The sequence below is a fragment of the Acipenser ruthenus genome, chromosome 1 (assembly GCF_902713425.1).
Source record: "Acipenser ruthenus chromosome 1, fAciRut3.2 maternal haplotype, whole genome shotgun sequence".
In the NCBI taxonomy this organism is placed as follows: domain Eukaryota; kingdom Metazoa; phylum Chordata; class Actinopteri; order Acipenseriformes; family Acipenseridae; genus Acipenser; species Acipenser ruthenus.
The window spans coordinates 31,536,063-31,680,241 of NC_081189.1; the positions used below are offsets into that span (position 1 = coordinate 31,536,063).

At 36.9% G+C, this 144,179-nt stretch overlaps 6 protein-coding genes and 1 long non-coding RNA gene across 18 annotated transcripts; 3 read left to right on the plus strand and 4 right to left on the minus strand.

Moving 5' to 3' along the window:
- Nucleotides 1–3,743: 3,743 nt before the first annotated feature.
- On the minus strand, nucleotides 3,744–11,197 carry LOC131737084 (uncharacterized). Of its 2 annotated transcripts, none has more exons than XM_059023635.1 (3): nucleotides 10,693–11,197; nucleotides 9,092–9,523; nucleotides 3,744–6,767 (listed from the first exon to the last, which is right to left on the minus strand). In XM_059023635.1, exons 1-3 carry the CDS (start codon nucleotides 11,126–11,128, stop codon nucleotides 6,172–6,174), a joined length of 1,464 nt encoding a protein of 487 aa, XP_058879618.1. In that variant the 5' UTR covers nucleotides 11,129–11,197; the 3' UTR covers nucleotides 3,744–6,171. The 2 variants fall into 2 exon arrangements, with proteins under 2 accessions (XP_058879618.1, XP_058879613.1); XM_059023630.1 differs by having other exon boundaries at nucleotides 3,744–6,776.
- A 4,444-nt stretch (nucleotides 11,198–15,641) lies between these two features.
- On the minus strand, nucleotides 15,642–27,707 carry LOC117420934 (heparanase-like). 2 transcript variants are annotated; one of them, XM_034034710.3, is made up of 12 exons: nucleotides 27,282–27,707; nucleotides 25,633–25,778; nucleotides 24,525–24,650; nucleotides 22,709–22,882; nucleotides 21,961–22,132; nucleotides 21,067–21,114; nucleotides 20,601–20,694; nucleotides 20,382–20,488; nucleotides 19,541–19,655; nucleotides 18,772–18,899; nucleotides 18,185–18,331; nucleotides 15,642–16,596 (listed from the first exon to the last, which is right to left on the minus strand). In XM_034034710.3, the coding sequence occupies exons 1-12, from the start codon at nucleotides 27,473–27,475 to the stop codon at nucleotides 16,437–16,439; spliced, it is 1,611 nt and encodes a 536-aa protein (XP_033890601.3). In that variant the 5' UTR covers nucleotides 27,476–27,707; the 3' UTR covers nucleotides 15,642–16,436. The 2 variants fall into 2 exon arrangements, with proteins under 2 accessions (XP_033890601.3, XP_058879628.1); XM_059023645.1 differs by lacking the exon at nucleotides 22,709–22,882.
- An 895-nt stretch (nucleotides 27,708–28,602) lies between these two features.
- Nucleotides 28,603–42,774, minus strand: LOC117421536 (helicase POLQ-like). Of its 5 annotated transcripts, XR_009328656.1 has the most exons (19): nucleotides 42,331–42,773; nucleotides 40,618–41,371; nucleotides 40,061–40,239; nucleotides 39,353–39,553; nucleotides 39,042–39,114; nucleotides 38,642–38,739; nucleotides 38,244–38,342; nucleotides 36,496–36,641; nucleotides 35,144–35,383; nucleotides 34,637–34,778; nucleotides 32,942–33,046; nucleotides 32,366–32,576; nucleotides 31,643–31,800; nucleotides 31,408–31,506; nucleotides 30,796–30,969; nucleotides 30,286–30,399; nucleotides 29,818–29,952; nucleotides 28,988–29,493; nucleotides 28,603–28,852 (listed from the first exon to the last, which is right to left on the minus strand). XR_009328656.1 is itself a non-coding variant. In XM_034923757.2 (18 exons), exons 1-18 carry the CDS (start codon nucleotides 42,553–42,555, stop codon nucleotides 29,413–29,415), a joined length of 3,234 nt encoding a protein of 1,077 aa, XP_034779648.2. In that variant the 5' UTR covers nucleotides 42,556–42,773; the 3' UTR covers nucleotides 28,603–29,412. The 5 variants fall into 5 exon arrangements, 4 of the variants coding, with proteins under 4 accessions (XP_034779648.2, XP_034779656.2, XP_058879644.1 ...); XM_034923757.2 differs by having other exon boundaries at nucleotides 28,603–29,493; XM_034923765.2 differs by lacking the exon at nucleotides 31,408–31,506 and having other exon boundaries at nucleotides 28,603–29,493; nucleotides 42,331–42,774.
- A 167-nt stretch (nucleotides 42,775–42,941) lies between these two features.
- LOC117962723 (small ribosomal subunit protein bS18m-like) lies at nucleotides 42,942–47,920 on the plus strand. Of its 4 annotated transcripts, none has more exons than XM_059023668.1 (6): nucleotides 42,942–43,143; nucleotides 44,165–44,244; nucleotides 44,573–44,656; nucleotides 45,451–45,508; nucleotides 46,591–46,650; nucleotides 47,759–47,920. In XM_059023668.1, the coding sequence occupies exons 1-6, from the start codon at nucleotides 43,074–43,076 to the stop codon at nucleotides 47,833–47,835; spliced, it is 429 nt and encodes a 142-aa protein (XP_058879651.1). In that variant the 5' UTR covers nucleotides 42,942–43,073; the 3' UTR covers nucleotides 47,836–47,920. The 4 variants fall into 4 exon arrangements, with proteins under 4 accessions (XP_058879651.1, XP_058879661.1, XP_034779670.1 ...); XM_034923779.2 differs by having other exon boundaries at nucleotides 42,953–43,143; nucleotides 44,183–44,244; XM_059023678.1 differs by lacking the exon at nucleotides 44,573–44,656 and having other exon boundaries at nucleotides 44,183–44,244.
- A 2,130-nt stretch (nucleotides 47,921–50,050) lies between these two features.
- LOC117972993 (BRCA1-A complex subunit Abraxas 1-like) lies at nucleotides 50,051–57,200 on the minus strand. 3 transcript variants are annotated; one of them, XM_034923744.2, is made up of 9 exons: nucleotides 57,063–57,200; nucleotides 56,365–56,455; nucleotides 53,112–53,148; nucleotides 52,866–52,929; nucleotides 52,348–52,544; nucleotides 52,089–52,208; nucleotides 51,756–51,840; nucleotides 51,189–51,303; nucleotides 50,051–50,687 (listed from the first exon to the last, which is right to left on the minus strand). In XM_034923744.2, the coding sequence occupies exons 1-9, from the start codon at nucleotides 57,147–57,149 to the stop codon at nucleotides 50,374–50,376; spliced, it is 1,110 nt and encodes a 369-aa protein (XP_034779635.2). In that variant the 5' UTR covers nucleotides 57,150–57,200; the 3' UTR covers nucleotides 50,051–50,373. The 3 variants fall into 3 exon arrangements, with proteins under 3 accessions (XP_034779635.2, XP_034779627.2, XP_034779631.2); XM_034923736.2 differs by having other exon boundaries at nucleotides 50,051–50,690; nucleotides 57,063–57,197; XM_034923740.2 differs by having other exon boundaries at nucleotides 50,051–50,690; nucleotides 52,348–52,541; nucleotides 57,063–57,196.
- A 2,198-nt stretch (nucleotides 57,201–59,398) lies between these two features.
- On the plus strand, nucleotides 59,399–83,943 carry LOC131737090 (glycerol-3-phosphate acyltransferase 3-like). The gene is made up of 13 exons (XM_059023699.1): nucleotides 59,399–59,574; nucleotides 61,525–61,732; nucleotides 61,823–61,889; nucleotides 72,296–72,590; nucleotides 73,892–73,966; nucleotides 74,910–74,999; nucleotides 75,349–75,442; nucleotides 77,100–77,215; nucleotides 77,851–77,906; nucleotides 78,384–78,469; nucleotides 78,675–78,803; nucleotides 82,670–82,749; nucleotides 83,504–83,943. The coding sequence occupies exons 2-13, from the start codon at nucleotides 61,589–61,591 to the stop codon at nucleotides 83,598–83,600; spliced, it is 1,329 nt and encodes a 442-aa protein (XP_058879682.1). The 5' UTR covers nucleotides 59,399–59,574; nucleotides 61,525–61,588; the 3' UTR covers nucleotides 83,601–83,943.
- Nucleotides 83,944–93,870: 9,927 nt separating this feature from the next.
- Nucleotides 93,871–95,599, plus strand: LOC131740220 (uncharacterized). Its single transcript, XR_009330853.1, has 3 exons — nucleotides 93,871–94,783; nucleotides 94,885–94,929; nucleotides 95,510–95,599. It is a non-coding gene; the product is annotated as an uncharacterized LOC131740220 (long non-coding RNA).
- Nucleotides 95,600–144,179: the final 48,580 nt, after the last annotated feature.

Here is a 144,179-nt window from a genome sequence, read left to right on the forward strand (position 1 = left end):
AAAAATAATAAGAAAATTGAAACTTTTCCCAATTTTCCCCCCATTGCCACCAAGAGATGGATCAATATATGTTTTACATTGTAGAACTATCTGTGAGATACAGGGGCACCATGTTCATTGAATATCACAAAATCTTCTCTGCAAAAGCAGCAGCTATCTTAGCAAACGATAATCATATTGTTGATTGGTCTACAGATAGCTAATTTCCGCAGCCTGGTTCCAGCAGCAGTTCGATTCCCTCTCCAAGTCCCGCCGTTCCAGCAGCTCATCTTCAATTAAACTCAACCCTCGCCCCACCTCCTTCTATCAGCAAGATCCTACATGTTAGCAGTCCTCTCCCCATCCACTCACTCCTCTTATGCAACAGGTTGGGCAGCTTTCTCTACCTTTTGTGCTCAGAACAGGATATCCCCCACTCCTTTTTATGAAAACTGGATTATAACTTTCATCGTTCACACTCGGGGCACATTGCATTTATCCCCAACCTTTATAAAATCTACATATCAGGAATTCAATTCCACTTTCGCAACATGTCCATCCCAGCAGTACGTCTGACACTCCGAGGAATCACCTAGAGCCTCCCCCTTGCATCTCCTTCCAGGCTCCTCATAACCACCGATATCCTCAATACCCTGATATCAATTCTCAGGTCAGGATGTTTCAATCCATTCGATGACATCGTCATGGAAGCAATGTGCCTAACCGCCTTCTTTGGATTTTTGAGAAGTTCACAATTCACAGTCCCCTCATCATCCAGTTTCCCAGTCATAGGCATCTGTTCCTGCAACCTCTCTCTAGTTCCAGACCTTCATTACATCCTATTCCTGAGAGCATCCAAGACAGACCAATTCCGCCAAGGTCAATTCATCCAAATATCAAAGATAGACTCCCCTCTCTGCCCTTTCTCCCTGCCCTTTCGAGCACTAAGTTCATATCCATTAAAAGATATTTCAGTTCCTTAGACCCCCTCTTCATTGATTGCTCTAAAAGCATAATTACCAGACATTGGTTCTCTTCCCACCTCTCCGCTTTCGTCACCAGAGCAGGTCTTTCTCCCCAGTTCTACACCACACACTCCTTCAGGATTGGCACAGCTTCTTCAGCAGCCAGAGCCTGCATCAGCTGTAACTTAATCAAGACCATTGGTCCTCTTCAGCAGTCAACTCCTACATCCAATTGTTGCCATCTGATATTACTGCAGCACACCAGTCTATAGCTAGTATGCCTGGAGTGGGGGCACCCTCTCCGCCAGGACCACCAGAGGTTTTCCCCTAATAGAAGGGTTTTTTTTCCTCTCCACTGAGCGGATGGCAGTCACATAGCCTGTCCCAGGCTATGTGACTAATCTAGCTTTAGTTATTTGTTTGTCATTTTGTCCTTTCTTGCCTTTGTTATACATTGGCACGCAGCCTTTGTTTGTCTTCACAGGTGCGGATTCAGTGGGCGCCGTGGTCCATTCTTTGGGGGGATAGCGAGTCTCACTTCCCCAACCTAGAGTTCCAGTAACTTGTCAGGTTCTTCATGTGGTCAGAAGGGACCACTGGCCACACTGTTCTTTCACAGTTTATGTGCTATATCTTGCCTCACTTCCTCCTTTATCCTCCCGGGACGTGGCACTCATACTCGTAGTGCTTGAGTCCCATAACTAACAAATTATTTGTGTTCTTCCAGATCCTCTTTTCTTCCTTACATCAAGGTTTCGAATGAGCCGTTCCTTCCTCTGAGGGTGGAACCCGGTCGGTAACTGGGACCCAGTCGCGAGGCCAAACCTATAACGACTCCAAGAAGTCAGAGGACTCTGTTTCAGTGGCCCGGAGGCCAGTAGGACCAGACTCGACTCCATAGGGAAGGCACTGTTGTTTGAAGTCCTACCCATCCTTTTCTCTCTCCCCTGTCCTAGAGGCTGAGCCTCCGATCCTAAGTTGCAAAAAACACTCCCTTCCTCTTGCAGCCCTGGCTCCCGCCCCATGAAATATATTTATATATGGTATACATATAAAATATCGGCCTCCACTCTCTCCAAGACAGTGATTTTCATTTCTTAAAATATTTCAAAGAATAAGCCAAACAGTCTGCAAAAAAAAGTTTCAAATCCGCTAGTTTCCTGAAAAAACAAAACTGAAAATACCTGTTTTACACTGGAAATCGTGAGATCGATGTGGCTGTCAAAATTAAGATAAAGATCCAGCCAGATGCCTAGAGTACTTAAAAGCGCCCACCCACTCCAGAGTTTTACTCTTAAGTATATCCAAAACAAACTGGTTTCTAGACTATGTTCAGAAGAGCACAGCACTTTTTGTTTTCTTTTTACAATTCAAAACTAATCAATTCACATTTTACATTCTAAAATGAAATAAATATACTATTCACTTGTTTTAATGACTGGATCTGTTGAAGCATAGTGGATTTCAATACCCCAATGGGAATTAACTCTAGTTTTTTAAAATCAACATCTATCAGGACCATTTTTAGTAATAAAAGTCACAATGGTGGGGGTTGTTTTGTTTTGTATTGCAGTTCAAGTTCATTTTGTATTATTTATTATTATTAATAAGTATTAAAAAGTTAAAAACAGTCTACCGAGTGGATAAAATCTGAAACGAAGTTGAGACTGTTGTCTCCAAGTACACTAGAAAGCGGCCTGAAGCTATAGATATTAATTGACAAGACGGCACACTGCTGTTGCTATGGACCCATAATGCTTGTTTATCTAAACTGTACCGTGTCATGTTATCTCAGCAATTCTAATGAATGTGAAGGGCAGATAGATTCTTCTCTAACACATAGCATGTCTTACATATATCCATCATATAAGAATATTGCAGGGTGTGCATGTGTGGGTCCAACCAAAAGGACACAGCAACAGACTGACCTTTGACCCGTCATTCCACTTCTTTTCAGAGAAAATGCTAAATCATCTGCTTTTATAAAACTCCATGGTTTATGTAGAAATCATTTTAGCTTAGTATGCAAATTAAATTAAAAAGTTGTAACAAAACTTTTTATTGGTCTTTCATATCATGCATTTTATCATATTCATTTCTAATATTTATATATTTAAGATATTTCATATTTTAAAGCGATGTTATAAAATCACATTTTGTTTCCACTGTCTCTCGCTATTCAAGTTCAGTAGCAGTATTTCGCTATATGAGACAAACAAAGTAACATTTTACAGCACCTGTTTTCAGTGAAGTAGCTGCTACTGACTTTAACAGTTTTCTGTTTACAGAATATATTACAGTTGCTTTGACTTTTTAAGTAAATGCGACTTTTTAAGTAAATTTTGGATATGAACGAATAGCCAGCTTGGAAATCTCTGTACTAATAAAGGTGATCAGGCCGATTCAGAACCTAGTTTAACATAGATGGGTTACTAGAACAGTCTTTAAATAAGTCATGTGTAAAACATTTGTGAATAGGGGGAAATCATTCTAGATTTGGGCAAAATCTATTGGGTATATTAATGTAAAGGGGAGGATAAATCTTGACCCATTTTATTGATATAATATCTTAACATTGCTGTTCCCTTAAGTGTATTTTGTGAAAGAAGAATGCCTGCAAACGGCTTGGTCAGAGATCACTGTACTCGTGCCAATAGCGCAACAGCACCACCTAGAGGAAAATATAATTGACAGCAACATCCAGGAAGAAAAGAACAATAACTCTGATTTCACTTTTGATCATTATTCTTTGTATTTCATTCTGTTTATTGTGTTTTTAAACAGACAGGGAAAAAGAAAACAAATAACAGTGAAAATAACAGAATAACAATCTCTGTAAAAAAAAAAAAAAAGGAAAAGGTATATCATGTATAAAAACACAAACAAAAGCCTACAGTATTAGACCTCTGGGCAGTTGGGGTGGTAAGAACAAAACATGGCATTTATGACCAAAGAAATCTTTTTACACTTGATTTCTCATTCAGAAGAAGCATATGCTAGATGGCACCACAGATGGCATTACTGAGAGCGTGCAAGACCACAAAGGAGCGATAACCAAGCCTTTCAAACAGAAACAGATCCCATCAGGATTATCCAACTCAAAGAAACAATTAACTGGACACATGGCAGTTGGTGTGCTTAATGGTGTGGATCCCTGAGTGGTTCATCTGGTAAATGACAACCCTGTTGTGTGTAGTCGAGCGCATGTTATCCTGCGGGGAGCATTGCGTTGGTGCTGGTGCTCCTACAGGTTGGGGAGGTACAATCTTCAAGAAACTGCTTCAGCTCAACGGACACACTGGTCAAGCACTCGGGGAGCTCAAGCAGACATCTGAAGGGCGGATCTCTGCTCTCCAGGTGTCTACATCCATAGCTGAACTCCTGATTGTAAAGAAGTGATTGTCATGTTGGTGGGATCAGAAGACAACTTTCAGTTCTCCTTGGCTTTTTTTAAAGGAACATTCTAGCCTGAGGAGAACAAGGGGGATCAAAATATAGGACATCATTGGAGTAAAATCTTTATTCTTAGCATATATCTGATTATTAACTCTCAAAATCAGTGTATAAACCCAAGAGTATTCTGTCCACGTGTTCCTGATATCTGACTGCAAGGCACAGTCACTGATGTGATACATTCTGTAAAAACAGGTATCCTATCTCAGTGATATATGACTTGGAGGAGGCATTTTAATTATAAAAATGAAATTTACCACAAAAAACAAACTGTTAAAGCCAAGATATTCTCACAACTTCCAAAACTGTATTCTGTAATTAAGTTAATGTGGTATATGGATGTACAGTTATGACCAAATGTTTTGCAACGCCTAGAATTTTAGGATTGAGAAATAATTATATAATTATATATATATGAACATAATTGAGATATTTTATTTAACATAAATCTACCAGAAGCCATAATAGTTTTACAGTATTTCATGTTCAAACTATCAAGCGGTATGTAATTCTATATGTTAATGTAACATTATTCAGCAGGTTTCATTCAACTTTATGAAGCAAAATGAGTTAATTCTATAGTTGATGCAAAACTTTTGGCCATAACTGTGCACGGCAATTGTTTAAAAAAAATTTTACAGACATTACATTCTTTCTAAAAAAAAAAAAAAATCTCATCTTTCTCTGGCTATGGAGATTCAGTGGTCTAGTTGCAAGAAAAAGTCCCTGTGTTTTATGTTATCTCATGGTGTACCCCTAAAGATCAACTCCCCGACTTTTAATAAACCTGGCAATTATTTTGATTTTACTGTAAACAAACCCGCTACTACAGGACCCGACTCGAACCCGCAACCTGACCCGACCCGCTTTAATAAGACCTGCAACACGACCCGAACCCGCAAGTGTTTGTCCTTTACTTATTGCCTGCACCGACTGGCTCTCACATTCCCATTGATACAGATATATCTACCATTCTCCACAGATCGAGTTTATACAATAGGCTATACAGCGTGGTAGCTTTCTCTAGTGGTCTAGATATATTTTAACACTGTAACATATTAACTATCTCTACTTTACTATAAAATACCTGTCTATTCCTTTCGTGCCACCAGTTGAAAGGGAGCTACACCTGTGCTTTCGCAGAGATGTACCAGTTTTGTGGCTGTCGTTCACAAAGACATAATGACAAGCAACGCAGTTTTACAAGCAACGAATCCAGTCACATGTTCGTTATTTTCATTCACTATGATTCCAAAAGAATTCCTCACTTCTGATTTACCTCTCGAACTACATGACATAAACCCTGCGCTATTTTTTGTTTCACCTCATCCACAAACATTTTTAATATCACCAAGCAGACGTGGTTAAAGCATCTTGTGACATATCAAACAAGCGAGAACACGGCTTAGTCAGCTGACTCTTCCCTAATCGCATCCTGCTTTAGTGCAGGAAATACTTGTACATTTACTTTCTAATATGTTATTTGGGAAAGGGTAAGAGAAGAGTACGCTAAAATGACAGAAAACATTTTTGGTTATTCAAATTCAGACCCGAAATGTACATTTATTTGACCTGCACCCGAACCGCAAACTGTGAAAAACTTCCGGGTCATCCGCAGGTACCCGACCAGATGCAGATATCACTTTGAATAAACAACACGCCACTACTATCCATAGTATTGTTTAAAACTCAACACGATAGTTTTGAGTAAGGCCTTTCACATTTTTCAATACGCGTGAAACATTTTGGCACTAGAAGAGGCAGCCGTTCTGGATTATTCTACTGTTGGTGATGTCTGGCACTCTGGGTCCTTACATGTTGTTGCAATAGGGGAAACAGTCTGTGTACTGCTATCAGAAACTACACGGGCTGTTGAGAAAGCCCCAGAGGCAATAACCGCGGTGAGGAGACTTAGCGTGGCTGAAATGTTTTGATTAACAGTCATCTGTTCCATTTGAAACTGCTCACTATTGTTCCTCTGCATCATAATTCGTCCAAGATCACCAACCTGGTTTGTCAGTTGACCTATCTGATTTGCCAGTAGTGCAACCTGGTTACTAAGCTCGGATAAACCTGTATTAGTAACCTGGTTCCCTTCACTAACATGGCTAACAACAGTCTCATTAGTTTCACCAGAATATATATAATGGTGTGGCTCTTTCTTATCCTGCAACGCTTCATCCAGCAGCGGAGGGTGTCCCTGTTCCATGTGCTGATCCTGTGAAAGCGAACAGGGTGCCAATGAAAAGGGTGGGCCCACAATCCTTGGAGTAAAATCCTCCAGGAGAGAAGATTCATGGGGCTGGACAATTATGATTGGTCCAGTGTGACTTTCTTCAACTTTGTCTGGCTCATCATCAGCTAGAACTTCTACAAACACTGTGAACAGCAAAAGAAAGAATGAATTAACAAAACTACAGTGTTAATGGAACTGTGAAAAACAACGCACTACATAGCAACATATAAATGACAATAGCTATTTTAAACAGTGTTAGGTGTGCCACTATTAAGATTAATTAGTACAGATAATTCATTTCTATACACTAAACATTGATTGACTGAAGTAAGCAAATGATCTAATTACTAGGGCTACTGATTTCCCACAATCACGGAACCACGGAAGGAATCGTGGAATTAGGCATTTGGAACGGAATTGGAATTTTGGGAATGGAATTCTGCTTTGCAACTGCACCTTTAAAAAACTGTGCAAACAGTCTTCTACCGCTGTTATTCTCCTATAAAAAATAATGGATTGCTTTGAAAACTATACTACCCAGAAGCCCAGCGATGATGCTTGTATAAAACATTTTTGTATGTTTATTTGGATCATTGGATAACGAGAAAACAGGTGGTTTTGTGGGCATTACGCTGATGGACTGTCTGTCTGTGTTGCGGCGCTGCCTGTGTGCTGTGTGAGTCGAGTTGTTTAAAAAAGCAACTAGCCCTTTTGTGAGTTCTATTCTATGGAATAATTTTGGAGTTGTATATACAGAAAAGTGAAAAGTACTGAAAAAAAACGATTGTCAACCCCCCCCGCCCCTCCCCCGATTAAAATAACTTAATTGAATTTATGTATTCATTTATTTAGTTATTATCGCAAATCCATTACTCTGTCACCCGCTCAACACAAGGAAACAACACGGTGGTTGAGATGAAACCTTTAGTTTTATAACTTATTATTTCTCATTTATCATTAACGTCTTAATAATACTATGTACTCCGAGTGATTTTTCATCTCGTGTGGCTATTATTATTATTTATTTCTTAGTAGGTGCCCTTATCCAGGGCGACTTACAATTGTTACAAGATATCACATTATTTTTACATACAATTACATTATTTTTACATACAATTACCCATTTATACAGTTGGTTTTTTACTGGAGCAATCTAGGTAAAGTACCAAGCAGTTTTACAGCAAGTACAGCATAAACCAGTCTGCGTTGTTGCAGATGAAACTACAGATAGGAGATAAAAGTGTCCTGAACATTGTATTTAATTTGTAATTTTATGAAAACTGTATATTTTTTGTAATAATGTCCCTCGTTTTCAACTAGTCTACATATTATAATGCCAGCAATAAGCTGTTTTTTTTTTCAAAACACCTTTAATTGTTGACTGACCTACAGTACATTGTTACTAGTGGACTGCTTTAAGAAAGATTTTTCCTGAAAATTACAGTATCTTAGGGACTTAAAAATTAAAAAAATTAATTCAGTAGATTTTTAATGTAAAAATATTATTTATGTTCAAATTACATTGTTAATTCTTAATAAATTGGTAAAAATGGGAAAAAAAAACATAACTGGTCATTTTGAAAAACAGAAAAAAACGTAGCTGGTCATTTTGAAAAACTGAATTTGCCATTCCCAGAATGGAAAATCAGTCGCCCTAAATTACTGTGCGAGCAATTAAGTGTCATTAAGTGTATTCATAGTAACCTGGATTAATATCACATTGACCCTTTCATAACATTGTACATACTTTGCATCGACGAAAGCAACCAATCCTGTACCTGCAACTGCCGAGAGCCAATCACAGACTGTATGCTCGACTGGAGCACAGGCACAGCATCTTTCAACAATAACAAAGCGAGACGCAGACAGTTCAGTAATATTGCTCCATTCGTATAGATTCCGGAGAGAAACGGCTTGGCTCAAGGTAGAAACCTGGTGAGTTAGGAGGCATTTTAGAGTGGCATTTAATGAGAGATTGTATTGGTAGTTCAGACTCCATCGCACACGGACTGGTAAGTAGTTGCTCCGTTCATTCCTCAGGCAATGGCCCGATTATAAAAAGGGGTTTAAATCCCTAACAAGTTAATAATCGATTTACTAAATAAAAACTCATTGTTTTTCTCTTTATATGTATGTCACCCTTGTTTTATATTTAAAAAAATGTTTGGGACTATTTTCTTAGTGTCTTTACTCAGCGGAAAGGTACCTGACGAATCGGTACAATTTCAAGGTGTTTTTTTTAAAGAAAACAAATAATTGGTAAAAATAATTTTCTAATAGCGATAGTGCCGTCTCGATGGCGGCTCTACCGTGTGATAGTTGACCTTGATTTTCGTTAGCACCCTTGCCTTCGGCTTGGGAAGCATAACTCCCATCATGGTTAACTATCACACGATAGAGCCGTCATCGACAGGCACTATCGCTTAATTATTGTGTTGAAATAAAAAATGTAAATCACCTTCTGGAAATTCATTTTGTGTGTTTGACTCTGCAGATCCAAGTTCGTCAAGAAGTGGGAGGCACTCAGGATACACAATAGCTACAACTCTTCTTTCAATAATGTTCATCTCCACATTAGCTGTTTTAACTTTTGGGTGCTTCTTCAGATTTAACAGACAGGTGGACCGCCTTTTGAGGTCATCCCATCTGTGTTTTACTTGTTTTTCACTTCGTCTGATGGCAGACACAGAATTGACTTTCTCTGTTATTTGACTCCAGATTCTTGTCCTTTCGCTTAAGCACGTAACTGATCTTTCCTCTCCAAAGAGTGCTTTGTAATTGTTTGATATTTCTGTCACAAGTGTATCTAACTCAAAATCGGAGAATTTACAAGTTCTTCTTTTCTGGACTCCTGCCACGGTTTCATCCGATTCTGATTCGCTTCTGTTCTCTGTTTAAAAAGAGTTGCAGAAATAATCTGATAATACACCAGACTTTAAATTACACCATAAATGCTGTACTCTGTTACTTTATATACCAGTAAACAAATCCCCAATAAACTAAATACAAAACAAGTGTGTCACAAATCTGTAACTCCTGCAAATAAAACATAATTAGAGCCATCAGCATCATGAAAAGTATTAAGGATATAAAGAACTCAAACCCAACTGTACATAACAAGGCTGTAATTCCTTCAAGGGTTTCTGACATAAACCAAGTAGAGTAAGCACCGCCCCCCCCCCCCCCCCCCCCCCCCTCAGAAAAAAAAAATTGCTCACCAGAGATTATAAAAAATACTGCATGGGGTAGTTTTTAAAAACAATTCTTGTAGAAGCCAGCAGCACCTGTGTTTTCTCTACACGCTGCAGCCAAGATGCTTGATTCTCACATCCACACCCATATGATATTGCAGTCAAAATAGTCACACAAGAGTCAACATAATCCATGTATTTAATTATATTGTTCATATGAAGTTCATCAAAGACTAAAAGTGGTTTGGAGCGACAGAACCTCTGTGCATAAAACAGACAAGGTTTCCATCAAAACTACTTTAGGAAACAAACCTTGAAATTTACAGTAAAGGGCTTTTAAATAGATCCCGTTTTCCTGGACCAACTTAATCAATCTGCACGACCAGCTGAATACCAGCAAACCACCAGCTCTGAGCAGCATTCACCAGAGCTGATCACTGCAGGAATTTCCCTTAAATTATAGCTCAAAGGAGTTCAAAAGGGTGTATGATTACATTTACTTTGTTTAGCTCTCAATAGCAATTTTCTCGGGATGCCAGAATGGTAACCGATCATGAGATTTGATTTATAAAATTATTGAAATACTGATATTAAATTATTGAAATACTGATATTAAATGTTTTTTTCCATGATTATGCAAATGTGACTTTTTTTTTTTTTAACCAAGCTGTATTTATGTAATTTGATACGGTATATTACATTTAGAGCACCAATTAAAGAGAATTTCTAGATTATAGATAGGTGCCAGTTTAACATGCTCCAAAAATTATAAACTAATCTATCCTCAAATCAGGACAACGGCACTTAATATAGCCTAGCTAACCCGGTTGTGCAGAAACGTTATTAAAACAGCGGAAGTTGTACTTACCCCATTCTATGTCATAATGTGGAATGGCAGTTGTTGTATTACCTGCTGCAGGATACGGGTATTCTTCCACAGCACAGCTAACATCAAAACTCGCGTCGGTCTTGTTTAATCTGCGATCATTATTCGTTTTAGTTTTCTTTAGTTCTTCAAAGACGGCATTAACACCCGGGGGTGTACCCTGCTTGACTATTCTTCTAACAAGAACCCTTTTTAGGTCATCCCATCGGTGTCTTACTTGTTTTCTGCTTCTCTTAACGTTCGACACAGAATTCACTTTATGTGTCATTTCTGTCCAGAATGCAGATCGTTCTATGGAAGTTGTATATGACCTGCCTTTTCCGAAAAGTTTATGATAATAATTTGTCACTCCAGTGATAAGTATATCCAACTCAGAAAATGAGAATTTACAGTTGTTTTTCTTGCCTTTACTACTCATTGTGTTTAGCACAAATATGCTTACTAGCACGTACAATAGACTGATCGTGATCGGTGTATGATTTGCACACAGCGTAAATGCTGTATTATAACACTTAACTAATAAGTAGAAATACAAGCCATTGCAACCATTTATTTACGGTGTCTTAAACATTACCGTTAAAACGTGTGTAAAACAACGGAAAAGACCTCACTCTCTGCCTGTGTTCTGAAGCTCCGCCCAAATATAATGACGTATCGCCGCAAGAAAGAACGGAGAAACACCTCCGGGAGATCCGTCTGTCTGCAACTGCGGTAGAGAGCACGTGGTTTTTAGTACTACTAGGGTTCTCCATGCATTTCAGTGGAACTTGGTGATGCTATCATTTTCTTTCTTTTTTTTTTACTATCTGTATTTTACCGCATCTTAATAAGTTTTTATTACTTTTAATTGAAATTAGGAATTAGAACGTGTTCAGGTAAAGCGTTGACTAATATGAATTGAGCTGGATGTAATATCTAAATATTATATGTCTTTATGTATTTATTTATTTGATCTTTTAATGCATTTTATTTCATATATATGTGCATATATGTAATATATTTATTACATGTATGGATATTTATTGTACTATTTTTGAAATGAATAAAAATATATATAATTATATTTAAAAAAAAAAAAAAAGATATGTTTATATTATAGAACAACTCATATTCTTTGCAATCCACAATACAGTTGGGCCAAAAATAATTTTCCACAGTGCTAAACTTGTAGCAGATACTAAGATGAATTGAAATACACATCCTTAATTATTTATTTAAAGCTTTATGTAACATCAACATTTTGGGGTAAATGCTTTGCGAAAAGGACCCTAGCTGTATAATCAGTGCGTCAGTGGTTATTTTCCACCAAAAAAAATTGCTTTCAGTGCTACAAGGAATGTTTTTTGAACATAAGAAAAGTTAGAGACCAGAGGTATCTAACTGGTCAGCTCACAGTTACTCAGCAGCAACACAAGGCTCATTAAACACTGACCAAAGTGTCTACTTCCTCCTGTCCAAACCAATCTCCACTGAATTTCCAGCTGTGTCCTGTGATCAGTCTCTGCACTGAACTTTAAATAATGTTTTGCTTTTTTTCTCCGCTGGGGATGAAATCCCTTGCAAATGGATATAGTGTGGAGGTGGTCACATATCTGACTATACACACTTACATTTGTGCATGTGTCTTGAGAACTGTTTTTCCAATTGACATGGAGCTTGATTTTAACATTGCTTAGCGTAGAGAGTATCAGATTCTGTTTGTACATGTGTCTGTCTGTCACACTTACATGTTTACATAGCTTGAGAACTGCTTATCTAATTTGGATAAAACTGGGGCTATATGGATGTGTCTGTCTCTGTGATCGTCCATCCATCTGTATCACACTTTTTGCTTGTCAAATTGTGGTGATTAACCTTTAATTGCACATTTTGCTTTTATTCTGTACTGTTCTGTACATACTGTTGATATGTGTCATGGTCTTCAGCTTCGTCATTGTACTGATAGCTCTAATTTTGAAATTACAGCCGGAGATTTATGTTACTGAAATACTTGATCAGAACTTGTATCAGACAATGAAGAAGATGACTTAGAGGTTAGTGGTTGCTGCATACATATTAACTTCTTGGACAAAACCCTACTGATATATGTGGCTGACAAGTCCCCATCTGTATTGGCAGGTCGTGGAATGCAATAGGCCAGACACCTCCTCCAATTTCAGCAAACAACTGATGCAAAATGTATTTGTGTGTAAAGACCCTGAAAGGCCCTCATATATTACATAAGGAATAATGTTCACCCAGCTGTGAATAGTAAGGCTCACATTCTAGCCACTGACCAGAGCTAAATCATCATTCCCAACAAGTCCCCTAACTGGCTTAATTACTTTATGCAAACAAAAGAAGCAACCTTTCAGTAATTTGCATAATTATCTCCAGCCAGCTGGAAGCTAGTGATTTGTCCCAGCTGCCAGCCTGTGTCAAACCCAGGAATCGCTTTCTGTGTGGACCGTCTCACTGGGGTGTGATTCAACAAATATTATGGGTTAATTTTAGCCTTTGCTGCAACCAATTTGCTTTTAATTTACATTCAGTCATAACAGAATTATCCTCAATCAAACCTCTTTTTTATTACACTAATCAGTTTCTCAATAGGTTTTATGGTGTAAGCCAACCTTTTAAAAAAACATTTGTCTTTTTCTAGGGTTGTTAGATTACGTAACCAATCATTAGAAGCCCTCTATTAAAGTGATGTCATTATTATGATGAACTTAAATTACAAAGCTTTTGAGAGTACATGTGTGTAACACGGTATTTATATTCATCAGATTATTTTTGCACTTATTTATTATCACCAATTATTATATTTACTTTTTGCGCACATTTTTATTTAGTTTGTCTTGCACGAGTGATTTTCTTAATTTTGGTGTTCAAATATTATAGAACTCAACAAGGTTCAATTGAATGATTTGTAAGATCTTACGATTGGTTGCAAAGCAAGTGGCCCGTCCCCCAAACTTCGCTACCAGTAGATTCGAAAGCCAGCTGTTCAGAGTCAGTTGTGTTGCTTTGGTTGATACGGTGTGTTGTGCTTGAAGGATTGTTTCGTTTCAGTTTCAGTTTCAGTTTTGTATGGGATTTGTTTTAGTAATTGTAAGGGTTTTTTTTTGTCTTTTTTATTTAAAAACACAAGCTGCTTTACCTGATGCTGCCTGTTGTGCTTGAAGGTTCCTGTTCCTGGTCTGACACTGTGCGTGCTGATGAACAGCGCTACTGAGGGGAATGCGGCAAACGAAAGGAAAAATATTGAACTGGACTTTGATAAGTGTGTAGACAAGTCTGAACTAAACACGCAGTTAGCAGTGTTTTTTTGTTTTTGTTTTAATTATTTTATGTGGCCAACTTTTGTATTCCGTCTTGTACCTTTTTTATATTTCTGTATTGTAATTTTAAGTGGGGGATCGGGGGATATCCATTTTATTGAAATATCACTGGCCAGCTAATTTAAATGCTTTAGCACTCTTGACTGTAGTGGGTGGTTAAGGTACTGCAAGTCAAAATCTGTATTCAGAATTGGACATAACTTTTGGTTAATCTCTTAGGCTAAAAGCATAGTGCGATTGAGTCGTCTGAAATAGTAAGTGGGATTGGGCAGTGGCTAGTTTACTCTTGTATGCTAGCTTGATTTGTAGGGTGCTTCAGGGCCTACAAAATAAATCAGAAAGACCCCATTGGATTTGTAACATTGTATTGTATGTTATTTGCATTCTCCCCTTGAAGAAATAATACATTGTTAAACTTGCATTGTCTTTCTCTTGCCTAAATTTATTCCAGTGCCAAACAAAATAACCCAAGCCTTTTTAACCTAGTCTGAAGGTGGTGGCGTAGACGGCTACCATAAATTATTTATTTTATTATTTTTTATAACAGACCTAAGCCCCTGCTACATGTATATGGAAAATATTCTAAAGAGGTATTGAATAAATTCCTTTAAACTGTACCTATGTATAAACACTACAGTTGATCTCTATATACATGCATATCTGGTTAAACATTTATGAAAAATGTTTAGCATTTAACACTTGGAAAATGTGTAAACGTATAATTCAAACATGTCGTTTTCAGAAAGATGGTCTGTGGTATGGCCCTTATTATTGAGGCTCTGTGAATGTGCATATGAAGCTGGCAGAACAACAATTGTAACAGGCATTAAGATTGGGATTTTTGCCTACAAGGGACAACCAAAAAGAATATATTTCCTTTAATGGAACTACCGTATGGTATATTTGTAGAAATGAACTGAGCCACGTTTTGATTCCTTCCATGTCAATGAATGTTTTCCTATTTTGCATTGATTTTGTACATGTTGCTTAAAGATCATGTGACTAATCGTTACTATTTAATATTCATCACATCTCATGAATACTGAAGTTGTGTCTTACTACTGATTCACACTTATGGATATTGGTCATGTTGAATACAGCATATTTTACCATTGTGGCAGTCTCAGCAAGGTGGACTTTCTGTATAGAGGCCAGTGTAAACATGACCCATTCTAAAAAGTTCTCTCCTCCCTGAAATATTTGTGTGATATTTTCAATGTCAAATCTTTATCATGCAAGATGGTACAGTAGCACTACATAAATCAAACGAGTGTGTTGTAAAATAAAAACACAAACCCGAAGATATATATATTTTTTTAACGTCTGTTTAATCAAGTGTTGTGGCCGAAAACATGGTGAAGTTTGGGTTATTATATTATTGCACATTGCACATTATGTATCTCATGATTATTAACAATTGAATTGACAGCCCCAGCCCAAAATACAGTATATCACCTCTAATCCCTGGCCCTCATCCAATGGTTCCAATTTTTTTATGGAAACCTGTTCATACAGGTACGAAGCATATTTCTTTTTATGAAGTAATCGGCTGTGGTGGCGTGGCCGTGTAGTGGTGTAGATGTACACACACAAATGTAATTCCAGACACTGTTTACGGTTCAGCGCTTTTCAGCGCACTTTTATTGTTTACAAACAAAAGGTTTAAACAAAACAAATAAACAAAACAAACACAAACTCCAATCGGAGACCTGAATACACTTTGGGTTGTTAACCCTCACTGTCAACAGGACGGCTAAACTGTTTACCTGTTAATTTGTCCTCTCTTCTGTAATTAATCATTCAATTACAGCGTTCAGATTAAGACTCAGGTGTTGTCCTGAGTCCTATAATGTATCGGACTAATGCCCTCTATTGGTTAGTCCTCTGTTACTGCACCTTTTAATTTACACAGGGTACAGAGATCGGACAATCTTAGGCTTTCATATCATCCGTCCTTGACTTTGTCACTCTATCTAAAAATGTAAAGTTACAGTAAAGGCTTAATACAGTATATCGATGCATGATGTCTCAATATTTTTTTTAATGTATTTAATAATTTATTTTATATACCATAGATTTCACTCTAGTCCCTGATGTACTTTAATGTTTACACATATTAAATAATGACTGTTAATATGCTCCCTTGAGTTTATATTTTCCAGTGTAAACTATATATTGCACTCTTCACATATCAAATAACCCTACAAATATGAAGCTGCTGCCTTAAATAGTTGCATAAATAGAAAATGGACAGATATTTTTGAGAAACATATTTTGCTTGTAAAAGCTAATCCTTCCTATGAGATTAAATGACCTAAAAGCCACAACACACAATCCCTTTTTCGTTTAGCCTGACACAAGTGTCAAGTGTTTAACACGACTGGACAATCTACACTGTGTGTGGTTTTATCTACATGCAGGAGCGTTGGCATCTTTCACCACATAAAATGCAAAGGACAGAGCTGGGAGTTTGAGAGGGCTTCCCACAGGTAGGGGTATCCCTGTCAGGACTGGCAGTGTTGTGTCATCCACCATCTTCAACACTTTTCCATTCAGCTGCACAGACCTTAAGGAGATAACACAAGATGGTTATTATTTGTGTGCATGTGAAACATTAAAAGAGCCACTTGGTACAGGTCTGAAATATTACAGTCAACTAATTTATACGGATCAGTTTCCTGTGCCAACAGGGACCTAAGAAACCCAAGACGTCACTGCGCCTTTGGCAGACGTGACTGGTGTACCCCCTGCCTCCTGTTTGGTTCCCCCTGGGGGTTCAGACGTTGCTTTGCTGGCTCTAGGACTCGCACCTCTGCCTGCTGGTGCAACAGCCCGGTCACCAGCCTGCGCTCCAGTCGTCCCTGCCACACGGTTTGGATCCCGTCACCGGGTCTCAGCCCGTGAGGAGGCACTGGAAGGTGGACTGACCCCCCCCATCCCGCCCACAAGGATCCATAGGGAGAAAGATGGACATGAGGGGAAGGGGTTGGTGTTTTAGGGGGGAGGTGGTCGATTGCAGCCATGTGTGCTGTGCATATAGGGGGGAGGTATGTGGCAGGGTGGAAGCCCTGTCGGTGGAATGTGTGGGGAATATTGGGTGGCAGGGAGGGGGTTAAATTCCTCCCTGTTCAAATACATGGGAAAGTGGCTGGAGCTGTAAATTGAATAAATGATTAATGATTAATTAGACTCCAACCACCGGTGTATAAAAAGTGTGATCATGGGTGTTAGTTTAGAATGAATGGTGAGTTAATGTTGGTGTTAGCTGGTGAAGGTGTGTTTTGCGGGGCGCTGTAAATGAAGAGTTATCGTTGGTGTTCAGGGGAGTTGCGACGCCGTGCATACTGGAAGTGGCGGCTCAGCCTGAAGCCATCAGGTATATTGAAAAGTGCTTCTCGTGTTTTGTTTAAACCTTTTGTTTTTGGCCACCGTGCCACTGTTTGTTTGTTCTATTATTTTGTCATAAAAAATGTGCAAAAGCGCTTTAAAACTTGCAGCTTCTGTCTCTGGGTCTCCTTCATGCCAGTACCAGCCTTGGCTGTAACTCTACCCTGGCACAGTCTGTGTTATTAGTTCTTATCTAGACCGAAGTATGACTGGTTTGTTTCACACTACTCTTCGATTATATTTTCCAACAGGGGACTTATCAGCACTTAACAGCCTGAAATGAGCTCTTAAACATGTACTTTCTCTAAGTTCTGCTGGTACACCAGATTGTAACCAATAACATGTCCCCTTGTAACACTCTGCCCCAAGTGGATGTTAAAAATACAACTGTAAGAAATACCACATAAAACAAATGTGGTATTTCATACATTTACTGTGAGTGCAGGTGGACAGGTTAATGGTAACAATGTGGTGTACCAGCTAAACTTAGACTGAATACATATTTGAAAGTACTATTAAGGGATTTTATACCACAGACTTTTCGTTTCAGGGGAGAACCAAACTCATAACAATACAATACATTTTTATTAATTAGATTTTTGTGAACTTGTTTGGCTAAGCCAGTAAGAATAGCACGTACCATAGTGTAACATCCATTGCACGTCTCTCAACTCAAAACTTACTTGCCCCACAAAAGTTGAAACATTGATAAATATAATTTTGACTATGACTGGACCGTATAATAAGAACAGTAGTCTACTGCATACCTTGAATGTAAGCCATCTTCTCCAGCAGGCTCTAAGAGGTAAAGGACGACTGTTTTGTCAGATAAGAGTGGAGGTAGGTGGATTGTTGATGTTTTCTTACTCAGATTTAAGGCAAACACTGTTACAGCTCCTGTCCCAGAGGTCTCACTGTAATAAAGAAGAACTTTATGTGTGGATCATTGTATCCTAACATCATTCTCCAAACTGTAGCCCCAGAACTTCATCTAGTCATGGCAATTATATTATGAGGAATTACAATATGTGAACACTACATGTGCTCTTTTTAAAACATCTTATTAAATATTGGTCTCTCAATATTTGACCATTCTAACATGACAACAAATATGTTTCATTATTTTACTGTGGTTAGCTAATGCTTAGTTAATATCAAATGGCTTATTTATTATTTCCAGGACAGCTTGGAGAGTCTCTATCGTGGGTCAGTGGAATTGTATGGCATTGTATGAAAATGTACATGTTAACCATGTTACTGAAATACTTGTAACCATTAATACATTTTAAAAAAGTGTTTAATAAAAGAAACGGTGATCAGACAACAATCTCGTCATTCAGTATGCACAGCTTACCTGTTGCTCTTGGTGCAGTGCATGTACACACGGTGAAGCTTGCTTTCTGTTCCTTGATGGGTGAACGCTGTAGCAGCAAGCACCTTAGGGCCAACCAGCTTCTTGTATAGCAAAGACAGCCAATAGTCCTAAAGGTAAGATAGATTATGAGCGATGTGATCACATCACTGGAAACATAGAAAATCTCAAACACATTAATAACGTTCTCAGTGTTGCCCCTTGAGTTTACCAAGAAGGTGCAGAAACAGGAGTAAAAACAAGTATGTCAAGTATGTCAATGAAAAATTAGACGCACACCGTCATAGAGACCGAGATTTTGAAAGTCTCACTACCTTGGGCGAATAAATGCCTTAAATATTAAATATGAAATTCACCACAACCTCATTTTTAACAATATCCAATAACAGTTTAGATTGCATTTTCTCCTTTTGGTATTTTAGTCTTTTAACCCTTTTAAAAAAGTCACATTTCTCCCTGTCTTCTGAAGATAATATTTAAAAATTCTGCAGGCCGTTGTTGTTTGTTTTGATATTCACTGCGCTTTGTTGTGTTCATGTACTGGTGGTAGAGTTTGTTTACAAAAAATGAGGTTGGCAATTTTATAATCAACCTTATTATACTGTATCTGGTCAATGTTATTATAACACAGGTCTCAGGCCACCACCTAATCTTATTATACATGCACCACCATTGTGTATAATAAGACTGTAAAACATTGAAGGTAATAGGAAAATTATTGTTCACCGTGTATTATAAATGCATTACTCACAGGCAATGGGTCGAAATTGGAATCAACTAAATGGTAAGATCCAGCCCCAACCAAAACTTGCCTGATGACCACGTCAATGCCCAGTCTGGCTGAGAGTCCCAGTTTATCTAGCCACCTAGAAACCACCAACAAAAAGAGGTTAGGTATTCAAGTTTTGTACAAATTTGGTTCTTTGGATTTCAGACCAGAGTTTTATTTCAATGCTTGCCCATTTCCAGGCACAAATTCTAAGACACTTACAGTAATTGTATACAGATTTCCATTTCCCTTTTTATATAAGTGATGATAGTTATAGCGTTGACTAACTTTTTGGTCTTCAGCGATACACTTTTTTAATTTTTTTTTTTTACTGGATCTGATTTTGGAATATATATTGTACTGTTTGAAATTATCCCACATTGCTTTGTTTATTTCACTTATGAGGTTGCCCATAAACAACCTCTTATAATGCTCGAGACCCTTGCTGTTTCACTTTGACTATGAAGCCAATTTATTTCTTTTCACAACCTTGTCAACTCATGTGTCACAGGTAAAATATCCCACCTCTCGTTCTGCTTATGCTACCCATAGGAAACTCTGTGGAGTCCAGTGGGTCTTATTTCATATAACACAGCAAGTGGAGAGGGAAAGTACTTTTATCAAACATATCATTGTGGCTTGATAAATAGACTTTACTGGAGAATAAAGTAATTTCTGTAACATTTTTTAATGTCTTGAACATGATTTTTAGAGGTCTATACAGTAGCTTACAGTATTGGAATTCAAGACCCAGAATAGCATATCACACCAATAAGTGTTTACCTTACCACAGTGCCTAGTTCACAGCAGACAGTTTACTTACATGAAGCCAGCAACGTATGTGTCCGACAATCCAGGGGCTCCACCTCCATAGGCAGAACTTGTTTCTCCCAGCCAGACTTTTTTACCTGGAACTGTCTCATTGACGACCTACAACGTTCAACATCTGTCAGTTAAAAGATAATTCCATAAAATGAATAGTATTGTGTTATTGCACTATCCAGTATGACATGATGCATTTCTGGGTTATTTGTGTTTTTACCTGAAAGATTTCTTGGGTCTTTGTAGCAAGGCTATCCAGCACCTCAGGACTGAGGAAGTCTGACAGGGATGTGTCTCTTCCATTCACATAGTAACTGCGATAATAGAGAATTGGATATAGTGTTTGTTGTCTTTACATCATGTATTACTTCAGTACAAGCACGCTTTGCCCAGTTTTACCACAACAGAGAAATTATGTCTTTCCTGCAGGTCTCAGATGCATACATTGCTGTAGACTGTTTTTAACATAAAGTTGAGATTGAATTTGATATTTTAATGTTTCGGTTCTTTTAGTTAACTTTGACAGTTGTTTCATTCAGTTGCTCTGACCTAATCAAAGGAAAGTTGGTGACATAAAAACTACCTGATGCAAGTGACCAATAGGACATTTTTGGGTCATTTATTAAGGTTTGTTGTAAAAAATAACTTTTTATAATCAATTTACAAGAAACAGATTATGCACTTACTGATGCCAGGTGCAAGCATCTATGACTTTCCCACCCGTCTCCAGAAACCTGTAGAAACAAAAACACAAGCTATTTAACATGAGTAACATCTGTACTACTGCTGCACTGTTCTAGGTGAATACGGGTGTTTGTAAGCACATGGTTTGTAAACTATGGAGGCTCGGTGGTCCAGTGGTTAAAGAAAAGGGCTTGATACCAGGTGGTTCCCGGTTCAAATCCCAGTTCAGCCACTGATTCACTGTGTGTGACTCTGAGCAAGTCACTTAACCTCCTTGTGCTCTGTCCTTCGGATGAAACATAAAAACCGAGGTCCTATTGTAAGTGATTCTGTAGCAGCACTTGTTGCATAGTTCACCCCCTAGTCTCTGTAATAAAAGCATATGCTAAATGACAAATTAATAATGTTCCAGAAAATTCTGAGGCATTTTTTATGTTTATTGGCAGTACAATCTTTGTTTTTGTCATTTACATTTTTGTGAGATAATTTGTTGTGTGTAGGGTGTTTCTTATTACAAGAGATGTCATTATGCACAGCACAACATCAGTTATGCTAGTATCCTTAGGAAAAGATATGTATTGTCCTGCCCTTTTCAGCATGTCATCCAGAAATTCTCGAAAAGGTGGATTGGGCCATCCCTACAGACATTACAACTGTGGTCTGAAAGGTACCAGAGGCTAAGCAGTGCAGAGAACACAGCACTTTCACAGGTGCAGGGATAGCGGTCCCTAGATTGACGCTGGGGTCTAGATCATCCCTCAATTCAGCTATTAGGTCTAGGATGACCTGCGGAGCGAGACAATAATGCTTTTATGGACGAATTATGGGGGTTCTGCCCCCTCCACACAAAGTTACATTAAATGTGATTTTAATTATATATTTAATAAAAGTGTTACCCCTCCAGCAGATTCTCTGTGTGGTCTCGAGGCTGTCCCACATCAGGTCCGTACAGTCCAGAATCTTGGAAGTTTTTGTATCTCCTGAGGATTTCACGAAGGTGAACGAAATCCTTTCCCAACTGGGTGCCGTCAATTCTGATTCCAGATTTCTTCATAAAGCTATTAGGCTCTAGAAAAATAAGTAAATGATTATGTTTTTAAGGCTTTGGGTATTAAGTTCACAGACATTACAGTGTATCATCAAAATAACCAAAAAAGTGATCTAAAGGTGGCTAATACAGTACTGTTTTTCATTAAGCCTTTACCAGTAAATGCATAAACCTGATACCCCATCATAAAAAAATTCTTAAACATGCGAAAATTTCAGTTCATTCCAATATGCGATTAACCTGGTTTCAATGTGTTCATTTTTAATGTTCCTACAGAAAACATACATTAGATATTCTCTTCATACCTACCCAAGGATTGAATCTTCATTATTAAACTCTCCTTATACATGCAATCTGCATCGTTATCACTGTGGTTGTTTTTTGTAACTTGATGTTTTTAAAAGCTTTGTTAAGGATAGTGGCGCCATAATTAAAATAAACAGCTATCATAGTTTTTGTTGTTTGCTACCTTTTAAAAGCAGCTACAAGGAAACGGAAACACTGGAAGCGTTTCTTGTAGGTTGAAAAATAAAAATAAAACTGTATATCAGTTGAATCTCAAAGAAGTGCCAGTATCAAAGTAAGACGTTCCATACCATTGCCCAGTTCCCATGACATGCTGTAGTTCTTTGACTGGCAGTAGTTGAGGAGTTCTTCAGCATTGGAGCTGTTCCAGGTATTAGTTTTAGTTCTCAGTAAGGCATTCAAACCGAAGATTAAGTGAAACCCAGAACAATTGGCAAAATTGTACAACATATCCACGGTAGACCCTGTTAAGTCAATACAAATATTACATATACAGTACATGTATATAAGCTTGTGACAAGGTAAGAAGGCACAGTATTTTCATTAATTTGCATTTTTATGTTGCAGGGAAAGGGTTCACTTCCTGGCTGTCTATGAAGATCCAGGACTAGACTATCATCCTGACAATGTGGACAGATCAGCAAGTGCAAGCAACTTTACTGGGCAGCTTAACTCAGCCCCTTGGAAATTTAGCTAAATGATTTAATTGTTTAGTTAATCAATTTCCTGCACTGGCTGTGTATAAAATGAGAAGCTCTTGAAGGTGCAGAAGAGGCTGGTGTTTGTTACTGCTCTAAAATATTTGAAGTTGCAGGAGAGCTGCAACTAGACATTACCTGATTAAGGCAACTTTTTGTTTAATAGTTTTTTTTTTCCCTGTGTTGATTTACTTGTATTCGCTTCTGTAACAAAAACTCATTTATTAGCTCCTGTGACTTTTTTTCTCTTGCCTGACCACCAAGATGTAATAGATAATTAAGTATCAGGAGAAAAAGTGGATTCCTGTAGAGAGAGAGGGAGGGGGCAGTTATATTACTGATACTTTTAATGCAGGTGGTTATAACATGAGTACAAACAACCTTCTGTGGTGAAATATTGACTCTGTTAGAAAAATAAATGTAAGCAGTAAACACACCTTAAGAAGATATGGAAAGATACGCAAGTGGTCTGTTTCATGTTTTATTTGGATTTCGCGTTTAACACCAAAAGGATAAAGGAATTTGACAAATGATTTTGCCTATGGTAATATCAAATGGAACTGCTGCCCCTGGCCTCAAGAGTGTCTTGGACAAATAACAAAACCACTCCTCAGGCCTGCAACATCTGGATGTCTAACTGAAGAGGTGATCTTCCTTGGCTCAGCAATGGCTTGTCATGTCAATTCTGCTATGGGTTATACAGTACAAGCTTCCTCTTGCTTATGATACTCCTTTAGGAAATGTATCATTAATGACCTGCTGTACTGCATCTTTCTATCGTGCTGTTTCCTCCTAACAGCATAGGTGGTTTGGAACTAACATTACTTTCCAATTGTTACATGCATTGCATCATGGATAATAGTGCAGTGAGTTGCTGTTCAGTCTGCCTTGAAACTCTGCATAAATCTTGTATAGCATGTATACAAATGGGTGTCATGAAGAACATATGGTCTGGGGCTCTACTAGGACTCAGTAAATATATCAGTTGGGTTTTTGGTTTGCATCCATGGTGGTTTTGAGGTCAAGGGGGACAGTGATTTAACATTCCACTACTACCCTGTGTCCACATTCCTTTCTTAAAGAACAATTACATGAACAGATGTCCTTTTTAATACCATCATATTTAAATATTTATTATTTTGCAGAAAGAATTACAAGTCCACTAAAGGCAATTTTAATATTAAATTGGTGATGCTAAATAATGTCCATAATTATCTATTGTCATATTGATATAAACTAAAACCATTATACCTTCATATGACCTTTGCATAACTACACCTTGCTGTTAGACATCTTGAGGTATAAGGTAAATATAACTACACCATGATGTTAGACACTGTGAGGTATAAGGTAAATATAACTACACTTTGCTGTTAGACACCTTGAGGTATAAGGTAAATATAACTACCTGAAATATTTAGCTTGGAACAATGATTTTGATGTTCCTCCATAAGGATGAGTTCCTCCTGCAATACCCACTCTGACTTCAAATATTCCTCTGTCTCAGGAGAAATAGGCCTTCTGTCACAAACACCTGCGAGGAACAGACACTAGAAACATCAGTTTGACATTACCATTAATAGGACATGAGGCAAAAGTTTGTATATGGCTGTGATGCATGTGCACAGCCTACGTGGGTGGATCAAACATTATAAATCAGATATAACAAATTAACCAAAGTTATGCATCTGGCAGAATTCCAATACATCTTATTCTGTGTAAAGATACAGCACAATTACTAAAAAGATAATAAAAAAAAAGTCTAACAGCAGTTGAGTATAATCTTTTGTGATTTATAATAATCGAATACGTTTGTAAGGTAATTTAATACGTTGCAAGTAGGGTGAGACAGTTTGAGCTGCTCAGCTTTGCAGTTCTCTTGTCTGCACTGCAAGATATAACATCTGTCTCAAAAGAAGAGACATCCTACACACAGCATATTCAATTGTCTATGCCATAAACTGTAAATGGGGTTTTGCAATGGGCAGCTGACACGACGGCAAAGTGTTTCAATTTGTTCTTGAGGGCTCTAGTAAAGCTGATGTATCCTACCACAACACAACCGCACATGGTTTCCTATTTGAAGAATATAATGGGATTGGAACGCTCTTGTTGAATGGGAGTATACGCTGGGTTTTTAATATCTGCCTTTTGACTACTTACATAGTAAATTGTGGAAGATTTCTAGTTGTGTTTGTCATTGAAGGAACATGTTTTTTTTTTTGTTTGTTTTTTACTGTTCCACTTCCACAAAATGCATTATGGGACAAGCTGAATGCACAGGAACCCCCCATCATGCTCATGTTGTTGCCAAACAGTTGCACACAACTCACACACAGCCTACAGAGGTATAGTCATGTGACCACATAAATTTGCACACCTTGCAGACTAGGGATTTTCTCATTTCATTTACAATCTCCAATTATTTGAATAGTCTGTGCATGTATTTGAAAGAGGAGGGTTGTCTACTTTCACAGACACAGAACTGTAAGAAGAGCAAATGAAGATGACATTACCTGGTTTGATTCCAAACTGTCTGCTAAAAGCCTGTTGTCTTGTTCCCACTTCCTTGGTGTGGAAGCGCATGAAGTCTGCTTTTGTTCCACCAAATCTCAAGTACCCAGGAGCTAGGCCTTTTGCTAGTGTCCGCAGCTTCTGTGAGCTAGTACAGGTGAATCAAATAGATAGAGTATAGATATAAGGGTGGCATAATTTCATACACTCCTGAAAACGTATCAAATGAAATGGGGACGGACATGTTATTTTCATGTTTGAATATTCTTTCATTTTGAATTAGCTGAAAAACAAACCGTTAAAGTAAAATAAACCTGAGAGTAGAATAAACCTGGTACCCCATTAAATAATCTACCGATGAATCGAGAGAAACTTTCTTTTGTCCAGTACAATGTGCGTTCATTATTTCAGACATCGTTTATGCACTGGTTTCCTTGGCATGATATCTTTTTGATACAATCATTTATAAATTATGTTAAGAATAAAAAAAAAGGTTTTATTAAACTGTGAATATAACACTGAGCAAACCTTGCATTACAGAGCTACAAAAACAGTTCCGAATCAGAAGTTTTGTACTGTACAGTACACCTTGGCAGTTATGGAGAGATGAGAGAATGGGTTGTAAATGTGTACAGAGCAATTAATCTGAAAGGTGATGAAAAGGTGTGTTAGTAGCAAACGTGATCATCCTATGACTGGGTTCTATGTCCAAGTTGTTTAACTATAATCCCAATGAGCATCTTAATTTTTGCACACGTCGGAAGATGTTCTCATCTAACTCCTGTAATACCTTAATTGTTTAGAAGACTCCTATTCTTAACATCCTCTAATTTAAAATGTAATTCCTTTATTATTTGTTTATTTAGCAGACGCCTTTATCCAAGACGATTTACAGAGACTAGGGTGTGTGAACTATGCATCAGGTGCTGAGTCACTTACAACAACGTCTCATCAGCAAGACGAAGCATACAGAAGTTACTCAAGGTCACACTCTGAGTCAGGAAGTGAGCCGGGATTTGAACCAGGACCCCCTTTTCTTTAACCACCGGACAACATAGAATCCTTCCTTGATTGTCTTCTATTGCATGTCAATCATGTTTTCGTTTACTTTTCCTTGGCAAAGATGCAAACAAATGTAAGTGTAGTGCGGCTTTTAACAGGGTTTGTTGAAAACTGATGTGTGTGGCTGTCTTTGACGTGTTGTAGTGACAGCCTATATCTGCGGTGTCCTCTAGAGGCCGCTGTTAATGGCTTTCTTGGGCATTTGATATGAATTGATTTCTTCTGCTGCCAAATTCAAGACATTTCGTAATTATTTAGTAAGTTGCATAATAAAAAGGTGCTTTGTGTACATTTTAAATGCTCCAATTACCAACATGATATAGTATTTAAAAAATAAGAACAACTCACTGTGTTTTTAAAAGATTACTGCAGCATGTTAAAAATGGTATTTAAAATAACAAAATCGTAGTTTAAAGCTCAGCCACAATAGGTAAACACAGCCTGTGTAATTTTAAAACTTCACAATATACAGTAGCAGTACTATATCACTTTTTTAATTCATTAAGCTAGAATTTAGGTGTTTATTTTATGTTTCAATTAATAAACTTCCCTTGCCTTAGCGGGATTCCCCCCCCCCCCCCATACTTACCCCAAAAGGTTGATGTACCTCTCTTCAGTGACCAAGTTGGTATCTACAGCCACTGATAGAAAAGCATCGCTCACTGTTCGCTCAACATGTATTAGATCAGCGTTTACAACTGCAAATTGTTCTTTCTCAAACACGGCATGTATTGGCGAGTAAAGATAAAGCCCCAGACCCAACACCGTCATCACTGCCAACATGATGCGAACTCAAATACTTCTTGATGCCCCGAGACGACTAATATAACGTCATAAAAGCAAACGTCTTCTGAGATCTTCTGCTTCCAAATGTTCTTTCAATGGTGCATTTAAACTAAAGGAGTCTGTCACTTCCTAGTCGCATACTTCTTTGTTTTCCAATCACTACTGCATGTAGTACTAGAGGAAGTAAAACGACTTTTCACTCTAGTTTCGCTTTGGCTGTCTTGTTTAATTTTCGCACCGTAATCACATGATCAAAGAGGTACCTGAGCAGGCAAGCAGGGAATTGCACAAAACAAAAACATAGGCGAAGGTGGGGCTTACATAGGTTAGAAAGGTGAAGGCATATAGCCTGTAGTATTATGAAGCCACTGGGTATAAATGTGTTCAGTAAAGTTTTTAGTTTTAATATTTGAATCTGCCAAATGAAGTACAACATGTCAATTGAATGCTAATACTTTATACATTATATTTGTTCAGTTAAAAATAGATACTGTATTTTCAATGTGACAATTTGTTTTATGTAAAAAAAAAACTGTTAAATTCAATTTAGATTTAAAAAACGTTATATGTAGATATGCGACTTTCTCAGATTAAATGATCATTGATCATTTTTGAAGTACTGTACCAATATATGACTAATTTAGTTCTTAGAAAGTTAGACATTTGTTGACTGTACTACATACACACTAAAATGAACTTAAAGATAGGTATTACAAAAACAATATTTAAACAAATGTTGATTTAAACATTTTATTTACTTTTTCTTTGAGATAAAACAGAACGTTATAAGTGGTGGCCAGATCAGGTACAACTTTGGTGCATATAAATAAGATGGAATGGATATAAGGTCCTTATTTATTATAAAAAATACAGTGAACACTACTGTGACTGCAGTTTTAACACAGAAGGGTGAAAAATCACCAAGATACAAGGCTATTCACCAAAAAAGCAGAATCAGAGATAAAATGGAATGTTAAATTAGGATTAACGTGTCAGTTTTTTTAATTGTAATCTTTATTCCAAAAGTCTGAAAGGAACTTGGGGCCAGGGGGCTGTGACAAAGTGGTTTGCAGTGTGCAGGTGTACAGGTGATGTGATTACAAAATAGAAGACAGACAACAAAGTTCACGATCCAGATAGAAACATTTATTTATAATCCTGGTCTGGCGACTACAAAGAATAATCCCAGGCAATACACAGCAATGTGTACTGCACTGTTCCAAAACAAAGGGTTACAGTCCCGAAAGAATAAACACGGAAGAACACAGACAAAGACATACACACGTTCACAAATCCAGAGTGAGTGCACAGTTGTGAAGTGTTGTCCGGATTTGGTGCTGGCCTTAAGTGACAGCTCCGGATCGTGTTAGCTGTCTGACAAGAACAAACAAGTATAATTAGACACGACAAACAAACAAAACACTCACGTTATTTTACAGTTCTCCTTTCTCGGTTCGACCTTAACCATAACAAAAGGAACAGATCTCCTAGCCATGTCCCCTTTCATACCGTCAGTCACACCCCCTTGGTTAACGACTGCAACCGTTTCTCCTCCAATCCGTGGTTGTCACATCGCTTCCCTTCTGGGACGATGACTTGGTGTACCGTAGCTCTGCCCCCTTTTTAGATGGTCGAGTTCCACCTTTCCCTTGGAATGAATTGTCAGACCATCCAGTCCGGGGCACTCTGTTCCCTTTACACAGCGCCCTCACAGGTCAGAAGGGAGATTTATAATATTAAAAGTAATACAGCTGGAAAAATATTCTTATGCAACCAAGTGAAAGGCAAAACTGCTGAAACCCAAGCTTAAACAGTATTTATTTATCTTATATGTGTTTTACTTTGTACAAACTGAAGCATTTTACAAATATAACATACAACTTAAAAAAAATTATATATATATATATATATATATATAAAAAAAATATGCATCCTCATGAAGGAAGATCAGATGGAAATGTAAGAAGTTCATCCACCTCTTCTTGGAGCGCCTCAGCTTTTTCAGTCAATAACATCTACAAAAGGCAACGATAAAAAAAAAAAAACACGCAAATCAGTAATAAGACAAATGCATCTGCCTACCAATTCCTAGAAGCAAACATCACCCTTGTATTGATGAAGGAATGCAAATGTTATGGAATTTGGGGGTCAATGGGAAATTTGGGGGTCAATGGGGTCATTCAGCAAATGATGCACTGCAGTTTTCCCTCCTGCACCTGTTGATGTTATGGGAAGCATAACAAGACACATTGAACATGTCAGTAGTACAACAATTATGCTTGGAATAGCAAGCAAAAATATATCAAACACCATAAGAAATGAATGCAAGTGTGACTCACTTTAGCAGAAGCAACCATCTGATTGGCCTGTCGTTTGGACATGTTCTGAATTGTCTTTGTTAACACGTTTGGGTCAGCATTTGCAAGGTGGGCCAGTGTTTTATATCCCGCGCCATACAACTGCTTGGCTCGAGCCTGCAAACCACATACATTCACTCGTTAATACTAGAAAATAATCGAAGACCAATCTGAAAAGGAACCTCACAACCCAGCTGTAAAGCCAAGTGGTTTGTCTGCACTTCACTAGTAATTAAATTTTGTACAGAACAGGAAAAATAAATCAGGGCCATAAAGCAACATTGTTATTGTTTTACTGAATCCCCATCCATAGTATACTGTATTTTATTCTGAACAGCTGCCTCAGTTGCAGAAGCTTGATAAAATGTAGTTATATTTTTTTAATTAATAACATATTTGATTCGGGTGAGTTGTGAGAGTATGCGGTTTTACACCAAGCTGGTTACAAACCTCTAAAATTCCTGCTACTTCCATCAGAGGAATGAGCTCTGCCTTCACACAATAGGTGAGCCTTTTTGTGAGCTCAATGAAGAGAGCTCTGTAAGCCCAGAACTCTTCCAGCTCCTGGAAAGAACAGACAACACATATTGATAAAAAAAAGCTACAGATCTAAACACACCCAGACATTTTACAAACAAAAAACCTAAAAGGGTGTCTATGTTAATCCACTGACATTTATATAATTAATTAAATAATATATATTATATTAACTATACAGTGGTATTCTACAAATAATAAAGTTAAAATGTAGTACAAAGTTTGAGCAAAAACTAATCAGGTAAATCGTCATTTTGAACTGCCTTCCTCTCAGTGTATATTTAAATCTTATTTTTAGTTTATGCTGATAAGGCTAACAGAAATCAGTAGCCTGCCCAACTGAGATGATGACTAAACACCTTTCTTGACCACAAAAAAGTAATCAGAAAAAAGGGAAGAAAAAGAAAAAGCTGCTCAAAGTACCTCAGTGAAGTGTACTACACAAGAACAGAAGGCTGATGATGAACCGAGCAAGGATTGCACAAAGCCTCGAGCCAGGTTAAATTTATCTGCCACAACCCATACGTTGGTTTCCTTTAGGAGAGCAAACAACACAAAGGCGAGGTAGAATCTATTCACTGTGAGACTGTCCACCCCCTGGAAAACACCAAATAAGGAACAACATTTACAGAAGAATCCACTCATGAAGCTTTTGGAATGCAAATTGTGTTAATCATAACACAAACACAAACATATTAATTCATTTTGTCAGAAATTACCTGGCAAAGGAAGTAAATAAGCAATATCTTATATTTTAAATGGAGCCATCTGACTATAAAATTATATATATTTCGGGGTTTAGGTAATGATAAACTAGCACATATGAAAATAGGGCAATTATGTTTAAAGTAGAGATTACGTCCAAGACACCCAATGGCAATTTGAGTAATATAAGCATGCACTAAAGTTTCACATGGTACAATACAAATTCCTGAATTCAATACAGTAAACTATTACAGGCATGACTAATTTGTATGGAAATTATTACAAGTGCTAAACTTACAAAACGCTGGTGAAAACTCCCTCCATCCTCACCTTTTTTAAACTCTGCCCTGAAGCCTTCTTTACAATGTAGCTCTCTGGCACACCTACCATAGATGCCATATTTTGTTCCACTGCTGTCAGCTGAGTAAACTGAAAACATAAATAAGGTAAACTTTCTTGGTGTTTGAGCACATTATTTGCATAAAAACTATATATATATAATTTTTTGGAACTGTGGTACACAAGGCCTTCATTTTCATGGAATAAATAGCAATAGTAATTTCACCTGTCTGAAATAGATCATCCAATCTGGTTTACAATGAGCTACCATGTCGTACGGTGTCACCAAGTAGATCAAGTGAAGGATACTGTCAAGCACCAGACCCCCCAGTCCTCTCTTGAGATCACTGTACAGAACATCACAATAGCTCAGGTCTATTGAACCTAAAAGAGAAAGAAATAAAGTTACTTTCTATTACACCACTTCCTTGCTAAAGGTAACACAAATGTTATCCATTTACAACCTATAAAATACCCAATATGACAGCCATCTTAGGTCACAGATCAGCAGTGTGGAGTAGTGGTTAGTGGTTAGGACTCTGGACTCTTGACTGGAAGGTCGTGGGTTCAATCCCTGGTAGGGGACACTGCTGCTGTACTTTTGAGCAAGGTACTTTACCTAGATTGCTCCTGTAAAAACCCAACTGTATAAATGGGTAATTGTATGTAAAAATAATGTGATATCTTGTAACAATTGTAAGTCGCCCTGGATAAGGGCGTCTGCTAAGAAAGAAATAATAATAATAATCAAAGAGAAGGGTGCCATTAGATTGTTCCTGAGGAGTTTCCACAACACTAAAAACATATGAAGTTGCCAGCTGAAATGGTTTATGAGATATTAACAGCAATAGGTGCAGTGGTGAAGGGTTTGCAGACTCATACATGCTCCCTTTACGAGGATGTTTAATAATAATTCTATGATGTGAATTCAATAAGGCACGTGTCTCACCTTTATAAGTTGCTCTCCCTAGCTTTGTAACCTCAAGAACTGTATCTCCATGACTGCCAGCAGTGCTCATAATGAGTCCCTTCTCTGTCAGGAAACTTACAGTTTCCATTGTTATATCCCAAAGGTTCTTCTCACTGGAGAGATGTTCCTGCTGCACACTGAACAAAGTGCAGGATACAAACTCCTGAATATCAGCTGGAGTCCTCGATATCTGAATACATTTGAAATAAGACATACACTTTCCATTAGATACTTCTGAAAATAGAGGATAGAACTAAAAAACAACAACAAAAAACAAACAGCTCCCATACAATTTTTGATATATAGTTCTTGATTCTTTAGTACTTGTACTGCAAAGCAAGAATAGTAAGGCGATGTAGTGGCAATGTGCACATGAACATGCCTTTTGAAAAGTGAGTAAGAGAAATTCAGACTATATTCCCAAGGCTCACAGTGAATAATATGTTTCTTGTTATTAACAATTAGAAGAAATGCAAAATAATTTGTAAAACATATTTTCTTTTCTTTCTTTAGAGCAGCAAAAGCTTTGGATATTAGGATATTGGATATATTTACATTTAACCCAATGAGGGAGAGGATTAGACTCTGCAGCCCCTTTCTGTTGTCATGCATCAGATTGCTGTAGCAGTTTTCTAGTGGTCTGCTCACTAGCGCCTTTGCCTGCAATGAAAAACGCATCCAGTATAAGCACTGCTATTGCACTAGACAGAGAAATACATTATCAATTTTACAGCTGTACCTTTCTGATTTAAAATAAATAAATAAATACAAATAATTAATGCAGTAGTTACAAAAAAATACAAAAATATTAAGGCTAAGAAGCAAAAAAGCTCAGTGATAGAACACTTAGAAAGATGTATGATTGCCTTTAGAGTAGAGGTCTGCTCGGGCCTAAATTTAAAAACCCGATCCGAACCCGACCCGAGCCCGAGACCTTTGAAATATCTGCATACCCGACCCGACCATCTCCACAAATATATTCTTAACATACGCTATTGCAACTAAGTACCTTCAGTGTACGGTAATCCTGGTTTCCAGTTAAAATGGAAATAAATAACGAAAAAAAAATCACTCTCAATTAATCACATCTCATTTACTTCCTTAGTAATCCAACACTGTGTGATTTAAAAGAAGACAACAACAGGCTTCTTCAAAACTTTGTTACAATCAATAGCCGCACAGAAGATGCTCCTGCAAATTTGCATACTCATTTTGGACAAGCCTACATCATATCAAACCGCTAAATTAATGTTCAACAACAAATATTACAAATATTAACTATGGCTTTTAAAACAGCTACAGGACGAATAAATCACTTTTCAGTGCACTTTTTGCTGTTGTGTTTCAGTAATATTTTGCAAGATTTACCAAAGCCATATGGAGTTTTATTATCACTGAATACAACAATGTTGTAATTTTTCCAAAGAGTAAATTTAGACGTATCCTTTCCAGCAACAGACCGTTCCATTGCTACACATTCTCCTGTTGATATTTATTTATTTTTATTCCATCAGCCTATATACAGATGAACCTGCTTTATATCATGATTGCCGTGCAGGCATAATTCGTGATATAAACCGGGTTTCACGTTTGCTTATGACAGCACATTACGAGTGCGAGAAAAAAAGAAAGAAAACTAACGGTGAATTAAAGAGCAGTGTTTTAATACTGTACATTTAGATATTCTTTATATTGAAACAAATGCATATAGTTTACTACAGGACAAATACATTTTGTATCATTAACTGGAATGAAACAGTTTGTGTCATTACCTAAAAAAGGCATGAATTGTTGACTGATGAGAGCTATCAATTAGGCGTTGTACTTGGTGGGTTTTTTTGCGTACATTTGTATAAGACTGACTGTTAAAATTTGGTGACGTTGGCGTTTTTGCATTTGTTGACGCACAAAATGTCCGTTTATCAGCCAAGATGATTGTTGGTTGTTACTGGAGTTGGAAATTAATTATATCCTGTGGTTACTTAATAAAGCCCGGTGACGCAGCATTTAACAGGCTGCACAAAACAAATAAGCGGGTTTGTGAGATGATATTAAGAAAGGTAATTTCTCAAAAGAAACTATGGTGCATGGCGAGTGGTTTTTCAAAAATCGTGAAGCAGGCCATAAATTGTCACATATTATACAAGATAATGGGCCTTCACCACTTCACAGTTTTCAATACTTCATGTTTGATGGGCAATTCAGATAGCAAAAAAGTATGGTATGTTTCTTTTGACACCCTGTTCTTACCAGTAGCTTGTCCTTCTCTTGGAGAATGAGAATACTTTCCCCAGAAGTATCAATACCAGCTCGACCGGCTCTGCCTACCATCTGTTTGTACTGGTTTCTCTTTAGAAACTCTGTGGCCACATAGGGAGATCGCAAAATTACCCTGTTAATAGTTTTAAAAATATATAACAAGATTAATATCATGCTGGCCTTTACATTTCTCATTACTGTTAACTGTTCATTGTTTTGGGACATGTCACAAAAGCACAGATTGCATAAATTATTTACGGGTCAACTTATGCAACTAATATGCAGTCTAACCTACAAGAAGCACACACCTAGGGAGTACTCTAAAGTTGCTTTTCATAACTTTATTACAAATATGTTTTTAAAAAATAAATCAATAATGAAGAGCAATATACATTAAATGTATATCTTGAAGTTTTCCACTTCTCTGACTTCAGAGGAAAGGGATGTTTGTAATTATTATAATGTACTTGTAAAGCACATAGTGTCAGACAGACTAACCTACGTGCTGGCAGGTTCACTCCGGCAGCCAGAGTTGACGTGCAGGTCAGGAGGCAGAGCACCCCAGCGGAGTAGGCTTCCTCAATCAATTTCCTCTCATCGTTGGTGAGGCCGCTGTGATGGTACGCAATCCCGAAAGGGACGGTCTGTTTTAAAACAGAACAGATGCTGCCATTTCCAGCGCTCCTAATCTCATCCAACAGATCTGTCTTCTCTTTCTCTCTGTGTTGTATAAAACACCTGGGAATAGAAAAGTGGTGTTGAAGATCTGTTTGCACAAATCATGCCACAGTGTTTATTGTGTTCTTATTCTGTGTGAGCTGTAATTAAGCCATAACTACAAGGGTGCCTTCTGTCTTTTGTGTGGATAAAATCTAAAACTAAAGTCAAGGACATTATACTAGCAAGGGAGACTGTTGTCTCCAATTACACTAGTATCTACAATATGACAAGTTTTGTAGTCTTTCCTTTTTAAGGCACTTGATTTTAATAAAGAAATTCAGTTACATGGTTTAGCTCCTATATTGAGTCTGACTTATTTGTGGTGTTTACGGACCCATTGTGATGTTTGTTTATCCAAACCGTACATCGACGTGTTATCACAGGATAACAGGATTAGGAATCCTGACAGAGAGATTCCACTTGCCACACAATATACTAGAAACTGAACTCTGGGATGTATTGTTCAACATTGATCTTTTTAAAATAATATACTTCACACACTGAACACAAATACCTCTTGAAAACTAACAGAAGCCATAATTTACAATAAGAGTGACTTTACATGCAATTACATACAACTAAAATAAAGTACTACAGCTATGGACAAGAGCTTAGCACCACCTAGAATTTTAGGATTGAGACGTAATAAAAAAAAAAAAAAAACTATGACCATAACATTAGATATTGTATTTAATGTAAATCAAAGAAACTCCAAAATGATATCAAAAAAGTTTACCGGAAGCCATAATAGCAGTACAGTATTTAAATTTTGAAATGTCACATTGTTCAATTTCTGTCCGTTTTTCATTAAGCATATGGAAAACTACAAAGCGGTATGTAATTCAATATGTTAATGTTCAGTAGGTTTCATTTGACTTTATGAAACAAAATTAGTTAATTCTATAGGGTGATGCAAAACGTTTGGTCAATAGCTGTATTTCCTGTGAAGTGGTCAATAAACTAACTAACCAACTAATATTGTGTCATAGTAAGAAAAGAAAAAAAATGTAAGTGAAGTATGCTATCTTCTTTTCCCTCATAAATGCTGTAATTTTCTTCAGGTTCACTGAACACACATGTAAGTAAACTGAAAGCTACTATATCAGTGAATAGAATATTGTGGTATGTACTTGTTTAGGTATTTGCAAATCATTCCAGCCACATTTTCACAATTTTTTTTGGTTGGGCAGAACATGAGACAGGAATGCATTGGAATGACCTCTGTCACCAGAGCGATCAAATGGTCTGGGTCCATCTTCTTCATATTGCTAGAGTACTATAAATGACAAAAAGAAACACATGAAAAAAAATAGAAACATGTCAAAACAGTTTACATATGTCAGTCACATCTGTGCAACAGTTGCTTTACTTACTACTGTATCAATACAAAAAAAAAGGCGGTTTGTATTAATATCCCTTCATAATTTTAATACGGCAACATAAATCAAAAGTTATGACAAGCCTTACCTGGTTGGCTTCATACATAGATCTGTTTTCTTTTTAGGTTTGTTGATTAAACATACCCTGCGTACCCTAATCTAAACCTTTTGTTACAAAATGCATCCTGGAAGTGAAAGGCTGATGCTAGAAGTTTTTAAGTAAAAAAAAAAAAAAAATTTTTAAATTGTCCTTGAGTCTGTTAAATTTATCTGTGTAGATCTAATAAAATTAAACAATTATGCTAACCGGATTAAAAACAGTCAAATGAAAAAGCATTGAAATAAAATAAAATGTTATTTGAGATCCTGAACCACTGTGAAACTGGAATAAGCAGGATACTGTGGACAAATATCTGGAAGCTGCTTTAAATGAGATGCTTCTGTGAGCTTGTCAGTTTATTTTTATTAAAGTAGCTTCATTTACTGTGCATCTATTTAAATGGTTTAGTTTATCTCATTACTTGGTTGCTGCATTCTGTCGGCATATTAATTTAATTCAAGTGTAATAGCCTTACCATATAGTCACACAGTGTCATAGTAACGGCTATTATAAACGAGAACTGTGCATATGTTTTATTGGGGGGCTAGCGTTGGGTCTGAGTTCTAGCTTTAGATTTTTGCTGACATAAATCTAGGTGACATTTTATATGAAAAAGTGTTTCCGCATCAGAAACACATCTCAGTCACTTTGAAGCCAATGTTAATTAAATAATTGCAACTCCATGAGCTACAGTTCTACTAAGACGAGATTTGCCACTTGCAACTAACCTCGACTACAATGGGGGTACCAGGAAAATAATAAATAAAAAAGTTTAATGTCTCCTAATACAGTATTTTAATTTGTATTCATTGTGTCTAATTGTATAATACATTGGTATGCGTGATGCAATATCACTGCATTGAGGTTATTTATTAAAGTAAAAAAAAAAACGACATGTGTGTAAAATGGTACGTCCCGTTCCCTCGGCTGCACAAAAGCAGTTCAGTTTTTTGCTTTGAATCTTTACATTCAGTTTTACCAAATACCGATTTGAAAAAGAAAATAGTTGATAAAAAAAATGACCCGATCATAACCGACTTTCATCCCTACTATGAATTACTACACCTATAACGAAAATAAATCAATTTAATTCAATCAGCTATACAGTATAAAATGTATGGATGTTAAACGAGACAGAAAAATACAACTAAAATACGTTTTTGATACCTTTTTATTCACAACGCAGTAACAGCTGCTAATCATAAACACTGCTCAAGAGCCCTAATTAAAATGTAAGTCACATGCCGATTATATAGCTGTTTTCCATTCCATCTTTTTTAAGATGTACGTAATAGTTGTTATGTTTGATACTTTATTAATATTTAGTCTTCAGCAACAAACTAACATTTACTGGTAAGCACATTTATTTAATGCAGCCATTAGAGCTGTACTGCCATACCTTAAAACTTAAGGGTCGAGAAAACTTGAAACAATCTTCTTCTTTGCAGTCAACCTCATAAATGCAGTCACTTAGTTTAACATACTCTTTTAACTGGACCTGTAGATTCAAACAAATGAGACAAAGCAGTTTTCCAGTCTGTGTAAAGATCACAATTGTAGTTTGAAATTAAATAAACTACATTAGCTTTAAATTAAATGTTTACTGTCTCTACATTGTATACGATGCTTACAGTAATTTTGTGATAAAGTGCTTAAGTTCAGAAGCTGCTCTCCAGTTCTTGCATAAGACATAAGCAACACAGACTAGATAAGCCAAAGTGCCTTTGTATTCATAAGTGCCAACACTATCTAGAGAATGCCTACTCTGTAATAAAACAAATGATACAATTCACATACAGGTCTGAAGTCACTGGAATAATTCTCTGCTTTGAGGAACTTCTGCAGATCACCAACATTATTTAGGGTGGCACTCATTCCTATGATTTGTGTGGTCTCTGTTGGAAGCAAGAATAATGGTAAGTAAAAAAGTAAAGACAAGTTATTTTATCACACTGCACATTTGGGTTTGAAATGGGAAAAACAATGTTAAAACATTGGCTTGTCATGTGAGAATTACTGTATATAAGATCTTAACAGTATGAAAATACAAGGAGGTTATGAACATTAGACTTCGCAAACATGAGTCACACTTTTATAGAAAGAATACCGTATTTAGTAAGTGTACAAAGATAGTATCCTGCATGGTTTTGTGTCATCTTTGTAATTTTCTGTTTTTAAAATGGTAAAGTCTTCTTACTGCTTGCAAAGAGAACTTTGGCAAGTGTAATTTCAAGAATGGCCCCTCGGCTGCCTTCACCCAGCATGTGCAACTATAAAAACGGGACAGAATCATCATACAGTATGTCAGGAATAGCAAAATAAAACATCACTCTGTGGAATGAACCTTGCAGATCTCTTGTCCTTCTGTCCCATCAATGTTTGAAACTGAACAAACAGAAAACAATTTGAAATTTCTCATTACAAATATATCAAAATACATTTCAAGCACTATTTGTTAGAATAGTAATCCAAACAGTAATATGTCCCAGTAATGCTTTTAAAACCTACCTCATCCACTACAATCAGACCAACGTTTTCAAGCCTATTTGCCTCTATGAGAGAATTCACAAGGCTGTGTCCTTTCTCAATGGTAGCAATAAAGAGCGAGTTCTTCAGTCTCCTCTTGATTGGAGGGTACTTCCCTTTACTCCCTGCATACTCCTCTATTATGAAATCAAGCTCCAGGCCAAAACTGGCAAGACCCCGGACCTGTTTACAGGAATACAAATAACACATAAGGTTATTTAATTAGAAACTGAGAGGCAGGGGAATTAAATTATGCCTGAAAGTATAACTAAATAAGCAGGGATGCCTACAGTTCTTGAGAAAGTTGTACACTCTTGTCTGTCAAGTACTATCGATAACTTATTTTTTTAAGTTAATAAATCTAAATACCACTACCTGCCATTGTTTTAAGTAATCAAAAAGTTTCTAATACTGAAAAGGTCATGCAAATATCAGAAATGGGCATATGCAAGATCTGGTTAAGTGTGTCTGTTGTGTTGAGGAATTATTTTCCTGGACCTGTTTAAATGCCTGCAGTACTGAAATAGTTAGTACACAGATGTTGGTTTTAACAAAGGGCCCTCCATTTAAAGATTCAAATGAAAGAGTTTATAGATCTGCTACTGTTTAAATCACTTTAATTGACCCCAATGTTTATTGTATATGAGAAACGTACTTAAAGAAGGCTTGCAATGCAAACAGTCCAATTACCTTTTCCTGTACAATGGCCACATATGGCAAAATGAACAAAGCATCCTTTTTCCTGCAAAGCAGTTCACGAAGAATCAGTATCTCGGCAACTAAAGTCTTGCCTCCACTTGTTGGCAATGAATAAATCAGGTTTTTTCTCTGCTGAACAGATTCTAGAGTCAAACAGGTACGCTGCCATTCTGTTCAAATGCAAGAGAACAATCATTTTAATTCCAGAAGCAGATTTGGTCAGTAAGGAATTGGCTTGTTTTTGATGTACAATAATAATAATCTATCAACGCAAAATACAATTAGACAATTACTTTACCAAAGACCAATTCAATAAAAGTTCAAGTGATAACCAACAATTAGATACAATATTAAGAATTTTTTTAAAAAGTGAAATGTGCATTTTCTGATTAGGAATGTAAGTTTGTTTTCAGTTTCTGGGAAAGAGGTTTCTTGATTTGATATTCTTTTAGGTTATACACATTTATATAAATAAAGAAATACGTGGACATATAACAGTGAAAATACAGTATATTTGGTTTAGAATGCAGGGCACAGTAGTTGTTTACCATAAAGCTCTTTGATGCCCCGATGCTTCTGAAACAACTCTTTAACTTTGCTGGGCAATCCAAAAAAGGGACCAAGGTCAACGTCTGAGGTAGATTCAATAGTTTTCACTGCTAAATTGATCTCCTTAGTAACCACAGCATCTTTCTGCTGTTTAGCCCTGGAGACTTGGGGTGACTGTGCTCGAGCATTTCCTGTCATAGTACTTTTGAGATGATCTTTCAGGCTTCTCCTTCTGTTCAAGACTGGCTCTGCAAGGTGTGTCACAGAGTTTAGACTATGTCTAATAAGGTCTTCGTCTTCTTTAACAGAAGACATTTCACCCCTAAATGGATTAAGAGGTCCACTTTGTTCTGATGATGTTTGTTTTGTTACAGTTTTATTTTCTTGTTGTAACATGAGTTGGGAGCTTGGTAAGTCATCAAAAAAGTCATCCATTAAATCTGAAATAAGGATACTATCAGCATTCCCCACATGGCAGGATTTTGTGTCATCTCTACAGTTTACTGTTTTTAAAACAGTAAAGTCTTCAGTGTCAGGGCATTTGACCTTGTGCTTTCCATCTGAATGTGCCTCCAAGTTTCTCATTTCTGCCACAGTATTCCCATTATTTGCATATCTGTGCTTCACAGTCTCCAAGTATGGACTGCTGCAGGCTGGTGCAAAGTTGTGTTCTACATCATCAAGCTTTGCTAGGAAGGAGCTTTCGTTAGCAAGGCTGTCATAGTCTCCAAAGAGATCGTCATCACTGTGACACTGCAAAACAACAAAGAAAGGTAAATACAAATAAAAGAATATGATTTCCAGTGTCAATACAGAGTACCAAGAAGAACAGCATTAACTATGGCAGGTATAACTTACTGTATAGGCCTGGTACAGCAAGTAAATATGCTCAAAATATATGCTTCTGTATTTAGTAGGAGGAGGATAGCTCAGAATTTACATGGTGGGCTACAGTCTGTTGGTCACTTTGTAATACTGCTGTGGAAAAATCACTGCAAACAAATGACAGGTAAGATTCTAGGACCACCATCACAGATCATAAAAGTCACTGTAGCTGACAGCAATGAATTGTATTGCATGCAGTGCCCAGTTTGTCTCATTTAAGGGTTTCATTGTTGAGATCATCTTAAATTAAGTAATTCTATACATTTTATATTTTTTGTAAAACACAAGTCAGGATGACATGCATTTCTTCAAATTTAAAAGTCTTAGTAACAACTATGACTTATTGAATTATTTAATGAGCTGTAACCCCTAAGCAGCAGTTTTTTAAACACCCAAAATACACCCGATAGGCTACAGCCGGGATCTCCAACCCTGGTCCTGGGTAGAGCCCTAATCCTCCAGGACCACGGTTGGCGACCCCTGCGCTACAGTGTCTAACTTATTTTACATTTAAAACGACCTTTGATAAAATAAAAAATATAGCTTAGGCCTAAATTACCTCTAAATATGCATTTGATCTTGGAAAGTCTGTTAACATATTGATCCAGTGTATCACACACACACAAAAATGATTCTGCATTCTAAATACACAGCAATAACATTATTACTTCACTGCACTTTTCGCGTCAAAACAACCTTGAACTAAGTGTTTTAAGCTAAATTAACATTTTGTTTTTGTTTGTTTTATTTCAAACAGTAGGTTGTTTTATTTAAACCAAATATATAAAAACATAGCACAATATGACAAAATGCATATCAGTCAGTACCTCCTTGTCCTGCATGTCTGGAGTTAATTCAGTGGTCTCGTTTTTTTCTCTCCATTCAGTATCATGATGATGAAGCTGAACTTTGTACATGGCAGCTTCACAACCGTGACTGGGACTGCAGGTTTTTTTCTTGACAGGGGTTAAACAGCTGCTCTTCCCATCTCTCGATCTCTTACGTACAGAAACACGTTTTACTCTTAATTCGCTTTCAAACTCCGAGCTCATTGTATCACTCAGCAAGCAAACAAAAGGACGGTCGTTCCTATTTACATGTTTACATGCTTCATGTTTGTTAATAAAATAGATATGCTAGCAATACCTACAGCAAAACGTATCCACACTGACAGTAGTGGCGTGATGTAACAATTGTTGACATTCTCTTTTTAATAACTTTTACAATAAACGAACAACAACAACGAACAAAAAACTTAAACACGGACAAATGCATATGTAGCACTTACAAAAATCTCGAATATGTAAAAAATAAACCAATCATTTGGAAGCGTGAGGCATGGATAGCCCAACGTCGAATGCTGATGGGCTCTTCTGACACGTTTTAAAACAGCATTGCGGTTTTAACTGATAAAACGTTAACGGGTATGTTACAACCTCCGATGCGCCAACAACTGCTAAAAAGAAGACGAAGTTACAACCTCCGGAACCTTTATTCAGCCTCTGGTTTCGGGCGGTGGGAAACAATTGACGTTCTTACAGGAAGTTAGAGGGAGGGATCTTTAAGAAACATGTTTGCTGTCAGAAATTGCAGATTTTTTATAACATTTACAAACCTGAAAGTAACGACCAGAAATCCAGGTAAAATGTTTTAACCGTCTGAAGGGGTTATGTATACCTATTCTGGTTTACGAGCAAGGCTTTATTTTGAAGACAGCACAAGACCAGCGTTTAAATGTTTGACCTACTGTCTCATGTTAGTCTGTTTGCTGAGAATTAGTGTAGATTCAGAATTCCAACCACTGCTGAGTACGTCCATATTAAAGCGAAAATAAAAACGCAAAAGGTGTAACTGTGTTTATGGATTGGGGTTCAGGAATTGTTTCTACTACTTGCCTCCGGTGGGAGGTGATATCATCTCTGTACAGCATGGCATTGACTATGTCCTCTGTAGTTGTTGAATGACGATAGACACGGTGCAGTGACATAATGACATATTTGAAACCTTCGCATACAGTGATGATTATATATATATATATATATATATATATATATATATATATATATATATATATATATATATATATATCTAAATTCATGTGCTGTTTATATTGTTTTCCAAAACGCGGTGTTGCTGCCTTCCCTGACCAATCCCAGCAGTGTTCAGATTTGTTTTTTAATTGGAGTGATAACCTCCATCACTGAACCCAACTACACATATTCTTCTTATTCTCTTTAGGGTATTGCCACAGCTGTCCCAATTGTTTCAGCACCATTCAAATACGTTTTCTGGACAGCTCTAAACACTCTAATATCGGTGGAAGTACTGGCATAAAAAAGTGTTGTTCTAAGCGACTAAATATAGTAAATGAAGACAGATCTTTGTGAAACTTGCCCCCCCCCCCTCCCCCCCCCAGTTTTTTTTATTCGTTGCAACAAGTTCCTACTGCAAAGAACATGTGGGTCCAAGTTTTCCTCATTTGTCTTGTTAAACGTGTCAATAATAACAATAATAATAATAAAAAACATCATGAAACATGCCAAAGCAATTTCAATGCATCAGCAGAAACATAGTTTGGTTTGAACTCTTTCATACATTGTTTATTATTTAACGTATCAAATATAACTGATCTAGGCTCTATTACATCTTAAATATTTTCAGAAAATGTTTTTTCTTTAGGCCTGTGGCAAAGAAGCCTTAGCATACAGCAATATGAGAATCCAGCTGGCAACAATGACATGGTAAGAGAATCTACGCAATATTTATTATTTTGATACAAAATGAATGGGTTGCAAATAAAAGGGGTCTGGCACTGGGGATCTAGTGACAACTCACTGTTAAAATTAAATCATGGGTCCTCCTGCTAGCAACCCAATCGATGCATGCTGAACCAGCTATTGTGAATACTGTAGAATTTTTTGTACATTACAAGCTATGTAATTGTGTGTGTGTATGCACTCATACTAAAAAGTATTGATAATCAAATGTTTATTATGTTAAGAATATGTGAAAAGAATATAAATGTTTATGTTGATTGCTGCAACTCACCCTAGTACTTTGAATTTGTAGCCTATAAAGATGGACAACCCGTACAAGGAACCTCCAAAAACGTGCATACTTTGTGGTGTAACTGTGGACTATAAAAACATACAGGTTAGTTATATATATATGTGTGTGTGTGTGTGTGTGTGTGTGTGTGTGTGTGTGTGTGTGTGTGTGTGTGTGTGTGTGTGTGTGTTTATATATTTGAGTAACTACAGTATGAGTAATATTTCACAGTTTATACAGTAATGTAAACCTGTAAAACAATAGAGAAAAGCAGTTACTGGTCCTACAAACTGAAGCCAAAGGGTTCCAATATGAAACTCCATATTAAGTTTTAATTCGAACCCAATATATAGAACCCTCTGTTGGTCAATAACGATGGTTCTGAATAAGCTGCTTATTAAGAGATCTCTCATTCAGTTCTTTCGACTCAAACTGTGTGAAATGATTGCTGTTATAAGAAGCACGCCACACACCGTGTCTCATAGTAAAACACAAGTGTACTCATGAACAACTATTCTGTTTTAGTATTATTATTCTATACAGTCTGTTCTATGCATGGAATGACATTTATACACAAGATAAGATGGCTGATTTCTCTTCACATGATTTATAACATTGAACCTAAACAGAATAATGGGTTCCAAAGAGAGCTTGAAGAAATCATATAGTTCTATATATAGAATGCTTGGGCACCATCTTTTTAGTAGATAGTGTACAATAATAACATCAGTCATCTGTGCATTAATTTTCTTTGTGCGACATCTTTGTTTCTGTACATTTATAAATTGTTATATGGATGAAGATGATATTTTTCGCCATCCGATATGCATTTTATTTCATATACATCAAAGCAAGAGAAAAGGCCTGCAACTATGATCTCATATTTTGTTATTCAACAGCTTCTGTCCCAGTTTGTATCGCCACACACAGGCCGTATTTATGGCAGACACATAACAGGTATGAGTAAATATGTTACTGTATATATGATATACATGATACCAAACTATACTGAAGTGGAGATTTGTTACAGGATTCCTGTGTTATCACAGTGTTATGTACAAACAGGACCACTATACATTGTGGGTAGGTGGTAAACATTAATTTATCTTACTATGTTGAAACCTAATGATTATATTGTTGTTACAAATTTGAATTCAGGAATTCAGTGCCGTGTTCTGTTAGCATGATAAATAACAGAATGTAGAATACATAGTAAAATGCTGTAAGCTGTTTTTAACTTGTAAAAATAGCATTAAACACTGTTGATGTCTTTTATTTTTAATTGCATTTTGTTGCTGTACAAGGTATGGTCAGTTTATTCAGTGGAACACAGTACATGCTCAGACCTTTTTGTAATGTATGGAAATCATTCGTAGTGATTTGTATTGCAATACATATTGTGCTTTTTATTTTTTGGTAAGTTTGTGATAAGGAGATTTGTTCTAGTTTAACTACCTGCCATAGACAACACATATAGGCTGGGTCTGCCAAAGTGTCTTTAATTAGTAAGTGTGAGCGCTGGCTCTTGCTATGAAGACACTTTGGCTTTTCTAGCCTAGGTTACATATATCTACAGTATGTCAGAGAATTAGAATAGCTCCTGAACTCAAGTCAAAGCACCTTACACAGTCAGTCTATGTCTCTCTCTCTCTAATGTATTTTTTCTTCTCTCAAAAAATAGGACTGCATATTACAAAATGGCATAACATTTTTTACTATACCTTACATTTTTATGATGTTTGCCATTATTCTGAATGTTCTTAATCATAATAACGTAAATACTGAGGCATTTATGTAACAAGTTGTGTTTTAAGCAGTTGAATATGGTAGCAACCAACTTGCAATTGGATTTGGCGACCAACTTTTTTTTTTTTTTTTTGGCCAAGGCAAAAAGTTTGTGTGTAGCCCTGATTTGTAATTTTGTTTTAAAGGAATGTATGTTAAAGAATAGTAAACAAAAGAAAAACAGGCCATGAAACGTATTGGACCAAAAGTACTTTACCAGTGTTCTTGCAAACAATTGTGTGGTTTTTATGTAGGTCTCTGTGGGAAGAAACAAAAGGAGGTCTCAAAGGCGATCAAAAGAGCGCATCACATGGGTATGTGACAGGACAATTGTACTGTACAATGTCTTGTTTTGCATTACAGCAAAATCATACGTCATCAAACATCCTTCTTTTTACATAACATGTTCAAAAGGCAGGAAGGGCTATTATTGAAATATAAAGCTGAGTTGATTGGTAAGATTAATTTTTGTGCTATGTGGAAAAACAATATTAGGCCTTGTAGTAGTGATTTAACAGAATCCCAAACACATAGGGAAGTAGTGTTGTAAATCATACTGATTTATTTACCACAGATAACCAGAAGTCAGGCACACATGTATGTGAGTTGTAGATTAAAACTCACTAGCAACTTTAAGTTAAATAATTTAAACCCATGGTACAGTACTAGTTTTTTTTATATATTTGTATTGTACATTAATTCTACTTGAACACTGACACCACTAACCCCCCCCAGGAAAGTGTTGTGAAATAGTTCAGTCACTTCATTCTCAATGTGCGTAAGAGTTGAATAATCTGATTCATGTGATCCTTGTGTGTTAGGCCTTGTAGTAGTGATTTAACAGAATGCCAAACACATAGGGAAGTAGTGTTGTAAATCATACTGATTTATTTACCACAGCAACTAGCAACTTTAAGTTAAACAATTTAAACCCATGTACATTAATTCTACTTGAACACTGACACCACTAAACCCCCCCCCCCAGGAAAGTGTGAAATAGTTCAGTCACTTCATTCTCAATGTGCGTAAGAGTTGAATAATCTGATTCATGTGATCCTTGTGTGTTAAAGTTAAACTGCCAAGGCTTCTTGTCATATTTTGTAACTTAGTTGTTCCATTTTCTAAATGTGTTTCAGTTACTTTAGATGTAAATTAACAAGAACAAATGTTGCTCACAGTAACTTGTATGGTCTTATCCACAGCACAAAACCCTCACAAAACCCTCATGCATTGAAGTCTGCTTGCAGAAATACAAGGGTGTGATCAAGGTGCCTTTCAGACACACTGTAGCCAATGCCACTGTTCTCCACTTAAATGGGCCCTGCATTTATCAAAGACTCTCCATATGTTCAGGCCATTTGCCATGGCTAGATCTAATACTTAAATGTTTTTCAGATTTTTTTTCTTTTTTTGTTATTTCAGGTTTCATGCCAGTTACACTGAAGGAACCTGCCTTTCTTAAAGACCCTAATGTCTGTGATATCAAGTACCCAGAGTAACTGTCTTTTGAAAGCTGTGTATGATTGTGTACCGTATGTGAACATATTTTCATGAAATATCAATAAACCTGGTTGTCAGATGTTTGATGGTGACTTGTTTCATCTTTTTTCTCTCTTAACTTTTTTGATGATTACAGGCTGTGTATGTGTTTATTACCAACTTGACGGCTGAGCCGTTTACCATCAACAAACATGTACTTTTACCAGTATTACACAGCACCTTTCACAGGCTTCAGGATAACCACGCAGCTCTCCGATTTCTTCACAGACCTTCACACAGACAACCTACAAACACTTGTGACCTGCTTTTATACCTGCCTGTTTAATCACAGGCAGGTGTCCCTAATTGCATTAGAGCTAGGCGCTTCCCAGCCTGGCTCTAATTATAAACCCCAAGGCATTCTGGGTGATGTAGTCCTGTATCACACTCTGGACTACATTCTCCCTCTCTCCTCCCCTTACTCTGCCACAATATTAATATCACGTTTCCATCTGTAACAAGAACATTATTATATGAAATGTGTCCAAATCAAATTGAAACTGATTACATTGCTTTGGGGTGCCAAACGTAATAGTTCAAGTTTATAAATAATATATATAAATACGGGCAGCAGTGTGGAGTAGTGGTTAGGGCTTTGGACTCTTGACCGGAGGGTCGTGGGTTCAATCCCTGGTAGGGGACACTGCTGCTGTACCCTTGAGCAAGGTACTTTACCTAGATTGCTCCAGTAAAAAAACCCCAACTGTATAAATGGGTAATTGTATGTAAAAAAAAAAATAATGTGATATCTTGTAACAATTGTAAGTCGCTCTGGATAAGGGCGTCTGCTAAGAAATAAATAATAATAATAATAATAATAAATGGAATTATTTATGTATACTTAATTAAAATATATATATATATATATATATATATATATATATATATATTTTTTTTCCCAAAAGCATCAGATTTTAGAAGGGATGCAAATGTAGCTGACATTTTGGTTCACAGTAAACACAAACAGATTACAGGCCATTAAAACATATATCTGTCATACATATATTTGTACTGTGACATTTTGTAACAACTGTAAGTCACCCTAGACAAGAGTGTCTGCTAAGAAATAAATTTATATATATATATATATATATATATATATATATAATTATATAGTTCCCTGCCACAGTCAGATATAGGCAACGTGTCATTGTAGGAGAAAGCAGCAGCGCCATCTAGTGCTCATCTGTATTGCCAGAAATACACACTTTGGCTGATCTGTTGTATGTCAATAGCAAACTCAAAACCACAAGAACAGAACCACAGCTCGACCTCAGATAAAAGCACTTTGACAGTTATAAAAGAAAAACAAACAATATTCAGTCATTACAACAAGAACAAATCAAAAAGATGGTAAACATCATAAAAATGTAAAAGGGAAAGTAGACCAAGAATAAGAAAATGTAATTTGAAGTTTGCTTACTCTTTAATAAGAACAATACAAAAACATGGCAAATTAACAGTTTGCTAACATTTTCAAGATTAACGTCACTGCCACTGGGACTGAACTCAAATCAGACTCACTCATTTCCATCAGCAGCAGTACGAGATAAAAACCATTTAAATTGTGACTCTCAGCCCTGGTTACAATTGTGGGCTGGCAGAACTCAATCTCTCCAACTCGCACTGATAATGAGTGTCCAATGCGATGGACGCAAGAGGCAGGATTGAAATCTCCAACTGCAGGAATAAAATGTTGGCTGAACAGGGAGGGCTGTTGGAAATATATTACACTGACGGAACAATGCCATGTAGGCTTATTCATTATTAAATACAAAAGAAAAACAAACAGATGATCTTTAGTTGCAGATTGACTGTAGACTGCAGATGGAACTGGCAGCAGATGAGTTTGAGTTTAAGACTGGATTCATGGTGCAGATGGAAATGTGGCAACCAATAATTGACAAAATTCAGAGCTAGTAATTTGAGGGAACTAGGTTAAAGAATCATTAACCTAATGCCACTATAACAAGTGCATCAACCATCTTTCTTAATTGGACTGGAGAATAACATAATGTCATTTGTAGTTTGAAAAACACTACACATTTGTCAGTCTGGGTTTTCAGAGCAGGAATAAGCTGGGGGGGGGTTCTCTGACATTATCCGTCCCTCTAGAGTTAGTTGGCACAAGCAAATGGCCACTTCAAGTGTTTTTTTTTGTTGTTTTTTTTACAATAAATTTGTGCAATTTAGAAACTTGTGATCCAACTACTATTCAATAGGGATCTGAAGTTTGGTTCTTTCTGACTTTCTACCAAGTTTCAGGTTGCTTTGTAAAAATGTGCATGTTTGATTTTAGTAATGGACGACACAGTGATGATTGTATGAGCGGTCATAAAAAGAAAATGTGCCTGGCCACATATAACAGGTCTTTTTCAGCTTTAAACAATGTTTTTTCTAAGTTTGTTTTTAGTTTTTGATATAAAGCATGATTTAAATAACTCACGAGAATAATTTATTTGCGAATAGCACCCATATTATCTCTTTCCAGCAGAACCTTAGAAGGTTGGGGAATGTGAGACAGCCATCTGTATTTTCAGGGGATCCAGCAGGTCCTCCTCAGTCTCTGATCCGCTTTGATCCAGTTGCCTTTCAGTGTCACTCTCACAATTCTCCTTCTTGTCAGCGAGTAGCAGAGGCAGTACCTCTGAAATGTCAATTCCGTGATCTGCACTGCAGGTGTAGGCAGGTAAGGGGGTTCCCTCAAGTGAAATGGTTTGAGTTTGAAGTGTCTTTGTTTCAGGGAATAATTTCTGCAGGGCTTGGCACAGGAGGACATTCTCATCAGTTTTTGGTTTTTTGCATTTCTTCTCTTCTGAAAGAGGAGACAGAAAATCTATTTCCCATATTTACACAACCTGTTACTAGTGAACGGTTACAATGGGCAACAGCTGGTACGTTGGTTTGGATGGGCATGGTGGTGAAGTATTCTTCTGCTCTTTACAGGGAAGTGTCTTTACAGTTTAAGTGCATTGGCAAGACCGTTGCTCAGTGGGTAAACCAATGCAATCTAACATTTTTCTTTAAATAACAACAAAAACAAAAAAGACAATGTTACAGTAATGTGAATTTGAAGGTTTCTACCATAAACGTGATTTCAAAGACCTTTTACCATGTCTGTTAACAGCCACATAATAAACCAATGTGGCATATTTTATAACTTGCCCCTTTGTCCACTGTATATAACTCTACCATTACAAACACTGTTCCAAATGAAGCACTGTATAAAAATAATAATACATTTTGCCACAGCGGTTGCTCCAACTACAGGTTACATTGTATCGTAAGGATATGCAAAACTACCAATTCTTACCAAACGTTTGCATGCACAGCTTCTTTTTTTCCTTTACTGTCTTCCTCAGCTTGTTTACCTCATCCAGAAGCTTCTCTAGTGATCGCTCACTCTCCTCCACCTTCCCGCAGGTCTCCTGCAAGACATACAAGTACTTTAATAGGCAAGGAGGTAACATGGAGTAACATCGGTTTTCCTTTAATGCAATTGAAATGATACTAAAATCAAGTCCATGCGCTGATTGAAAATCCAACAAGAACATAACTATATGAAATAAAATCTAATAAATGTGTTGAAATCAAACTGAAATTGATTACTTTGCTTTGGGCTACCAAAAGTAATAGTTCAAGTTTATAAATTGGATGCAGTACCCAAGTGGAATGTGTAAGGAGGCAGTTCAGCCAATTGAGACTTATGCCTTGCTAGGACATTATTAGCCACAGGAAAGTTAAATCTTATTTTTATTTAATGATCCTAGTAAGCCTATGGAACCTGGTATTCTCAGGCCAGTACTAGACTAACCCACCTGTCCTATCATCCTATCATTAAACCTGCACATCAGTTCAGCCCAGACCAAATCCTGCTCACCTTTAGTTCCTCCTGCAGTGCTGAACTCATTTCATTTATTCTACAGACCTCCTTCAAGGATCCATCTGTATTAAAGTATTTAGAGCTTGACACACAAAAAAAACAAAAAAACAATTTACTTCTCAAAGATAGGGGTCCCTTTATAGTTTTGAGTGCGTAATGTATTTCATAAGAAAGAAAGAAACATTAAAGATCCCATGTCAAGCTTTCCAGAAGCATTAACCCCCATGTCATGAACGAATATCAATCCATCCTTTTCTGACATTCTCAAAAAAAAAAACTTCCCATAGTCACTACTGTACCGTAAATGAAAACTTGGAAATAAATTCCTACCTGAGCTTTTTTACTACCCGTGTGTAACCTACAGAAGAACAAGCTATAGAAGACGCGTGGTAATCCTGTTGGTCTACTATCCCCAAGTTGGTCACCAGAACTGGGACTTTATGGAAACAGCTGTTTAATCATAAAGGAAAAAAAAAACATATTAGGCAGCTTTTACATTTTTGATTCTTGTAATATTTATTTGCATGTGTACATGGAACTACCTGCTTTAACGAAGGTCTACATTTAGAAAAACAAATGACTCCATTACCTTCCCTGAAGTTTGTACATTGCATATTCCAGGCTGTGGGTGGAGCTGCTCTCAGTGATGGCACTGGAAGTCATCAATAAGAAGACCAGCTCCTGATTGGAGAGGCACTTTTGTAGGTTCTGATGAATCAGACGTTCTCGGAAGGTCATGACCTGCTCTGTATTCCGCCTCTGTCTGTACCAGCCAATCACATTCTGCTTAAGTGTTTAAACTAAATGTTATACTATAAAAATGATATGTTTGTATAAAATATACAATTGAATGCATACAAAGCCAAATAAAAAATATTTACTGTACATATGCATTAATTTAGATAAAATATAATTGTGACCCACAAACTTTTTTCTTGTTTTAAAAAGAGAGTGCTGTTGTCCATGAATTTGAACACTTAAACATTTTGTTAATAAGCTGTGTATCCTGAGAAAAAGACCTGTGCCTCTCTCTATGTATGCATGCTGCTCACCACCTTTAAATTAAAAACATATTCAATATAAGGACAGTTTTAACAGTAACAATACCTCTTTATGACAGGATAGTAATTTCTTCAGCACTTCCTTATTGATTTCAACATAGTTATAAAAGCTGCAAGAGAATGGAAATTATTTAATTGAGTTTTGTTGGCTTATTGGGGTTTTGTTCTCAATTTTATTTGCAAACACCTGTGAATTTACCCATATTCATGTTAACTTCCTTTTCCTAGCACAGCAATTTCAGTATCTTTGTTTTTAATATTAAGCTACTACACAAAATAACCTTGTACTTACCTGTGAACTGTACTACATGGAATGTGTTTTTGTATGTCTGTAAAGCAAAAACATAAATTCATCATATAGACATTCAAATTCTGACACACACACATATATATATATATATATATATATATATATATATATATAGATATACAGTGCCTTGCAAAAGTATTCAGACCCCTGACCAATTCTCTCATATTATTGAATTACAAATGGTATATTGAAATTTCATTCTGTTTTATATTTTATTTTAAAACACTGAAACTCAAAATCAATTATTGTAAGGTGACATTGGTTTTATGTTGGGAAATTTTTTTAAGATAAATAAAAAACTGAAATATCTTGCTTGCATAAGTATTCAACCCCTGTGCCGTGGAAGCTCCCAGTTTACATCGATGAAAGAAATTGCCCTAACGAGGACACAATTACCTTACCATTGGCCTCCACCTGTGAACCATTAAAGTTGCTGTCACATTTTCTGGATAAAAACCCCACTGTTGAAGTATCATTGGTCAGGCTGTGAATCTGAAGGAAAATGAAGACCAAAGAGCATTCTACAGAAGTTAGAAATAAAGTAATACAAATGCATAGATTAGGGAAAGGGTACAAAATAATATCCAAGTGTTTGGATATCCCAGTGAGCACAGTTGGATCAATAATCAGGAAGTGGAAGCTACATCACACCACCCAGGCAGTGCCAAAAAAAGGCCGTCCCTCAAAACTCAGTGCTCAAACAAGGAGGCTTGTGAGAGAAGCCACAGAGAGGCCAACAATCACTTTGAAGGAGCTACAGAGTTCAGTGGCTGGGAGTGGAGTAATGGTGCATCAGTCAACCATATCAAGAGCTCTGCATAACACTGGCCTGTATGGGAGGGTGGCAAGAAAGAAGCCGTTACTCAAAAAGTACCATCTGAAAGCACGTCTGGAGTTTGCCAGAAAGCATGAGAGTGACCCAGCTGCGATGTAGGAAAAGGTTTTGTGGTCAGATGAGACCAAGATAGAGCTTTTTGGCCAAAACTCAAAGTGCTATGTGTGGCGCAAACCTAACACTGCCCATGCCTCAAGACACACCATCCCTACAGTGAAGTATGGTGGTGGCAGCATCTTGCTGTGGGGATGCTTGTCATCAACAGGGACTGGGCATCTTGTTAAAATTGAAGGAAGAATGGATGGAGCAAAATACAGGGAAATACTGCAAGAGAACCTGCTTCAGTCCGTTAAAAAACTAAAGCTTGGGAGGAAATTCACATTTCAGTAGGACAATGACCCCAAGCACAAGGCCAAAGCAACATTGGAGTGGCTCAAGAACAAAAAAGGTGAATGTCCTACAGTGGCCCAGTCAAAGTCCTGATCTCAATCCCATTGAGAATCTGTGGCACTATTTGAAAATTGCGGTCCACAAGCGTCGTCCAACCAACCTGAACAACCTGGAGCAAATCTGCCAAGAAGAATGGGCCAAAATCACTCCGACACTGTGTGCAAAGCTGGTACATACTTACCCCAAAAGACTTAAAGCTGTTATTGCAGCAAAAGGTGGCTCTACCAAATATTAATGTGTGGGGGTTGAATACTTATGCAAGCAAGATATTTCAGTTTTTTATTTTTCTTAAAAATATTTCCCAACATAAAACCAATGTCACCTTACAATAATTAATTTTGAGTTTCAGTATTTTAAAATAAAATATCAAACAGAACGAAATTTCAATGTACCATTTGTAATTAAGTAATATGAGAGAATTGGTCAGGGGTCTGAGTACTTTTGCAAGGCACTGTATATATATATATATATATATATATATATATATATATATATATATATACAGCTGTCAAGCGATTAAAAAAATTAATTACGATTAATCTTTAGATTAAAAAACATTATCTGTTATCGCATATTTAATTGATACAATTGCTGCATCCATCTCATTTAAGTTGGTTTTATTACGGATGCTTTTATTATTATTATCATCATCATTTATAGTTTCATATTTATTTACAAGCCAGCATTGTTGTTAAATTGTTTGAACCAACTGCTAAATCACAATGGAGTCAGTTTATTACTCACCTTACTGCATTTACAATGATCAGTTTCCTTTACTCATAAACTGATGTTTTTCATTGCCGTTTAAATAAAAATTATTTTAAATTATTTTATTAATAACTTGAAATTCCCTAAATAAAACAAAACTTTCACTGAGTAACGGTTATATCCTCTATAATTGTAAATATCATAGTTTCAAAATAAATGTGGATATTAAAATAAAGCTACAATGTTCACGGGTCTGCAGTCAGTAGCTATCCAACAGCACTGGTTATAGTATTGTACTGAGCTTGATTCATGGGTTTGCAGCGATCCTGAATTTCTAAAAGAGTGCTCTGTCAAAACTGATGAGTTTCATTCGTTGTTGTGTTGTTGTTGTCTGCAGCAGAAGAACTACGAGAGTGTATTTTGAGAAATGAAAGCATGTCTACCATGCAGGTGGCAGACTAGATGCAGTTCTGTGATACTGGAGCTCACTTTGACAGTAGATACGAGTAACCCTCTTTCTATTCAATGTACCATCAGAAAGTTAAAAATAAATAAATAAACGTCCCATTCACAGGTGCTTCAGTTTGAGGGCTTTGCTACATAATGCAGTTCTGTGACTAATTTTATATTCAAGACTAATTTTATATTCTAGACATCCATTAGCCCTGCGTAACTTATCAGTGTTTAATATAGGCCAAATACAAAACATTTTAATGTTAGCACTATATATGTATGGCACAAAACTGAAGTAAATTATACATACATTCTTGATGTCAGGCTTAAATAAACTTACAAAAAAAAATATCCAGGACAAAAGAAAGTGTCATTTACAAACATAGTTGAAGACATAACTCTGGATTATTATTATTATTATTATTAGGCCCATTAACTATTTGGTTTAAATGAGGTAGGCCTACATAACATAAAAAAATTACTTCATGCCATGACACAAAGCACTTTAAAGCAGTAAAGTACTATACTCAAATAAAAGAAAAAGAAGACAAAACAAATGACATTGACATTATTGTGCTGGATATTTAGACCCAGCCCTGACAAGTCTCCAAATCACCTAGCTAAGGAAACTGTTTTTGCCAGTTATTATGACAGCTGGAGATTGTTCATTTCTCAGGCACGCAACTAGGAAGGCAGTGTGCTAAAGTTGACTTTTCATAAATGAACCGGTAAATTCCTGTTAACTAACGTGGATTCGTTTGCCCAATGCTGGTAGCTAGCAATACTGACCTATGGTGTACTCAACCTGAACTCCATCCATCTGGGAATCTGTGATGCTGTTTTTTGCTTCAGTTTTAATTCCCCCAAGAAGAAACCCTTCCTGAAAAGAAATAATAAAACAAAAGGTTCACAGGCGTTTTTCGATGTATTATCATTATCATTGTTTTTGTTTTACCCCTGACAGACAAAACAGTTTGAGTTTAGTAAAATCGAAATTACTGTATTTGGGAAATGTAAACAAACTGGCGAAAGTCTGCTTTCTGATATTAACTTAGACTAGAGTGCACAGAACAGACGACTCCTAGAAAGAATGCGATAACCTGACACAATAGTTTGACACAAGAATAGAATGCTTTATTTAACAATTTGTATTTTGTGAATCAAGTGCCTAAGCTTAACTCAAAAGTTATACCGTTCCGTACTACCCAGTACCGTACCCAATGACACAGTACTTAATTTTACAACACCATAAGTAGCTTATCAGTCCAATAAAAACATGGGGACGTATTTTAAAAATCCGTAGTGATAGCATGCAGAAAAACATCTTCATTGTATTTCATGCAAATGATGCTCTTCATTGTCTCAGAGGCTACAATTCAAACTTGGAGGTCTGTTTTGTTGACTTCTTGTTTGCAAATGAGAACAAAAAACACGTGAATGTGCGTCAATTCCTTCCCTTGATTTTTAGTACGTTTTCTTTTACTCACAACATCAGAATTACGGTTGAAATGGTGGAACATTAACGACGCCAGAACATATCCCGAAACGTGGGCTGTTGTGTTTAATTCCGCCATACTTCCTGTTGTTAAATCAAATGACGTTTTCTCCTTGTTTAACTCGACTTTTTGGTGCCACCTACTGGATTCTTTCTCTTTACGCCCTCTACTGGACGTTATGTAATTTATTGAATATTCTCCCATCTGGGATTTGAGAAAACTGACCGATTACTGAAGTATATTTTTAATTTGTTTGATCTATCTATCTATCTATCTATCTATCTATCTATTTTAGATAGATAGATAGACAGATAGATTTCATGACAATACCCTGCCCAAGAGGAATACTGTATTACCTTCATATCATTTGTAATTCCCTTTGTCGTCGTTATCCCACCTTCATTTCCATAAACTGTCATGCTGGATACTGACTTGAAACCTCCATACAAGTTAATTACAGAAAAACATATCTGACTGTTTAAAAATTACTGTCCATATTCCAGATCTCAATGAAAAAGGTTAATTGCTTTTTTTTCTTTTCTAAACTTACAAATGTTATGATGTCTATTTATAGAATTTGTATGTCCCAATATACATTTATGTATTAGGCCTTTGTATATTCTATAAGCATGAGAAACATTTCTCCTGAAGATAAATACCATTCTTAACATGCAGTTATCCACTGGCACCATAAATCCCACCACTGAATCCCTACCTTTTACAAACTAAAACAGCTGTTATGAAAATGTGTGAACACTCTGTTACCATGAGGTGTGATCTTAGGCACTGTGGTGTGGCATATTCAGTTGATCTAAACAGTGGCAAAGGGAGGGTCCTATTTTAATAATTTATTCTATCACAATATTAACCACCACTATTTTGGTCAGTTGAGTAGACGCTAATATGTTTCAGAACTGTAGCCTGTAACCTAGGTCACCATGACTCTGTGTATATTCTGAGAAAGAATAAGCATACCGAGCCCAACAACTCGACATTTATTTAGACAGAGAGCAGGTTGTGCTAGCAGAGCTGAAAGATAATATTATCGCATGGTTTTAATGGAACAAACTCAAAGGAGCTCAAAGCCAGGTAAAGGCATATTTAGAGAAAAATGCCAACTCAGTGTTGGAGCAGAATGATTAAAAACACCATAACATAGTAAGGGGAGTATAGAAAATACCAAGATTCTAATTAAAATGCTTCACAGCATCAACGCTTGTTACCTTTACAGTGTGGCTGATGAAGCTCACTGTGAAACCTGGCATGGATCAATCTGCTATGAAACTGGAGTCTAATATTTCCATATCTGAAATGAGCCAGTTATTTAAAGACAGCCTTACTTCTCCACACATGGTGAGCTGAGGTGGAGTGGAATGCTCTCTTGCTGGACCCAGAACCTCAATGCAAGAAAACAAAATCAGTGTTGCAGCAGCAAGTATGACTTTCCAAAACCACCTCACATGTATTGATTACCTGTCAGCCGAGCTAATTAAAAGGAGCAGTTTTACGAAACATTGGCCAAGTTAATCAACATAAAACATTCAGTTGATAAAACATGATATAAGCAAGTGTTGTTAAACTTTTTTTTTTTTTTATCTTTTATATAGTTTCATACACCCAGTCATACATTATATGAGGGCTGGTTTGATTAACTCATCAAGGGTGATTCCCCATAGTTTGAACTCAGTATATCATCAGGTACTTTACTTTGCTTAAAATGCCTGTAGTTATCTGAAAGACATTTTAATGCGTAGTAAAATTTAAATACGTTATGTAAAAATGTTTGCTTAAATTACAAGCTTCAGATATTGGACATATGTTGAGGGTTATTTGATGGAGACACAGATGTGCAATAAAACCAACAGCAGAAAATCATGGTCGGAGGTATGCTAATTACCAGGATTGATTAGCATGGGAGTCAGTTAATGAAAACAAAAATGTAAAATAAAAAAGGACAGTGTTAAGCACTTTCCATATATTCTGTAACATATTTGGTGCCATCCACCTCAATAATGTTAGCTTTTGTTGTATAGGAAACACCTAAGAACGGTCATTCTCAATTGCAACATGTATATTACAAATACACCAGTGATGCAACAAGCATAGTTATAATATAACGAGACAACCTATTACAACAAGTGTGTGCTGCTACATAACTTGGACCAAAGTCTTGTTGTGTCCAACCGGTGTAGTAGTTAAGTGTAATGGTACTATAGAGTACAGTGATATACCGTCACATTCATTTTAAATGTACTGTGGGTGGGTTGATTAAACGATATCTAAATAACCACAAGGTGGCGCCGCTTAATAAACCAAGAAACGGCGACAGTACTGACTCGGACTTTGATCGGCATAAAGTTCTCTGGAAGTTTCCTCAACTGTTTCCTGAAGTTTGGTGTTTGGCGAGATATGTCATTTTGAGCAGGGCGAAGCAGGCAAAAGAAAGCTAAACAGGAATGGGGATGATAATGCATTGGTAGTGTTAACGAGCTTTGAAGTTCAGGTAAGTCACATATAGTATTTATATATTTCTTATAATGTGCACTTTAGAAACATTACTCATGTCATCTTTGTTTTCGTCGTTGTAATTAATAGCCCAGTAGTGTGTGTGTGTGTGTGTGCGTGTGCGTGCGTGTGTGTGTCTATAATATATATATATATATATATATATATATATATATATATATATATATATATATATATATATATATATACACACATCACATTACCTAAATTAGTTATAAACAAACCCTATTTTACTCTCTTGGGCTTTCACATAAACAGCTGTGACAAGCCTAAATCTTTACAGTTTATCAGCAGTCTACCCAAACTACAGAACGGCCTTAAGGGGTAGGAGAACATAGCTGCTGGTGCTTTGTTCCAGTGTGCTCACCAGGTTTCTGTGATTTGTGCCACTGTACAAGAAAGCATACAGTAAGCGTGCACAGTGTCATTGCTGGTATTGTTCTTAAACATTTGCAGAGACACTGTATACTGTTTAATTCATAGAAAATGCATCGCATGCATGTACTGGATTAAGAAGACATTTGACAAACATGAAGACGTTGAGAAACGTTTGATAATGAACTATATAAACGTTTGTTTTAGTACAGATACTGTGCCATTTGTGTACAGAGTTATGGATAGTTAACTTTATTAAAAAATATATATATACATTTCATTTTATGCATGTTGTGTAATAATTTGTTGTTGTTTTATTATAAAGCTGAATCTCTGCTTTAATTTATATCTTTCAGTAGAACAATTAGAAATGATAGAAATCACTTTCTTTGTGGTTTTTCTCATTTTTTAAAACTGCCCAAATACTTTTGTCTGCAGCTGTTTTGAATACTAGTCAGGGTTTTGCAACATTTGTTCCACAGTTTCTGAGCCATGTTTCTGACATTTCCTGTGTGATTCGTATATAGATACATTTTGAGGGCTGTTGTTCTGTTTGTTGATTTGTGTTTATTGATTGTATGGTTTCCTGGTTTGGTTGAATTGATGAAGAGAGTAGTAGATTACGGTATATTTGGTTATGTTTAAAGGGAGGTCAATAACCTTCAATGAAAAATACAAAGGGATTAATATTGAGTTTAAGGGTGGCAGTATTAAGGCTGGCCACTGTTTAGATTCATTTAAATTGACCTCATTGTCTATAAATCAACTACTGTGATTCCTCTTTGATTTGTTACGTGTAGCTGCTTAAGGAACTGTATACCATCATTTTTACCTGTATACCATTTACAGATATTCTACATCACAGTGCATTACATTACCTTCTCTTTCAGAGTAACTAATGGAGTTCAATTACAATTGAATAGGAGTTGCAACTATTAGTGGTTAAGTGATTTGGAGCAAGGTTCAAAAGACTATACTGGATGTTCAGGTTTTTTAGGAACACTCTGCAGTTTAGGTCATAAAAGATTGCTACATGGGTAATGAGTACTGGCAGCAAACCAAAATCAGCAGCTTGCAGTAAAGAACATCCAGGGGAGTAGGCCAGAAAAATGGCAAGTGCCAGAGCATCTACAGCCTTATTGATTAAGAGAAGAATGTTACATTCTGGAACACACTGAAGCATGAGCTGCAAGCAGGGAATCGCAGGATCAAGTCCATATGTAACAAGAGCATAATGTCTTTCCACTTCCAATAAGTAAAGACAAGAGCATACCTTCAAGAGTAAACTGAAAAAGAGGGATTTGAGTTCCAGGCTAAAAGAATTATCACAATTCATTGACACACAATTCTGAAGTGCAAGTGACATGCTGATGCATACTACATTTTTATTGCCTACATTGAATTTATTTTTTGAAAGCAATGCTGGTTCTTGCAGGTTAATCAGGTGATAAGTTATTCCAAAAATTCAAAGGGGGTATATTATGCGCAGTATTTTAATGATCAAATGAGAGCGTAAGTGAAAATTCACCAGTTTTCGTTTTCTTGTTCACAGGTATTCCCATGTAGGAAAGGATTGGTACTAACTAACTCAGACCATTTAAAGCAAAACTGCACAAATGGAGGACTTTGGGAACATTGTGTGCATTGCATTTATAGTGTGGTTTACCCTGGTGGTTGGGCTTATCGTACTCCCTGCGATGTTTGGAATCTCCCTGGGAATAACAGAAGTTTACATGAAGGTTCTAGTGAAGACACTTGAGGTACTATCACTAAAGCAACATATAACATGTTTCTTTTGGGTATCACTTAAAAATAAACGAAAGGTTCATGGTTTTTTATTATTATTTCAGTGGGCCACTTTAAGGATTCAGAGAGGTTCAAAGGAACAGCAGAAACCTACAACTTTAGTTTCTAATGGTAAGTAGTTTATTACTTCTGTAATAGAGGTATTGTATTACACTAATGAATACTGTGGAATGACACGTTGTAGCATGGCATGGTATTCCATTTATTATTTGTTTTAATTTGTTTTCTGATTATTTTCGGACTTTTAGATTTCCAGATTTTGAGAATTGGGTTTTTTAATACTGGACAAAAAATACAGCTGTGGCCAAATGTTTTGCATCACCCTATAGAATTAACACATTTTGCTTCATAAAGTTGAATGAAACCTGCTGAATAATCTAACAGAAATACTATACTACTATTATGGCTTCCGGTAAACTTTTGCAATATCATTTTGCAGTTTATTTGATTACATGTTAAATAAAATATCTAAATTATGTTCATATAGTTGTTATTTTTTAATTATGTCTCAATCTTAAAATTCTAGGGGATGCAAAACTTTTGTCCAGAGCGGTAGACTTGCTACAAATTAGACTGAACATGGTACCCTGGAGTACAGTAAATGTTATTTCAACACTAAGATATTGGATTTATGTGAACAGTTCAAATGACATTGCCCAAGCTTGCAATGTTGTGTGATGGCAAATTACAAATGAATGGTTATTACACATCCAGAGTTTGTACAGAAAAGGATTTCTTCACTCGGCTATAACTTTGTGAAAACCTGTTTGGTAAGTTGTACGATTCTGTTTTGGCTGCCGTTATCCACCTGTGCACAAAGCTCTTTTTGATGTTACTTTGCAGTTTCTTTAGGAATGTGTAATGTTTTTGGTATGTACAGACATCGATGAAATGAAGGTGGATTCACAGTTTAAAAGTGTAACTTCATGATCTGCTCAGATGATTCCCTTCTAATAACATTCTCCCCCAATATGTATGCAGAACTTGTCTTTCTCTGTCACATAGAAGAGTGTTACATATTCTGACTGACCATGAAAATGTTTAATCATCACATTTCACCTCTTTTCTCCCATTGGTACCGTAAGTTATTGAAGATCACAAAATCATCTAAAGTAGACACTTTTCTGAACATCATGGGAAAAAGGGCTATTGCTTTAGAGCTTCCTCAGTTGTATTCCTTATACCAGACACCTTTTATATGTTACATATATCAGTGCTGGGTGTGAGACTTTGGACTTTGTCCCCACAGCAAGCCCAGTGTAATGGGCATATATACTCTAGTGTTGTTTCTTCAGACACTTCTCAATGTGACAACAAGGGGAGTAGTTAAGAGTCACTGAAGCTAATAAACGGGAAAGGAATGGATTTTAAAACCTTTGGGTGCATATTTAGTAAGGTACAGAACAATGACACATTGTGGTTGTAAGCCTTTACATAACGGCTACATCTATGCGAGGATTCATTGCAATCATCTTCTTTGAAACAATGGTGCAAATAGGACCCTTTGATGTATGCTGTTATGTTTATCTTCTGTTAAAACGATGAATTGGATCAATCGTGTCTGCACTGAAACCTCAAGGTGGAGATGATATAACTGCACTGTGCATTTTAATGAAGGGCGTAGTAGGAGGGGAGCAGAGGCAATTAATCACGGATGGTAAGATGTGCTGCAGGTTCACTGTAAGATCAGTCCAGGATATTTGTATGAATTCTTTGCATCTGTTATGCAAACATAGTGGCAAATCCATAGAATGTTGAACCAGCAACTGAAAGAAAAGCAAACTAGCCATTCAAAAAAGCTGCTTCTGTTCAGCAAACTGAATGTTAATAAAAACACTGGAAAGGATTAGTCCAGTGTAGAGATACTGTCGCTTACAAGAACATGCAGAACATTGTTTTTGAGCAGTAAGCAGAAGGGGCAAGAACAGTAGCAATAATGATGCTGAAGTCAACTGAACAATTTTGTTGACCAGAGGACTTTCTTGATGCAACATTGATTTAACTGTGTAAAGGCAGCTAACACCAATCCTTGAAAGCTGACATACATGGTCACTTCTTAAAATGAAGGAATAAGGAACATCTGTAGGATCAGAATGCAAAGATGAAGCTAAGACATCTTGAATGAGGGATATCTGGGTAGGAGGTTTTTCTGTAGTGACTTGGTTAAAGGCATTTCTGCTTCATGGGCAGGTCATTCTTGTAAACAAAGTTGAACTCCGAGAACTGGTTCCTATCATTTCAAGAAACCAGATCAATCTTTGTGAATTGCCATATAAATTGACCGCAGAGAGAAATAAATCAAAATTTAAAGCTGATTGGTTGTGTTGTGTGCATTACTTATTTGAGTGTAATCCTGTATTTACTTGACTTATGCAGGAGTGTATATGATGAAACAGAAATACATTGGAAATGTGAAAAAATGCCCAGCCATTTAAGTGGCAATATCAAAAACACAAGCCAAGTTTCAAGAAACCATTGAGGTAACCTTGACCCCCATTGCTTTTACAGTTGTGTCTATTTGCTTGGTGCTCGCCAAGGTTGCCCAAGTTGTTTCTTCTAACTTAGCTTGTGTTTGTGATACAAGTTAGAAGAAACAATTGGGACAACCTCGGCCCCCATCGGTTTTACAGTCATGCCTATTTGCTTTGTGCTGGGCAAGGTTACCCCAATGGTTTCTTGAAACTTGGCTTGTGTTTTTGATATCTCCACTTTAAATGGTTCGGCACTTTTGATGACGTGGCATTGGTAGTTTTTCTCACTTAATGGATAGTAACACACACACATTATGGGAATAGCAAAATTGTTCGACCTATACTGAGGCAATGTATTGCTGTTTGCATAGGGTAAATGTAAATAGTAAGTCTGCTGAAAGGGTTAAGATGTGAATCTGTGTAGCGTAGCTGTTATGTAGTTGGAGTGAAAGCACAGCAGGGAGAGGGTTAAAATCTTTGCTGCATAAAAACGTATGTTAAATTTTTTAATTATTGTATAATTGTTTTGTTATTAATTATCCCCTCCACCTGGCTATCATTGTAAATTAGAGCCGGCAGGTGCAGGGTATTTAAAGAGAGCAGCCAGTCTCATCGGAGCCCAACTGTGAAAGGTACTGTGTGAAAGCCTTTTTGTGAATCGTTTTGTAGTGAAACGTATTTGTAAAACTGTATGTTTTGTTTTCAGCCGGTAAACTAGCTGTCCGGTTATTAGTTTAGAGTTCCAGTTTGTGTTTAGTTAGTGGTCGAAAAGAGCTAGATGTTTATTTTCGTTTGATTTATTTTTGTAAATATTAAAAGCGCACGAAAGTGCTTAAACCTCCAGTCTGTGTGTCGTGGGTCTATTTAAAAGGGGCAACGAACGTGAGTGAGTGATCGCTCGATCACAATATATATATATAATATATATATATATATATTTATGCACGTTAAAGTTATGTGTGCAAAAGTATTTATGTTCAATGAAAGTGTCATTCATATCAACTACATTTTTTTCACATTAAAATGTGTTTGTTACACATAAATAAAATACATTTAATTTTAAGTTTGCAATATAAACCCTGTGTGGGAATCAAACCCATGACATGCTTCCAATACAGCTTGCACTGCAGACGCCCTAGCTTTCACGCCACAAAGTAAAAATATATAAAAGCATGATGACCTTTATGTACAAAAATATTCACGAATATACAATTGAACACGAACTGTTGAGTATTTATTTTCGTTTCATACAGTATTAAATGGCAGTGTTTATATCTGGTAGTGAAAAATAAATAAATGTCAAGATAGATAAAGAAATAAAGAAATGTCTATGTATTGATTTATTTCAATATTTATTAATGTATTTATTTATTTATGTTTTACTTTTACCAAATATATAGACTATCCTTCAGCATAGCAAATTCTCAGAAATTATCGTTCCTTTTTTTGTCCAGTGGGGACCACAAATAGAATTACTCTCAACAACCAGAATTGAGAGGAGGAACCGTACTTCATTGCGCCAATAGGGACCACAATGGGCGTTACACTGACAAGATCAGAATCTCAGAATGACGATGATGACTCAAAATACCCAAAATGTAAATAATAACAAAGTCCTGAGAATTCTCAGCTGGCTGACTTCATCCTTCAAAATACTGCTTGTTTTCACAGCTAATCGTGTGGCACTGATAGTGTAACAACACAACTGAAGGTTATAGTTTCATCAAATCCCACGCATGCCAAACCTTTTTTTATTTTTATATTATATAAAAAAATATATTTTTTGCAGGTAAATGTTCCATTTTAAAACAGAAATAAATCATTTAATATAAATGATATAGATGTCACAATAAGTGTGTTCCCTAGTATATTTCGAATTGTCATTAAACTCAGATGTCCTGTGATATACATATGCGTGGATAAAACTCCCTGGGGTCTGCAAAAATCTGCAAAAAAAGAGAAATAGGACATTTTTATCTTACTTTGGCGACTTATTTCTCTTCCTGTATGACAGGTTGTAGCAGGGCGGTAGTAAGCCCTGCTTATTGATATGTGTTTGTTCGTTTTATTTTAGAACAGGATTTCCCCCTCCGGCCCCGTGTTATTTTGTATTTGTTTATTGTGTTTTAGTATTTAAATGTATGACGGCGAAGCGCCACTGTGTTTTGTTTATTTTTTAAAACGTGTCCTGGCAGAGGCGAGATCGGTGCTCGTCCTCTGCCAGGAGTAATGGAAAAAAACTTGTGCAGAAGGTGGCCATCTCCCGAATTAAGTGATTAATTTTGTTGCCAATCGGGAGATGGTCACCTGAATATAAAAAGCCTGCAGCTCTCCAGCTCGTGGTGGGTGTGAGAGAGGAGAGAGCGGGCAGAGAGAGAGAAACTGTATTTAAAAAAGACAAAGGATCAGTGAAGGCTATTGCCCAGCCTGACCGTGCTATTTTGTGTTCGAGAGTTATTTTTGTTTAAACCTTTTATTTTCGCTCTGTGAGCAAGTGGTTTTTTTGTTAAAATATTTTATTTGTTTTTGTAAATAAAAACGGCGCGCCTTTACCTGCAGTACGTCCCTGGTGTCAGTTTTTTGTTCCTGCTTCTGCCGTGACGTCAGACCATCGGTCACCCTGCCACACAGGTATTGACCTTTTTTTCTACATTTCACCAAAGAGTGTTGGGAGCTACAAATTAAAAGTGAAATGGTGTTTTTGGCTGATTTACTTTTGCGGCGCCAATACCCTGAAAACATGTAAACTGTAATGCTGTATAGAGAGTCTATGGCAGTTCTCGCTGGTAACTTGACGTGAGGAATATATAATATACAGTGCTACCCCATTATAACATGGTTGTTGGGGTCCATAATTGGAGACCATGTTATTTGTGTTTCGCCTTATAACGAATATTGCCATTTTTGTTCCCCTAAATATTTACAATGGCCAAGTTAATATTGTAGCGTACTGTGGAAAATGAAGGAAGGAGACACACAATTTGCAGGTATTCGAATCCACAGTTTATTGGGACGATTATTCCTGGCCCCTCAGCTTGGGCCACACCAAAAACAACAAAGTCTTACACATTCACACAGCAGCTTGTCTGACTCAGCTGTCAGCTCTGTCTGCGTTGATGTGGGCTTTCATGTTCCCGCCTACCCAGACATCAATCAATCCCGGCTGAGGCAAGCTTACCACTCCCCTGATTACACACACACACACACACACACACACACACACACACACACACACACACACAGGGTCCATAGACCTGTTGTTGAACAGTATAAATCCTGGGTTGGACATCTTCCGATTGCGAAGGGAAGTAAGCATGATGTGTCTTTCATAGAAACTGCGTCTTTAATAGAAACTGCTATTCCACCAGTTTAAAGTTTACACCACTGTTATTTAAATTGTATATATATACAGTACTGTGTGTGTGTGTGTATATGTAGTTTGTTCGCCGAAGGGCTGGAGAGCGGTACACGAATGAGTGTCTGCAGGCAACAGTGAAGCATGGTGGAGGTTCCTTGCAAGTTTGGAGCTGAATTTCTGCAAATGGAGTTGGGGATTTGGTCAGAATTAATGGTCTCCTCAATGCTGAGAAGTACAGGCAGATACTTATCCATCATGCAATACCATCAGGGAGGCATCTGATTGGCCACAAATTTATTCTGCAGCATGACAACGACCCCAAACATACAGCGAAAGTCATGAAGAACTATCTTCAGCGTAAAGAAGAACAAGGAGTCCTGGAAGTGATGGTATGGCCCCCACAGAGCCCTGATCTCAACATCATCGAGTCTGTCTGGGATTACATGAAGAGAGAGAAGCAACTGAGGCTGCCTAAATCCACAGAAGAACTGTGGTTAGTTCTCCAAGATGTTTGAGCCAACCTACCTGCCGAGTTCCTTCAAAAACTGTGTGCAAGTGTACCTAGAAGAATTGATGCTGTTTTTGAAGGCAAAGGGTGGTCACACCAAATATTGATTTGATGTAGATTTTTCTCTGGTCACTCACTTTGCAATGAGTGACCAGAAGAAAATTGATAAATATAAACTATTAACATGTCTATTTTTGAAAGCATTCTTACTTTACAGCATTTCTTCACACCTGCCTAAAACTTTTGCACAGTACTGTGTATATAAATGTGTTTAAATATGGTAATGTAAAACAACAATAAAACCTGACGTTTGTGAGTCAGATTGCATTATGGGGGAAATGAGAGCCACAATAACGATTCTGCACTATAACGGGTCGCATTATAACAGGGTAGCACTGTGTGTGTGTCATATATATATACAGTGCCTTGCGAAAGTATTCGGCCCCCTTGAACTTTGCGACCTTTTGCCACATTTCAGGCTTCAAACATAAAGATATGAAACTGTAATTTTTTGTGAAGAATCAACAACAAGTGGGACACAATCATGAAGTGGAACGAAATTTATTGGATATTTCAAACTGTTTTAACAAATAAAAAACTGAAAAATTGGGCGTGCAAAATTATTCAGCCCCTTTACTTTCAGTGCAGCAAACTCTCTCCAGAAGTTCAGTGAGGATCTCTGAATGATCCAATGTTGACCTAAATGACTAATGATGATAAATAGAATCCACCTGTGTGTAATCAAGTCTCCGTATAAATGCACCTGCACTGTGATAGTCTCAGAGGTCCGTTTAAAGCGCAGAGAGCATCATGAAGAACAAGGAACACACCAGGCAGGTCCGAGATACTGTTGTGGAGAAGTTTAAAGCCGGATTTGGATACAAAAAGATTTCCCAAGCTTTAAACATCCCAAGGAGCACTGTGCAAGCGATAATATTGAAATGGAAGGAGTATCAGACCACTGCAAATCTACCAAGACCTGGCCGTCCCTCTAAACTTTCAGCTCATACAAGGAGAAGACTGATCAGAGATGCAGCCAAGAGGCCCATGATCACTCTGGATGAACTGCAGAGATCTACAGCTGAGGTGGGAGACTCTGTCCATAGGACAACAATCAGTCGTATACTGCACAAATCTGGCCTTTATGGAAGAGTGGCAAGAAGAAAGCCATTTCTTAAAGATATCCATAAAAAGTGTCGTTTACAGTTTGCCACAAGCCACCTGGGAGACACACCAAACATGTGGAAGAAGGTGCTCTGGTCAGATGAAACCAAAATCGAACTTTTTGGCAACAATGCAAAACGTTATGTTTGGCGTAAAAGCAACACAGCTCATCACCCTGAACACACCATCCCCACTGTCAAACATGGTGGTGGCAGCATCATGGTTTGGGCCTGCTTTTCTTCAGCAGGGACAGGGAAGATGGTTAAAATTGATGGGAAGATGGATGGAGCCAAATACAGGACCATTCTGGAAGAAAACCTGATGGAGTCTGCAAAAGACCTGAGACTGGGACGGAGATTTGTCTTCCAACAAGACAATGATCCAAAACATAAAGCAAAATCTACAATGGAATGGTTCACAAATAAACATATCCAGGTGTTAGAATGGCCAAGTCAAAGTCCAGACCTGAATCCAATCGAGAATCTGTGGAAAGAACTGAAAACTGCTGTTCACAAATGCTCTCCATCCAACCTCACTGAGCTCGAGCTGTTTTGCAAGGAGGAATGGGCAAAAATGTCAGTCTCTCGATGTGCAAAACTGATAGAGACATACCCCAAGCGACTTACAGCTGTAATCGCAGCAAAAGGTGGCGCTACAAAGTATTAACTTAAGGGGGCTGAATAATTTTGCACGCCCAATTTTTCAGTTTTTTATTTGTTAAAAAAGTTTGAAAGATCCAATAAATTTAGTTCCACTTCATGATTGTGTCCCACTTGTTGTTGATTCTTCACAAAAAATTACAGTTTCATATCTTTATGTTTGAAGCCTGAAATGTCGCAAAAGGTCGCAAAGTTCAAGGGGGCCGAATACTTTCGCAAGGCACTGTATATATATATATATATATATATATATATATATATATATATATATATATATAACCCAAGTGGTGCTGCATTGATGATTTCAGAGTGACCAATTAGCAGCTACTCTCAAACAGACACTTATCCAAATAACCACCCAGTTAAAAAGAAGATTGAGAAAATAAGCTCCCGCTTATTTCGAGAAAATACGGTATAATAAGATATTATGTTATGTGTATTGTTTCTGTAGTAGCTGAGACATTGTTTTGCTCAGTTTGAGCTGCCAGAACTTAATGAGATGACATCTGTTTTACAAAAAGAGACTACATGCAACATACTAACTTGTATAAGAAACTCTTTAGAATGTGTTTTCATCAACATGTCTTTAATGGACTTCTAATGTTACCTTATACTATTGCGTGTTTTGGAAGTTAAGGAGGAATTCAAGCGGTTTTGTCCAAATGTTGCTGGAACAAATGCAGATTTGATATCGGTTGTATTAAGGTTAGCACTAGAATATTGAACAGAACAAGTCTAGGCATCATGCCTATGTTTGCTGAGGCAATACTGGATTGCATAACTCCTAGGCTGAAGGTCTTTTTTAGTGTATATGATTTATACCAGTAAGCAGCAAAATCATATAAATGAGAGGTTTTACCTTTACAAGCTTAGGGTATACAATAGAATATTATATATTTTTTTTTTACATGGTTGCAGCATATTCACTATGTTCTTGTTGTTGTTTATGCAACACCTACTGGTTAGTGTGAGCTAGTTGCTGTTTGTGTTTTCTCCTATCTTCTGCAGTGGATTTCATTATAGAAACATAAAGTGAATGGCTATCTTAATACAGTTATACATTATGTTTCCACAATAAAAAAAAAAACTATACATTTTTCAGCACTTTTGATCCAGCATGGGCCAGATTGCTTCCAGGCATCTTTCAGCTGTTTGTTTGTTGTCGTTTTGTTTGCACTTTTAAAACCAGTGGGATGTACAGTAGAGTGGTGTGATTCACCTCCCACTGATCATCAAACTGTGAACCAGACAAATTTCGGTTTATAGACTTTCCTTAAAAGGATCTATGTCTAGCGTCCCAAACTGTTATATTTTCAATCTGATAAGAAACACTGGCCCATTACCAAGAAGCCAAAGGCAGTGGCATCAGACAGCTAATACGAAAGCTGTGTTTTGACATGAAATTATTTTGCAATATTACAGTAGATCTGTTGCAATCATTCGGTTTCTTGGTAATATGTGTGCAATGTGACCTGTTGTAAGTGGGGCTTCAGTATTATTATTTTTTTTATAAAGACAACCTCAACTTTTTTGGATCTATCTTAATGAACTCAGTAAAAAGAAATAATGAACTGCTCATAGATCAAATTATTAGCCATTGGGTAGGTGTCATTCTTTGTTGTTACAATCTGCAATTGTGGGACTTTCACCCCCCAAACTTTATGAAGGAGTATATAGATTTCCAATACAACCCAACAAATGGTTAACAAGTCACAAGCTTCATTGAAACTAGGGGTGCATATCAATGATAGGCAGTAGGGGTGCACCGAAAAGATTTTCTTGGCCGACACCAATAGCCGACGGTTATCTACCCATATCGGCCGATACCGATAGGATACTGATGATAAATAGACAGTGCAGAACAAGACATGGGCCTATATTTAAACTGTTTTTATAATTATGAATGTTAAAATTAACAAATATCATTTACTTGTATTTATGACAAAAAAGTTATTGTTTACTTGTTGCATTTACTTCAGAAAATGAATACAAAGAACAAATGTATGCATTTGTTTTACAACATAGTCACACAAAAAACACTTTGCATTTGTAATAGTAAAAACACTTCTGTAGAAAAAATATATAATGTGACATTTTTATAGCCATTTTTTAGAGCCACTTGCTGTCAAATATTGTGTATTATAACTTCTGCCTATACTGTACAGTGTCAGCTCCTTGGAAGTTGGAAGTTAGGGAGAGTGTTGTAATTGCTGCTGTAGTCTTGGTTTTAAAAAAGTGCTTTTTAGCGAAACTGTTTACGTTCAAGGATTTGATCAAGTGAGCTACGGAGGAGGACCTGAGGGTGATGCTAAGCTGCCAAATAAAGGATAAAGGTAGCCTTTTTTTCTTTGTTGAAGGTATTATCCTAAGAGATGACGGTTCCATGGAGAAGGAGATCACAGACCTGAGGAAGGGCCGGAGCAAACCCCAAATAAATGGAGAATTCGAGTTGAGCGACATCTTCTACTTCAGTAAGAAGGGCTTTGAGTCCATCGTGGAAGACGAGGTCACTCACAGGTTCACCTCCGAGGAGCTGGTCTCCTGGAACCTGCTGACCAGGTCCAACAACAACTTCCAGTACATCAGCCTGCGCATCTCCATCATCTGGGTGCTGGGGGTCTTCATTCGATACTGCATCCTCCTCCCTCTCAGGTGAGCCTGTCTGCAAGTGGAGATGTTGCTTTTTAAAACAAGAGTAGTATAAGTGGTGGAATGAAGCTGATTGCAAGCCCCTGTTTAAATTGCAGGATTTAGGGGGCTCCCGAGTGGCGCATCCAGTAAAGGTGCTCCACGTGGAGTGCAGGATGCGCTCTATAGTCTGGACGTCGCGAGTTCGAGTCCAGGCTATTCCACAGCCGACCGTGGACGGGAGCTCCCAGGGGGCGGCGCACAATTGGCCGAGCGTCGCCCGGGGGGAGGGAGGGTTAGGTCGGCCAGGGTGTCCTCGGCTCACTGCGCACCAGCGACCCCTGTAGTCTGGCCGGGTGCCTGTGGGCTTGCCTGTAAGCTGCCCGAGAGCTGCGTTGTCCTCCGACGCTGTAGCTCTTGGGTGGCTGCATGGTGAGTCCGCAGTGTGAAAAAAAGCGGTCGGCTGACGGCACACGCTTCAGAGGACAGTGTGTGTTCGTCTTCGCCCTCCCAAGTCAGAGCAGGGGTGGTAGCGGTGAGCTGAGCTTCAAAATCATAATTGGCCATTCCAAATTGGGTGAAAATAATACAAGTAATTGGCAACGACTAAATTTATAAAAAATAAATAAATAAATAAATTGCAGGATTTATCATGTTAACAAAAAAAAGAGTAGTCCAAGGTAGAAATACTGTAGCACTAAACTTCCATTCCAGCATGTACAGGGTCCCCCTCATGAAGTCCATATTCATACATACTGTACACCTAACCAGTTAAAGGAGTCTACATGGTCTCCATTAAGTTCCACAGAGAATAATCCGCCACAATATACTGTGGAACATTTTGTGTAGGATTTGAGTTTAAGCAAGAATTGCTTCATTCAGTTAGTCCATACTATTTTCTCTCTCTTTTTACTGGAACCGTGCTAAATTTGTTTAAAAAAAAAAAAAAAGTATACAAAGTTTAATTGCCCTTGCGTTGTGTGTTCGGAAGTTATACGATAGGCATTTCTTAACACAAGGTTTGTGACGATTCTTGAATTTGTCCCTTGAATTTGACACATTTTGACCCATTGAACAATGTTAGTCGTACCAAATTGGCACTGGCCTACCCCCTCCAAGCATTTCTAAAATCTAGAAACTGTAATACGATGACAGTATGATGACATCATGAATCTAGAAAAATAAATATGGATGCCAGAAGTCGTTGTAAACGACAGTGAAAGGTTAGTTAGTGGGAGAGCTTTGAATTTTACCTATTTATTTATTGTAGTATAACAATTATAAACATTTCATTTCAAAATCATTTTATTTTTGTTTTTCTTTAGGGTTACCCTAGCAACGATTGGGTTAAGTTGGCTGGTTATAGGAGCCTCATTGGTAGGACTGTTACCAAACAGCAGGTAAAGTTTTTAACTTGTATATTATTAAATAAAATACACAACTTTGAGCATAAAGGCCAAATGTGGTTGTAATTACAACAATATAAAGCAATCCACTGCACGTGTGAGGATGGAAACACAAGCCTTACATGATTTGCATAAATGCAGAATAATCCATCAACTCAATTACCAATGAACAGTGTAATGAATATGCATGAGCACCTTACATAAGAAAGGTTACAAACGAGAGGAGACCATTCGGCCCATCTTGCTCGTTTGGTTGTTAGTAGCTTATTGATCCCAGAATCTCATCAAGCAGCTTCTTGAAGGATCCCAGGGTGTCAGCTTCAACAACATTACTGGGGAGTTGGTTCCAAACTCCCACAATTCTCTGTGTAAAAAAGGGCCTCCTATTTTCTGTTCTGAATGCCCCTTTATCTAATCTCCATTTGTGACCCCTGGTCCTTGTTTCCCTGGGTCGACATTGTCAATACCTTTTAGAATTTTGAATGCTTGAATCAGATCGCCGCATAGTCTTCTTTGTTCAAGACTGAATAGATTCAGTTCTTTTAGCCTGTCTACGTATGGCGTGCCTTTTAAACCAGGAATAATTCTGGTCGCTCTTATTTTCATTCTTGTCACGAGTTGACCAGAACTGAACACAATATTCTAGATTCTTGTATAGATGGAGTTCTCAATGTCCAATCCAACACAACAGATTTAACAATAATATATTGTTTGCATTCTGCAATGGGTAGAAATTAGTTAACTGGACTAAAAAATATAGAGGATGCCTTCAGTAAATGCATTAAGGATAGGATGAAAACATGCCATCTCTATGCAAATGAAAAAAAAAATGATCATTGGGTATTGTCGTTGTCTCTTAGTGCTCAGATTTACAGACTTGGTTGTGCTTGGTTGGTTTTTGAATGTTGTGTAAAAGTCTGTGTTTGTGTTTCCCTAGAGTGAAAAACTGGCTAAGCGAACTTGTCCATCTGATGTGCTACAGAATCTGTGCCAGGGGCCTGTCAGCTACCATCTATTATCACAACAAGTGAGTAAACGAGCTAAAACGAGCTATTCATTCACAGCAACTTCGTTTCTGTCTTTGCATTTCACCCTGCTTTCAGGGGCGGGGGGATTCCCTAAAATAACTTTCTGGAAGGTTGGAAAGGCCCTGCTTTATTTATTTATTCATTTTAAAATCATGTCCTTTTCAAAAGTATCAAAAAGAAAGTACTAGACAACAAAATATGTCATACATCTATCAACAGTTATCTTGGGGCTCCTTTTCATTCTTGTGTGTGGGTGATCTTTAGTCTTTGTCAGTCTTTTATGATGTGGTATGTTATTGTATTTAAGTTGCAGTGTGTTAATTGTTTCTATTTATCTTACCGTCGTAGAGAAAACAGACCAATGAAAGGTGGTATATGTGTTGCAAACCACACCTCCCCAATAGACATTGTCATTCTGGCCAATGATGGTTGCTATGCTATGGTGAGTAAAAGAATAATTAAAGAAATAGGAGCACGCTGAAAAAAGCATGTGCAACAGTGTTCTGTATTCATGGGGTGCTAAAGGCTCAAATAAATGTTCAAAATTAATCAAACGCCAAGCACTCACCAAATGTGATTAGGGCAGGGTTTGATAACAGTTTAGCACCAATTTTCAAAACAATTTGCACCCCAGGTATTGAGTTTACTTGTTTGCTATGTCCTGTTTTCTCAAGGCTTAGTTGCATATGGCTGGCAATTTCAGTTACAACAACTAGGTTATTGTTGTAAAATGATATATACGGTACTATATATTAAACCATCCCTGATTTACTATCACATTTCTATAAGATAAATGAAACTCGTAGTTTACAAAATAATTGTTTAAAGTGTTTGAAGTGAGAAAAATAGATGGTGGCGGGTCTCTCTTGCTGTTTTGTCAGTTATTTACTACAAATAAAGTTTGTTTGTTGATGTGTAATAGATGGCCCAAGAGCAAATAAATAAAATTTATTGGTGGTTTTGAGATTACAAAATAGCATTAAATGGATCCGCCACATACTTACAAAGCATTTAAAACAGATCTTTAAAAACAGTAGAAAATTCAATAGGTACTGTAAATAAAAGGCACTTTTTTAACTGCAGTTAATTAAAGAATAATACATCAAATTCTTATCTTAACTTGGATATTATTGATTGTATTCTTTCAAACTGCTTGAACTGCTTTCAATTTGTATGATGGAAACTGAATCTCTGCCACATAGATATTTTTTTATTCATGATAAAAAATTAAAGTTTCTATTTCATGCTATTTGAAACAGCGTATACCTAATTGATCTGAACCTTGGTACATGCAGAGCATGAGTAATTCTACACAAGGGACTCGCCTTTCACACACATGTTGTTTATAAGGTGGTGAAGAAAAGGTATTGGTCACAGAGCTCTGAGATCTGACAGGTCGAGGTGCACACATGATGTGTTCCATGTTGTCATATGGCCTATTGGGGCACTGTGTGTCCCTTGGATTCATGAAGTTTGATTAATCAGCATATATGCACTATATAAGTAAGCACAGTACACCAGCTGTTTAATCCTGTCGGGCACAGACAGCATGCTGACCTTGGAACAGCAAGTACGATTTGTACCTTTTTATTGCGCCAGTAAGAGAAATGCAGTGGGTTGTGACATTGTAGAAACAATGCAGAGCACACTACTTTTCTTGAAACCTTGGCACCTGCCATCTTTGACCAAACTGTTTTACAGCTTAACAGATGTCAGATTAGGTTGTCAAAAGTTGTCATTTGTGGATGTATTCTTATTAAGGTTGTAGAAGTTACATGTCTAAATGGAAATAAAAACAGTAAACCTTATACTGTACAATTTTACTAAATCTTTAACTGAAAAGGTGCTGTTTTATGCTGATGTGGCATTGATTCAATATGTCAACCAAGTTCCTTTTTTTAATAAAAAGGAACGTGATAGATAAAAAGAGAAACAAAAACTGTTAAATGTTTAAACTATTAAACCCAGATTTATACCCTTAAATCTAATGGTATTTAATGTGTTAATAATTTGGCAGTATTGATGTCCTCAGTACACCTCAGAGATAGCCATTGCATCTTTTGAAAGAAAGCATAAAAAACTTGTTGTCTGGTTTCTAGGTTGGCCAAGTGCACGGTGGCCTACTGGGAATAATTCAAAGAGCCATAGTGAAGGCCTGTCCACATGTCTGGTTTGAGAGGTCAGAGATGAAAGACCGTAGCCTAGTGACAAAACGGTGAGGTATTCTCAGAACAAAGTTCAAGCTTATTCATATTGTGCATCATGTTTTTATCAGAGATGTGCAAATTCTTTTCGCTGTCAAAATTATACTAAATTTGAAGAAGTCTGGCTGGCTAAGTTGTGGATGATGACTAGATAAATAGCCTCCATAGCTCTATTAGATAGTGTAAGTTCTGTCACAGGGTAGTGGTAAAACCATGGGCTTGTGTTGGCTGTGATGTTGATCTGGGTTCACATCCAGAGTGGGGGCTTTTTCATTTAAATGCAAAATGAAATATGTTGTATGAAATAGTCTTATGTTACCTTTTTAAGAAATACCATATTCACATGGAGTGTTCTCCATACCACTGTGATACTTATACATGAACTAACAAGGTAGGCCTAGTTTACACTTGGCCTGAGAAAAGAGATTGCAATGGTACAGTAAGGGACGCATTCTCAAAGGTCTTTTACAATTCTAAAATGTATAAGAATCTACTTACGTAACCCTTACACAAGTAGTTTATTTCTAGTTTGGTCATTTTTTATTGGGTGGAGTTTTTATTTATGATGATTTATAGTAAATAGCGTATCTAGCTCCAAGTCTATAAATAATAATACATTTTCCATCTGATTCCCTATGTATTACAGACTAAGAAATCATGTTGCAGATAAAACAAAGCTTCCAATATTAATTTTCCCTGAAGGTAAGATCAGCAAATCATCTTTGACGTATGCAATGAAACTCGTCAGGTCCTGTATATAGCCCTGTGAATTTAGTAACAAGTATTTTCATTTTGAAACCTATGGACTGGATGAACATGGTGGTATAGCACATGACTGCCCTGCTGAGGGTGCCTCATCCTTGGCCTTGAATTTAGTTCAGCGTCTATGCCCATCCATTGCTTGGCCTCTCTGGTAGTCAGCCATCAATTACTGGCAATTCTTTTGGTCGGTTTTAAAATGAACAACTTAATATATCAACCCAGTCATCATATGGGGATAACTTGCCTAGAGGTAATTGCAAAACTACAGATCAGATTGTCAATACACTGTGCTACTTATGAGTTATGTATAAATTATATAAATAATTGCACAAAATGTCAGTCCAACCCATGTGAAATATGAGTGGATTCTGTTATCAGTTGAAATGAAATCTCCTAAATGTCCGTACTGTCTTGCAGGTACTTGTGTAAACAACACATCAGTAATGATGTTTAAGAAGGGAAGCTTTGAAATAGGAGGGACTATATATCCAGTAGCAATCAAGGTAAGAGCTTTCTGAGTGTGTCGCTTTGTTTTATGATCCTCACTGTTGCTGTCTGGATCCTGGTTGTGTTTATTATGGGAGTCACTGTCGGCTTAGAAAGAAAGGCTTACACAAACTCAGGATATTTTTCCTTTGGCAAGTTTTTCTGCAGTTTTAGTTTAGAATTGCAAAAATAATGCAGAACTTTGTGTCTCCCTGTGTGCAGTATGATCCTCGTTTTGGAGATGCTTTTTGGAACAGTGCGAAATACAACATGGTGAGCTACCTAATTAGAATGATGACCAGCTGGGCGATTGTGTGCGATGTTTGGTACCTACCATCGATGACCAGACAGGTACTGTAATTTTCTTTGGTTATTCACTACCAGGGCAAATTCAGATAACTTTTTAAACTGTGATGGACGTAATACCACTGCCGTTCAAATGATTTAAATAGGACCTCTCTGGCTAGCTTTTACAAACATAAATACACTAAAGAGAAGTTAGACTGTTAGACATTTGATTTCCAGAACCTTGATAAAAAGGGTCTATGTTAAATCAGTGTTTCTCAACTGGTGTGAGCGTGCTAATAATAAAGTCATTATAGTAATACAAATAAAATTCTAAATACAATTTTACACAATTTTAAATGTGAATTTTACGAACTTAGTAATGTTTTTTTTTGTTTGTTTTTGTTTGTTTTTTAAATGTTTTTATTTGACCTATGATACGGGTACATATTTAGTCTGGAAAACCACTTAATAAAGCTGAGACCCAATCACAGGAGATTTTGTGTTTAAGAATCGGTGACAGTTCTGTTCCCAGCTGCATTCTGCCCTTGTTTAGTACATAAAATGGATCGGTTTGTGGTGAGTGAAAAAAGCAATTGTGCAGGTGCATCATCGTCTAAAAAACAGTAAGTTCAGAAATATGAAGAAAGTTACTTGGAAACTGGATTTACCTTGTTTGGTACTGCACATGAACTTCATCCTCAGTGTGTCGCTGTAGTGATGCACAGGTTAAAAACAAAAGTGCAGCTGGAGAAACATTAGTTTTTAAGTTTGTACCGTGTACAGCGACACCCATTAGCGCTGTTGTGGGGGGGCTCCATGTAAAACATTTTGGGGTGTGATTCAAAAAAAGGTTGCGAACCCCTGTATTAAAGTGTTACTGAACAGGTTATGCATCGGGTCTATTAAAATGTCTTCTGAATTCACAATTTCGGCAGCTTTAACCCAGTCTGTTCAATCAGAAAAAAAAACTGGTTCCCGACTCCTCCCACAAAGTTCTGATTGGTTCTTCTGTCCGTCATTTTTGCCAGGATCCTACCCACTCAGTCAGGTACAGATTCAGAGGGGCGGGACCAGGTTTATGAATATGCATGACAAGCCCCATATAATAACAATAAATAAATGTATTATTTTGGTGGGTTAGGGTGGACTAAGAACCAGTAATACAATCTTAAGCGAGAACTCTAAGGGCAGCAGTGTGGAGTAGTGGTTAAGGCTCTGGACTCTTGACCGGAGGGTCGTGGGTTCAATCTCAGGTGGGGGACACCGCTGCTGTACCCTTGTGCAAGGTACTTTACCTAGATTGCTCCAGTAAAAACCCAACTGTATAAATGGGTAATTGTATGTAAAAAATAATGTGATTTGTAACAATTGTAAGTCACCCTGGATAAGGGCGTCTGCTAAGAAAAAAATACGCTAAGCAACACAACAGCATTTAGAAAGACAGCAGATTTCACTGCCTAGGTTGTAAAGTGTTCTGTGTGACAATGTTGTTGTTATTATTATTATTTCTTAGCAGACGCCCTTATCCAGGGCGACTTACAATTGTTACAAGATATCACATTATTTTTACATACAATTACCCATTCATACAGTTGGGTTTTTACTGGAGCAATCTAGGTAAAGTACCTTGCACAAGGGTACAGCAGCAGTGTACCCCACCTGGGATGGAACCCACAACCCTCCGGTCAATAGTCCAGAGCCCTAACCACTACTCCACACTGCTGCCCCACAGTACTCAATGTACCCCACACTGCTGCCCCACACTACTCAATGTCTTATGAGTACAAACATAAATAGTCATATGGTTGGAGGTTACCCCCCCTGTACATCTTGCTTCTCCGCTGTAACCGGGTGGGGGTCTGTAAACCTACAGGGCTTGTCATGCATATTCATAAACATGTTCCTGCCCTACTGAACCAGTGGCAGATCGAGCAGGTAAGACAGATGAACCAATCAAAATGCTGCACTTTGTGAGAGGAGCTGGGACCCAGTTAATTGTTTCTGGTTGAACAGGTTGGATTGAATCTGCTGATGTTGTGATTTCAGAAGACATTTCGACAGGAAGACCTGATGCATAACCGAAAATAAGTAGTCAAAACTGATTTATGTCTAGGGATATGTTAATAGAAATATCCAAACAATCATGATTATGTTGAAACAACACTGCAGGGATGCGTAGAACACAGCAGAAAGCTAGAGAAAGTAATGTGTTGTGTTTTAAACCCTACAGCCTGTTCAGGAACACTTTAATAATATCAACAGTGACAGTTTTTAGATCCTCCACTGTTCATAGCAATTGATGAATAGACCCCCAATAATGGGGTTTGTTGTACACAGATTTCATGTTTCAGTATGCTTTACTGAGAAGGAGTACTTTTTTATGTGAAATACATTACAGTTCTTTCCCATCGGGCATTGACGATGTTGTTTTATTTTAATGAAACACATAGAAGCAGAGCCCTGTGTTTTTCGCAAATACGAAATAACAAATTATGTACCATATAAAACAAAACACAAAAATAAAAAAACACGAAAAATCGTTATAAAACAAACATAGAGTGACATTTGTTTTTAATTTGTGAGGTTTATACACAACATACTTTAACTAAATACTTGCAATTGTAGTTGTCAACGCTCAGCCGTTACCATAGACACGGTTTTAAGGGAAACAGAAGCTCTGACTAGCACTTGTGCAGATGTTTATTTTCAATCGAGTCGTTTGGGAATTAATTGTGATGGAAGAGAAGAGACGTTTGTTTCTAAAATGCCTAAACCGCGCATAACAATTAAACAACACTGCAAAGAATTTGAGCATGAGGGGGTGCATGCAGCCGACGGTAACAAAATAATCATGAGCAGATTTTGCAACTGTCGGCTGGAATGGGAGTTAAAAGATACCGTCGTTAAGGATCATTAGCTGTTTCTTGCTTTTGGGTAAATTATGGCTTGTTTGCTTGTACAATATTTTGCATTAGTATGCTAATTCTTTGTTTTATTTCAAGTCGTGCAAATTTTGCACTGGAGCAAATGCTGTTTTGGTTTTGAATGGATTTGCTTTGCTTTATGTTTAAATACTGAGAAACCCCAAGCGTGTTGTATACTGCTTCAGTGCAATGGGATTGAAATACAAATCCTGTGTTTGTTTGTTTTTTAATGGGTAGATTGCTGTATGTGCAATTATTATGACAGCCCCACAATAGTAGGACTGTGTGTGTGTGTGTGTGTGTGTGTATGTGTATGTGTATATATATATATATATATATATATATATATATATATACTTTTTGTTTTATTTTACTGTATTTTTATAGAGGGCATGGGCAGTATTTTAGTGTAAACAGGCAGTTGATTAAAAAGAGTGGGGGACTAAGTTACCATTAATGGAAACTAAATCATTTTTCTGTGCGAGGTCTGTGTCAAAATGTTAAAAAAAAAAAAAAAAATCGGATAATGTTTAACAAAAATATGTATGTACCAGTAATTAAAACATGATGTGTACTATACTATTGATATACATCTATTTGAGTTATTTTATTAATGTGTATCTATAATAAATAAAACTAAATAAAATGACATTTGCGAAAAATAAAACAAAAAAATATAAATAAAAAATAATTTCACAGGGCCCTACATAAAAGCAAAGCAAGAATTATTTTGTCATGCATGTTTGTTTTAATGAGAACGAACTATATTAGTAGAAAAAATACCTATGTGATGTAATATAACTACTGTATCTGTAGTTCACCTCTGACACCAGTGTCAGGATGTGCAGCAACTCCTCATATTTGCATAAATGAGGTTGGTTATAACATACAAATAATAATGATAACAACAGTTGTTTCAAAATATATTTCTTTTTTTCTGAAAGATGAGTACAAGACACGAGTGATGTTTAAGTTATCTCTCTATGTTGCAATGTTTCCTGACAGGAAGAAGAAAGTGCGGTGCAGTTTGCTAACAGAGTGAAGGCAGCCATTGCCAGGCAAGGAGGCTTGGTGGATCTGTCCTGGTATGGCAAAGAATTGGTCTGCTTGTTTATTCTGTGTTGAACTGACATCAGTGAGCCCTCTACTTCATGTATCCATGCCATTTACATTAAAATTGTATACTGCATGTTAATGAATTCAGTAAAAAAAAAAATAATAATAATGACATTATCGCAAAATATAAGTCATTTTATTAAACTGTACTGGTTGTACATTTGTCTGCCTGTCATACTTATATTTGTACTGCTTATCTAATTTTGATGTTTAGCATAAGTTATATTACTATATTCTGGAGATATGTCAGACTTACATTTTTACATATACAGTAGCTGGACAATCACTTATCAAAATGTGGTTAAGCTTTCCATTGCATTTCTTATTCTATACTATTATGTACATACAGTGGATATATATCATGATTATCAACCTTTTCGTCATACTGATTTCTCTAATTCTGAATTTACGTTCGTGGCAGGGGGGGATGTAAGCTGCTGGCATACTTGTTTAAACATTCATACTTAGATCTCTTTTTAGAATTAAATGCTGTACAGTAGGTACAGACATGGGGAGTATAAACAACAACAGCGCTACTTTAAAATAATTAATAAAGTAGTCCAAAGTTATGAAAATCCAACATCAGTGCATATTAGTTTCTTTAGTTTCATATTTTAATTAATTAAATGATGGCTAAGGCTGTATGAAAATCGTGGGCTGTGAATTTGTTGCGGAAACCGCTACCCGAGCTGCATAGAATTGTTATTTTTGTATTTATTTCAGGGACGGTGGCCTGAAACGAGCAAAGGTAAAAGACGCATATAAAGAGGAGCAGCAGAAATCTTACAGCAAGATGATTGTTGGAGACGACAGTAGCTGAACTGAAATTCAAAGGCAATTTCCAAAAGAAGCTGAGTCTTCACATCCATCCAACTAATTGAATTGCATCACAGTGTTGCTCAGTATATACTAATGTTAGTGTGCACTATGATGGGATGCTAGGTGTGCCTTGAAACAAAACCACTAACAAATAGTAAAAAGTGACTGTGCTGAAAATAAGCAAATATGATGAAAAACATTTAACACAAGTATATTTTATATCTACCTGAAAACTTGAGAACTTCATGGTTGCACAGTACTAAAAAATCCAAGCAAATGTCTGTCCAAAATTCATTAAAAAAATGAAATTAAAAATGAAATTAAAAAAAACCTTAATGCTGAAATCTTTGACTGTGTTTATGTGCCATATTCAAACAAAACCTTTTTAATTAGTTAATTAAACATAACTGAGAATGGAGTTTATTTTTTGTTAATCTCCCATTACCACTGCTATTTCAACTCCTAATACCTCATGAACCATTTTATATGGCAATATTTTTAAACATATGGAAACTCTTTTTGGCAAATGTTCCTTTTATTTTAACCTTTGACCTATGGCATACATGCCAACAGTCCCTAGCAAATGTCCCGCCTCCCAATGCATAGGAAGATCACTAACTTATACAAAGGTAAGAACGCTTCATTATGTCTTTCTAGTTTTTTTTATAAAAAGACGAGCGTCCTGCTGAACAGTACAAATGTTGGCAAGTATGCTAAGGTGGCTGCCATATTGTGGACATATATTGTCGACACTTTAAAAAAAAAAAAATATATATATATATATATATATATATATATATATGTAACACGTTCAGATATTGGTTTCATACTTGGTACAAAACTGTATTGCATGATTCTGCAGGTCTAGTTTAATTGTGGTTATCGAATTATGTTTGTATGATTTCAGATACTGAGTGTACGTGTGTAATGTGTTTTATTAATACAGACATTGACCAACTATGGCTTCCATATTGAGGTAATATTAGGTTTAGGTTTCTGCTGTACAGAGACAGTATAATGATTGTTTTAGTCGTGTCCTTTTTTAAATAAAGACTGGAATCAGTGAATATGAATAATGAATACAATCCTACTGCTTTGGACTTGATTTGTATTTGATATCCTTTTCACTTGATTCAGTATATTAATAAGGCAGTGACATTTCTTAAGCTGTCAACTATTTGCATTTGCTGAGTATTTTGTACTTTTTTTAACCAATGGAAGCCAGTATAATAATCTATGACTGTCATGCAAACTGAGTTGATTTTTTCTTTTTCACTGTTTTCACAATGAGATGCTGCCATCTTGTGATTTTATTTAGAACAGCAGTTTCAGACTGTATTTCTAATATTATTTTGGTATTGCGGCAGACTAAAAATGAAAAAAAAAATCCAGTGTTTTTAAATATGTTTTGTGGGTGTTTTCGTTATCCTTTCTCTGTTTTCTGACCTTGCTCAGCTAAAAAGCACATCTTGAATAACAGCTTTAACTTAGACAGGAATAACTCAACAATCTTGGCAAGCCTGAAACTAGATGAAAGTTCATAGTGAGTCACTTTGGACTCTTGGCATCAGTGTTAGAAAATGTTTTAGCAGCACAGTATTGGCTGTTATGGATTTTTTCCAAAAAAAGAAGCCAGTGTTTCAAAGCCTCTAATTGTCATAGAAATTAATTTATAATGTATTCCATGGTGCCCTTTCCTATTCAGTTTTAAACTTCACTGTAGAATAATTGCACAACTTCTCAATCAGTATACAGCCTTTTAACTATGAGCCTTGCACAATGTATCAAAGCTATTCTACTACAAGACAGAACAGTAATGCAGTATAAGGTCATTTAATATTTGCCATTTGGGGAAGGTTATTACTCAATTCCTAGTTTAAAAAACAATGTTAAGAAGTTTGGGAACAACAAGAGGCTCTATAGCTAAACAAGTCTATTCCCTTGCTAGCACACAGTTTCCCTTGGGACAGGTTATAATTCACCAGGACATTGAGTTTTAGCTGTTACTACTTCAACTGGTAAACTATTCCATGCAATTATTACTATCTGCATACAAAAACATATTTTACCTTCTGTTTCTCACCTTCCATTCATATGCTATTGAAATAGCCTGTTAAACAGTAAGAATTGTAGAAACTTCAATTGAATACCCCATTGTTTGTAGAATGAACAGATTTCATTTATATGTTAAGTACCATTACATGTCTTGGCAGCAGTCACCATTGCAGAAACTGCTTTCTGGAGAGTGGAGGGTAAAAATAAGAACTATCCAAACAAAATGGGTAGTAAATGGATACCATATTGCCTACCACTGTATTTGTGAAAATAGTAATATTAAAAGATAAAAGCAACATTGTACTCCATGCTATCTGGAAATATTTAAAATACAAATGGCATTTCTACTATTTAATAGAGAAAAGGGGTTGTAAAAGGGAGCATTTGTCTGATCCCATGCCCAGATTGAAATAAGTTTTGCAGTACTCCTACTTTAGCTCAAGAGCCAGCAAATCTCCCAGATTTAATAACAATTCCACAACTTAAATTGCTTGAACAGAAATGTTTGTTCTCCGCTAACAGGATTGTGAATTATTAATCGGATTGGGAGCTGATTTTCTGACCCGATTGTTGAGGCGGGATTCTTCCACTGTCACACTCCAGTACACTATTTACTGTGATGTATGTGTCTGCACATCTTTATATCCAATTTAATGCAATTCAGATAGATTTCAAAGAGACATCATGAAACGGCATGACTGTGACCTCACCAACTCCGGATACAGACTCCTGCAATTGTTCCACGTCTCAATATTCTTATTAGATTGTCTGTATTTTTGTATTTACCCAATAAGATCTATACAAATTAAATACAGGTACTCGCAGTAAATATGAATACATTGCTAAACAAAATGATTTCACCAGAGAATCTAGTACAAGTAAGACATCATTTTAAATCACTGTAGTCTTGAAATGGGAGTGCAGGGCTAAATGTTCTAAAGGAATATCTTAGGGTTGTCATTAGTTACAGTTCAACATTTTTTTAATATATTTTTAATGCATCCTCTAATCCAAATGGCCCTATAATAAAATACAAGTGAAATCCAATGCGGCAATAACAAAATCATGCATATAATATACAAAAGATGTTAGGACTAGAGAAGTATAACTAAACAAATAATAATATAAATACATTGGTAGTATACAATTTGATGGTAAATTCACGACCCCCAAAATATATCTTTTTTATTTAGTCCACAGTAGTATTTTATTTACTGGTAGCATGAGCTACAGTATAAAGAAACTGTTGGTATACAGATATTTATAAGGGAAGCCAGACTCACCCAGCCCAATTTATTTCAGTTAACAATTTTAGTATTTGGCAGTTGTTTTCATTTCAACCAAACTATCAAGTGAGATGAACTTTTAAGATAGGAATACTTCGTTAGTTTTTTAGCCCAAGGTATATGGGGTATATTTTAAAGACCAAGTGGTTTCCCTTGCCTTATGATTTTTCAGTTATGTTGAGTGATTTTAAAATTCTAACTGCCAAGGCCTGAATAACCAGAACAGGCTTCCTCATTATTTCATCATGTCACCCTCTCTATATATGTAGAGTAGTTGGACTAGCAGAGTTGAAAGGTCACAATGCCACATGGCTCTAGTGTAGCTCTACAGACTCTTAAGTTTAAAAAAAAAAAAAAAGCACCACTTACAATGATAGCAAACATCATAAAAAGCAAAACAATAAAAGGTGAACAATCTCAGGGAAGCTGTATTACATTCTGTTGCTACAGTATTTAACTCATTAATATAGACGATACAGATTGAGTTGCCAACATTTTTTTACATGTGTGTGCTAGTACCAGAATTCAGGTTCAACTGGCCTGTAGTATAATGTGAGGCATTTTCGTTGAAATTGGTTGATGAGACAAAAACAGCACTAAATGGCATGTGACCTTGCATCTCTAAAGTAGTGACATTAATTATCCCAGACAAACCCTGAGGAAGCTTGTAGGATACTGAGCAGTATGCCAGTGAAAATAAACTAGAGCAAATCCCTGAAAGAATGTTGCTGTAATTACAAAACAGCTGCAACATAAATCTCATACCGCCAGGCTTCTTGCTGGTTTTCTAACTCTCTTGATTAACTAATTAAAGGCTAATGAATGATTCCATCCAGTAAATGTTTTAATTATATATGTGTAGAATTGACTTACTAATGATCATTTAATTATTGACAAAATGACCATCAGCGACTAAATAAAGATCAGCTGTTGCTTTGCAGCACTTTCTTTTTTTTAATCAAGACTCTGGTAAATTTGTTCACATCCCATTGGATTAGTTATTAACACACAGAGCTGCACATTTGGGCTTTCTGTGGTTATTACGCTTTCATTTGTATTTGTCCCTAATACGTCATTATTTAAATTACCACCTCTTGGCATTAATAATGTTGAGCCAGGGAGCAGGCTAATGTTGAGACGTTAAAGTGCTCAAGCTCCCTTAGGAAATACGGTTTGTTCAAGCTGCTTGCACAAAAAGTGCAGCTCTGTTGGCTCTCGTATAACCAGGAGCAGTTGGAGGTGTAAATTACCAAGGGACTGACTGGGGTTATGAGACCAATACATATTTGTTGTATTTATTACAATGGAAGGTGTAGTGCTTCATTCCGGATTTTAAATAAGGTTTTAGATGTAAGAAAGTTGGTACTTTTTATTTCCATGCTGAACATATCATGTAATCAGTATGACACGTGCACTATTATTGTTTCCAAGGCTATAGCAGAGCTTGAACGTCATTTAAAATCTCCTACAGCTGAAAGTGCTTTTTACTATGAACATCTTAATTTAAGTCACACAGATTTCAAAAGAGGTCTTCTTCAACTTATGCAAAAAACACATTTGGGGAATTACAAGGTAAACATTCTAGTAAATTAGCGGTTGATTTTATCGACTTACTGAATACATCGGTGGGATACAACAAGCTGTAGCATTTTTACTGCACTGGGGAATTAATGGTAGTCACCCTTGATTGCAAATAAGACTTTGGTCTGCACGTCTATCACACTGCTTGGACTCATCATTATAACTAATGATCATAATTTCCTATACCCTGCCGGGGTTGGATTTTTAGAACATTTTACAGAACTGTGGAATCGGCCTGGTTTCAGCCACCTACTGTACCCATGGTTATTCTAATGTCTATTCTAGTGGCTTCAAACTTTAGCAAGCCCTAAACCAGTGAATGCAGAGAATTACTTATATTTGAAACTCTTTCATGTGTTTTTACCTGGTCAAAGTCGCCATGCGTTTCAAATAATATAATGTTTTTGCCGCCCTCATTATGAATCACAGTTAGAAATATCAAGCAAAAGTTACAATTTCTGATGGTTTAAGATTACAGCTGTAAAAAAAAGTTGTTCGCATAACAACATTGTCACAAGTCAGTGATGTTTTCGTTTTTTAAGATTTTCACTTGGGTTCATATTCACTTCCTGTGTTGTAGGATTACACCCTACAAATTGTTGCATTTCTCAAATACATCTTCATTGTCCTTACACAATTTTGATTGTACTTTTACTTTTCATTCTTGAACTCTGTGTTGTGTTGTGGCCTGCACACTGGACATTAAATGAAGTGGTCTGGATTGCATGTTTTTGATATTATTATGATTCTGGTCATGTTAGTAAATGTCCAATGCTCTGTGGAAGGACATTGTGACAAATTAAAAATATTCAGGTCCTTACAACTGGTAGAGACCTCTAGATCATGGCATCAAGCACACTGAGCAATCAGTGAGGCAATAAGAAAAATAAACTTAAATACTGAAACTTCCACTTGTGAGTCTAGCTAATACCATGTTCATGCTTCAGGAAGAGGAACTGGTTTCGAGACAGCAAAAACCCAACGAGGACCACAACTGAAATGATATGGGCATGATTGCTACCGGTAATGCCTCAATATGACGCAGACATGGAAAGGTAACCCCTTAACAAGGGTCAAAGCATGCATGTCACAGCTCAGAAACATTAACTCAGGCCTATTTTCAACATTGCCATATAGATCAAATAATGTGAAGCAGTATTGGTTTAGTGAGCATTGCAAATAAAAAGTAGTCCAAAAAAGATAAGATTTGCTTTAAGGCTGGCTGTAGAATTTTAGATAAAGGATTTGGAGGAGTGGTAGGGTATTGGGGACGTATTTTTTTAAAATTTATTTAGTAGTCGCCAATTAGGTTTTTTTTTTTATTGTTTTCTCCCCAATTTAGAAATGTCCAATTATTTTTAGGCTCAGCTCACAGCTACCACGCCTGCGCTGACTCGGGAGGGGCAAAGTGTTCTCCCGATGATGTTGCAGTGTATTCCTAACCTCGAAGGACATCTCACGACTGCCCCCAGACAACTCAAACAGAACTTCAAGGATGCTTCGGAGACATTTTAACGATGCTCTCACAATGGTAAAGTACCTTTAGGGAAACACACCCCAGATACAACTTATTATTATTATTATTATATGGCTATTTTAATAGTACTGATAGACAGGCCCTTTAAAACAGGTCCTACAGGTCCAACCTGACATTTCATGTCAAGAAATATGTAGCGTGAACCAAGTTTCATGCATAGAGATTTTTTTCCCCATCAGTTACCTGTGGTGGGTGCCAAACAAACAGGCTCTTTTATCTCGTAGCGACTACGATACCTAGGGGATTGCACCCTAAGAAACCGTTGTTTTAGTTTTATTATATTGATTGTAATTGTAGTGCGGTCGAGAAAACCCACCTCTAGTTCACCCCTTTTTTACAAAAAGAAAGCCAATAACCCTGCCCACTAGTGGTCGCCACTAACAACCAAACAACCACCCGGCCAACACTACTAAAATACAAAAACCCTTTAATATGTGCTAATAGAGCAGTACAAACAGGCTAATTACTACAGGCAGCTGGTTGAGATCTGTAAGGGATAGTCTTCACTTTAAAACAGTAAATCACAATCACAGAGTCTCCTTCCAAATTAGAGCTACCTTATGCAGCAGACAAAGAAAGCCACTTAACTGCCGGCTGAAGCCCGTGGTCCGAGTTACTCCACTTCCTTTTGCCCGTCAGCTGTGGTTTTCTCAGCTTGTCGTTGTGTTTAGGATTTGCTTAATTTACACACAGCCTCCATTGCAGTGTATCCCGTTGCTGCTGCTGCTGCCACTGTGGTTCCTTCTGCCTCTCGCCTCGTTGTTCCCGTCCTGCTATTACTGCTTCTGCAGTTGCTGCTTCCCCTTCCTCTCTCCATGCTCTCTTCTTTTTATCCTGGTCCTTGATTGAAAACCTGCCTGTCGTCCAATTACCAGTTCACTCCAGCTGTCTCACATTAGCACTGCTGCTGTTATCAAACTCAGAGGTAAACAAAACACCTGTGCGCAAATAAAAAAATACAAAAAAATACATATATACAGTGCCTTGCAAAAGTATTCAGACCCCTGACCAATTCTCTCATATTACTGAATTACAAATGGTACATTGAAATTTCGTTCTGTTTGATATTTTATTTTAAAACACTGAAACTCAAAATCAATTATTGTAAGGTGACATTGGTTTTATGTTGGGAAATATCGGCCTTTTCTTGGCAGTGCCTGGGTGGTGTGATGCAGCTTCCACTTCCTGATTATTGATCCAACTGCTCACTGGGATATCCAAACACTTGGATATTATTTTGTACCCTTTCCCTAATATATGCATTTGTATTACTTTATCTCTAACTTTTGTAGAATGCTCTTTGGTCTTCATTTTCCTTCAGATTCACAGCCTGACCAATGATCCTTCAACAGTGGGGTTTTTATCCAGAAAGTGTGACAGCAACTTTAATGGTTCACAGGTGGAGGCCAATGGTAAGGTAATTGTGTCCTCGTTAGGGCAATTTCTTTCATCGGTGTAAACTGGGAGCTTCCACAGCACAGGGGTTAAATACTTATGCAAGCAAGATATTTCAGTTTTTTCTTAGAAAGATTTCCCAACATAAAACCAATGTCACCTTACAATAATTGATTTTGAGTTTCAGAGTTTTAAAATAAAATATCAAACAGAACGAAATTTCAATGTACCATTTGTAATTCAGTAATATGAGAGAATTGGTCAGGGGTCTGAATACTTTTGCAAGGCACTGTGTATATATATATATATATATATATATAATATATATATATATATATATATATATATATATATATATATATACTTTTAAAACAAATCATGCAACAATCATCAAGTGCAAGAAAAAAATAAAACAAGTAAACAGTCAAACAGAATAAGTAGAATAAACAAAATAATAATAATAATAATAATAATAAAAATAATAATAATAATAATAATAATAATAATAATCAAAAACACAAATCAGACACACAGGCATTGGTCAACCCTGTGACACACTTCCTTGCTTTTTCATTGGCAATCCCTGTCCAATGCTTCAGTGGTAACAATAGCGATTATATTCCCAATATCTTCTAGGTGGGTGGCCAAAATTCTCCTGTTGTGGGTGTCTATTTTGAGGGGCCTCGGGTAGTGGGTCTAACGGGTATAAATAACCCCACATAGTCTTATTTCTTGATACTGTAATTCAGGCTGCGCAGGTTCAACCGCAGGTACACTTTCTACCGGCACTGCACATGGCCGTGGAAAGTTTCTGTGCTGTGGAGGACTCTCTCATCCTGGTTTCTCTGGCCTAACCTTATATATCGGCAGGTTCAGTCCCTTTTGTTCTACCACAATATATGGTACTGTCTCCCAGCTATCTGCCAGTTTACCAGCCCCACATGTTGGTTTATCTCGTATCCACATCCTTTCCTCTAACAGTAAAGGCACTTTCTTAGTAGTACAATCATAATATTGCTTCCACCGTTTAGCATTTCCTTCCAAGGTTTTACTTGCCTGTCCAAATGCAAACATCAGCTTCTCATGATGTTTTTGAATCCACTCATCGGGGGTAGTACTCCCAGTTGGTTCTGGGGCTCCCAATACCACATCTGCAGGTAATAGGGCGTGTCGACCAAACATCAAGAAGAATGGAGCATATCCTGTGGAACTGTGAGCTGAGTTGTTATAAATATGGGCCATTTCTTGCATATAGTCCACCCAGCAGTTCTGCTTCTCTTTTTCTAAGGTACCTAGTAGATCCAAAAATGTTTGATTAAACCTCTCACAAACCCCATTGCCCTGAGGGTGATATGGAGTAGTCATACCAGGCTGGGCACCCAAAAGGCTGAACTACATGATACCACAGGGCCTTAGCCGTGGTCTTGGGCAAATATTTTGATATGCATCATTTGGTTTGCCCCGCACCAAGAAGTCTATAGCAACTACCTCTAAAGGAGCAGTAACCTGAAAGGGCACAATTGGAGCTCCAGGGTCTGCCTTAGCCTTTTGTAACTTGCAACCGGTACAAGCCCAATGCCATGCCTGTACCTGAGTTTCCATCCAGGGCCAATAGAACCATCATCGAATTGTGGCCAGGGTCTTCTCAACTCCCAGGTGTCCAGCCTCCATATAGCATTTACAGATCTGTTTCTGTTGATCTTTTAGCACAGTGATCTGAAAATAAACCTCACAAGTGCATCCATCCACCACCTCCCTACACAACACACCTCCTTGAAGTTGGAAATGGCTCTCTCCCTCCACCAAATTCAGTCCGAATCTCTCGCACACATTCCACAAGTTATCCTTTTACCTCTTTCTGAAAATCTTGTCACCAGTCTTTAACATCCTGAACAGGGGTTGTGACATCAGTCTCACCAATCACTTTACACACTGTTGGCGTTCAACCTACCAATCGTTCCTCCTCATAACAGGCAGCCTCTCTACGGATATCCTCAAAGGTCTATTCTGCATCTCTTCTTATCATCGCTGTACGTTCCTGTCGAAGTGCTCCATCCCGTAATCCCAACACAAACTAGTCTTGTAGGTATACTTCTGAAGGGAGAGATCGAGGTTCTCAATGTTGTAACCTGCGGAAGAGTACTTGAAGATGCAAAGTGAGGGCTTTTAAACTCTCATTACTCTCATGCTTGCAACTAAAGAAAGAAGAGAGTAACACAGAACAAGGCACTTTATCACCAAACAATTCCTCTAATACTTTAAATATTTTCTTGGGAGTATTCCTATCCCTCATCTACAACCAAGATTTCCCGTTTGGCCTCCCCTTCCAATGCACTTAGTACAAAGTCTAAACATTGTTCATCACTGCACCACTGCATCCGTATCACTGCCTTGATTTGCTTTTTCCATTCTACGAGCCTCGTCACCTTTCAATTTAGGAACCCAAGGCTCATCCATAAAAAAATAGCATCATCGTGACTCCTCTCCAGGCATATCAGAAGGACACTGGGTTGCTCAAAAACCCCAAATCCGCCGACTGCACCAAGTTTTAGTGTGGCGGGCGCAGACCGATACACCAGACAAACAAAGCCACTTAACTGTCAGCTGATGCCCGTGGTCCGTCATCGGTGGTTTTCTCAGCTTGCCGCTGTGTTTAGGATTTGCATGATTTACACACCGCCTCTGATCCTTTGCAGTGTATCCTGCTGCTGCTGCCACTGTGCTACCTTCTGCCTCGTGTCTTGTTGCTCCCGTCCTGCTATTACTGTTCCTTTAGCTGCTGCTTCCCCTTCCTTTTTCAATGCTCTCCTCTTTTTATCCCTGGTCCTAGATTGAAAAACTGCCTGTTGTCCAATTGCCAATGGCACCCCAGCTGTCTCACATTATTACTGCTGCTGTTATCAAACTCAGAAGAAAACAAAACACCCTGTGCGCAAACGAAAAATAAATAAATAATATAAACCAAACAATACTTTTAAAAGAAATCGTGGAAGCACAAGAAAATAAATAAATAAAAGTGAACAGTCAAACAGATTAAGCGGAACAAACAAACTAATAATAATAACAAACACAAATCAGACACACAGCCATTAGTCACTTCTGTGACAGTCTTCCCACTTTATATTACTTTAATTTTTTAGTAACTGATCTAAAAACCTTGTAGCAGGTGAGACCTTTTTCCTATTTGTTTTTAATTAAGTAATAATTTAATTAACGCTGCACTGTTCTGAACAATCTGCGCACCTGTATATAAAGAGCTTGATTCACATGATGAATCAAGATTGTTTGCTGTGGTTGCTTCGTTTGGGGTCTCCCTGCTGCTATTTGATGGTAACATTAAAAAAAAAATCAATCTCTTTCTTTGTTGGTTGTGTGCTGATCTCCCCTGTTTTGAAATGCTTTTGTTCTATTTTTCTATTGATTTTTGGTAGGGTGAACAGGGAAACGAGACGATTGATCAGTCCGGTTCACCCGAGGTAATGTGTGGCTTGTTTTTTTTTTTTTTTTTTTACCTGGTTTTAATAAATAATAAAATGAATGTAGTTGGTGTTTTGTTTTAAGTAAACTGTCTGAACTGTGTTTTCTTTTTGTGGTCACGCATAATGATTTGTTTTCTTTCTATAGGAGATGTGTTGGCCACTGTTTTGCTTCTGTTGAACTTTGTTGTTTTATTGTTATACGTTTTTTTTTTTTGTTTGTTTGCTTTTAGGAGTGTGTTTGCTTGTTATCTTGTGCTTTCTGTTTAGTTCTAAAAACCAGAAAACAGAATATACTTGGCAGTTCTATAGGTTTAATAGAAGACTGTAAGTTGGGTTAAAAAAAGAAAGTTGTAACAAAGAATATTTATTGTGTTTCTGGAAATGTGTGGAGTTTTCAGCCTCCCCCAGATCACACTGCCCCCTGGTGTTGTGTTTAAGTTATTCACTATTTGTTTTTGAGCACATTGAAGCGTTGTTAACACTTCTTTTGTTAATCAGTATTTGGTTGTATTTTTATTAAAACACTTATTTTGTATTTTTTTTTTTTTGTTTTCTTGCTTTGAGCGTTCTTCTCCAGGTGTCAGTGGCATATGGGAGAGGCTGCCCTGGCTTCATTGTGCTTTATCAACCCATCCTTTGAACCTACCATAGCATATAACTGCTGTTAGTAAAAAAGATATCTGTATTAAAAAGCAAACATTTCTCTTTTATTCCTTTGTCTGAATTTTCATTGTATTTAAATAAAACCATATGCACGTTATTCTTTCATTTGTTTGAAAGGGACTCAAGTGGGGGTCGCAATATATGGGAGATATTAATTCTGAGCTCCCATTACTACTGGTATAATTAAGGGGTGGTGTATTTAAAACAGTCCTATATAGGGGGCGCCACAACCAAGTCAACAAATCAAATAACTTCCAAGATATACTAAGCTGCTTGGTCTTCTTTGTTGTATTTCCCAGTGATACAAAGACACAGTAGTTTCAGACATTCAACATCATTAATTCATATTTTACATATGGGAACACTGAATTGAAGATATACATCTTCGGATACACATCTCAATCCTTCCAATTAAAATTGTTTTTATTTTTCAACTTTGTGCACATCCTCGATTCTCTTCTTTTAAAACTGATTTCATATTTTAAGTCTTCTCTCACATGTAGAATATTGTATAGGAAGCTATATGATACAAGCTGGTATTTGCCACAAGTGGGCTTTTTGGTTCTGATCTTGAGCAAAGCAGCTTATATCCTATAACAACCTATACAATATTTGCATAATATATCGTCAAATAAGGGTATTAAACAGTATACTACAGGTACAGGTTTGCTGCTGAACACTGCAGCCTGTGTTCTGTAAAATTTCCATGGTGCAGTGATGCCAAGCCATAGGAGCTCACGTTTGAGGGCTATGGGGATGGGATAGTGTCCTGTTTGGCACATTGTGGGTACATCTGTTTCCAGGTTCCATGGGTTTGTTCTTGAGGATATTTGGGGAATCTGATAGGTTGGAAGGTCTCCAAAGGATTACAGTATTTAGCCAGGGAATCGGCAAGCCAGGATCGGTAGTGGGGAGTTGTACGGCACACTCTGTATCAGGGCTTTTATGATGTTTTTAATCATTCTGATTGAAATATGAATGATAAATCTGTTTTAAGGTGATTTGACTATCAGTTCAGAAGCTGTTCTTCATTTCTAGTTGCCAGCCATAGACAAAAAATGTAGGCTAGATCTGTCAAAGTGTCTTTATATTAGTAAGTGCCAGCACCATCTACTGCACAGCAGTGAGCCAAACAAAGGGAAACTTGATCCAAAGTAGCTGCTTATTCAATAAGGAAACTGTTAATGTCTACAGCAGGCAACTGCACTTTTCATGTTACACTATAGCAGGCAACTAGAACTGACGAGCATCTCCTAGACTCAAATAAAAGCACCTAACACAAACAAAAACAAAGCAGTATTTCAGTAACTGCAATACAAACTCAAACATCATACGGGCAGCAGTGTGGAGTAGTGGTTAGGGCTCTGGACTCTTGACCGGAGGGTCGTGGGTTCAGTTCCTGGTAGGGGACACTGCTGCTGTACCCTTGAGCAAGGTACTTTACCTAGATTGCTCCAGTAAAAACCCAACTGTATAAATGGGTAATTGTATGTAAAAATAATGTGATATCTTGTAACAATTGTAAGTCGGCTAAGAAATAAATAATAATAATAATCATAAAAGGTTAGGAGGAAATAAAAAAAATAATAATAATAATAATTAGCTTTTAAACTACTACACTTAAATAAATTCCTGTTTGTTTGTTGATTAGCTGATCATGTCTGTAACCCACAATGCTGCAATATCCATTATGTCAGTAGCAGACCGTCCTATAGAGAATCATACAGAACAGAAGCAAATGATGTTAATCAGGTAAGAAATGACTCATCATATACTGCACAACACTTTCAAATATGTACAGGTTTTCACTAGTCAGGATGGTTTTTGTTTAGGGCCACCAGCACTACTTCTCAGAATCTACGGCCTCTTGTCTTAGCACTGCTGTGAACCCAACTGCAATAAAACATATGTTAATTTCCCAGACTGCAGCTAGAGGCCAGCACGAGCACATCCTTTGTGCTTCTCATTGACGAGGATTGCAGGCATTGAGCCGCTGCAAAATGAGGAATAAAAGAGGGAAGGGAAGCTCATTTACAACCTTTTCCTATTTGCATACGCTAATGAAATGGGCTATAATTGGTCTTCATTGATTTTTTTTGATTGAGCTAAAATAGAGTCAGAAATTCTTAGGGCAGATAGCTGATTGATTTGCGGTGAGATTCAGGACTATTCCGTTTGAGAAATAATTATGTTCTTATTTAGTTATCATCAGATTCTTAAGTGCATTGCTTTGATGTATTTGAATAGAGGATTTGCAGGAGCTTCTTTTCTGGTTATGGAAGCTTGAAAAACAATGGCAACAAGCCAAGGAAAGTTTTCCTTTGCACATAGTTTGAACCAACAAACTCTGAAAAGAATGACATAAGTCTTTCCTTTCCTTTTAATGTTTTTTTTGCAACTGGTCCCTGGTGTTGAATAATTGTATTGCCAAGGATGGGTTGAATAGTGAAGAGCTTCAATCCTAAATTTTAAATTTCAATTTATTGTTGTTAAAGTATAAATGTAAAAAAATAAATCACACATTCATACATGTGTATTATATGAATGTTAACATTTTAAACTCCTATTGACCATGACTGTGTTATTTTTTATAAAGTTATGACCATGTTTATGTCTCTGTATCCACAAGACCTTGAAACACTCCAATTGACTCGGTTTTCATTCCTGTGTAAATGTTTGCTGTATATAAACTTAAATTTTCCTGGGACTTTGGCAGTTAAAAAAAGGTTATACTACAGTAATACTAAGTAATTCATTTCTGTTGTCACTGGCTTAAGTATTAATATCCTGTAGAGGTCTTTTTTCTACGATACTGTTTTGTGAGAATCAAGGTCATGGTGACACATAGGGATGACTGTAAGATCAGCTTTACAAAAGCGGGCTAGACTAAAGCTCACAGATATATTTGAACTTGGACAGATTTACTTTTCAGTGTGGTTTAGTCACTATCTGAATGGTTTCCATTCCCTTTGTTAGTAATAGAGAATGGCCCTGAGGTGAAGCTGACATTTGTATAATTGATATGCTTTGCCTTTTCACTTTCAGGATCAGCCTGGTGACATAATGTCTCCAATGGATTGGATTTGGCTCATTAAGGTCAAGAAAGATTATTATGTGCCCTGATATGGAGAAACTCGGTGAGTGACATGGTTGCCACAATGGTCATCGTTCAAAGGATGCCCACCAAAAAGGGTAGTTTTTCTGCTGAATGGGACAAAATAGGTTTATAAGAGAGTTTGTCATCACAACAATATCTCATCCTGAAAAGTACATATCAGTGGCTTGGTGAGCAGTTTCAATACATTTGGCCACTCAAACCACCATGCTAACAGGGATACTTTCCAATAACATTCAGTATACGAAGCTCTGCAAGGATCAATGAAATATGTCTTGGCAGTAGTTAAGAAAGGATATAATGTATTTTTGAATGGGTTGCGTTTCATCCTAGTATCAGCCATTTCATTACTAAATGGTTTAAAGTAGAAGAAATGTCATCATACCTAATACCAACAACCCTGAAATTAATGGTACACTTCCAATTTCTATTATGCTACCTGTTACAACCTCACCATGTTATTGTAACAAAGCAGTATACATTATGTTATCCATCCCTATACAATTATGTCATTGAATGAGAGTTCTATTACTCCAATACCCCTTTTCTCTTTTTAACCGAGCTAAATTCATTGCTGTAGAAAGATAAATAACTTCCAGCGGTCTTTGATTACATAATCTTTTTGTCAGATGATTAGGCTCTTTGCCCCAGGATCTCATCTCCTGTAGCAGCCAATTGAGGTGCAACCATGGCAGGACGATGGAGGACCACCGACCCCCCAGAAGGAAGATACAGTTGCCAAGAACGCGATGAGAAGGCGGGGGAGAAAGACTGTCAGAACATTTAGTGAACGGTGGACTTGATCTATATGGTATTAGTTAAGAGTCAATGAGGTTAGTGTAGATGACTAAACCCTGCCCCTAGAATTTCGGAAAACCTCCAAATTATTACCATACACATTTATAATGTTATATTTCAGCTTATGTTACCATTGCGACAGCCCTGATGCTATTGTTGTAAAAGTTTTAATAACCAACTGAGTCATCTAGCCTCAGTTTTGTTATTCAGTGCCCTAGTCTGTAAATACTTCAAATAGTTCTTCGCAGCTACAATTTCACCTATCCCAGTAATTGCTTTTGTTTTCCTATGTCTTCTATCTATTGGTACAACTTTTTTCAATTTATAAAGAATGTTCCTCTTACAGAGTTGTTAGATGAAGATGATAAACACGCATGGACAGTTCTGAATAACGGCTCCAAGCTTTAAATGACTGCATTAAAAAAAAAAAAGAAGTTGTCTTCTTCAAGAGATACTGTCTGAAACAGAATTCATTACAATTGAAGGGAAAGTTTATAAAGCCTTGCCCCAAATGTATGGTCCATTAAAATAAAATTACCTTTCAATTATGATTAATTAGATTACATTTATGAAAGTGTGTTTTTGTTTAAATCAAAAGAGGGGAATGATGGATGGCAGGAGGGTGTGATGAATGAAGAAAGCAGCTGAACTAAATTGAATGTGTATTCATCCGTTTTCACTTCATAACTAATGATAAATTGAGCATGTCACATTGAACAATACACATCAAGGTTTAAACACAATCTCAACTTCTGGACTCTGATGCGAAATGGCAGGTAGTTCAGTCTAATGGAACTCTTAACAGTTTTCTAATGCCTTTTCAATGAAATACAAGTCACCTTAAAAGAGGGTTTTTCTAGTTGTGTGGTGCACTGTGTATGTTAGTATTAATAAGTGTTTTACATTTCTGAGAATCAAGGCATTGTTTAGATTCTACTGGACGTTCGAATGTGCAGTTTTTCATTTTTTCAATCTTCATTTCTTCAGTATTCTTCATTAATCAAAAACATGATTAAGGACTGTTCGCAGTCCGACCAAATATTCTGTCATTCCGTCATCCAGTTGGAACCAATTCCATGAATTTAGCGCTGCAAACTAAAGATCTATCCTATAATCTTCTAATCTCAGTCTACCAATTAGTTCACAAATTCAATTCCTGTAAAGTACTGACATTGACAAACCGTGACTAGGAACAAGAAAACCTACCATAATATGTTCTGTGTCATTAAAATAATACTTTTTTTCAAAGAAACATTATATTTCTTATAACTTATCTACTTTACTCACAGGACGAACTGATCCATAATTTTCATTTTGTACAGTCTGTGGTTAGTCTATCTTTGTAATGTTCCTCCATTTATTTAAGTGATGAGTTGATAGTAGATGTTGTGCATGCACACAGAAAACAGACCTGACTAAAGCAGTTTAGATGTTTGTGCCTTTGTCTCTTGGAAATAACTATTACAGTAAAACCTCCTTTAATACCACCTCAGTATAAAGACCACATCATAATTAAGGCATTTTTTTAGTCCCGATTGAAGGCATTGTAAAGTCATATTTGATTATAAGGCAAACACTCTTTTCATGAAAAAGGCCCAAAAGTATCAAACCTCTGTCCATTGCCTCTCAATAAAATCAAAATGCTGTAACCTTTGTTTTAGATTAAAAAAAAAAAGAAAGTAAATTAGAACAGTTTGCTTAAACAAAAAACTGAAGTAAATGGCACCAGGTTTTTGTGGGCCCTGGGCAATGGACCTCCAGTGGGCCCCCCCCCACCTTCACCCCCAAATCAAAAATATTTTTCAATCAAAAAGGTTTTCATAACCGGTAGTCCCTCGCTAAACCAGACATGTCTGGAGTAAAATCAAATGAATACCTGTAGCGCATTTTCTTTTTACTTTACCTACTGGTAACACAAAATAAATCATGCTGCTGCACTTTACATATTATTGTACAGTGTAAAATAGTGTAATGAATATGCTAGTCAGGAATGCAGTGTAACACAACAGGCTCTTTACTACACCCTTTCTCTGGAACCGACGACAAAACCCACAGCCAGGTCACCGCACTACCTAAATACGGTCCTGGCAGACCTGGTTGGAGACAAGCCGACATAAAAATAATAAACATTAGGATACATTTATTCAAATAAGGCACTGAAGATAACCAATAAAAACACAGACAGAAAACAACCAATGAACGATACAACACACACACACACACACACACACACACAGTCCCATACATGCCAACAGTCCCTATACAGTTGTCCCCTCCAAATGTCCCGTGTCCCGATGCATCGGATGAAAGTACCGATATTTACACATAGAAAAAAAATCATTTATTCTGGACAGTAGAGTTAGTGAAAACCACATGCTGTGCTCTTCGTGCGGCTGACACATCTGTTGATCACTAACTTACCGGTATACAAAGGTAAGAACTCTTCATTGTGTCTATGTTTACTGTCATGCTAGTTGCGTGGTGTTGAGTTGAGGGGATATGTCTATTATTATATGATAGTGTTTTTTGCATATGACCATTCTCATGTGTATGATGCGTAACCATAATTTGTATTATTTGAGTTACTGTAGCTGAACAAATAAGATATTACCCCAAAAACATTTAAACGTTGTAATGGCACCCCCAGTGAATTGGCTTGCCTGGGTTGAAATGGTCCAATGTAAAAGTGGTACTGCCATCAGCAGTTGAAAAGTATGAGATTTCTTGTTCTTCTTCCCAATGTTCTGAGGCTAATAATATGAATACAATTCCAAATGGTACTTTTTGAAAACTGATGGTATTGTATTAAAAGTAAGACAAACTTTGCATTTAAAGTGTATAATTTTGACATACTTCAGTGATGAATAGTTGTGATTGAGTTAGACTCGCTGCAGTTCAAAATCTGAGAAGTTGACTGTCTTTATTTGGCATACATTTATAAAATCAAAAAATTGAAATGATTTGCTTCCATTCCTTAAATTGCATTAAAACTCCAATCCCATGAATCTTGCTTCATTACAATCAGATTAATGTTACCTTAACCTTTAAAATTATTTAAAATTTATTTTCATTTACTATATTTATATTCGACAATCTGTAAAGGTTACTTATGATAAATGCTGTAAACATTACATAATGTTTGTTTTAATTCCAGATCTCAATAACATTGTTAGATAGTTAATTCATGATAACATTTACCTACAGTATAAATGATTAGGATTTGGATAGCCTTTGCCATGTTTCTGCTGCTCAGAAATGACAGTTTTCTAAACCTAAATGTTAAACAATAGTTGTGTTATGGTGTTAAAGGACATATTCATGTAAGTACTTACCACTGTGATATGTTTGTTGATATTATGTTTTAAAATGAAAAACACACTACTAATGTTAATGGTAAGAAAAAACTAAGGTTCATGTAGGAACTCTTAAATAACCTCCTTAGTTATTTATATGAAGCATTCCATAATAGACACTAACCATTTTTCAAAAGAGGGCTAACAATAACATTTGTCTGTATTAAAACTAAAAATACAAGACAGGAGACACAGGAAACAGGGTCGACTCATACCGTCATTTGATACTAATCACAACCACACTTCCTTTTAGTCTCATCAAAGACTGGTTTGGGATTCCTTGGAAAAGTAATTAATAATAACTTAAGCTTGGTACAAATTATGTATCGTAAGGTCTGTTAATTATATGAAATACTAATTATATACTGTACTAATCGTTATACTAAATACAAAGTCATTGTTTTCTTAATTTGGGGGGGGGGGGGGGTTCACATTAATTGCCATGATACGTTTCACAGACCAAAATACACAGTAGAACAATGGCCTGCAAAATCCAAGGTAGCACTTTACATTAATGGTTGGTTTCACATACCCTGATTATTACTAATCTTAGATTCACTGATGTTATTTTAGGTGAAGTAGTCCAAGACGAGATCTAACCGGAGTCTGTGAAACCAGCATTAGTGTCTCTAACTACGTTGTAGTCACACTGTACGAGTGTGGTTACATAGTAGTACTATTGTAAATAAACAACCACCTGTGCATGTACACTTACATTGCATTCCGTCTGTAATTAAATGTGTTTTTACTTTGTGACTACACAATAATTGATGCCCAGAGTAATGTTGGAAGCTTTCATGTAAAATATTTCACAGAGTTCTTGGAGCTGGATTTTTAGAACATTGACAATGAAGAGTGTTAATTTACCTGCTGCTGGTCGGTTCTTTCTGGTTTTGACTTCTTACAGGAAAAAGGGGCACCCCACATAAAAACTGCCTTCACACAAAAAACGTCATATTTGTTCAAGACTGATCTTAAAATGCCTACTATTGATTTATATACAGTGCCTTGCATAAGAATTCACCCCCCTTGGACTATTCCACATTTTGTAGTGTTACAACCTGGAATTAAAATGGATTTAATTAGGATTTTTTGTCACTGATCTACACAAAATAGTCCATAATGTCGAAGTGGGGAAAAAAATCTACATATTTTTCAAAATTATTTACAAATAAAAAACTGAAAAGTCTTGATTGCATAAGTATTCACCCCCTTTGCTGTGACACCCCTAAATAAGCTCTGGTGCAACCAATTGCCTTCAGAAGTCACATAATTAGTTGAATGGAGTCCACCTGTGTGCAATTAAAGTGTCACATGATCTCAGATTAAATACACCTGTTTCTGGAAGGCCCAAGAGTTTGTTAGAGAGCATATCTAAACAAACAGCATCATGAAGACAAAGGAGCTATCAAAACAAGTCCAGGATAAAGTTCTGGAGAAGCACCAATCAGGGTTGGGTTATAAAAAAATATCCCAAACTTTGAACATCCCCCGGAGCACCGTTAAATCCATTATTAAAAAACGGAAAGAATATGGCACAACCGCGACTCTGCCTAGAGAAGGCCGTCCACCAAAACTCAGTGACCAGGTAAGGAGGGCATTAGTCAGAGAAGCAACCAAGAGACCAATGGTAACTCTGAAGGAGCTGGAGAGATCCACAACTGAGATGGGAGAAACCGTCCATGGGACAACTATAACCCGGACGCTCCACAAAGCTGGGCTTTATGGAAGAGTGGCAAGAAGAAAGCCATTGCTGAAAAAAACCCTTATTAAATCCCGTTTGGATTTTGCCAAAAGGCATGTGGGAGACACAGCAAACATGTGGAAAAAGGTTCTCTGGTCTGATGAGACCAAAATTGAACTTTTTGGCCTTAGCGCAAAACGCTATGTGTGGCGCAAAGCCAACACTGCTCATCACCTTGAGAACACCATCCCCACGGTGAAGCATGGTGGTGGCAGCATCATGTTATGGGGATGCTTTTCATCGGCAGGGACTGGGAAACTGGTCAGGATTGAGGGCAAGATGGATGGAGCCAAATACAGGGAAATTCTAGAGGAAAACCTGTTTCAGTCTGCAAAAGACCTGGGACTGGGGCGGAGGTTCACCTTCCAGCAGGACAATGACCCTAAACACACAGCCAAAGCTACACTGGAGTGGTTTAAAAACAAGAATGTTAATGTCTTAGAATGGCTCAGTCAAAGCCCAGACCTCAATCCGATTGAGAATCTGTGGCAAGACTTGAAATTTGCTGTTCACCAATGGTCCCCATCCAACTTGACAGAGCTTGATCAATTGTGCCAAGAAGAATGGGCAAAAATTGCAGGATCCAGATGTACAAAGCTGGTAGAGACTTACCCAAAAAGACTCACAGCTGTAATTCCTGCCAAAGGTGTTTCTACCAAGTATTGACCAACAAATGTCTTTTTTTTTGTTTAATTAACTTTTGTGTCACAATAAAAAATATTTTACACCTTCAAAGTGTTAAGTATGTTGTGTAAAGCAAATGGTAAAAATCCCAATTAAATCCAAGTTTTTTTTGTAATTTCCTAACCACAGATAATTTTACATTGTTCTTATAGTCTTATCTATGTTCATATCTGATATAGAATTAAATGGCAAAATCACAATATTTACATTTTACTACTAGGTTACATCTAGCTTGACAAGAGTTAAGTGGGGCAGCGTTTGGACTGAGAAATAAGTGCCGCTTCAATTATAATCATTAGGCATGATTCATTTTAAAAGGTATCAACAAACAATTTACAGTTGTATTGAATTTATCAGGCGCCCAAGAGGCAACTGTTTCATTTGAGATAAGCAGGTGCTCTTTGGTTAATTAGAAGATTGTGGTGCCCTGTACTTTAAACCCTTCTGTGCCTCAGCTGGGAATCTTTCAAAAGGCCTTTTACTCATCTCCATCCATTCATCTAGGTATAGGGAGTTCCTCAGGGGACAGACTGAAAATAGGATTTATTTTACATTCAGGTGCCTATTAGACTGTTCTCCCAATAACAGTGCGATTTTTGAAAGTGCTTTTTAATGTGCAAGATGCACTTTATCCAGATCTCCTGCCCACACCGCCACCGTTTGAGTAGCATATCTTAGGTCTGTTGAAACATTTTTTTTTTTTCCCCAAAGTATTGAGAAAGAGTTCAAGTACACTTAAAAACCAGATGAGAGATGCCGGTAGACTGTTCCAAAATCAACAGTGTTCAGTTAAGATCAGAATGTGTTGCAATCTTGTTTTTTACTGTCTACTGCTAAGCAATTTGTGCTTGTTAGTTTCCTCCATTTACTACAAGGTAACTTCTCCTTTGAAATCTCCTTTAATAAAGGTCTAAAACTAAGAAAGTATAATATAAGAACCCCGCCCCTGGTTCTTATTAAGTTACTATCCTAGATATTTGTACCAATACCCCCCAAGCCAGTAATGTTTGATTGTATTTCTTAAAAATGCCTCAAAGATTTAATTCCAGACTTTGTTGCAAGCTGCATAACGTTTGTTTTCTTTGTATACAAAATAAACTAACTGACAGCCAGCCAAAGTTACAGATGATCAAAATCCTATTAAAGTTACTTCTGGATGGATTCCAACAGGGAGCCAGTATTATAAATATCCGTGCCATCTGCGTGTAGCTGACAGTCAAGTCAGAGTAATATAATTAATGTAAAACAAAAATAAAGACGGGCACAAGATTGACACCATTGGGATCCCTTTTCTGTTTCTTTTCATGGAGTTTAAATAGATTATTTCCAGTGTGACTGTGTAGCTTATACTGACAAATAGAAAATTATATATACAATAAAAGGTAAAAAAAAATAGATAAAATAAATTCAGAAAACAAATTCTACTGCTTGATATCTTGACTTTATTTTCATCAGTGCACAATTCTCACCCCAATATTTACCTCCAAAATATGAAAAGACTATATATATTTTGAACAAAATATATAGGCAGCGAAGCTGCTGTTTCCAACACAGCTCAAATCTCTTTTTAACACATGATATCAATATTTTATTTGGTTTAAAAATACAAAAACAAAGATTTTAATAGATGGAGTTGCAATTTTACAGTTACACACCAGTGGGTATAGTGTTACAGTGACAGCAAAAGGTTACAGTGTCATTTTTAAAACAAAATGTGTAAAGTTGCAACAATTAGTTAAAACAATTTTGATAGAAATGGTACAATTTTACTATCATAATTGTATAATATATAACTTTTTTACCTATATTTAATTGCTCAACCATTGTTCTGTTTGATATTCATGAAACTGTTCTAGGAGTCTATTTCAATTAAATAGACACCTAAATCTGTATCTGTATCGTATGCATGTTAATAAGTGTCTCAATAAATCTCCCTTGGGGTAAATCACCAGCAGGATTGACACAGAGTTAAAGAGCGGTGGTATTCAGATCTGCCATTTTTTAGATCACTAAAATAGATGCCCCTGGACTGATTTTGCCTTTTTAAACAGCCTATTACAGTTTCAAAAATCTTTTTTCAATACATTTGGTGAGAACGTATCTGAAGATGGTGAAAACGGACGCTTAATAATGCTGATAACATTTTCAAAGTTTGAAAGTGCTTTCCAACCAAAAATAATTGATGGATGTCAGAGAAGAAAGGCTTTGAGCAATCCTCTATGGTCCACTTGAGCCAGAATGACCCATATCACAAAAACTTTGTCAAAGGGAGGATTATTATTATTAATTAATCATTTAGCAGACGCTTTTATCCAAAGTGACTAGCAGAGACTAGGGGGTGAACTTACAATAGGACCTCGATTTTACATCTCATCCAAAGGACAGAGCACAAGTGACTTGCTCAGGGTAGTGAGTCAATGGCTGAGTTGAGATTGAACTGGGAAACTCCTGGTAACAAGCCCCTTTCTCTAACCACTGGACCACCAAGCCTTCTATCATATGATATATCATATAAAAACTGTTTATTCAACAGTAATCAATATGAATTACTTAGAGTCCTTCATTTTCAAGAATGTGAGCTCTGGGTTCAGGTTTCAGGGAACTAGGTAAACAGTACTGAAGAAAAAAAGTCAGCCTGTTTAGTTCAAGGGTATTATTTTTTTTTTTATTAAGTGTAGGAGGTTGTGAATACATAAGAAACTCAAGTGTCATAACTGGGGTATCAGGACTTCTTTATATATGGGTCTACCACCACGTTTAATCCTCAGCTCCACTGCACCGCATAACCTTTCTCTCTCCCACTTATTCAGAAAAAACAGATCAACGGGCTGCAAGCTTCACAAGTTCACATTAAAATGAATATTTTTTTTAATTTCTCTGGATGAGATAGGCCCAGAGCCCTGGGACAATGCTGATGGATGATGTTTTAATGCAGCCGAATGTTATTTTACTGAACCAGGGAAAACTATAAATTCTTACTTCATTGGCAACGATCGAGCCCTATGCATAAAAGTACAGTGGGCGCGCGTTGCCTATGAATAATCACCTCCTGCAGCAGATGTTACTTCAGAGAAACCAATTCTTCGGTGAAGAATTGCAGAAGATTAATTGTCTACAGCTGTTTCATGGCCCGCAGCAATCTTAATACATTTATGATAAGTTTAAGAGCTCACTGGAGGCAGCATAAATTCCCTGGTGAGACAGTAGGGAAAGAAGGCTTTATTCTTACACCTGGATTCATGTTCTGTCAGATTCATTACAACCTTTATGCAAGCCTACTATCACTGGCTTGGAAATGATTGCGCTATGTGTAATGTTGAGCTGCTTTTTTTTCCTCCTTTTTTTTTTTTTTTAAAGAGTGAATTATTCAAATTCATGCAAATCAGTTGTTTCCATTTTTCTTCCCGCTGAGTGGAAATTGAAAGTGACCTGGGGTGACCCCTTTCTATTAAGCTCCGCAAATTGCAGCAAATGCACAATTCGGAGCGTACTAATGGTACAAAGTCTCGGCAATGCCTCATTAATAAGGGAGCTCTGACCTAGCTGGTCAATACGTCTCATAGTATTTATGAACAATAAAGGTGTTATGACCCACTCAGGGAGTTAGAACAGGGCTATTGGCATATCACCAAGAAAACTGTTATGTGCGGTTATATATGCACGGTTCATGCACTAATGTGAAACAACAGCTTTTATTTTTTTTTGCAGACTCCTTTAGTTTGCTTGTTGAACTTGTATTATGTGTTTTTAAATAGTCTGAATGAGTTTAACCCTCCACCTTTTTAAGAGTGCTATGTGGAGATGTGGTATTCTTTCAGCTATAACAGCAGCATACAAGGATGTGTAATGATAAAGAGTCACCCGAAACCTTCATTTTGTGAACCAATTTTGCGGTAAAATGAACACTGTTTTCTGATTGCCTGAGAATCCCCTTTAGAATCCCTTTTTTTTTGTTGTTTTTCTTCTATGTGCAGGTAAAAAACACGGCACGGCCCACAGTCCTGGAAGGGATATAGAAGCAGGGCCCTTTCAAATTATTGAAATAGGGATCTAAAAAAAAGACACAGTTTGAATTCACATTTCTCTCTTTGGAGTTTGACATGGATTTGTCAGACATGAAAAAAACAAACTACACACACATGCACCGATAAAGACTGGGTTTCATAATCTTGACAAACAAAGAGCAGAACAAAATAATCCAAACAGTGATGGTAGTGAGAAACACCTCTTTTTATATCATTGAAATAAGGTGTGGATATTGGAACACCCTGTAAGTACTGTTTTAGTACATAAAAATGTTTCAACAAGTAGCTGGAATCTAGAATGTTTGTGGTGCGTGAGCTTTTCTCTGCAGAGCTGCTTGAAAATGAAAAATAAGCTGCTTCAAACAATGCCAGAAGTAGTTGTTTGAGTTGTCTGGTTTTTAATAGCCTTCAAGGGTAAGAAGCTTCAAAATATCAATTTTTTTTAATTTATTTTTTACTGCCTCATGTCATTTACAGACATTCTTATTTGTTATTTTTGCAGTTACTTAAATATTATTATTTTTTTTTACATTTCTTGATGAGTCTGTGTTAAGGTGATTTTACCTGGGCTCAGTTGCTGCTGTTCAGTTCTACTTGCATGCCATAGATGTATGCAATATAGAACAACCAAAGTGTATTAAAAAAACATAAGAGCGAGTGCCATGTAATGGACAGACAAATCAATTCAGGGACAATAATATATTTGTGGCTTGAAGATTAAACCTACTTTCTCTATTTTTATTCTGTATCTGGGAACCTCGTGCCTTGCTTCTCCTTAAATCTTTAATGTCTTTGCTTGTTCCCCACAACCTCCTTGTAAATGCAGCCTCAATGGGTAAGTCCTCCGGCTTAATAAATCAATAAATCAACATAAGGAGCATGTTTTCAGTAACAAAACAGTAATAAAAAAACAACCTAGTGTTAACGGCCAGGTAGACAATAAATACACTGAACCTCTTACACTGAACAACACTTCAAATGCTGTACTAAAACAAACCTGCAGTTGATAAATAACCTTGATTTATGTTGTGATATTAGATAAATTTTATGTCATAAATATGCAACAGCATGAAAACTATGAAGTTATATTATAATTGTGTGTTTAATTGTAGGGGGACTCAAAAGTTAATTGGTATCTTTTTTTTTTTTTTAATTTTCCTGTTAATTAACCAGCAATAAATAAGTTAATTGTTATAAAAGTATGCTTGCAGCTAAGGATTAGAGTTGTGGTTATGCAAAATACAAGCGCAATTAGTGTATATTCCAAACCAAATTAATAAATTAATTTAAAACATAATTTTTCACATTTTAGGTAACAGCTCAAATATACTGATAATGATACTGTTTCAACTTTCCAGTTTATATTTGTAGATGTATTATATCCCAAAGCAAACATACATTCATCAAGAACAGGGTCCTAAATTAAATCAAAGCTTACTGTGGCGCCACAGCTACAGGTACACTTTATAGTGGCTATGGCGCGGTCATCATTTTGATTTAATCCAGGCCAGGGACAGCATTAGCATCAACAGAACTGGGCCCTATTTTAAATATACTGTAAATTGGTCTTTATATATAAATTGGTCACACTAAATTACCTATTTCATTTTGTAAAGTAAAAAATAATCACAATTTCTATGATTACACCTGTTTTGTATTTTCCTTTTACTAATAAATGGTGCTTGTGAAGAATAGTTTGGGAGGACAACCACAGCGCTACGTCACTTTTTCAGGACTATGTCATTTCACCTGGGTATAAATCCCCAGTATTCTAGTCGGTGAACACAAACATCAACACTCCTCCATCTCTCCCTTTAAAGCTACCCCTAGACTTATATGTGGGGTCTCCATTAGCCATACAAAATCTAGGAAATCAAGACAAATGCTGTTTGTTTTGATCTCATTACATTTTATTTATTTTCATATAGCACGTCCGTAAACTGGGATATATATATATATATATATATATATATATTCAAAATTATGTTTCATGAAAACACTCTAGATCCCTCCCAGAGCCATTGCCTCAGCCTAGTTCATCTGTACTGTTATAGATATGTAAATAGACCCATAGAAAAACAAATAGGCTAACAAATACTGTACAACCACTCCCTCATTTTATCGGGGGCATCATGGTCCAATATAAATCCTCTACGCAACCCGATTTTTCTCATTTTTCATATAAAAAGCATCACACCATTTTAATTTGTACTGTGGAGGGTAACTGCTTGTCATCAATTTAAAGTCTCCAATTAATTTCATGAGTCTTCCTCTCCTTTCTCAGTCTTCCTCTCCTTTCTCAAATGCACAAACCCGCTGCATTGAAAGAATCCCATTCCAAACATAGGAGGCTTGTTGCTAGGAAGCTAATGTCACTGCCCTGAGACTTTTGCTAGTGCATTGCTGCTGCCCCAAGTGAATGCCTTGTTGGCTAAAATAAAAACCGCTTCAGCAAGTAGATATTTCATTTGCTTTGTGTTATTGTGCAATGCCTGTGTATATTTTTGTTTGTGGTGTGCAGTACGAAATAAAACAAACAGTAATTCTAAGTGAAATTGCCAATGTATATTGCAGCTAAGGCATACACAGTTAGACTGTAAAAATGGGGAGCCAACTCCAGGATCGAGGGGCGGATGTGTGTGTATGTATGTATATATATATATATACACACACACACACACACACACACACACACAAAGAGAATTATGATACATTATCTGCAGTAAAAGAAATATAAAACTAGGTTCAAATTTAAATGACAAATGTATTTAGATCTTTATTCTTGAGTCAACTATACTAACAGGCATGGTTTACAATTGAGGCTCATCGTATCATGTATGTCTTGGCTTTATATACAAACAGCTTACCTGACAGGTTTGACAAATGACATGAATCCTTTACAAATGATTTATTTCTATAAGAACATTGAGTATTGGTGAACATTAGAGAGGCACTTAATATATGATCATGAAGTGATGTATATGGGGGAGGGGGGCTTTAAACCAACACTGACATTACTCAGTACAATTTAAATAATATAAGTCCACAGAGCAATTGGGTTGGTGTTAGTGTTAATGGAAACAATATGGTGGTATAAAGCCACTGTCTTCAACAAGTACAGGTTAAATTCAAAGCATTAGCAGCAGGATAAAAAAAAAATATTGACAGTTAAAAGTATTTTATTAATACATTTTTTAAGCTAATGTTCTAAAACAGGCAATTATAATTTTATGACAAGGGCAGAAACTGATTTGGTTTGTGCTGTAAACTTCTACAGGACTAACCCAAACATAAAGAAACCTGGCAGTAATGTATATAATACAAAACTACATTTTGTACTACACTACATCTACATTGCATTTGAAATAAACACGGACACAGCACAGTAGAGCCTCAAAGCTACCAACACAACACTTACAAATCAACCAGTCAACCAAACAAACCACTTAAAAACGAACGCAAGAATCCTGATAAAGATATCAAGATTCAACACTGGAAATCTGACCAGAAAAGCACAACTTTGTTGATTATTATTCGCGGTAAATGTGTAGACATTTTATTAGTACTGTGCACATACAAAAAACTAATAAAAATAATACATTCTCAATTGATTGTAACTTTCTACTGTATCACAAGAAAATGGTTAGATATGGGATATACCAGGTACTTTAGTTCTCCCTGCCATCTCATGTTATCCAGTTTTCTGCACATATGCAACAACCAGCTGGTAATTACTGTACAAGAGATGCCATCAGTGTTTTGGCTGAGACCCTCTGAAACACTATGCCTTTAAACAGGCTTAAAAGTGCTAAATACGGTTAGCGTCCGCACTACACAGCGTTTAATACCGTACTCGAGAACTGGACTCCAGACCACCTCAGGGGGTAGTCTCGAGTCTGGTTCTAAACATCAGGTAGTGCGGTTTGTCAGAAGTGTGGACGCTGTAAAGCCTGAGACAGACAGACAGGCGCGGCGCGGCACCGCTGGGCATTTTCACGGTACCGCTAGTCTGTAACTGGACATACAGGAGTGGTATGTTCTACGTGGTACAGTAGCACCACACCGTAGGCTATGTACTCAAATATAATTTACATATATGGCCACCTAGTAGAATATTAGGATGCAGATCTAATTTTTTTAAAAACAAAACTATATTAACATCATTTCGATGTTTTATTTAACATCATGCAATCTAAGTAAGGTATCTCAAAAGTCTACAATAGTAATACAGTATTTCATGTTAAATTTTTCAATTTTTGGAAAACTACAAGCGATATGTAATTTCAATATGCCAGTGTGACATTATATTCTATAGGGCGTGATGCAAAACTTTTGGACATAGCTGTAATGCCCCCCGTATAATCTAAATAAAAACACTGGTTTGTTTTTCAGTGTTGTTTTTCTGTCATCTATATGCAGGTGTGTGAAATGTGCGATCAGTTTAGCAAAGAAACTGATCGCACAGTGTTAGAAAATATATCCTTTTACAGCCAGTTATTTAGTACAAATAGTAGTGAACTCCAGAAATAATAAAAAAAAAAAGGCAAAACGTGTTAACAGTATCAAATTGGCTACAGCTGTGATGCTTATCAGGGACAATGTATAACATGCTTGCCTGTCCTTGTATGAAATATGGGAGTGATCAAACACTTCAGGGTGCTTGGACACCTCCGTAGACAAAAGTTTCATTCTTGCTTTTTCCTGGCAAGCACGTGTTGTCAGCACTTGTCTGTGATTGGTTAATCTAGAGACGGTAGTCCTGCTCAGTGGCACCGCGGGACTAGCGGTATCAGCCCACGCTGATCTGTCCAACACCATATGAAAGCAATGCCAGCGATACAGGCGGCAAAATGCCTCGCATGCTGCGCCGTGCAGTTCCGCGCCTGTCTGCCCCGGGATTTATACAGACATTTTTTTTTTTTTTGTGTATCCTGTGTTTGACGAAAGACTCAGAGCAGCCGCCTGAAGGACTTGCTATCAGTGTACACTCCGCACTAGGTATTTATTTTTATGCTTAAAAGAAATCTGTCAGGACTAGTGGGGAAAATAACAAAAGCACAACATTAAATTAGGTGACTGCAAAAAAGAAAATCCAGAAAAATATTATCTGGGAAGAACAATTAACATTTATTTCAGCATATGCCTTTATCCAAGGCAATTTACAGAGAACTAGGGTGTGTGAACTATGCATCAGCTGCAGAGTCACTTAAAATTATGTCTCACCCTAACGTCTCCTGGTTACAAGCCCTATTCTTTAACCACTGGACCACACAGCCTCCTATGGCTCTGTGCTCCAGTGGTTAAACATAATTTGTCAGCTCTGTTTGAAATCAAATTAAGGTGCCCAGAATTAGGCAAGATATGAAGGTAAAAACAAAGATTGTTTTGCAATTAACAGCTTTTTGTCTGAGTTTAATAATGAAACACAATCATTATAAGCTCAATTTATTTAAAGGGACGTCATCTGATTAAAACTAAAACCTGAAAACTTAAATCCCTACTTGTGTGTGTGCGTGCGTGCGTGCGTGCGTGTGTGTGTGTGCTCACAGATGCTTTTTCCAAAATACTTGTTTTATTTATTTTTAGCAATATGGACCTCTATTAATATGGAGCATAACACATTACTTTAAAATAAAATACTGTGCATGTTGGGATACTATCGTATTACTTTCCACTGTCCATTGCGTTGCTAGGAACTGTAACCAAACTATTTTAAATGTTAACCTTTAGGTGTTATTTGGACGCTGTAGAGGGCGCTCCCTCACTGAGCTTCCAATTTTTATGTTTGTATTCGGCTTCTGTAGCCTCTCTGGCAGCTCTCAGTGGGGGCGGGATTAGCCACGCAAATTACTTCCAGGCGGGGGGGCAGTTCAGTTTCAATCAAGTTCCAGTCTCTGCCAATAGCTCGCGCCACTCTGTTTGGTCAGGTTAAAAAAAGGGCGTGACCAGAGCAGTATGGGCAATCCCATTAGGTAGCTTGCATGTCAATCTCTCCTTCTTTTTTATTTATACACCCAGCACTGCTTCCGCCCTTTGTCTGTGTTTGTTTTTTGTCCTCCTCCCTCCTCCTCCACTTTCTCTTATTTCTAATACCGCTCCGTCCGCACAGGGATCCCTCTCGGGGTGAAATGATTTTCACTCCCCCGACCGACCGGGTTGGCCTCCTGCCCAAGTCACTGCTGTCCCCGGCGGTTCCTCGCTGGCTAGAGGGGACCCCCAGCCACAGCTATTCTGTCGCAGCTCATGCGCTAGCCTCACCAAGGCCACAACCTTGCTATCCCATCTACCTAGTTTCTTTTCAGGTCCGAGCACCTTTCTGCCCCTTCTGGATGGCCGAGTCCCCACCTGCCGAGCCAGGCCCCGCCAAGGGGGGGGGGGGGGGGGTTCTCTATTTTCGTCTCTCCAACACGGACCCGAGACTCTTTATCCTAACTCTCCACGCCGCCCAGCTGCCAGCCACGCTGCCTGGGGATACTGCACTGAGTAGTGACGGATCTATCCTTTTGTCTTTTTTGTCTCTCATCGAGAGTGTCTTTTATGTTTGTCTTCTCATTCTCCTTGTTCGTCCAGCAGCTAAGAGACGCTGCCTGGTTCCGACCTGGACTGAGAGCTTTGTCCCTATTTGTTCTGTCTCTCATTTTCAACAGCCACCAGAGGATGCTGCCTGACCCGGTGAGACGTGAGAGTTCAGAGTGTTTTATGTCGTATGTCTTGTCCAGCTCTTCTTATCTCAAGCTGTCCAGCTTTATGTCTCTAATTCTGTGTTACACAAGCACCCCCGTTCCTCAAATTAAACCCCCCTTATTCTGCACTACTCAAGACCTTGTAAGCGACCAGTGAATAGTATTTGGATGCATTAAGTCTGACTAAACATGAAAAGGTACTTTAGTGAGGACGTGCTGGATTAATTAAAACATTTTTGAGTTTGGTTCTCGAGATCGGTTGTGTAGTGTGAACAGGGCTTGAGTTTAATGTGTTGTGGATTCCTGTTGACCTTACAGGTTTAAAAATTGTTCTTAATACAAAACTGTCACATCTTGTGAAGATGAACAGCCTTATTGCTTATTCTTTAAACAGCCTATACAACTAAATTGTTGGTGTTGTTTTAATTTAAATGCATTTCCAGTCTATTGAAATTAATCTAATAGTGGCAAACCTAAATACTGTCACTTTGTAGATACCATAATTAAAATAAATATTCAATTTTGGTCAAATAACTGCTGGATAACATAGTAACATTTGAGCTATGTAATAGCTAGGTTCAGATGGTCATAATAAAGAATAAAAAGTTTAAACACATTAGACAAATATGTGTCTGTAAAAAACAAAAGCTATGTTACTCGCAGGTGATAAGATTGATGAACCAAGCATGAGGACAATTATCAGTAAAAATGTTTTTTGGGGTTTTTTTTTTCAAATGAAAACCCATTTTTACTCAATCTGACCATATTCAGTGTTCATGTTACTTCCAAAAGTAGCTGAAAAAGTACTGTGTACAAGCCCATTAGACGAGAACTAAAAGAAAGAAAAAGAAAAGGCACAAATAATGACATGATCCTTAGTCATTTGTCTTCTACAAATTACTAAATGATAACATTTTAACTCAAGTCTAGTAAAGAAACCAATTTTCTTTCATGAGATATCTCAGTTTTTAATTTTAACTAATCACAGTCATTTACTGTGGGCGACTTAATAAAAAAAAACATGAAAATTCTGACATTAATCTTCCAGAAAATGATGCATGATAGATTAAATTCAAATTTGATAGATATAATTTTTCTTTCTTCTTACTTTCTCAATTATAATATCTGCTTTCGTGCATCCCGTATAGTGTGGAACTATTAACTATGAGCACAACCTAATATTTCTTTTAACTGAAAAAATTATTACAAAAGCAACTTACATTTGTATTTTTTGTTACTTTTACCTTTCTAATGTAAATACTATTTTAAATAAGTATGGTAAATAAGACTATACACACAATTTAAGATAACTATGCTAAATGTAAAATGTTATACAAAATGTGTGTAGGTAGACAGGAAAAGACACATACAGAGAAATGGAAAGCAACATATTCTGTGGATGAGGTGGGGGCACGGTCTTATTTACAATACAAGTCTAAAATCTGAGATCAGTCACTGGATATTCTAGCAACTTGAAAATAAATGGTTATCGACAACACATCTAATTTGGTAAAGCATATTTATTTATTAAATCAAAGAGGCTGGATCCAAAATTCTCTGTCAAATTCAAAGATTTTAATTCGGAGTTATTCCTTCTTACAAGGTCTATGGGTATGCCAAAGCTTTGTACATGCCCATTTAATCATCTCAGTATATCTGTTTTCTTTTTGATTGAACCTGTGAGGTTACAGAATCAATAGTGAAAACCTTGAAATACTAGTTTAGACTAAAAAAATGTTTTCATAACAATCAAATTTGATCCAGGCATGTCAGGTTCAATAAAACCTGCATAGTAACGTATAATTTTCATGTCAAGAAGTGGAATAAATCAATACAACGGAAGGACTTAAATCTTTTCTCATCTTGGCATATAGGTATGTCTGCTTTCTTTCTAATTAAAATGGCATACGAATATTGTTTCTTAAGAAGTACATTTGGTTCATAGTGTGAGGTTTTTTCATTGAAATGCAATGTGAACCCCTTTTGGTAAAAAAAAAAAAAAAAAGTTTATGATCCAAGGGGACTGCAAAATATATTTTGAATATAGGTTAAGAGATATCTCCCAGCAGCCATTGAAACTCCATTATAAATTAACCAGTCACTGTTATGGATTTGTCAAAATTCTAGTACATCTTTTCCTGAGTACGTATGTCATCTCGAACATAAAAGACATGGCACAATTTTACAGTTAATAAAATAAATAAATATATATATATATATATATATATATATATATATATATATATATATATAATGAGTTCATACATTGTGTATATGAAATTAGCAATCAATTGATCTACAGTTGCTCGCCTGTTTTGCCTTGCACTGCGAATTAATGCACGGATATCACGATCCTGGAGTATGCGCTTCCGCCCACTGTTGCCCTTTGCTGATGATGTCTTTCCCTCGGAGTCCCATGCTGACATCACCTTAGACACTGTTGCTTGTGAAATATCAGCAAGTTGAGCTGTCTTGGTCACTGAAGCTCCTGCCAAACGTGCCCCAACAATCACCCCTCTTTCAAAGTCACTGAGGTCTCCTCTTGCAGCCATGCTAGCCATAATTATAGGCAACCAGGCCTGTCCAGCATTTGTATACATGACCCTAAGCATGCTGGGATGTTATTTGCTTAATTAACGCATGAGCCACACCTGTGTGGAAGCCTTGCTTTCAATATACTTGGTGTCCCTCGTTTACCCAGGTGTTTCCATTTTTTTTGTCCACTACCTGTATATATATATATATACTGTATATATGCTAAAGGTATCTGCATCTGAAACAATTTCATGTTACACTAAAGCTCCAAAAGTTATATAATTCCAAACTCGGATTTCAAGCGGTAGGTTACGGCTAGCCAGCTCTGCCTCTTTAAGAAGAATTTTAAAATGTTAGTGTTTAGAAAGTGAAATGAACAGAGAAGCTCATCATCAGAGACTTCTGCCTTCTGTACCTGTTGATGGCGAGGAGAAGATGAATCACCAGATTAGGTTCAAAGCTGCCCGCTTGGAAAATGAGAAAAGAGGCCCAAGTAAATGCATGCAGCCCTTTCCCATCATCCCTTTAATAACCTGTAATATTGTAGCAGGAGATTTTTGTCACGCTGCATCTGATTGATGGGCTCGGCTATAAGACATTACAAGTGCAGAGTAAATTGACCAAACACCTAAACATACAAATTATTAAAAAGGGGGGTAGCCTCCGGCCTCCAGGGAAGGCAGACAGCCTTTAGTTAAGATGATCCCATTTCCAAGTGCAATTTATAGTCTATTGACTTGTGGCACTGTCTTTTTAGATGTGAGGAAATTGTCATATATTGCAAATGAGAAGCTATTTTGACACTAGAATCTCAGGCAAGTATGAGACAAATGTTATATTAATGTCTAGGGCTGTTAAGGTGATATTAAAGCACACTGTCGTGCGGTAGATGGGCATTAATTTCCCCTTTTCTTCAAGCTGTCCCTCAGCACAATTACTCTGATTAGAATGAGTAACAATGTGTTTCTGACACCTATTGTATTGACGCATGCCGGCAAGTTTTCGCTCAAGTGCTGTTCCTCATTACCTTGCTAGCATTGATGTTTAGACAGGGAAGATCCTTTTATGCCATTCAAGTCTATCAGTGACAGCAAGGGCTTAGCCTAGACACATATATTTGAATTAAAACAGTCAATGCCATTATACACAAAATGTTATTGACCTTTTAAGATACAACTTTAATAGCTTTTTTTTTATATGAGACACTGTACTCGTTATGAAGTCCCCCTCAGGATTTATTTGAATTGAAATCAGATTACATTTTTTCCAGGGTTTAATTTGGAGGGCCATGCTACTAAATTGGGAGAGTTAAAATAAAACACAGACTTGAGACTTATTAGATTTAAAGAGGCTGCTACCAATTTTATGGTTGCTAACCAGACTATTCAAAGTGCCTTATTATTCAGTTTTAACTGGTACAATCTGATAGGCTTCATTTCAGTGTAGATTCATCAGCAAGTCAGTCTTGTCAAATTATTTGAAGGAATGTAATTGTCTACAGTGTTTGTGTACAGAATTGTTTTTTATACACCACATGCTGCAGATTAAAAGCACCTGATTACTTTTGCTCAGTTGAATGGTTGTTTTGTATTGTGTCAAGAGAGATGCTACTCTCTAAAAATAATTGAAAGCATTATTTTATTGGTTATTTTTTAGACAACCTGCAAAGGTGCAAGAAACAGCTGGTTTTGTATGAATATAAAACTGTATTTTATTTGAGGGATGACCTGGAAAAATACACAATTTCAGATTCACATCATTTTAGCTTAATATTACCATCAAAAACTATTCTGATGGAAAAATAACTGGTGGAAAAAGAGTATTCAGAAAGTGATTTATTTATTTATTTTTTTTCATAAGAAGCAAGGTCAGGTTATCTGAAGAAAATTGTGGTTATCAGATTTTTCAGGACACCCCTAATTTATAAGACATTCTTTTCATGAGTGCATCCATAAGGCATTTGTGTGTTACTTGTTTTTCCTGTAATCCAAAATTCCTTTTGTTTTCTAATTGCATTCATTAAGCATTGATTCAAACTCATTTGCATGTTTACCTTCCCTGCTATTGTAATGAAAACAAACATAAAAGTACTCCTGATAAAAGGCTGATTGCTAAAGTTGGAAGACACTCTGAGAATGGACTCTGCTACCCACCAGCCAGTGTCACTGAATGAGAAAGCCTGAGATTGCAATTAAAAAAAACAACAACACAAAAAACATTTGAAAGCTAATGCTTAGGTATAGGGACTGATCCATAAGAAGAAAGGACTAATATTTTAAGTGGCACTAATACATTGAAATTATAATTTTTCATATTTACTGTATTGCTTCTTTTTTTTTTAAATAATAATTTTTCATTAATTAATGAGCAAATCCAAACACAATGGATATGACAAACACAGATTATTCTGTCATTTAAGTATAATAACTCCTCAGGAAAATGATAATTAGTAGACCCTCCCTCCATTTACAGCGAGTATGCAAATTGATAATTATTATTAATCTAACATATTGCAATAAATCATTCACACGAATCTCGTAAACCTTAATGTGATCCATTATTTACCTAAAAGGTTTTGATACTCACTCTGTAATATATTTCTTACAAAAAATCAAATTTGAAAAAAGAACACGATTTTTTTTTTTTTTAAGAACAGGCTGGGCTGTAATTTAAAGCAAGAAACAACTTAGTTGCTGGAAGGACCTGTGAAACTACAGTACTGTTTTTACACAATTACAATTCTTTTCATTCCTCTCTGAAAATGAGCCTTTGCCTTTGTTTCAGGTGATACTAATCACAAGCTAATGTTACCTTAGATAAGATAGTCCACCATTAGTGCTAATGGCGGATTTGGGAATCCATCCAATATATTGTGTCTGAAATTATTCTAAAGGGATTTTGTACTTCATGCTTAGTGACACCTAGTAGACAAATATTGTAAATGCTCAGATTTTTACAAAGAGTATGTTTTTCTCTTAAAAGGAAAATCCAATTTGAGTACTCTGCAGTGCACACTCAAGTGTCCCGAGAGGTAAGATGACTTTTCCAAGGAATTTCTAAAGTTTCACTCATGCAAACTTATCCAAAGTCAATGGCTGATATGGAATTAAAGAACGTCATTCTAGCAGGCAATGTTGTGCAGTATTGTATTGTATACATGAGTCCTGTTCTTCTGTATTTGAGGGGTCTGTTTGAAATCAACAACGGGGTTTGGCAGAAAATAGGGCCATGCATATAAAACCAAAAAATGAGTAGACATGAAGAACATAGGACGTTAAAACAGTAGTGGTTTTGTGGGGAGATCACACACACACACACACAACACATCAGGGTGGCTTCCTGTGTTATGAAGCAGTGCCTTGCCAGGTCTGTAGGGACATAATTCCTGGTGATTAGGTAGAATGTGGATAGCAGACTTGAGCCACTCAGCCATGGCATACTGGTCTTTAATAGAACCCCAGAAACTATTATCAAATGGAGAGGTCAAGACATACAAATGGGCTAATCCAGTCGACTGGAAAATCGACACCAAACCAATCAAACAAACCAGTCGGACAATCACTACAGATGCGCCTGTGTACCATCCTGTCACAGCACCTGTGACACCAGATAAAACCCGGTCTCTAAAATGTGCATATGCCTCATGGTTTACACTGGTGATATATCATCCATTTGGAGCTGTAATAAAGACAAGAGAAAGAGAGGGCCTGGCTGTGTTGTTTTTTGAGAGTAGGCCAAGCTTTTCTTGACGGCCCCCGTCAGAACTCACTAGTCATTTGCTGTTTCATTAGCTGCCAGGTTTTCAATTTCTGGCCCTTGGAAGTTACAACGCTTTGAACAAGTCCCCACAGTAATTGAATTTGCCGCAAGAATAGAATGCTGGAAAATTTCATTTTCTTCCCCTGGCTTGCAGGCAGGTCTCCCTGTAACTCCGTTTGCTACTACTATAGTACTGAACATCCACAAAACACTCTCTTTCCTTGTCTACACTAATGGACAGAAATCCCCTACCTTCTCCACCAAATGTTCCCTGCGAATAATCTCCGAGTGCATCGGTTTGTCACTTTGTAATTTTCGCCTAAACGCCTTCTACAAATAATGGTTTTCAAAATGAGCATTAACAGGCTTGATTTCAAGGAATTGTCCTTTTAATTTACACCAGGATTCTATTGATCACACAAGTGCAGATTAAAGTGTTCAATGAAGCCTGTGATGAGGTATTAACCAGCTGAGGGCCCTCTGCGGGGCCAGCAGCAAGGCAGGCCAACACGCCTGCAAGTGGACTGTTATTTCCCCATAATGAAGTGCTGCTATGCGGCTGCATGAATCGCTGGCAGGAAGAATAGATTGGAGATGATGAGCTCTTCAAAGTCATTTCTCGCTCACTCATTCCACCTCATGCTCAGATTCTCTTGCGATTCTTCTGCATTACTTGACATGAAATGCCTGGGATTTACTTAGCCAGCCGATGCAATTTTTATGACCTTATTGCTTTTTTTTACCATGGTAATAGTTTTGAATCAATTTATCAATCCGCCGGTACCATCAGACATCTTGCCCTCAAGATCAAGTCCAGGTCATTCCATCAATTCACTGAGGTGCGCCGAAATAGAGAAAAAAAAAGTTGCCCCTGCGTGGGCTCTCAGCTCAAAATGGCTTAGTAAACATGCTTTTACCAGTTTAACCCCTTTCTCACTCGATGCCTCAATCATTCTGTCTGTTATTCTTGCTGGTAGGTGAGGGGAGAAATGGAATCATTGTTATAAACCTGTAGACATTTCTGTAAGGATAGTGTTATTATTTAAATATATTGTTTAAGGGTGTTTCAAATACTGTACAGTGGGTTTTTAATTGAAGTGTATCTTATGTATTTAGGTAACAGTATGAAGCTATTTTAATTTTGGTAGCACAGTCCGAAAAGGCCCCAATTTGCAACATTATTTTCTATACCTGCAATGCTTTACATAAACAGACAATTTCTTGATGTGCTGTATCCTCTCATAGCTGTAGACACTAGGCAGTACTTCTGTGCATTCAATGTTTAGGATAGTGTGTGTTGATTTCACTTAACTTGTGTCCCTAGTTGTATTACCAGTATATGTAGCCTTTGGTACATTCTATGTAATTGTTTTTATTTTTATATATTATGTAGATTTTAATGAATGGCTTTATATATATATATATATATATAGATAGATAGATAGATATAGATATATAGATATATATATATATATAGATATATAGTAGTGCTTTGAACCATCTTTCTCAGGATGATGCTCACAACACAGCATGTGCTCGTGCTTTTCAGGTCACTGCCCTACATTCATTCAGTGGCCTGTGATCACTGTCTTGCACTAATTGGCAAGCTTGTCCTTTTTTGTCATTCCCTTTCTGGAATGAGGCAATATTTCTTTGAAAGTTATTGGTACCAATGCATAATGAGCCTTTTTAGGTAATTTAGATTCTTAATGGATAATGCTGCAGTGCAAAATAAACACATTGCTATTGATCCCACAATACAGAGTTCTGCTAATTTAATAACTCTCTCCCTGGGCTCGACTTGAGTCTGGGAATGTTGCTGCAGGATGCCATTGTCCCTTCAAACCGCAGACCCCGGGGCTGTTTTGAACCTGCTGTTTTTCACACAGCCACTTTAGACCTCTGGTGCTCTTTGCTATTGATTTACTGTAGTCAGTGTCTGTTAAAGAACAGAGATCCAGTTCCACCAGAACAAACCCATTATACACTATATACAGGGTGTTGCTCTTAATAGTCATTTGTACATTTTCTTTCAGCATATTTAAATATTCCTGCTGGCTGATAATGTTGAGGAATACAGTATAGCTCCACTCGGTTAAGTTCACTGCATTTCAGTTTGACAAACCTTACCAAATTATCTCCAATAGCAATACAATGTCTGTAATAACAGCCAAGGGTATAACAATGGTACCTTTTCACATTTATTTTCTATCTCTGCTTTCTTTGTGACAAACTGTCTTTCCTGTCATAATAAACTGTTACTTTTTTAAAAAAATAAACAAAAAACAGGGACTGCAAAAGTGTAGAACAAAAGGCCAACAGTAATACACAATGTGGGGATTTATTTATATTCACAAAGACAGCTATTACCATATTGTTTCATGTCATTCTACAGACTTCAAGACATATATAGAAAACTGTACTTTAAATGTGATTATTTTTAAATTGGGTTACTTACCATGTTTATTTGTGTTTGAATGTTAGTGCGTTTGATGTAAGTAAATGCTGCCAACTGTCCTAAAACCCCACTGGAAGCAAGCCTTTGGTCTCAGTAGGCTACTTTAATTAATGAATTTGTGATGTTTTAGGTTACACAGCTCATACACAGCACTGAACAATAAAACTGAAAAAAGAACATGTCCTGATCTGAAAATGCTGAGAATTATCTGCCCACACTGCAACATTATTGGGGTTACTCGTCAAGTTTCCAATTGTAGCTATAATAAAGCATAGTGAAAACATGGTAAAGCACAGAGAGGTAAGGTAAAACATATTGAAAAACATGACAAATCATGGTAAACTGCGGTAAATGCATAGTATAACCACTTGAAAACCACAGCAATACTGCAAACTTACTGTGTAAATTTACCACGTTAGTTTTATAAAGGTAGTGCTATCAAATTAATTACATAAATCCTATCTGTCATGCATTTACAATTCACGTCTTCTTGCCTGCCATTAGCCAACCAGCTGCTGACTGACATAACTGAGCCCAAAGACATGCTGAGGTAAAATGACTTGGGGAAGTGAAATGTTAACAGACAAGTTGAATGTAAGACATGCAAACAGAGATCTTTCATGAACCTCACATGGTGCAGACGTACTTTTTAAAATGAAAACAACAATGTCAGTAGCATACTGTACATCACAGGACTGTAAATAAAAAATAGAGCTATTAGTATGATAAACAAGTTGAGGACCATAACTTTAATATTCTCAATAACTTAAGCTAAATCATTTTACCACCAAGTTTCATGGCAATCCAGATATATGCAAAAATAGTGTGAGAAAAGGGCTTGTAACCAGGAGGTCCCTGGTTCAAATCCCGGCTCACTCATTGACTCACTGTGTGACCCTGAGCAAGTCACTTAACCTCCTTGTGCTCCGTCTTTCGGGTGAGATGTTGCTGTAAGTGACTCTGCAGCTGATGCATAGTTCACACATCCTAGTCTCTGTAAGTTGCCTGATAAATAAACAAATAATAATAATAATAATAATAATAATAATAATAATAATAATAATAATAATAATAATAGTGTGATCTATAGATAGACGGATGTACGGACAGATAAGACACACCCTACAGCCCACGAATCTGATAGTCTCATGCTAAATAATTTTACCACGATGTGTCATGACAATTAGATAAGCGTTTCTTCAGATATATGCAAAAATGTGTGAAGTGTGACCTAAATCTGTACGACCGCCTCCACTACTGTATAACCCCTTCACAGGGGATAATCAATGTTTGCTATAGCATTTAATTAGATTAAATATAACCACTTGAACATGTTATACTTAATTCTTCTTCATCATATCAAACTTCAAATTATAGGGTTAGCAGAGTTGAAGCAATTCCACTAGTAAATGTTTGGTTACTATGACTGGTCTAGTAAAAATAATTTCTAGGACTAAATTGGTATTATGGTGCTGCTATCTTACTAGCTGCTTTTGAAAATGATCAATTAACAATGCAAACAACAACTGTGATAAAGATTACTTAAAATGTAATAATTGCACACAGTTATCGCAGATGTTGTTTTTGGTGTTTTTTTAAAGTCTCTAAAAGGTCTTTTTGGCAACAATTAAAACTGAGTCCCAGAGAAAGCAACAAGACATGGGCATTGTGACAAATACCATATGATACAATTGAATATCATATAAACCAGTTTATAACCTTGAAGAATCCCTTGGCAGACCACATGGATTTGAACCATTACCTATTGCACAGTACAGGATCGCACTGATATGGTTCACTATCTGGACAATGACTGTTGCAGAATGTCCAATATTTATCCTTAATTTATTAAAACTGATATAGTAACATTTTTTCAAAATAATATGGATATTTGTAAACAATATTTTTTTAAAACAATAAAAAAAATGATCACATCTATCAAATGACTTTATATATTTTATAGCACTGTAGATAACATTCTAGTTTGTGATGGACATTATATTATTTTGGTTCATTTTTACAAGGTAAGATCAATATTGAATTGTTTTTATTAAAATAGACTATGATCAGGGAAACCAAAATTAATGCAACTGGTGATGTGTCACAGCTTGAGGGACCTGGCGTAGCTTAAGAAGCAATAATGGAAAGCTGTGAATACATATTGATCACAGCAAATACATTTGTAACTAACCTTGAAACGTTAATGATGTCTCCTGTCTAAATTCCCAACATGAACATAAAACAGCTTGTAAGAAATCGTCTAAAATAAGGTAGCATCCCTTTAGAGCATTCCTACAGGATTTTTTGAAAAGCAATGGTAGTTACTGGAGTTTTTTTCTGTCACAATATCTATAGTAACTCTACAGTGCTTGCACACTTCAATTGTATCTTCTTTCCTTTGCTGGTTTAAAGTATTCAGAACAAATCAATGCAAGATACAAGTCAGGAAGGAGGGACATTGCCCAAACTGCACTGGGAAAGTTGGGTTTTTTTGGTAGGTTATTTCATTTTTTTCACAGGGAAAGGGTTCAAATCAATGTGAACTGAGTAACCATTTCCAGTGTTTTTCCGGTGTTTATTGGATATACACCGATTTAATTTCTTTTGTTCAAGGGTGTTTTATTGTTTTTTATCAGTTAAACGAAAATCAGAAGCCCTAGTTATAAGCATGGTCATGACTCCCATTTGCCCCATAGTGCTATTTCACTAACACTTTCATTCTTGTTATAAGGCGGAACACAAATAGCCCTGCCTTGTAACTATGGCTACTAACTGCAGTGTTATAAAGGGGGAGGTTAGGTTAACAAGGGTTAACAAGGGGATGTTCATATAACAGAGGCTTCAGATAACCGAGGTTTGACTGTATAGGGAATTCAGTAATGTCAAATGTTGGTACTGCTGGGTATTGTAGTTTCTTCAGTGTCATTTTAAATCAATTAATTGCACTATAAAAAATTGTTTTAAACTTGCCTCTGCTGTCTGCATATACATCAGTTTTATGATACAATTCATAAAATATATTTTTGTGTTTGTTATCTTTTGTCAGCGGTTGCCAATGATTGATATATTGCAGCTAAGGACTGTGAACAATAAAGATGTACAAGAAAAGTATGACTCATTTGTATCGATTTATGGCGATCTTGTTCTGCATCGCCTCCTAAATGTTTAGGTGACTTAATAACTGTATGTTTACATATTAATGGCCAAATCACTGAATTTGTATACACAGTTTCTGTAGGACTAAGACAACTTGTAAGACCTGAACTTTAGTTCTGGGAAATTATGTCAAAATCTGTTTTTTTTTTCAGCAGGTGCAGCATTGTTTTTGTTTTAATTTATTTTTATAAAACTCTTATTTATAATATGGTTATGTTAGCCGACCAGGAAATACTGTACCTCAGGCATTAAAGGGATTGTGACAGGGCAGAGGCCCTGCACAGTAAAATATGTGTTTCTGTGGCTGCCAGCCTGCTTGTCTCAAGAGTGGGGGAACAGCCTGGAGCCAACATGGCCACCCTTTCCACAGCCACAGGATTTTAATGAAAACTGGTTGTGGCGTCTTTCTGGGGAGGTGTCACGGATGGTTGGGTGGTGATGTCACAGACCAGGAAGTATAGACAAACACGGTACTGCAGGTGAAGCGCTGGGCACATGTTTATTAAATAAACATAACAAACAGGAGGCTGTGTGGTCCAGTGGTTAAAGAAAAGGGCTTGTAACCAGGAGGTCCTCGGTTCAAATCCCACCTCAGCCATTGACTCATTGTGTGACCCTGAGCAAGTCACTTAACCTCCTTGTGCCCCGTCTTTCGGGTGAGACGTAGTTGTAAGTGACTCTGCAGCTGATGCATAGTTCACACACCCTAGTCTCTAAGTCGCCTTGGATAAAGGCGTCTGCTAAATAAACAAATAATAATAATAATAATAAAAAATAGCTTAATGGCTCTAACTCTTTGGAACTCTCTCCCAGCTTGGTGCGTGATGTTTCCACCGTCACTTGCTTTAAATCAACTCTCAAGACCCACCTGTTCTCTCTTGCTTTCCATGCTCTTTAAGCCTGATATCTGCTATTAGCTGCTGTGTTGCTGCTACTATTTCATGTATTATGCTACTATCATGTATTATGCACTTTCCACTTTATTTAATGTATTATGCATTGTTTTTTACTGTATCATGTATTATGCATTTCTCTGTATTTAAAGTATTATGTATTTTCTTGTTACTGCATCTTGTAAAGTGCTTTGTGATGGTGGTCCACTATGAAAGGTGCTATATAAAATAAAGATTGATTGATTGATTGAAAAACACTTTAAACAAAACAAAAGGCATGATGGCCAAAACAAATACACATTTGTGCAAATCTATCCCCAGCACGAGTAGCAATTGTTTACCTTCGTTATAGCGTGCTCTCTCTCTCTCTCTCTCTCTCTCTCTCTCTCTCTCTCTCTCTCACACTACATTTAACCCTCTCCAGCCTCATGAGTGGCTGATGTACTTTTATATACATGGCCATCTCTAAATTAGTAATCACTTAAACAATTTGGAGATAGCCACATTCTGCACGAAGTTAGATGGATGGGGATTTAACCCCATCCACGCTGCCAAACAATAACAAAACACAGTTTCTAACAAACACAAAACAGTGCATTTAAATAATAATAATAATAATAATAATAATAATAATACAAAAACAATACAAATAAGTATAGGGCCGAGCATACCCCGTCACAGGAGGTTGATTATCTGATTGATCAGCCCGAGAATGCTAGGCATGCAGTTCCTGGTTGGCTGATCAATCAGTCAATTAACCACTTGGAGAAGACACCACACCATTTAAAAAGAACAAAGAAATGTTTGCTGGGGGCAGAGAGAGAGATTTGTTTAGAGAGAAGACTGGGAGCAGCAGGTTGTGCACAGAGATAACCGTAGCTTTGGTGCTGTTTTGTTTTGGATTTGAATTTGGAGTTGGATTTTTGTTTAAACCTTTTGTTTGTTCAGTAATTATTAAAAGTGTGCAAAAGTGTATGGGTTTGCTATTTCTACTGCTGGCCAGCCTTGACCGATGCCACACTATGCCACACTATGCCACAGGGATAAAAAAAAAAAAAAACACTTCCTTGCATTTACGGGACTTGATTTGCAGTGGTTTTTGCAATACTTCTCTGTGACATACCATCTGTACCAGGCTTTTACTATTTTTCCACTATTTTTCCACTATTTTTCCTTTACATTTGTTGGGTTTTTACCATTGCATACTGGCAGTGTTATTATTTTTGTCTTATATTCACACATGCCTGGTGCCTTAAAGATGTACACAGGCAAAGTTGCTTTGTATGTGCCGAGTGTTGTGCAATGCACTCTGTTACGGATTCTGACCCTTGTAGGTGAGAAGAGGTTAAAAGATTATACCTGCTCATCAAAACATGCCTGGCTCTTTCGTGCAGTGGTGCTGTTTCGCACACGTTCTCCACCTTGTTACTTTGGTACACAGCTCTATCGTCAATTACACTTCTATTGCTAAAACCAGTGGGTTAAAACCTAGATAAATCTATAGATGGTGCTAAGATGCCTAAGATAAATCTATAGATGGTGCTAAGATGCCTAAGTAAAGGTTGACTGTCATTTTGTAAGTCAAGTGACTGTATTTATTTCCCAGCAGAGCAATGCTTGATGAAGAAACAACCATCTCTTAGAGCGTGGATGCATCCTGAGACTTGTCTCTTCTCTGACCTACATTGTTTTACAAGAAGGGCCCACAGGGTCTTATTGGCAATGCCATTATTAATATCCCCATCTCCTTCTCCTCGGAGGTCAGCCTTAGCATTAAGCAAATAGCTAATGGAATTAAGGATATAATAATATAGGAATATTGTGAGACAATTGTATTAAGAAGATATAAATCATGTTGAGTGTGAGGTAAGTGTTTTTTAATTGATTGATGGAAAGGACGATCCATAGGTTTTCTGAAGACTAACAGCCATTTACCTCCACAGTAAAGAGGCAAAACAAGAAAGATAAGGAAATTACGTGACCAGGAAATAAATTATTCAGAGAAGATAGTCATTCTGTGCTGACATTACTAATGTGAAGAAGCATTTAATCTTTAGTGCTAACTACATTCCTGTGGGTTTTAATACTGGGGTGAAGGTTTTATAAAGATTAAAACTGCACCTCCATGTATTTTGCGGTAATTATTCAGCCAATTTCTTTTTCTCCAAGGTATAGAACAGGAGGGTAGGGGAGTATGGAACTGCCCCTGTGGAAGGGTGGTGGGCAATTCACTGACACACACGGGAGACAGAAGGTTTTGTTTGAAACGCTGCTTGGCGCACTGATTCATTTTCGCCACAAGGTGGCACTGTGGTACTGCTGCAGGGCACAACCTAATACCAGCAATGGTAAAAAGGTTGGCCGGTTGTAGCGCACACGTAGGTTTTCAAAATAATAGTGAAAACAAAATGCACAAAGAAAAAGGGAAAATAAAACAGTAATAAAACTACAAAATAAAAGGTGCTGCTTTGTGCAGAGTCCCCCACTGCCGCTAAACCGGTCAGCTCGGGTCTCCAACCTACACTGAGGTATTCCCTCACAATACTCTGTAGGGTTGCCCGGGTATTCCCCCTAACTCTGCACGTCCCCCTCGGGTACGTAAATGCAAACAGTTATGGCAACTTTCGGCTGTCTTCTTTAGCCGTGCTTGCCTGTCTTTTCCTCACCGTTCTGTAAGGGTATTTTTTTTTTTCAATTCAAGTTCATGAACAGAACTCCCGCTGTCGTTCTTCCTGATTGGGCCAAGCAACCCCCAAGGCCCGCCTCCCAACCACTCAGAGAGAGGGAGAGACCACACCCCTCACCCACCTCTCCGTGTCACTGCCATGACTGACAGGCGGATCTTACAAGGCTGCTGCCCTCTTCCTGCAGAACCACGCATGCGCCAGACAGTCAGCACAGATCTCCCCTGTTACAGCCCCCAAAAGCCAATCACTTATTGTTTATCTACAACTAATATTCAAAGGATTTTTCATAATCTGCTACAGTAGGACTATTACTGTATGCCATTTAAGAGACAGATATAGTCAACTTTTATGAATACAAATTTCAAGGGACCAGCAAAAAAAGTTTGTCTTGTTAGTAATTTCTTGTTAGTAATTGTTAGTAATTAGTAATTCTTATTCGCTGGAGTTTTTTATTGAAGCTATAGTAACAGTGAAATCTAATTTCAGTATACCTTTAAAAGTACTGGGCATTTTATTGAAAATACAGTTGTAAGTGAACTTTTTAAAAGTATATATTGCAAAAACAGTTTAATAAAGAAAACAGTTGCAAAGGCAACAATAAGTTACAGTATATTGCATGTGCAGTACTGTACTTTTAAACCGATCAAGAAACCCTGAACTGCATTTGAAGTCTGCATGTCCCATCGGCTGTTGTTGCACTTCTAAAATGATGAGACACAGTCCATTTCAGCTCCAACACATTTATTGAACATTTATTGAATACTTTCCAGGCATACCCTGTAATTCAAGGATTGTTAATCTCCATTATGTACTTATGCAATTTTACTGCAGCTGTACCATACCAAAGGGACACTTGGGTATTAATGCAATACACTTGATTTATAAATGTAGAAAAGAACAATCATTGGCCTTGATGCCAGACTTGTTTACATTGGGTTTAGACCGACAACACTTAAATAAATCATGCTTGGATCCATAATAGACAGGTTTCGGATTGTAGAGGGTATTAATGTGCATTTTCTTAAAACAATTTTAAATTAAACACTGAAACAGACTTCGAACGATTAATAAACTGCAAAATTTTGATCGCTTATTATACTATAAAACTTGACATCTTCTTTATGGTCACTCATCATAAAAGTTACTTCTGCATCTTAACCACTTTGAACAAAAGCATACAGGGAGCGTCTACTCTTTGTTATAAATACTCTTCAGAGAAAGAAGGTGAGCGAGTGTTTAAATACTGTAAGTTCATAAATAAAACTATTTTTATTTTGTTTACACATTTATCAATCACCTTACTAATGACATTTCTTTCCGCAAAAGAAAAGGTCAGTCCATGTCAGATCAATCACCCTCGAAATCGAAGCGAAGGTTCATGAATGTTGATATAAATATGTATTTATAATTGAGCTCCCCAAAGTTATTGTATTGTTTTACTGGGACTTTCACTTGTATGTATCTGTTATTGTTGACTCGGTTTCTCATTTTAGTTTAGTCAGCGATATAATAATAAACAAAAATGTTTCAAATTACTATTTCTTGTACTACATTTCATTTAATATTATTACATGAAACATAATACAAGAAAGAATGGCAACCAGAAACAAAAGATTGTAAAAATAATTGTAATTATGAATTACTAACAATTATTTTTATAATATTGTTTTAGGTTGCCATTCTTTCTTGTATTACGTTATATTTAATGAGTTAATAAACTTCCAGCCATTTATTATTATTATTATTATTATTATTATTATTATTATTATTATTATTTTCTGTTATGCAGGATTATCAACCCTAGAGAGTTAGGGATTCAAAAGAGCTTAAGAGAAGATTTCAGGCAGTTGAGAGCAAGAGAGTGCTTTGTCAGATTGTGTGTGCTTTTCTTCTGTATTTAAAAATGGTTTCTGTAATGGTATTGTTTATACATTGGTTATGCTGCTTTAGTAGCGACTTTAATATAATTAGGGCTTCCGATTTTAGGTTTTAACCGATAAAACCCGATAAAACACCCCCGATAGCCAATAAACACCGGAAAGCACCAGAAAAACGGTGGAAATGGTTAATCAATTCACGTTGACGTTACCCTATTCCCATTAAAAAATAAAACCTACTACAAAAATGATAATAAATACATTCCCCAGTGCTGCTGGGCGATGTCCCGCCTTCCTGACTTGCATCTATCATTGATTACATTTCCACCTCCCTTTTTCTTTTTCAGCTTTGCTTTTTACATTTTGTTGCTGCGAATACACTCGTGTCAATCAAAGCTAATGGGCGGTATCATTTACACTATTGGCTAATCCATCAAGTATTGCCAGTGGCACATGACTGAGTTTGACTGCTGGCGTATGGTATTGAAAAATAATAGATCAGGTGTTTGCTGCATTTGGATTTTTATTAGGAATTTACAATGAAATTTGTGATTCATTAATTTTAAAATATATCTTTATTTGAAGAAAACTGATTAGATATGTGAATCTATTGGAATTTTACTTATAGCTTTTTGACGTAGGTTATAGTGGCTGAATTTCACGGTATTATTATACGAGACCTTTTGGTACTTGTTAACCGAATTGAGTCAAACTCTGTTTCTCAAGACTACATACGTTTATCACATTGCCATTTACTTCCCATCTCAGCACAATTATGTGTGCCATTTAAAATGTTCCTTTGACTCGAGGAATGATACACAGGATAATCTGGATGTATAAATTCAACCAGCTGCTATACTGCTACTAAAATGCAGCCCGGCCTAACAAAAAAGACAAAAGTCGAAGTGTATTGAGATTATTATTCAGATTTATACTTTTATACTTCTGAAAAATGCTGAAGGTTGTGCTATTCTGATTACCATTCAATTGTACGATGAGTTAAAAACTGCAAAGTTCATGAGCATCACAAGCACTCTGAGCAGTGCTGTCCATTGGCAGAATCGGCAGACGTCTGCTTCACCCACCCTAATGTCAGAGTGGAAATCCACACAATCGTAATCATGCATGCGTACAGGTGGACGATCAGTAGTTTAGTGATACTATTTAATTCTGTTAAAAAATAAATTCAAGATCATTATTTTCTTTAACTTTCATTTTTATTGTAGCATTTCTGAGTTGTTCTGCGTCCCCCCTATGACCCTTAAGCCTGGGACAGACAGACATTTTGCCGCTTGTATCTCTGCCATTGGTTACAACGGTGTTGGACAGATCAGCGCGGTGCGATACCCCTAATCCTGCGGTGATGTTCAAATCAAATCCAGAGTGTTTTTTTCTGGCTGCTGCTCGGTACCGTCTCTGGATTAACCAATCACAACCAAGTGGTGACAACATGTGCTTGGCAGGAAGAATCTTAAATTAAACTGTTGTCAACTGAGGTGTCCAAGCACTTTGAAGTGTTTGATCCCTCCCATATTTCATACAAGTACAGGCAGGTCAGTATTTTATACATCGCTCTGATAAGCATTGTTCCTGTAGTCAATTTGATACTGTTATCACTTTTTGCCTTTTTTATTATATCTGTAGTTCACTGCTATTTTGACTAAATAACTGGCTGTAAAGGATATATGTTCTAACACTTTAGTAGTAGGCTACTTGCTGTTAGCAATGTATTGTATGTTTCTTTGCTAAACTTTGATAAACAAACCAGTGTTTTTATTTAGTAGATTATATGGAGGGCTATAGGGCATTCCTATAGAATTAAGAATGTTACGTTAACAATTACATATCGCTTTGTAGTTTTCCAAAAATGTAAAAATGTGACATTTCAAAATCAAACATGAAATATTGTACTACTATTATAGTTTCTGGTAGACTTTTGTGATATCATTGTGTAGTTTCTTTGATTGCATGATGTTAAATGATTAATTAATTATTCATTAATTCATCTCGGTGGTCAGCCAATGGTGTAAATGATACCACCCACTCACTTTGATTGAAATGGGTGTCTTCACAGCAACAAAACGCAAAAAGGAAAGCAGACAAAGAAAAGGGGAGGGGGAAAGCAGAAATGTAAAAGGGCAAAATGAAATGTAAACAGCAACTGGGAAATGCTAAATAAATAAATAAATATGTTAATTAATGAATACATGAATGAATAAATAAATAAATAAATAAATAAATACATGTCAAAATATATATATATAGACACATATTTATTTCAACATTTGTTCTTAAATTATTTGGCATCAAATATTATTATTATTATTTGTTTATTTAGCAGACAAATTATTTGGCATCAAATATCCTTCATAGACCAAGTGAAAACTATTCGAGGTAACCAGGTAAAGTATACTGTCATTCCCAGAAATAGTTAACTAAGTGGCTTTTATTATATAGTGATCCCTTATAAAAAAAGGAAGTAAAAGCATAGCAAAGTGTAATAAAGCATAGCGTAAACATGGTAAAGCATAGTTCAGCATGGTAAAATACAGAGAGGTATGCTAAAGCATATTACAAAACATGGCAAGCCAGGGTAAACTATGGTAAATGCATAGTATAGTTTAATTTGTAGAACGATCACACACCCAGGAATGCTTTCCTTTTATTTGTATTCAATTTATAAGCAAGATAAATTGCTTTTAAATTGAATTAAAATAAAAGGGCTTTATTACCAAAAATCTACATTTTTAAAGATTATTTTGTCTTATATTTCAAAGGATATTGAAATACACAAACATACAGTATGTTTGTATATTTTTGAGGTGATAAAATAGAATTGATCTTATAAAAGAAAAGACCTTATAATTTTTCTTTCCAGAAATTGATGGAGATCCCATCAGTAAATAATATTTTGCAACATATTCTCAAAAAAATAAATAAATAAATAAATCCTTTGTTCTAAAATTAAAATGCATGTAAGGCTCACTAAATCATAACTATGACATTAATACTTAATTAGTGGGATGTATTAAATAGTTTTGTGATTAATTGTTAAGTTTATTTGTACTGAACATTTAAAATTGAGGCTGCCTCTCTAATTGCTTTTTTTTACAGGGACATCATTTCCTTTCTTCCTCTCCCCTTCTCCCCCTGTCCTTTGTGTCATGGTAAACCTATACACATCCCTGCCAGAATGACTGGAACACTGCTTGCACTGCTTACTGAAACCCAGCATACACAAGGAAACATTTCACTTGTGAGCAAGTGATTCTGTGATTCTGTGACTGTGCAGGACAGCAACTGCTGCTGAAGATCGCATTGTTTGAACAACAATGAGCAAAACACGTTGTGATCATATTTAAGAATCTTTCCTTTATAAAAATGGAAGAAACAGTAGGAATAACTTTAAAGTTAAATCAGATTTAGAAGAACAATTCTAAAGGCAAAGCCTTCGTTTTCCTAACCTAACAAATGCCACCATCCACGAGAGCTAATACTGGAAGACATATTACGTTTCATCCTGATTGGATGGTCAGTTTTCAAGTGTGTGCTTACCTTGAAAAGACGTGGCGCCCTCTGAGAGATGGTGTCCAGCGACACCGTGATCCCATTATCACAGCAGCACTGGCTGCTTGTGGTGGTAACGTTGGTTAACATATACAGTAAACATTTCTTGCCTCTAGTCACAATACAACTTAGGTTCTTTGCTTTCAGTGGGGTTGTAGTATAACACTCCTCTTTTAGAGTAACATATTTATTTTGAGACGACTTGGGTTCTTCATTGAAGTATCATTAAAACCTGATAATTGTGCTTCTTGTGATATCATCCATAACTATTAAACACTCAACAGTGAAATAGGTCCCATAAATGCTCATCTAATAATAATGTATTTGTAACAGGATCTTTTTCAATGTCTTCATATTTTTTGTTGTTGTATCTGACCAGCTGAAACTCTTAAGACGATACGGTGACATATTAACACCCACCTTACCATACTAACAATGAATCAGAAAGACATTTAGGAATCTTTATTGTTTATTGGCCTAGGGAGATTGTATTTATTTTTAATATTAACAAAGGTATAGTGAGCAGTATTGTTAAATCCACATCCATCCGGTGCATTATCTGTCCTCATGAATTTGTACGTGTTGCTTTTCCTGTTTGGTTTTTAAACCCTCCCATCCCACTACCCTGCACACGCCTTCCCTTGCGCTGCTGTGATTCTGTATGAATCTGTTGCTATTTTTAATAGTTATTTTCTTTACTGGAAAATGCATTAAAAAATAAATATAAAACATGCGACATCCAATTAATTGTATCGAAATTCATTATATTGTATACCGTTACAGGTTCCTTGTTTGCTAGAGATTTTAGAGGCATCTCGGCCCTGGAGCACAGTATTTTAAAAGGTTTCTCCATAAATATTCATGGGAGAGCAGGGTGTCCCATAGCTGATGGATGTGAGTAATTCAACCATCGCTACAGTTTCAACAGATGGTTTCCCAAATAGTTTGATTATTTTTCCCTTTTGCTGCGCATCACTGAAAATGAACTCATCAGGAGGATGCACATTGTTTACAGGTCTTTCTTTTTTTTTTCACCCTCCTCAAGAAAAAAAAATACCCGATAACCATCCACCACAAGAAATTATGAGCACTACAAAACAAAATGACAAATTGCCAGTTGCTGGAAGTTAACAAGGGGCTGATCTGCAGCAGCGCAGTTATCTCCCGTTCATGTTTATTGCAGTCGGCCACGTTTATTTCAAAGACCCTGACATTGATCGACAGCTTCTATTAAAGGCTCTTCCAGAGCAGCTGCATGGAGCAGATACATTAAATAAAATAGTTATTGCTTTTCATTGGCTTTCCGTAAATTATCACCACTAAATAGCTTCTGCCATCAGATGCAGTTAGGTACAAGGTTTTAATTTGAGAGACTGCTTTATAACGCCGCACAATTGACAGCAGCCTTTGTTTCCTTACAATAATGATTGTGTACATCTCCCAGAATTGATGGGCTGTCTGCTCGGGGGCTTTGTTGTGCTTTTATGTGTGCTGTGCTTGTCAGTGGGAAACAGAGCCCAGACAGGGATGTCAAGCCAATTCCCCCCTGCTCAGCACTATTTTCCAACCCCCTTATCTCAGGATGTTGTAATGTAGCTGCTCTAAGCTCTTGCCTAACTACAAGATAAGAGCAGCCTTACAAGCCTGCAGGCCTTGCGAGACAACAATGGCGGAGCTGTCAGGCGCATATTACAGCTCTTTCTTGTGCCAAGGCGATATATGTACGCCAAGTGGTGAATTACAAGCATGAAATAGGTCCCAAATGCTCATCTAATAATAATGTATTTGTAACAGGATTAGGCTGCCCAATGATACCCTTCCGTTATCTCTGAACTAAATGGCAGGACAGATGTGCGCCGACAGCAATGGTGTCATGTCCCTCTTTGTGAGCTGCATATTAAAAGCTTTATGGAAGCAATTAAATGTGTGCTTAATAGCAACGAGTTGGCAGAATGAATGTACAATTGAATTAGCAGTTATGATGGGGCGCATTACAAGATGAACTAAATGCAATTACCTCAGGCATTTTCTATCCTCCAGTCAGATTTGGCTACATGACATGACTTAATTACCTCTTGTCACATACACTTGCTTTCTGATCTAATTTTCCACAGCTGGGATTTGAGTTAAAGTGAGTGCTTCCGCCTTTATGGACCACATTGATATTTAGAATACCTTTTTCAACCATGATATATTAGGGACTGACTCGTCCCAAATAATTACTGTGGAAGATGGCTTTGCAGTAGCCCGTGCCTAAAATGGTTATTTCCTGAGATGACTTAGGTAGGTAGGTAGGTAACATGACACATGGATGCACAGTTCGGCATTAAAGTGTGATGCCAAGAATTGACCTATGACTCTGTAACAGTGTGAAACCGCAGGACTGTTCCTAACATGATGTGATCTTTATATGTGCCACAGCCAATTGGTCAGTCTTGTAAGAGGTGGCTACCTGTACCAGGTAAAATAAATAAATAATAATAATAAAAGGTAATGACAACATTTTTGATAACACTAGCAGTGAAATATGCGTTTTTTGTAAGATTAGGTATTGAAAAGCATCAAAAATTTCAAACACCAAATTATTCAGTCACTGATGATGACATTAGCATCAGGCCAAGACTAAACAGCAGGGTCTACTCAGTTCAGGATTGAAGTGAGCTATGTCCCTCGCCTTTCATGAGCACTGTATACAAAAGCTTGCCAAAAATAAAGACGTTATGAGCTTTAACGAAAACATGCTTTAACCGTGCTCCTGGCTTGGCTGTGCTTTGTCAATCTATAATTACTATGCTTTGCTACACTTAACTATCATTGTACTATAGATGTCCGGAGCTGTATTGCAGTGATAAGGGACCTGTTGGAACATCTAATCCAGTAGGTCACAGTGTTTGACACATCATCCCACTTATGGGCTGTCAGGTTGTAAAAAAGGGCCTCTAAAAGTGCTTGCCCTTTGAGCCTGCATAGTCTCCAGGAAAGGGGTTTTAGAGTTTGACCGAGGCACAAATAGCACAAACTACCCCTAAGAGACTTGCCCATGGACAGGGCTACCCGTGCACCCAATCGTTACAGCCTCACAGAAGCACCACATTACAAAGGCCTAGAAACTTTTCTTCTCAGACACAATTAGCATAAGTCATCAAGCAACGTCACTGAAGTGATATAATACCAGAAAAATCTGCTGTTCTTTGAAATGTACAAACCATTCCATTCAACTTTGGCTGTTAACCTGAGCACAATTGCCAGTTCACACCCCCCATGAGGCACTACTGGCACATTTATTGTTCTTGCATGTGCTAATGGATCCTAGTTAAGGTGTGTTAACAATTTTTATATCGATTAATGTTGAAAATTATAGCTAGACTAACTTAGCCCACAAGATTTAGTAGCTTTTAAGGTAGTAGCGATGAATATAATGCTTTAGAAAGAGCTACTGTACATTATATATATGACACCTGCTACATTAAGCTACATTAAGGTTTAATACATCTTCATTACTGGCACTTTGCCCAACCATTCAAGGTTGAAATAGAGATCCACCTTTAATTATGCCAGCCATCAGTACTCTATGCAGGGATATCAAATAAGAATGGAATCATTGAAACAGCTATAACCAAGCTGTTAATATTAAGAGGTGTATTTAATATGAACGATTTTCATAACAGCCTTTAAACTACTGAGTTTTCTCACTTGCTGCTTTTTAAAGCCACTGCAGCAGAACTGCTTCACTCACAAATCTGATCAGATAAACGCCCTGTCATTGACAGCTTGATCAGCTTCTTTCAGCTCAGGCAAAAACGCAATCATTTAAAAATGAAACAACAGGAAGAATTTGAGATGGCCCCTTAGTCACTTGCGGGTGTAACTTACTTCAAGTGAAATAGGACTTTTAGAAGCCATGATAGTATTACAGTAAATTATGTCAATAGTTTTTGATCGGGTCAGCTAAGATGAACTGGAACTAGTGGTTATCAAATCCAGTTAAAGTTTATATCAGAACTTAAAGTTATATTCCGTTATGAACCTCTGATTAAAGTCAACAAAAAAGAAATCTCCTAGTATAAATAGCAGTAGATAATTCAGTCAGCATGACCAGCTGTTAAGGTACAGTAGGGCGAAGCAAAGGCCACATGTATGCGGTGAATCAGTAGCATTTGCTAGTTTCGCAACATGTTTTATGTCAGTTTTCTTCACCACCTGGAAGTATGGCAGTAAAAATGTCAAAGGAATAGTCCCTTCCAATACATTTATGCTAAAAATGAACACTAGTGATGTGCACAACTAATTTCTTCCTATGTGAAACATAGAAAATCCCTGACAAACTTTGTGCAGCAGACCAAACCATCCAAAATACCAGAAACTATAAAGCGCTTGTATTCCTGAAAGAGGGTCGTCTCTTTTCACCAAATTCATTACATGGGGATAAGTCCTATTGGAAATGCAGTACTGCTTAATATATGGTGTAAAATGTGCAAATACTAAATTAGATTGCAGAAATTGCAGTGATAAAATGCTCAATTCTTTTTTTTACCAAACTGAAACGTGGTGCCTTCAGATCTGATTTTTTGTTGGGTTCAAAATTTTACAGTGAGGTCTTTGGACACCAGAAATATAATACCAATTTTTATTTACAATGAAATATTGATACACTGTAGGCAAGTTATTATGGATAGTTGAAACATGCAACTAGGCAAATGAGCAGGTGAACACTGTAAAATGTAACGTGGGTCTGACCGAAATAACCCTTATGCTGGTCTGAGATGGATTTGAACTGCAGATATTGCCAAAATACAGTTCATGGCAGCGACACAGGGCCTTTTATTGCTGTTTGCTCTAAAAATGAAATTTCTCTTCAATCTTCTTCATTTCTTTTTTAGTTCATGTCAAGCCAGCTGTTTTTCAGAAATGTCGACAAAGAATGTGGTATTAGGCTGCAGGATTTGGGTTTATTTAAGAGATTCAGTCCAGGTACTGTGTGTACATATTTATTTTCTAATACATGTGAGCACCACCAGGGGCCTTACTTTTAAGAAAATGAATATTTTCTGAATAGAAATAATTTAAATGGTATCATATTAGGAGGAAACGTTGAGGGAAAGAGTTCAACTATTGTTCTGAGCAGATTCTTACTAGTTTTATACAACAAACAATATTGTAATCCTCAATGTGGCTTTAGATAGTGCACCATATCCAAATAAGACTAAAAACACATTGGAAAAAAGTATGGAGCTCAAGCAAAGAATAATAATATGTTGCCCAGGTAACACAGTACCAACAGTTGTGTCTATAAAATTGAAGAGAGCCTTGAGATGAAACAAGTTTTCAGCTGGCTTGTTGTCATATAGCTATCCAAATCCAATTTAAAATGTAAAAGATTGAATTGCAAATTCTGGATATAAATCTTAATGAAAGATGTTTTTTTCTACCAGTGGCCCACCTTTTTATCTCTATTAAGCACAGCAGCCCACTATGGTGCTCTATTCTTTATGTATATAAAAACATGTACAAAAAATGAACAGTTAAAGCTTAAAGAAAAGCGTTCTTGCAATACCCTTTTAGTGAGACATGTCAAAAAATGGTCAATGGTATTTATTTCTTGTGTTATTTTTCAGGAGAGTTTTATTTAAACTACTCAGTTGTTTGATTCTAGTTTTTCAAATTAATATGGGTTGGAGTAGACTGCTAGAATGGTTCTGTCTCACGCAAATTATTTATTTATTAGCAGATGCCCTTATCCAGGGCGACTTACAATTGTTACAAGATATCACATTATTTTTACATACAATTACCCATTTAAACAGTTGGGTTTTTCCTGGAGCAATCTAGGTAAAGTACCTTGCTCAAGGGTACAGCAGCAGTGTCCCCACCTGGGATTGAACCCACGACCCTCTGGTCAAGAGTCCAGAGCCCTAACCACTACGCCACGCTGCTGCCCTTTTTTTCACTATTCATTATAATGCCTCTGCCTGTTGGTTCTGAAGGGTTAATCCGCTCCGAGTGTTTCATGTGCCCACACTGAAAAGCTGAAAGGGAAACTTGTGTGAACACATCAAAGCTCTGTAAACTAAATATGAGTAACTATGTCTACTATGAAGAACACCCAAGTTTGTTCGAAAAAATGTTCAGGTTTATATATCTAACTGTTTCCCTTCTCACAGACTTCACACAGAGGATTCTATTTTCTTTTTACACAGTGATACTGCTGGAATCGTTTCTTTTGAGGTAGGCTGACGTTAGCTCACTGAATGTCCAGGCTAGGCTGCTGTGATCTGTTTATTTATGTTGTAGTGTGCAGCATCAAGCTATTCCAACATGATTCAAAATGGTTTCTGTATGGAACAATCTGAACTTTTTGTAGGGGTGAGTAGCTATTATACATTTAAAAATATCTACTTTACCAATGTAATACAATAATGTAATAAACATAGAAAACAAAGCAAGATGTTCTGTTTTGGAATTAGGAAGTTATGCCCCCTGCATACAGAGTGCAGATGCACAGAGTTACTATGCATTATCACGTATCCCGGTGTCTGTGACTGAGAAAAATGCAATTGGTCTTGTGATGCATTCACTTGGAAAGAGTGCTTCTGCACAAAACCTTATTTGTTTACTTTCTATGACAATTTGGTATAAACTCAAAAATGTGATCAAATGAGCTAAATAATAACTTCATGCTGCAAAACTCCTCTTTTGGAGCCTGGTGTGATTGTCTGTGGTCCAAAAATGATCTGTGTATTTTTTACTATAAGCACACGTCACAACAAGTTAACTTTTTATAGACCTCTCTCCTCTGTAGACACACTTCAATGGAATCCGTTATGAAGTAGAGTCAGTCTAAAGGGTTATTTCTGACAGGTCTATAGTTTTTACAACCTTATAAAAGTGTATTATTTTTTTCAGTGTTTGACTTGTCTGAGAAAAAAAAAAGTCTAAACCAATGCAACCTCTGATAAGTGAGCTTCTTCGCTGAACGCCAAAGTTCACTTTTAAAACAGCACCAGAAAATGGGTTAATTGGGCAAACAAAGAAGGCCAAGGCTAGGCCCTGTTATACATCTAAAAAAACCAAAAAGCTTGCAAAAATAATGGCAAGTACTACAAAAGATAAAAGGAACAAAAATGACATTCATTACTTCAACATTTTTGAAGATAACACAGCTTTTTTTTTTAAGGAATTAAAAGCCAAAAATAGTACTCATATGTTTGGTCAAATTATTTATATATTCACGTCATTCATTTGCACAAATG

Bases quoted from the DNA above. Each gene is read 5' to 3' on its own strand.
- LOC131737084 (XM_059023630.1), bottom strand. From the start codon at position 11,128: ATGAGTAGTAAAGGCAAGAAAAACAACTGTAAATTCTCATTTTCTGAG. The intron at 9,524-10,692 runs GTAAGTACAACT...CTTTTTAAACAG, and splicing joins ACATTATGACATAGAATGGG to AGAACAGAAGCGAATCAGAA. The intron at 6,777-9,091 runs GTGATTTACATT...TGCTGTTCACAG, and splicing joins ACAAAATGAATTTCCAGAAG to TGTTTGTAGAAGTTCTAGCT.
- LOC117420934 (XM_034034710.3), bottom strand. From the start codon at position 27,475: ATGTTGGCAGTGATGACGGTGTTGGGTCTGGGGCTTTATCTTTACTCG. The intron at 18,900-19,540 runs GTGAGTAATGCA...TCTTACCTTTAG, and splicing joins CCAATTTCGACCCATTGCCT to GACTATTGGCTGTCTTTGCT. The intron at 16,597-18,184 runs GTATGCAGTAGA...TATCTCCTTAAG, and splicing joins GAAGATGGCTTACATTCAAG to GTCTGTGCAGCTGAATGGAA.
- LOC117421536 (XM_034923757.2), bottom strand. From the start codon at position 42,555: ATGAGCTCGGAGTTTGAAAGCGAATTAAGAGTAAAACGTGTTTCTGTA. The intron at 38,740-39,041 runs GTAAGAAGACTT...TGCTTCCAACAG, and splicing joins CAAAGTTCTCTTTGCAAGCA to AGACCACACAAATCATAGGA. The intron at 31,801-32,365 runs GTGAGACACGTG...TTTCTCTTTTAG, and splicing joins AGGGAGAGCAACTTATAAAG to GTTCAATAGACCTGAGCTAT.
- LOC117962723 (XM_059023668.1), top strand. From the start codon at position 43,074: ATGTTTGCTGTCAGAAATTGCAGATTTTTTATAACATTTACAAACCTG. The intron at 44,245-44,572 runs GTAAGAGAATCT...TTGAATTTGTAG, and splicing joins CAGCTGGCAACAATGACATG to CCTATAAAGATGGACAACCC. The intron at 45,509-46,590 runs GTATGAGTAAAT...GTTTTTATGTAG, and splicing joins TTATGGCAGACACATAACAG to GTCTCTGTGGGAAGAAACAA.
- LOC117972993 (XM_034923736.2), bottom strand. From the start codon at position 57,149: ATGGCGGAATTAAACACAACAGCCCACGTTTCGGGATATGTTCTGGCG. The intron at 52,545-52,865 runs GTATTGTTACTG...TAAACACTTAAG, and splicing joins TACTATCCTGTCATAAAGAG to CAGAATGTGATTGGCTGGTA. The intron at 51,304-51,755 runs GTGAGCAGGATT...TATGTCTTGCAG, and splicing joins CACTGCAGGAGGAACTAAAG to GAGACCTGCGGGAAGGTGGA.
- LOC131737090 (XM_059023699.1), top strand. From the start codon at position 61,589: ATGGAGGACTTTGGGAACATTGTGTGCATTGCATTTATAGTGTGGTTT. The intron at 61,733-61,822 runs GTACTATCACTA...TTATTATTTCAG, and splicing joins TTCTAGTGAAGACACTTGAG to TGGGCCACTTTAAGGATTCA. The intron at 77,907-78,383 runs GTAAGATCAGCA...ACTGTCTTGCAG, and splicing joins AATATTAATTTTCCCTGAAG to GTACTTGTGTAAACAACACA.